The following is a 133863-nucleotide window of genomic DNA, read 5'->3' as shown; positions in this document are numbered from 1 at the left end:
TGTATATTTTTAACAAGACATTGCAACACAGCAGGGTAATTTTCATCACTAAGACGTACATCCTGTTTACTGGCTATGGTGGACCGAGGTATTTCTAGGAAGCTCTCGTTATGTGCTTCTATCATTAGGCCTATTATTATGATTAGAAAAACTTACTTCAGGTGTGTTTTTACTTGAAAACTCTTTGACAAACATTTAAATTTTCAAGTGGAAGTCATTAGATCCAGAGGAACACAGCTCATCAGATTGGTCTTCCCAGTTCTTCCTCTTTTTTTCCCTCCTTATTACGAGTTCCACTTTAGCTCGTCCCTGAGGCTAGCATTAATCTCATCATGTTTTGCCATCTTTTCATCTATCTCATAACATATTGCATATTTTCAGTTGGAGGAGCCAGTTGGGTAATAGGGTCCGTCTTTTTAAAAAAAAAAAAAATAATAAATAATGAAAATGATACCTGGTTGTGTAATAGGTTTCTAATTGTGCACTGACAGAATCCCTTTCACTGATCGCCCCTCATGCTGCAAAAAAAAAAAAATCCAAAAGAGGGACAATAGATTGCCTATTGGTGTTATTATCGTTATTGTTTTTTCTATTGTTATTAATGTCCTTATTTTCCCACTGTCACATGAATGGTACAGTACAGGATCAACAAAGCACAGAACTGAATTTCAACATGACACCGCTACAAAATGGAAATGTCAGTAAAAAAAAAAAAAGGAAAAATGTCCACATTCAGAGCCAAACTCCTGGGAGGCCTGGATTTGACAAACTTTTTTCTGATTTTCCACATTTTCCTGTGAATTTGTTATGTCTATTTCCCCATACGCTGCGGTGCTTGTCACTGCAAACTCCTGCTGCTGGCCTGGGGACAGTCTCTGCCTCGATTAAGAAGCCAAAGCAGCACCCAGAGGCAATAAAGCTTTCTACTGTTACAGGAATTCTGTGCTCTCCTCTGTATCACAAAAGTTATAAAAACTTAAGAGGCACTCGAAGGCATGAAACTATGTGCTCAGTAAAAGAAATGCATTTCATTCCCTGTAACATTCCAGTGACATATTCAGTGGCGGAGTTTCTTTACAGCAGGATAAATGCAACGTGATGTCTCATTTGGCCGACAGGCTGCCCTGCACAGTAGAGACTGACTAGTGGTTTATTATGGCTATGATACATAATTAAATTCTGTTTTGATGGAGGAGCACTGACCAGTCACATCCACTACATAAACAGTTGTCCTCTAACAACATCGAACTAGTGAAGGACTGAACACATTTTCAAAAATGTGTCTTCAGCTGTCCATTTAGTTGATTTAACGTAAAGCCAGAGAGTGTAGGAGTTGGATAATTGTTGTTCCATTACTCCAAAGTCCATGTCTTCTCAGCAGGTTCAGCTACTTGGCTGCCCAGGAAGATTTGTTTCCTGAAAGTCGTTTTTTACGTTCCTTAATTTCACTTCCCGGTTTGTCAGATTGACAGTCCATTATAGCAATTTGGCTGTGCAACAGCCTTGTCAGCGGTAGATCATCATTTCCTGCACTCCCTTACCCTCCATTCCCACCGTGGAATGAAGTGCATACAAAGTGAGAGAAGAAGCAAGATACAGTTTGGCATTCAGTTGTTTACCTCGGCTAAATCTGCATACATAGAGATTAAAGTTTTCTGTTTGTACCGTTAATTTGAGGCAAAGTAGTGTTACCCATACTTTGTGTCATATGCAAGAATGGTGCTATATATAGTGGTGATGGATTCATGATCCACAATACAGACAAAGACAAGCTTGAGTCATCCACTGTGTCATCTCCCATGCTATATTAAAGTGGCTATAATTGATATTTTCACAATAATAATAGAGCAAATGACTGTGTTTAATGTCAAACCCACAGAGACTCCAATTTTAAGCCTTGTGGTATCTTTTCACTCATTAGTGTGAATGCTTTCAGCATTCACACTATTGTTCTTCTGTTCGGCCATTTTCTTTATACTTTTGGCACTTAACTAGTCCTTCATACTTTGTGCTATTTCAACAATTCTCACATCAAAATGTTCAGCCTTTTCGGGACAGGTGTGCTATTACTTTTCTCTTTTCAACTATTCATACTTTTTGCAATATTCAACTATTTCTCTTTCCCCATAGAGAATGCATTGGAACAGTCTTGAAACTCTTCAAATCTTCTTCAACCTCTCTTCTCCACAACTCTGTCTGTAGTCCAGTTGGTAAGGTGGCCGCTTGCCAACCCCAAGGTCACTAGTTTGAATCCAGGCTGAGCAATCTTGTTATGTGATGTTGAATTCTGCTCCCCTCCCCCACCCTCAATTGGTTACAGGTGTTCGTTAAGAGAGGCATTAATTGCTACTGCCACCGTTTGCAGCACATCATCACATTACAATGGCAACATGTTTATGTCTGTGCTCTCTGTGGCGAAGCGGCAGAGTAAAGGTTTAGTGATCATGATGTTGTGGGTTCAATTCCTGGTTCAAATCTTGCCTCAACGACAATTATAGTGAATTATTTTCCCAGTCGTCCTCTGTTGACTTCTGATAACTTGCTTCATGTTGAAACTGCTGCTCTCAGCCTGAAATTCACAGAAATTTTCATTGTAAGTCATTCAAGCTTGACTCTCAAGCTTTCTTGGTGTTGACACAGTGTGTTTCCAACAGGTGCAGCTTTGGGCTCGTTAACTTCAGAGTGAGACAGAGTGCAGCTCATCAACAGACAACAGTCTCTGTAACTGTGTGTACACTGTGGCCTAGAGGCAGAGTGAAAGTCTATTGACCATGAGGTTGTGGGTTGGATTCCTACCTCGGTCAAACATTTGTATGGTGATCACTGCTTGCACTATTTGCTAATTCTGCAACAGTGTTCAGCTGCTTTCAGCATTCACACCATTTCCATTCTTGGAAATGCTTTTTCTAGTTGTTTTTGCTTTTTCACCTGCAACTTTGTTGTGTTGGTTAGCTGGGCCCACTTTCATTGCAGGATTTTTGGATGTGACAAGGCAGGAGGGAAAAAGCTCTATAAACCCACTCTCCTCTGCCCGTGCAGCACCTAATGGCAGACAGACAAAGTTAATGACTAACCAGTGGGCACAGCGGAGTATTCAGTGGCTAGAGAGCAAAATGTTTCATTCAGGAGTTAGTGGAGAGTAGAAAAGCTGTTGGACTTCCATTCATCAGGTGGACATGAGCGCATCTCCAAATTATAATGCTGCAGAATCCCCTGGATGTGCAAATACCCCTAATAATTTCAGCCATAATGTATAAAGTGACAGCATGCCCCCTCCCACCCCCCACTCCTGTCTTGTTTTTGTTTTTTTAAACATAATTACCCACAGTTTTCTATCAGCTGTGTAGTTTACACAACAAAAGTGTTGTTTGATTCGACTATTTATCTATTTATCTCCATTTTTATGTTAATGACTTGCTGCTGTCTGGCAACGTAGAATGACAGTGCACTTCTTTTACTCCTCAGGTAGCTACACAGTAGGGGAGGGCTGACAGATCAAGCAGAAGCAATTGCTATGGATATTGTTGTGTTTTTTTGTTTTTTTTGTTTTTTTTCTTTTTCAATACAATTGTCATCCGATCTCGGGCTTATGTCTGTGACTGGAGAGATCCCATTTTGTTTTTATTTGCTCCCACGAGAGAAAGAAACCCACACTTTTTGTTTGCAAGTAAGAAAGCAAAATGTAGATAAGATGAGACACTGTGTGCTCATTCTGTCCCTCTGAGAAAGCATTTAACAAGGGGACGGAGCTGTATGCGACTTCACCTGTGATAAAATGAGTGTTGCAAGTGACAGTTTATGAGATCCCCTACCACCACCACCACTCTTGATACTTGAAATGCATCTTTTATCTTCCCAGAGCATCGTAATCACCTCTATATTTAGATTCTTCCTCATGTTCCTCCTGTAATTCGTTGTCACTGTGCCATAGCTTGGTCTAATCGGTCGACTGCATCCTTTCACTCCTCTGCATGCAACATGAAAGCACTTAAATAAAATTGTGTATAATGAATAAGTACGTATTACATCAACATGCAAGACATGTAGTCACCATAATTTAATTACCAGCAGCCACATCCATGTTTCAGTACCTTATCTTAATGGTTTAAATAATACTTCCACTCTGGCTGAGAGCTATTCATCAGCAGTCAAGATTGAGCTCTAACCTGTAACTGCCTTTCTGAAATCTCTTTTACTTTTGTGTTTCCCTCAAAACTGTTTATATAGTCCATAATAATTACAAAACAGATGGGTTCCTCCACTCTAAATACCAAGTTTGATTAACTGACTACATTACAGTGTCTTCATATAATTAAGACATTATAGACAAGACAAATGTCCACTTCTCAAGGTAGTAAGTAGATAGCAGCCATAGTTATTTTGTAATTTGGTCTCATATAAATGCATTAAATTATGAATTAAAGTACTATATTGATTTAAAGGTAAATATTGATAGCACTCAGGCATATATAAACTTTGCCAAACACTGAAACAAAAAAGGATCATAAAGCTGAGAGTGATACTGCAAACAATGGTTCATATGCAAACTAAATAATGCAGTATCTGCATTATTTTACTTGGATATTGTCTAGTTTCAATGGCAGTGAGTGTTTAATACTCAGCCGAAAAAGACACAAAATTACATTCAACAGATTTTTACTGTTGTTCAGCCTGAAAACTTAAAATCATTTGTCAACTTTATTGCCACTGTAGTTACAGCAGTCTGCTTTTGAATATGCAGTTCATCAAGGCTGCGTCGGATAAACACATATGTTGCATCATGGAATTTGTTTTCTTGCTTCCCTCTCAAGTTTAGTGTTGATATCCTGGTCTGTAACTCTGCTCTCTGCAGCTGTAGCTCCGCAGCCCCACAGGGAAGAGCTGTGGTCTGCTTTCATGTACACACCGTACGCTGCAGACTTCAAATGGAACCAGAAGTCACCATGCCTTCTGCAGAACGCCTCAAATGACTATGCAGTAATGTCTAAGCTGGAGTCTGGTTACAGGGACCTGGCTGGACAACTTGACTGAGAGATGTGGTTTGAGCTGTGCAATTCACTGTGAGAAACACAAAGGAGGTAGATGGAAAGGAGATGCATGGACCTTTGAACTAAACTAAAGGCCAGCTGGGACAACAGTGACAATATCTGGCTCTAAATTCTTGCTGATGCAGAAAGTTTTGTTGACCAGATGTAATAGCTACTGTACAGTATACTATGCTGGCACTGGTCCTTTCTGTTTTCTCTGTACTGTCCTAACACAGAAGAAAAACAGGCTCTCAAAGACAACAAGCGAGCCTATTGCCTGCTAATTGCCAGTTAGCTAGCTCATTAGCTTGTCTGAAAAAGTTCACACACTGTAGTTTATTCAAATGACGCAGTCCCACCGACTCTAGTCTAACAACCGCCTGAGAACAATGCCTGTTTTGTGGGGCCGTTTATTCTCCGAAAGAGGGAGTTAAATAAAAGTGGATGGTGCACCACTGCTAATAAGCTATGCCTCATCCATTCCCCGGCTCTGGCTCTCTGTTCCCTCAAAGGTCAGCACTGTCAAGACGGCTTGCCATTTGTCGACGTGGCAAATATGCGTGTCAAAGTTCAACAAAGTTGAAGTCCACATGGAATTTTTGCATGGATTTACATTGCTCCTGTGAGCCCCAACCACAGCAATGAATTGATTTTACTGTGGATATTTTGCGTTTTTAATTTCTGGCATGACCCAGTCTTTAGAGAGGCTGTGAACACTGTGGGACTTTAAACAAAAAAAACACATGTGAGGTCCAGTGGTGTGGTCTAACTGGAGGCAGTGGGCACAATGTCAATTTGCCAACAGAGCCCACCCCTGCCGCCTAATCCGTCCCTCTAATAATGGCATGTGCTCACTTCAAAACATGATGAAGTGCAGACGCCTATCATTTAAAACAGGGGCACTAAATTAATGTCATTAGCCACACAGGCTAAAATGATATCAGCTTCAGAAATAGAGCAACGTTCCTCTTTCATTTGGTACAAAGTAATGTTATGTTTATTGGTTTAGTCACTGCAACAAGAATCCTCAATTGCAGGGTATCAAAGGGGCATGACAAGACATTAACCCAAACTAAGGCGTTAATTGGAGGACTGCCAAGGGCTGGCACATAGCCAGTGTTGAATGCCTGTGTCTTCATTGTGCTTTTGCATGTCAGCTCGCCTAAGAAACAAAGCTGGATGCGGAGGATACTTTCTTCTTTGGTTTTCAAACAGATCATTCAAATTCCTTCTTTATTATACTGCTTCATATTACAAAAGAGGTTTTATTATATGTACTGTAGGAGAGTCAAAGCTACAGTAGGTTACCATTAGAGCCTGTACAGAAGCCGTCTACCAAACAACAGAAAACATCTGGATAGCCTCTGAAAAAGGTATGTGCAATATGAAAAAGAAACCTCAATTTTTTTGTTATTATTTTTATTCTTATTCATATATTTTTTTAATCTTTTTTTATTATTTTTGTTTTCTATAGGGATGAAGGCAAGAGTTGGCCTATTGGGTTTGGTGTGGGAGGGGGTGGGTTTGGGTGGAAATTGAAGTTCTATTGCTGTGATCTATTGATGGTGTGAACTGTATATGAAAAATATTAATAAATAAATTGTTTTGAAAAAAGAAAACATCTGGATATATTGGCATGGGCCAAAAAAAGTACACTACACAAACACACAACCACATCTTGGTCAAAGTCCAGGACAAATGAAATTGAGGATTATTCCCCCTTCTTCTAGGAATTGAGAGAGCCAAAGAGTCTGGTAAACAGTATGAAGCCTATCAAACTTGCATACAGGAGCATCCGAGTCCACACAACACACACACTGTCCAAAAAGGCATGTCAAGTTTTGTACTGTAACACTTTGAAATATCTCTGACGACGTTGTTAGTAGGGCTGCTGTGACTCCTCATATGACACCAACTGATTCCTCTTTTAATCCACCTCTTTCTTCCACAACACGATTCAACAATTCTACCTAACTGTTTATATCCGAGTCAATTATAAATAGCATGATACCTTGAAAGTATAAATATTTCAGTGTTGCTATAATAGTCAATTGAGCTGTAGCTATGTTGTCACTACAAAAATGGATGCTTATTTCTAGACACTGTAGAGGATAATTCCTGAAATTATTTCTTATTTCCTTATTCATATCCTTTTCAGACTTGACATCAACATAAAAACCGCACGCAGAACCAGAGATATTATGTTTTCTAACGCCACATGATTTTTTATCAAAGCCCAAAGCCTACACTATCCATAATGGGAGTTGATTGCTGATACTCAAAGATGGGTGGGTGTACCGAGGCTCTAGCATCGCGTCTCATAAACTCACTTCTTTCCAACTCCACCCGACCAGACTTAGCCTTAACACAGCTTCCTCTGAAGCCACACGAGGCTTTAAACAAGGCCAAACAGACCATGATGTGTTAAATCAACAGCGTTCTGTGGGAGGCACCTTCCACATTTGCAATGTTATGGAAGTCATTTTCAATTAACCTGCATGATTCCCATCTGGAGATGTAATGTGTATGTTTAGTCAGTGGCTTGAACATCATGTTTTCATATTCTGTACAAACATTTCTCTCCACTCTATGACGAGGTTCACAAACATCAACAACTCGAACATCACAATGACAGCCTCATGCTTGAGTTTTTACTGGTTGGATACTGGAGGGAAAACACAGTGAAAGTGAATATTATTGCACTGATTTCAGCATCATCGCTATACTGTACTACATGTTTAGTAAGAACATATAAGCTGAAGCATTCTGCGAACACTCTGCAGATATGTTTAAACTTGGCCATATTGTTGATTGAGAAGGATCTTGGCAGGATTATGCTCCCACTCCCCAAACATAAGGTATTCAGCTCATGCAAATTAGTCACATTTGAACACAATCCTTAGGAGAACGACAAGATCCAAATTTAAAACGTTGTCACTGGCTGAGTGATGGCAGGGTTTAACTGAAAACAAATATCCAGACTGTTTATCCGAGTATCAATTATTCAAACAGTTAGTATTCTTGGTTGGCACTGTATATTAAGAGGTAAGAGATTCAAGATGAAGGGCGAAATATACCGAGGAGAGCTAATGCATTTTTCAGCATTTCATTTTCACCTTTGCCTCCTCCTGTAAACTAAGTAATTTACAGTATTTGCACAGAGATTTTTTTCTATTTATTAATTTCTTTTCCCTAGAAGCAAAGATGAAAGAGTAGGAGATGCTTTCATCCATAGCCACTCAACCTACACATCCCACTTCCATCTCTGTATCTTGTTACTTTACTCTCGAGCCAGGAATGGATTCAGTGGGTTGACATGCGTCCTCACCTATCCGCCATCAACCCAAATAGCTGCAATATTTCAGGCAGCAAGACTGTGATATTACGATTATTATATATCATTTTCATTCTTCTCCGGTTCCATCTCTTTGGTTTCACCTGAAAGTGCAGTGACGCGGGCTGAGTGAAGTAGTAGAATTTCATCTCCTGTCTTTGGTATTTTCACGCACATCACCACACAGCACCACAGGAGCGGCTATCTCCCTCGCACGCTACCGACTGATCCTTTTCCAGAGCTCCGGGGTCACACGGTGCAGCCCTGTAAAATTCTGAGTAATGATCACAAACTTTTCAAATGCAGATTACACGCTGTAGACGCCTATTATGTACACATTACGTTGTTCCTACATGATCTGAAGGCTGATTATGAGGAAGGCGGCGGAATATCATTCTGAAGGCCGTTTTTTCTTGCACAGATAATAATGCATACAGTAGAGACATCCACAGGTGCAAAGAACGTGAAGACAGAACTGTCACTGGTGCATGCTACTGTAGTGGTAAACATCAAGTGGAAGTGTTGGTCATGGTATTTGCAATATGGGGGAGACCAGCGATGGTTGTAACATGTGTTAGTTGTAACACTTCCAATTTCTCCAATCAGGAACAAGTTATGAATCACCTTATTCACTCTGTATGTGCTCAGTTTAGTCATTCTTCCATATGTGAAGAAGTAGCACCCACACAGCCAATTTTAGAGGGAAAAAACTAATTTTGAGGCATGAAAGTATTTTATCCCCTCCATTTATTTTTGTGATAGCACTGCCTGCTTTATAAACACATTTTTTGTGTGTCTATATTGATATATTTCATGCAAGTACTAATGTCTTAGTCGTTAGCTGTACGGTAATCTGGTTCATGGCTACAAGGGTCTGGGTTAGTTATTACAACAAGTATGTTAACCCACTCCAACCAAAATTTTAATAGCATTTCTGTTTCAATTGAATTTCAGTTTGTCGGTCTTTAAACAGAATGACGAAAGGGTTAGTGTTAAAGGGATAGTCCAACATTTTGGTAAATTGACCCATTGCCATAACCCCTATAGTTTTAGGAGTAGGTTCGTTATCTTTAATTGTCGGTGCAAGCTATTTTTAGAATGGCAGAGCAGAGCGGCGAGCTGCTCAGAGCTACGCGACGGAGGCTCATGGGATTTCATGGTTTCCCTCATCAAACTCATCAAATACACAATCCAACAACTCCAAAACCCTCTGGTGGACAAGTTGTGACCTGCACATTCACCACGCTATGAGATAATAACAGAACATTACGAGAGGGATTTGGCAATGGGCTAATTTGCCAAAATGTTGAACTATTCCTTTAAGGTTACAGTAGGATCAGACTATGGCTGACAGTAACTAATATATTTGAGACTTGCACACACACCCCACACACCAATTATGTTAAAAAAGTAATTTAAGTGTTTGAACTTGTTGTTTGAACAGGTTTTTGTCATAATCCTTATTTAATAATGTTACATCTCAGTGTGTTACAACTAACCCAGACTATGGGGTGAATTGTAACATTTCGCTCCTTGTGTTTGAGACTAAACCATGCATTTTCTGTTTGTGTTGCAGAGATAACAGCTACGCCATTTAATGGCAGACACATGTTTCTAATTTGTATCACATTTGAATGCACTGGCTTAAAAGAGCTCCAAGATACAGACAGAAGGGTTAGGGGCTACCTTTTAAGCTTTGCTCAACACGCCAAAGCACATAAACGATAATAGTCACAGCTACAAGCAGAAAAAACATACAAATTACTGAAGAAATACACAAGAGGCAAAACTATTATACCGAACAGGCACTTTTAGAAAATAAATATGTGTCATAGCTCTTATTTAACATTTTCTTTCAGAACATAATGACCTTTTGATGGCGGTATTTAATATATCTTTCACTTGAAGCAGACTGTACTCTCTGTGGAGCTCAAATGGAAACGTACTGGGGTGGTTTCTCTTTCCCAGGAGCTACCTATAGATCCAGAATATTGACATGCCTTGTTTGCAGCGTTAGATGAAGCATCTTCCCACCTTTGCGTGGGGTAAATAATCTTCCATCTGTAATTGCATGTGTATAATGTTTCATTTCAGAAGCCTGTATTTTTTTTTCTCCAGTTGCAATGAACTGCAGCAAAAAACAAACCAAAGTCGAGAGGGAAGGAATAAGACTGTCTCGCAACACTTTCAATATGATGAAAGTCGAGTTTAGAGCCACGTGCAAAAGAGGAGGAACAGCCCAACATATGTGGTTTTGGAGCTTCAGAGAGATTTAATGAAAATCTAATGAGTCACATTAAGGGCTGGGCTGCACCACAGGTACAAGGATGTCCCAGTAGGGGGGTAAAGAGGCTTCATGGAATTATAAGACATTACAAGAACAAGTATTTTTGGATTACCTCCTGCCTACTTAATTTCCAATCCCCCAAAGAGGTAGAGATTGGATTTAAACCACTGTGGGAGTGCAGACCTACATGAAATACAGCATTAAAGACCTTACGCTCCTTGAGAGGCCAATAGGATCACATACTTATGTGTTATTGGTAGGTAAGCCTGTTTGATGCCATGAGGTCCAATGCGATGAATAAGAAGAGAGTCTGAGGAAGCAGGAGGAGAAGAAGTAAACCGGGGTGAGAGGTGAGTCAGGTGATGATTACAGTGAAAGAGGCGGTTGTGGGTAAATATTAAGCAGACAGGCTCACTTCTACCACCGTGCATGTTTTAACAACCCTCTCGCTTTTACTTGCAGCTTTCCGTTATGATGAGTGTGTTCCCAGCTTTTCCGCCTGCTTTCCTTGCTCCAAAAAAGAAAGGGTGGGTGGAGCAGTATATGCTTGCAGAGGTGCCCGGGAGCATTGCCCATGGGAGGCCTGTGGATAATTACAAACCATTCAACAAACACAACTCAGCGGCTCACGGAGACATCCTGACGGTGAGCCAATAGGCAAACACAGCTCTAACAAAGATAGAGATGGCAAAACATGGGAGTACATGAGTCATACAACATCGACCACCATAGGATTGGAAAACACACAGGGAAGTTGCAAGCAAGGGCAACAAAAGGGAAGAAAGGGTTGGAAGTTGAGAGCGTTATGACCACAGGAGCGCTAAGGATATTACCCAGTCTATAAATACAACCAACTCCCAGATATAAGCAGAAAGATGGTACTTAATAGCCCGGAGACAGTAATGGAGAGGGTATGCCGGCCATAAAATGTTGAAACACCCAGCATATTTTCAAGCTCGTAATCATTACAATCCCTTTTGTGATCATCATCATCGCCACCACCACCACTTATGCAACTCCGATCTCCCAGATTTAAGTCTAATTACCCCCGTGAGTAAATGTCACCTCTATGTGCAGCCAGACTCGGTGTACTCGCTGGACCCTCGGAGCTCAGGACTGTGTGTTTGCAAGTGTGTGTACGTGCCGAGTGTTTGATGAAATAGCTTCGCCCCCACAGGGTTGATATTCTACTGAAAAAAAAAGGGGAGAGGGCAGAGCGAAGAGCTCAGCAAAGAATCTGATGTATCAGTAACCTCAATCATGTCCCACACCTATGGCTAACCTCGGGCTAAGTTAGGGAATTAGCAGAGCAGCCGGGGAGAGATGCAACACTGCCTTTGACTTTGCACTTCAGAGGTGCAAGAGCTTCGCCCCCCCCCCTCCTCTGGAGGATCTTGAGAGCGACCATCATTATACATTAATAACACCAGAGACTTCTCCCCGCAGCCTGCTCAGCCTCTGTTTGTGTCCTATATTGATTTTTCACTGAATTCCTTTGATGAGAGTATAGGTACTGACACTTTGATTACGTTTACCGCTATTTGCTGTGTGTGTTTGGGTGGGCACTTTGTGTTTGTGTAAGTGCAGTGTATACGACGATGTGCATATAAGCTGCTTACCGGGCTGAACAGCTGTTCTTTTCCTATACTTGTTTGAAAGGGTGTTATCCCATGTCCGGCTCAATGCCATTCTGTAATGCTCTACATTCACGCATAATGTAGTTCATAATCTTAACCATGCTTCCTTCCGTCACCCATATTTTTTTCTTGTTCTCTATCCTACTTTTATTTTTTCAAAATTCTTCTGTTTTGCAAATTATAGGCTTGGTATTTTGGGAAGGGCAGTTCACTCTGGTGGGTTCTTCACAGCTCTGTGCATTTGTCCTGCTGCCACTCCATGCATGAAAATCCAAGAAAAACACATCCAAGAGGGAAAAAAAATCTCAGACAGCAGCACTGAACCAAGTGCAGAGCTTGACCGAAACATTTCACAAACACAAATGCTTGTTTGGATATCGGGGAACATAAAACAGGAAAGCCAATAAAGGGGCTGTATTGTTCGGGCTAATTGTAGAGATAACCAGCTCTTCCTGAGAGACCTCTTCTCTTTCTCTGAATGTCTCTGGCTGATCAGGTTTCAGTGACATTCAAACATGGGGCCAGAGCGACGCATTCACAACAACACACACACACGCATCTGCATACACACAAGATTATCAGACAAATACATGACCGGCAGCTGCTGCGTGACCGAGGTTCTTTCAATGCCTTGCTCCACTCAATATTTGGCAGTCCGCCCTCTCACACCTCCTCCCTGGATATCAAAGTCATGGCTCATTCATTGTGTTATTACAATATTTTGTCAAAAGGCCGCAAGGATATAGACCAAATTGAATACCCCTGCAGTTTGTCAGCTAAATGTGCCATGTTTGCACATTTTGCTTTTTTTCATTAAATAGGAACCACGACCCCGGGGCGAACTGTAAAAAGACATTTGGTGTTAACTGCCTTTTGTTCCAGTAAGGAGAAGTCAATACATCTGTTTTTACATATGATATATGACCCACTCATTAAAGAGTGCTTATGAATTCCTGAGCAGGGGAGTTACATGTCCCTCTAGTGTGTTTCAAAAGCGAATAATAATAATCATGTTGATAGAAATCACTGAAATTGATTATTTAGCAAACGTTTCTAGTCAGGCTACAATTTGCCAGGTCATGAGAACAATGAAAGCAATGAAGAAATAAAGTTTTATGCATCATAGTTACTTTTTAAATGAAAAATAAAGTATAAATATATATCATATATGTTGCATTCACACATTCCCATGCACCCACATACAATGCACACACACTGCAGCGTTGGAGGGATATACTGTAGACAGACATAATATATAGTATATGCATCTGTGTAACAGGGAACTGAGGAAATGAAAGGGAAACAGATGAATAAAAAAGGAGGTTTGACTTATAAACCCTATATGGGCTGTATTAAATCAAAAACTAGAGGGATTTCTTTTCATTCCAACCCTTATTGTTATTCTTCAATTGACTTCTTTTGCTCTCAGTTCAGGGAATTGATTCCTTTAATCGACCCAAGGTGCCTTAGACTGATGGAATTCTTGCCACTGATCTTTCAATTATTATTCTAAAAAAAAAAAATTGTTGCCGTGACGTGACGTCCTCAGGAAGCTGCATGTGAAAACTTAAAGAACCTTTCTGAAGCTTTGTTAACACTATGTTGGTTTTAAAGCTCATTTACTAATTGGGAAACTCCCATCAAACCCAGATCAATGCACAAATATGAACACATCTGCCCTGAAAAGTGTTTAATAACTTTTCTTATATGGAGCAATGAAGTCCCACATTAAAGGGGAACTACGCCAATCCGGTCACTTTCTTCTCTACGGAGCTGAGTGCACATCTCCCTGTCTTAAAAACTCACAGCTAGCCCCCCCCCGCCCCGCCCCGCCCAGCCCATATGCATTGGTTGTCATTGAAGCCGGTGGGAATGCAATCCCTGGTGGGTTGTCTACTGAGTTGGGTACTGTTATATATCATATATGTGTTGCTATATTTGTATGGTATCATCTTTCATAAACAAGACGTTATGGATTACAGGGCGTGTTCGTGTCGTGATGCTGCCGAGACGAGATCTGGGACACCGGGTCGGAGGCGCTGATCTTGCAAAGGTTGTTTTTTGGGCCAAGATGCTGGGTGGACGGCAGAAAGCCTCCACTCTCCTGGTAACACGTCATCTAACCAGGGCCGTTGTATAGGGGAGAACGGTGATGATAATTCCAGGGGCCCAGCGCCCAGTATAGGGCCCACAAAAAACCCCAGTAGTCTAATCTTTGTATGACTGAATTATTCTGCATAAGACCCTGACTAATACTCATAGTAAATTAGCATCAAAACAAAGTTAATAAAACGTGATAATACATACGTACTGTAGTCTAAGAAAAAAACTCGAAAAGTCTGGGGGTAGAGGCCCACTTTAGTATTCTTTCAGGGGGCCCATAATTCCTAGCAACGGCCCTGCATCTCTGAAGCTGTTTAATTAAGGTAAAAAAAATCTTGCATAGTTCCTCTTTAAGATAAGTGTTAATACCAAAGAACATTTGCCCCACCGATTTCTTTTTTGGGGGGACTTTTGTCATTTATATGGCTTTATCAGTGTTTTAATATAAATATTATAACTCAAACCATTTTCTTGAAAATACAAATAGTAGGGATGTTTGTTTTTTTTAATTGAAATCCAAATTCAAATTGAAAAAAGAAAAATCCTATCCTTACTAAATAAGTTTTTGCTTATTAAGTCATGAATATATTATAAAGAAATACCAACAACAGGATCCTTTGTGTGGATTTTAATTCTCTTGGACTATTTGTTCAATGAAATGTGATTTGAATAGAGTGAGAGAGGCACAGAGCTGCTCAATATGCAAGTATGAGGCCACATGTCATAACATTTAATTTGCTATTTTTGTCTTGAGATGGGCTGTCACCCCTGACAAACTGCTCCACCTTAACAACATACCCTCAATCCACTGGTGGATGTCAGACCTGCTGACATCACACATTTGTGTATAGCAGTGAGTGACCCTGTTTTGCATTACACCCCTCCACCTCCTCCTCCTATTCCTCCCCCCTTTCACTCACTCCTCCCCAGTGTGAGTGCAGGTTCATCACAGGGATGAGTAATTGTGCTTCAGTCCCTGCACCAATAATTAGACCTCTAATCATCTATCTATCAAACTACCTTAACAGAGCAAAAAAACATGGCCACTCTTGCGGGCCACATTATTGACAGTAATGACTCTGTGTACGAGAGGGAGAGAAGGGGGGGTTGGCGTGTGGTGGTGGTCTTTGTGTGCTGCTGTGCTGCCTATCACTTACAACTGAGAACCGATGAGCTGGGAATTGATTTCTGTAGAAAGCTGTTGCTTAATTTATACCTGGAGTTCAAACATAGGAGCTCCCCAGCTGTTAACCCAGGTGACTTATTCAAGCTGGCTTTGATAATCTCTTACAATCATACTTAAATACACAGAGGGGGCTTGTTCCTGCTCCAAGCCAGACAAAGTCCTGCCACAGGGGCATCAATCACTAACAAAACTAAGCACTAAACACAGTCTGGAACATTTTGCCTCCATTAGTATCTGTTCTTTATTATATTCAGTTTCATTCTTTATACAGTTGAGTCATATGATATTGTGCCTTAGCCTCAGTCATCCAATCATCTCGAGATCATCTCAGGTAAACTGGTAAAAACAAAAATGGAAGGGAAGGACTCTGGTGGTTTTAAATCTGATTTCTGTGAAATAAATGAGGCAGTTGCTTCAGTTTAATATTCTGTTTCATCTTTTTTTCTCTACTGTAGTGAGGTTCCTCCGCTTTAAACTCCCCAAACAAGCAGTCCTACTTCTAAAGGCTGTCACTCATATGAAAAAGTGCTGGGTGATGTCACAGCCAGTAATTAACTCTTGGAGAGGATTACTGAACCCAGTCAGGTATCCGGGTGTGTTAGACTATGATCTATATAGTCTATAATGTGAAGCAGCCTTCAATGGATTTAGAAATAAAACGTTTTCGTTCTGCGGGGGGGATTTTATCAGGAATCCGATCCCGGGTTTATGTTACATTAAGTCCGTTAGTCTACACATTAGACAAATTACGAGCCACAATCTGAATCTGCGGCTGTGTGAGTGGGTTGCAGAGGAATAGGAGGGTCCGCGGTGCGGTGGATGTGAAGTAGCAGGCGGGGTGGCGGTGGCACAGCAGTCGAGGGCACGCGGGCACAGGGAAGAAACGCTCGCTCGGAGCGCGCCGCGCGCACTGAAGGGACGCGTTGATTGACAGACGGAGGCACGGAGCGCCCCGCGCAGCACACACACAAACAAACACACAAACACACACACAACAAACGGAGCTCGCTTAATCTCCTCGTACCAGTCTTCTCGAAGGCATCTCTGTGAAATACCATCCAGATCAGTCTGACGCAAATAAGGGAGGCTCTATCCATCCCACGGCTCGGTGTCGGGAGTCTACTCACCGAGTACAGAGGCAGAGGAGGAAGAGGAAGAAGAAGAAGAAGGAGGAGGAGGACGCGGCAGCTCTACGACCCCATCCCAGTCCTGCCTGTACCTGTGCAGCCGTTAAGTGGTCACAGTGTGCAGGGGCTCGACTTGGCGTCTCAAACTATCCTGGATGGACATGAAAGGTCGGGTTGCACTTTGCAATCCGAGCCAAAGGTTTTCTCGGTTTCCTCTTGTGGAGTAAACGGGACTGCGCCCGGTGCTTTCGCGGGGTCGATTTGGGCTTAATTCTTTTTTTTCTACTCCGGTGTTAATTTTGATGCGTCTGTGAGACCACTTACAAAATCCTGGAGCTTGCAAACACTCCTGTTTTTTTTATCCTTTAAAGTGGAATAACGACCAGATAGTCTGGAGACTCTCGTGTGGAATCTAAGTTCCATTTTTGGTGCGTAATTTGTGCGGTGTGTGCGGTGGCTGAGCTGGCACAAGTTGTGCCTCCCTTCCCTTCCCCATTTCTTTTTTCTTTTTTCCGCTTTATTACCCCTCATTTTCCCATGGAGTAGAGGCTAAATCACTGATAAAGACTTAAAAAGCGCGGGTTTATTTCTCTCTCGCCTGGAACAAAACAGGCGGATCTGATGCGCAGATTCTCCGTAGGATGGTAAATGACCGATGGGGAACCATGAACAGCTCTTCTGAACTCGAAGATGGGACTCGGCATAAAAACCAGGTATGTGTGTGTGTTTGTGTGTGTACCTACAGCAGCTGTGTGCTTGTACGGGCTGATGGGGCTGATGAGGAGTGGTGCATATGTTGGTGCAGTGTTACCACGCTGAGTTTTGGTGATGTGGCTCTCGGGCGAATCTCTGCACTGTAGAGAGAGACAGTAGCTGCAGATCAGCTTCTCTTTCCCCCTTCTTCTACTTGTTCTTCTCCCCCTCTCGACTCCCCGGGCTCTGGCACTTCTGTTCCTGTCATAATGTCTTAAACCCACCCGCGGATCACACAAGTCCCCGTGGTTACTTCTGTCGGCGTCACACAACGCTTGGATGTGGTAGTTAGAAACACTTGAAGGAATAAAGCTGAAATCTCGGCAGGAGATGAGAGTGAGTGAGTGAGTGAGAGAGTGAGTGAGTGAGAGCGGAGAGGCCGATGGACGTTTTGCGCATCTTGGCTCAATCTTCCTCCAAACATCCCCACACGTCTCACCCCTGGTGTAAAAAAAAAACAAAAAAAACAATCTGGATTGTGTTTAATTGAATGATATTTATCTAATGGAAATCCTTCTGTAGTGTGGAGGCACAGCACGCACACGCACGCACACGCACGCACACATCCTCCCTATAGCCGCTGTTAACACTCCAGAGCTCTTTAGGGCTGTCTACCCGCTCGGATGAATTGAGACAGGAGCGGACGTGCGTTGTGTTGCAGCCAGGGGAAGCTCACTTTGGGGAATAAGTCGATGTGTTTTCGCAAGGTCAGTGGAGGGTTATTGACAGCCCGTGAGGGAAATGGCTCCTCGGGAACGCAGCTATACGGAATCGGATTTCGGTGCTAGGGGCCAATGCTGAAGCTTGGCGCCTCTGGAAACAACACGGCATCATTTATCTCTGTGGTCGCCCCCCACCCCTCCTGATGAGATTCAGGAGGAATTTAGTTATTATGCGACATCACTGGCAAATCAGAGCAAAGGTGCTGACGTGTAAACTTCCTCAAGAGCCTTTTGCAAAACAAGAAAAGAAGGGAGAAGTGAGATGATATTAGAGATGGCACATTTTTGGTTACTTTTTTTAAATAACTGGTGCTGCTGTTTCATCCACATAAATGAGAAAGGCAGCAGCAGCAACAGCAGGGGAGAGATGTGAATCTCCCTGTAAATGATCCCTTTACTTTCCCCTCACCTCCAAATGTCCAAAAAGACCAAAACCAGCTCATTATAAAACTACAGATAATAAATGCCTCTGCTCCCTGCTGTTCCCTTCGGCTCTTAATACAAGTGTGTGGACTCTTGTGTCATTCAGCAGACATTTATTAGAAGGAGACGAGCTTGTGACAACTGTCATATACCAAAGCCTGACAGGTGTCACAGGATATGTGGCTCGCTGTCGTGTGCTTGTGTTGATTACATGGCTCGGGCTGAGTCATTGGTGCCGTGGCACTTTTTGAACCGGGCCTGTGTGCCTCACAGTCCCCTCTCTGTATGAGGTATAATTACATTAGTATCGATTAACAGGAGGAGGCTGCAGTTTTAATTTTTCATAGTTGGTTGATTTTCATGTAACCTTCTATACTTGTTTTCTCTGCTTTCTCTTGTTTTCTTGCCGTTTGGAGACTTTGGAGGATGGCAACGACTGCCCACAAGCTGCTTTAACTGTTTTTTTTAATTTTTTTTATAATCACTTAAAGGTCATGTGCATAGCAAATACATCAGCTGAGGAAACGTATCTCCAGTTACATCCAAATCTCTGCATCCAATCAGCATGAAAGAAAAAGAATCTGTGCAAAGGGAGACTGATATCTGATGAGATTCATTTAGATGCTCGGTGTTCTCGAGGGAAAAAGAAAGATCTGAATGACTAAATGGAGCTCTGATATGCCGAGTGGTATAAGCCTGGAGGATGAAAAGGCAAAATATGTTCCATAACCCCCAACACTCAGTCGGCATCAGACAGCATCAGGGTGGGAGGGGGGAGGAGGAGGGAGGAGGGAGGAGGGGAGGGGGGGATGAGAAGAGGAGGTTGTGGGAAATGGGGATGGCTAATGCTGCTATCTGTCCCACTCCTCCCTACATCTATCTGTCTCCTTCTTTCTGCACTTGTTACGTCGCTATCACACGCAGACACACATAAATAGTCTTTCAGTCTGTGTGTGTCAGCCTCTCCCTCTCTCTTCCTGTGTGTATGTGTGTGTGTGTGTGTGTAATCTTGAGCAGCAACACTGAACCTTTATCTCCAGCCTTGTGCTATTGACACAGTCATTTCAGACCCAGTGGGGAGGGATTGGGTAATAGAGATCTCTTGTGCTCTCTTGTTTGTTTTGATATTACAAAACATGCTCCCAGTATTTGTGTAGTAACTCTACAAATTTGATTTGCTGCTGTAGATGTGCTGTCGTCTGTGCCCTTTGGTGACAGATGGGAGGCCAGTTAAAGGCAAAATGGAAGATTCGACTGCAAGTTAAATATCAGCCTTGGAATCTAATTCGCTGGAATATAGGCGACAGAGCCCGGGGCTGCGTGGTCAGATAAGTGTTTAATATGTGTGTATTAAAAAAAAGAAAGAAACAGGCACTTGAAAGAAACAAAATGGCTACTGTGTGGATACAACAGTGAGTCTTTCATCTTAAGTTTCTGCAAGGAAAAGGGAAGAGATGTGAGATAAGTCAAGGTTGAAAGTTAAATTTCCTGATATTAGAGCATCGTCTGCTCAGGAAAAGTATAAAATGTGTGATTCTACACGAAAAACGAAAGATGTAATATTGAATATTGTGCTGTAATATTTAGGAGGGGAAGGGAGGGGGTGGATGAACTCTGTGCTGTGTCCGTTTCCATGGCATCGCTCTCAAATCAGTGCCCACATCCTGGGGTTTGAGCAAATTGTGTTTCGTCTCAATTTAATATCTCACTCTCTCACACACACACAGACACACACACACACAAACAACATCTATATAGTGTATGTGTCCGTACTTCACCACACGTGGCCCATGCATGCACACACACACACACACACACACACACACACACACACACACGGTATAGCAGAGGAGTCAGCGAGGCCCAGTGGGGTTGCCCACTCGGGTTGGAGGTAATCAATAACACACTGAGTCTAAAATTCCAAAGCAGTGAAAGGATGGTTTGTGTACAAGTTGACTACACAGTACACACACGCACACACACAGACACACACACACAAACTGAATTAAACATGTTTTGTGGAGAATTTGTTGGATTTTTTATACCCCGAGCTTCACTTTAGACCCATGGACCAAAACACATCAAAGCCACACAATCAAATCAATAAGTCAGCAAATCACCTGTCTGTGGTCTGAATGTTTATGTATCTCCAAAACATTAGACATCAGACACCGAGCTGGAAAGACACTATTGGTAAAAACATCTATCACAATGAACTCGGCAGCGATCCAAGTCAAGGAATTACATCAGGCTTGTAATGGCGCACACACATACATACACATCTCTGTCAGGTTTGATCAATCTGCATTAACTCACTTTAATACATTTCACTCCCACGTGTGTTAACTGGGATTCAGGCAGAACCTGCAGGCCTCCATCATCCTTCATGCATGTTCCTGCATAATGTGTCCTCTCATTATAGCTCAACAGTTGGTGGAGAATAGCTATTTGTTGTTGAGAGTCAGAAAAGTTGACAGTCAACAGCCCTGACGGCGTTTTTTTTATTTTTTTTTAACCCCATATCCAACTTAGGATGCACAATATGGTCCCATCTGCTATCATATCCTGCAGGTCCAGATTTCTCATTGAGCATTGAACACACAGGCCGTTCTTTATATATTCAAACATCAAATGGACACAGATTGTTTCTGCTCGTCCTTTAAAAACCACATTTGGCCATGTGTAAGTTTACAGAAACAAGACACTGGCATGCAGAGAGGGATCATGATAACCAGACAGCAGTCCTTATTACCAGCTGTGAAAGTGGAGCTGGCATTGTTTTCATGTTGTGAGTTTGTATCTGTGTGTGTTTGTGTTCATGTGTTCCTGGAGACACCAACTGCAGCAGCGACTACCACAAAAGGCAGCCATATGAGATGCTGTCAAGAAAATGGGACGCCATCCAATCCAAGAGTGCTGAGTAGTACTCCTGTAATCATGTAGTGATGAGTATTGAGTGCGACGGGTCAGAACGTCAACATATCGGTTGTCTGCCGTGACCCCCATCATAAGGTTTTGTTATTTTGCTTTTGCGAATAATTAATGTGATTAGATTTACAGCTCTCATTACAGCCAATGATATCAAAGGCTGTCAGCTTAAACCGTAATGTGCCGTGGCTTGTTAAGCCGTCGTTGTGCAAGTTCTAATTAAAATGGCAGATCTTGTGATTTGAAAATTGAAACCTTTCAAATTGAGAGTTTGATTAATTGTTGGCGAGGCCCAACTAATAAAGCGGGTTTTTAAGCCTGATACACGTTGGGATATATGTTTTTTACAAGTATGTGAGACACCTGTCTTCCAGCTAACTGCCAGGTGCCGCCAACGTTGGGGGATGGATTTTCAATCATGGTATAATTGCGTCTTGAGAGGTGAAGGCTGTGACTGCGTTGAGATGGGGGCTGTCTGGTTTTGTGGATACCCTTGTCGAACTAATGAACCTGCTGAGCTGGCTGGAGGTACAGGAGGGGAGTGTGGACTGAAGCAGAGCAGAGAGAGTTCCCTGGTTCACTGGGCCTGTGATTTCCCTGTGGGGGGTCCTGCTATGGCAGCGCAGCAACTCTAACAACTTCGGATTCTGTCTCTCTCCGCACTGGGTGGCATCAAGGAAACAACCCACCGGGCGAAAGTTTCAAAGCCCCAGAAGTGCATCAACCATTTGTCAGGTCACATACAGGATGCACTGATATGTGATTCTGTACAAAGACAAGGACAGCATTTCATTCCTTTGCTCTCTGAATGGGAACCTCTGGCTGCATGAGGTGTTTAGTATGTGTTAAAGGAATAGTTCAACATTTTGGCCCATTGACATAATACCTATAGTCTTAGGAGTAGGTTTGTTACCTTTAATTGTCTGTGCAAGCTATTTTTAGAACGGCGGAGCAGAACCGTGAGCTGCTCAGAGCTACGCTACGGAGGCTCATGGGATTTCTTGGTTTCCCTCATCAAACTCATCAAATGCACAATCCAACAACTCCAAAACGCTCTGGTGGACAAGTTGTGATCTGCGCATTCACCACGCTATGAGATAATAACAGAACGTTACCAGACAGAGTTGTTTTCTAGATAAATTCATGCAAAACCGCTTATGCACGTTCCCATCGGGGGCAGTTTTTCGTCAAGCAGTCTCTGCATTTGCCTTGAAAACAACTTGGTCTCGTAACGTTCCGTTATTATCTAATATTATGTTGAATTTACAAGCCACAACTTGTCCACGAGAGCGTTTTGGAGTTGTTGGATTGTGTATTTGATGAGTTTGATGAGGGAAACCAAGAAATCCCATCAAAATGTTGATCTATCCCTTTAACAGTGGTAGGTTCTATTAAAATGGAGTCGGATATATTCATGCACATGTATTGCCTGTGTGATCATGTGCTTCTATCGGTCCTGTGTTCCTTTTAAACAACGGTGTGATGGTGGGAGTAAAAGGGGGGATATTCACTTTATCAAGACAAAAACAATCCCTCGGTGTCATTGATTTCACTTTGGTACTGCTCCTCATAACAACGCTGCCTTTATGTTGCCATGCACTGCATTGAATTTCAAAGCTTTAATCCTTCACTGTGTTTTTCATCCTCAGTGAGCATGCTCATCTCTCTCTCTCTCACACACACACACACACACAACCATACATATGCTTTCCTAATTCATCTCCTCTTTAGATCCGTCTTATCAATATCATCTGTCTTTTCCCGCCTCGGACACATATATACTGTAGATAAGCTTTGTGCTGCTGAAACCCATCGCTGCTGAATTGTGAGATCAAAACCTAAAGTGGATCACAGGAGTGTAGGCCTATTGTTAGAATGAAGGTATGAATGTGTGAGAGGAGTGTGTGTGTTGGTGGATCAAAGCGGTAACGAGCCATTACTGTCAAGTCGTTACGTAAGTGTAAGAGTGCTTTTACATAGAAAGTAATTTAGTGCCTTAATGGAGCGCCGGGTTATTTTGTTTAGGTTCCCTGCTGCAGACAGATGGAGCCATTTTGTGTCACATCACATGTGTTTGCGTGGCCAAGCGCAGGCTTCACCCGCGTCTGAAGGTTACAAATGAAAGCCGCTGTCTCTTGTACTCTTGGCCTTGTTCATCCTCTATCCATGCCATTAGTTATCTGACCCTCACTGTCCTCAATGTCTTTTTCTCATTTTCTCCCATTCTATATCTCTCGCTGACATAAAGACACGGGGTATTTCAATATCACATTTCTGGCCCTACAAGGTGGCCAAGCGGAGAGGCCTTGGCAAGAAGAAGAGACGAACCAGAATGAAAAGCAGAAAAAAAGGAACAGAAATAAAGGCCGGAGTATATAGAGGAACAAAAGAATAACCCAGAGTGGAGTCGAAAAGACAGAGGGTTGGAAAGTATGAATCACAGCGGGTCTCAGATGAGTGTTGCGCAGACACCAGGCTAGCTGGGGGCACATGTACCTTTTTTACAAGATGACACAGAGATATTCCAGCTGCTCAAAAGCCCACATACCTCCAACAAAGCATTGTCATCAGAGATAGCACACGCACTGCAGTTGGAGGACGAGAGGCGCTCTTCATCCACCGTCGACTTTTGGATCAGTTACAAGCCTCATCACGAAAAGCCCCAAAGCATCACCTCGGGCTCCCTCGCATCCAAAACAACAGCTGCAATAGGAAGTAATTGTAACTAATTGATACGTGATTCTTGCTAATTGTGTTGATTTTATGCACCACACTCGCTCTAGGTGTGGTGCAACACACAGGAATGGCTACAAATCGACATATATGTTTTGTGGGTAAACACAACAGAGATGTCACCACACTCTTCCTTTCTTCCTGTGTCTTTGAATGAATGTGAAGAAAGTAAAGCTGAGTCGGGAACATTAAGAAGGCACCGCGGGGCAAGGTTATACTCTACCTCCCGGTGCATGTATTGACAGATGTGTCAGCAAGCCGACCTGATGGGCAGGGTTTCACAGCAGAAGAGCTAAAAGTGTGCGAGAGAGAGGGAGAGTGGGCAGAGTAACACGTTCGATTTCCATCTGCAGGACCCAGCCCCTTGTGCAGGTTAGTGTGTGTGGGAAAAAAAAACACCCTAAGGAAAGATAAATGCACATATTCCCACACCTATTTTATTCTAGAAGACTGTAATATTGCCACTGTGCAATTTATAATTCACTTCCCTGCTAAATCATCATTAAAAATGCATATAGGGAATCACCTGTGAGAGGCAGAGCAGAGGTGTGTAGACCTAACCTGGGTGTACCCATGATGCCTAGCGTGCGGTTTTATTAGCTTGCAAGTCAGCCTGGAAACCATGGACCCAATTTTCCCCTCAACTACTATAGGGAGCCAATCACAGAACGGTGGAGGGGGCAGCAAGACGATGACAACAGACCGAAGTGACTTTGTTGATAGCTTGTCGATCCAACATGGCGGCAGACGCTTTGCCTTTCGATGCAGCGTTAGAAAGAGTTTTATAGTTTAGACCGCAAGTTTATTTTGAAAAAAGAGCAACGTTTAGCATTTTTTTCCTCATCAGATTTCTGTCGCTCTACATACGTCATTGGGTATGATTGATACGATTGGCTATAAGCTACGTACAGACGCATTTGATAGACATTCGTAGCGCCCAATAAACAGCTCTGGGCTTTCGTAAACCACGCCCCAAATACGGAAAAATGAACGGGTGGTTCCCAGACCGAATCTCAATCTACAATGAGATGAGGTCTGGTGTTAGCCAGGCTAGTGTAGACCATAGGGGTGTTTAAAAAAAAAAATAAAAAGAGTAGGGTATAAATGAGGTAGAGGCAGATTGGAGGGATGAGAGATGAGAGAGACATGTGTTACACAGTTCAGTCATCTTGACCGACAGCAGGCCGGACCCATTCCACTGACTGATTGTGCACTATCTCCATATCTCCAATGAGAAGTGTCCAATATCCTCCTGGCGACTTCAATCTGCGAGTTAAACAACGTCGCTCACGGGACACTGGAGCCTTGATCAAATAGAGATGTGAGATTGGAGGGAAGGAGGGGCAGGGGAGGGGGGTTTAAAAGGAACACACTTCCAACAACATAATAGACCTTTTTCCCCCCTGTCTCTCTCTCTCTCTTTTTGTTCCCTGGTCTCATCATTAATCAACGCTCACAAATACTCTCATGCATGCGAGAACCGCAAGTACAACAAATCACCCACACAACACGAGTGGAGTAGAGTTCCCCTTTTGTGATGGGTTACGTGTCCGGCCCAAAGAATGCGGAACTGAGCGGTAAATAATAAGGAAAATTAATTAGACTGTGAAAATCCAGTGAATAATTTATGATAAATGGAGAAGTTTAATCAAGCAATCAATCTACGCCGGCCAGTCACTGCATCTGGAGCAGAAGAGCATCACGGGACAGGGGCCCAGCGGGGAGGAGGATGAGGAGGAAGAGGAAGAGGACAAGGGGGGACGTTTTCACTCAACATAAACCAGTTAAACGCACGATCACACTGACAACTGCCGGAATACAGAGGACGCCCCGGAGCGAGCCACGGCTGATTGTTAAAATAGTGATGCTAGTGTGTGTGTGTGGCATCTGTTCCCCAGCGAGCGTGCAGAGCGTGTTTTTATGTAGGAGTTAAAGTGCCAGTGATTGAGCCGCATTGCTCTCTAACTATCTCGTACTTGGTGAGTGTCTCCAAAAAATCACATTATTGGTTCTCCTCAGAGCCAAATGGAGTCATTTCGGCCGAAAGCCGGCTTCATTTATTTACCTGCTAATGACTTGCTTAAGCTAACAGAGGAAACATTATGGCATCATTATGGGGCCAGGCAACATTAGGTGTCTGAAGGTTAACAGCAACATTAATTGACTCAAAAGGACGAAGGCTGAGGGATCCTTGTTGTCCTTATTAAGAGTTATTCTTGATCTGTGAATTGGAGACAAGAATGAAGTGATTGCCTCATTGCCCAATGACACAGGCAGTGAAATGTGTCAGAAGAACTCAATGACTGGGTCATTTTCACAGATCTATTTTCAGGCTCAGGGACGGCTATTAACAGGCCAAACATAAAAGATGAATAGATACCCCAAACCAAAAAGTCTAATTCTCGTTACAAAAAAAAAGGTATGAAGCATATTTTCAGTATAACCATTTGCGATGTTCGCTCAACCGAAACAGAAATACATCTTTTGTGATCAACAGAATGAGGAGAATACTCGATGAAAGGGGGATAGGTGACTGATGGGCGAATGAGAAAAGCATTAAGGTTGAGGATAGTTTCAGGAGGGGAGATAGAAAATGAAATGATGCATGGAAAATATCCAAAACTAGACAAAGAGGGAGGCACGACGATATGCAGAGATGTATTTATTGCAGCTATCCTATTAAACAGTTATGACAAACTCATGGCTAATATATTAACAGACTTATCCACCAACATCCATTATTTATTCATCATCAAAAATTCAATCTGGCAGACTGTGTGCCATTATTCAGATGTGCTGGGGGAAAGTGGCACATTTGAATAAATGAGGAATTGTAGGGCTCACTCCCATGGCTTGTTGTTATTCCAAAACCCTCCCTTTAAATGATTCAAACATCAAATCAATCAAAAAATGTAGGAGAAGGATTGATGTCGGAAAAAAAAAATCCCCTCCCCTAGCTCACATAGCTAGAATTTATTATATCTTTGGAAAGAAACATTTTATTGTTCTTGACCCATTTAAAAAAAAAGTCCAACTTATCAAAACTGTTGGAAGTGGCTCTGTCATACACCATCTGGCTTGTGTTTTTCATTAGCAGAGAGAGAAAACATTATGTTTTCTGCACATTTTCAACTTGCATCTCATTTGGGGGCGGCTCATGAGCCCCCCCCCCCTCCCTCTAACGGCTGCACAAGCTCATATTTACTATATTTGGTTTGTCTTGTTTCCTCTGGTGGAATTCTGCACCTCTCGGCAATACCTAAGTCTGAATGAGATTGGATATGGAAATGTAGAGTGTACTGCGGACCAGTAGTTTCTGCTGATGTTGTGGAACTTGGCAGCATGGAGAGCAGGACATATTCCTCAGAGAAACAAACACTTGTGCGCACACGCAGACACTTCAGTGCAAGCAGACACATAAAAAAAAAAAAAAAAAAACTCAGACACACATACTCTTCAGTTAATGTAATACACTACAGAAAAAGCAACCACAGTAAAACATACATATTTGAAGTGCAGGAGATAGTTGAAAATGTCAATTGCGCAAAAAGTACTGGAGGAGGATGTACAGTGAAATAAAGAGGCAACAGTATATCTGTAACTGAATTTATTACAGAGTGTGTTTCTGCCGTCGTCCAAATAGTAATGCTAATGTTTAATGGGTATATGTTTATTATGTCAGCAAATTAGCGCTCGCCACAAACTACAGCTGACAGAAATGTACAACTTTAAATATGCAGTAACGTTTTTCAGTGGAATACCTTGGTGACATTTCATCTGACTTGGCTCTAAGTTGATGCAGGTGTTGGACACAGTGACAATATTATTCACTGTAATACCACAACCATGCAGCAGTATTATGGGCATTCAGTGCTAATGTGTAGCCTTAGTTGCTCTGTTGTTGTATGTGATTGCAGGTGTTCTGTTATTTTATCCAATGACTTGCCTTGGCCGGCTTACAGCCCAAACACTGCAGTGTTCAATCGCTTGTGCTGTAATTGGATCTGCACAATACAGTACAACACTATACATTACAAATGGTAGAAAAAGAAAAAAAACTGAAGCTTCTCTATAACCTTTAGAAAACTGGCCAATATTTGAAGACAAGGTGACCAGCTTTGTGATCTGCTTCATAAATATCTTCAGTATCAGTCGGTGTAAGTTCTCTAAGCCAAAGCAGCATCTTTAAAAGGAGCCATTTGTAAGTCTTATTATTGAAGTTTCTGTTAATAGCTGTTTACTTGCTCTGCTTACCAAGACCTTCAGCCTTGCATTTACAGGATAATAACACATCCTCTGAACAGCACGTCTTCTTCAGGGCAGACATGATACTACAGTGACTCGGTATCGGAAAAAGTCACCAGATAAATCAAGGCTGGACCAGAGCTATAGCTTAACAGGTTAACTCCAGCAGAAGAAAATAGAAGCAAAGCAAAAAGGGTTGCTTTGATGTCTGATGCAGAACTCGCAGTCTGGTAAGTAAACAGCTGTTGATGCTAACATTAGCTATATAGCAATATGAAAACTTTACTCTACATTAAGGGGTAGAATTAAAAGAAAAAAGAGATAGGCAGAGAGAGGCAGTAACTATTATTTTTCAAATCTGTCTAAAACCCAGTATGTCCTGTTCTTTCAGACTTGTTTGAGAAAATTGTTCAAGGTATCAGATTGAATTTAGATCAGCCTACTTCCATGAAATCAAAGCAGCTGTATATAAAACTATGTAAGTGAAGTATTAGACGCAGATTATACATTCCTCATATGACATATGGATGTAACATGGCTATAGGAGGGAATATTTGGTCATATACGGAGGTTTGGGGGATGATGGACAGAATTAACGGCTCCAAGAGACCAACAGTTTACCCAGTCTGGTTCCACAGGGGGTGAGAAAAGGTCGGCACTAGCATGGCAGAATTACTGTAATAATCCGAGCGTTACAATTTATGGATGTCATCGTAAATACAGTTTAACCTCAATCACGGCAAGATTAATAAATCAAAGCAGACTATGTCAATGGGAATTCCCATTTATTGCTAGTATTAATTCATGCTGTTACAGCCAGACTCATCATCCATCGTGTCATCTCTCTGCATCCCCTCTGCCTTCTGAATCTGTTTTGGCTGGTTATATATAATGAATGTACACTGAAAAACTATAACGTAAAAAGTTTTTGCCTCACTTAGCATTAGAAGTCCTAAATAGACATCCGGCGGCTAAGTTGTCAGATAACAGGGTACTTGTAGTTCCAGTCTGAGATAAGTCTGGTATTGTAAAAGCCCGTATAGAGCCTGTCAGCGCTGTACAGTCTCAGCCATTTGTCTGCCACCTTTAGTCAAATCTTCCTTACAGATGCAATGACTAATAGATGAAGTGTGCAAGAGATGGGGATGGACTACAGAGAGTGTGAGAGAACCTATTTGAAAAAAAAAGAAAGAAAAAAGTCCAGAGATGATTTTGGAGGTTGGAGAAACATATAAAGAAAGAAAAAAAAGTGAGGACGCATCAGTTTTTTTTTGCGGCAAGATTGAATTTGTGACTAGATGGGAACAATAACTGTCACATAATAACTGACAAACTGTTCTTTCGCTTGTTTTGGTTCATACCGTGTCTCCCTTTAATCCCCGCCTCATGGTAAAACTTCCACTCGCTCTCAGTCTCAGCCTCTCTCACCGTGGGGAATGGAGTCTGGCCGGCTCCTCACAGGCCTCCATAATGTGCTAACATAAGAAATCAATCAGACTCGCACTCTTTCCACAGCCCCTCAGCTCACACTGATTTATTGTAAATGTGTTGAAGATGAAGAGAGAAACTCTTTAGCACTGTGGGGCAGGGTGGTCAGAGGGAGGGGGCGGGGGGGGTAGATGTTAGGAGAGACGGATGACGGGATGCTGACAGGTTTGGGATGAGAGGAGCCGGAGGAGGGGAGGGGCCAGCAAAGAGGAGGGATCTGTGGTCCTCTGACCTTTGTTTTTATAGGCTGACGTTCACCCCGGGGTCAACGCACTGTCTGTCATCAGCCTGCCTGGCAAGAGAGAAAATGATGATAATGTACTTTATATTTTAGAGGTGCTGTGATGTGTTTGCTGTGTGCTGTGGTTTTTCCTGCACGCAGGCCGTGACAGCTGTCAGCTCGCCGCGGGATGGGTCGGAGGTCACGGAGATGGTGTTGGCTTAGTGTTCCCATCGGTAACCTATAGCTGGGCAAACTTATATATATTGTACCAACCTGCAGCACACTATTTTGCCATCGTAGCCATCCTGTGTGTTGATCCCTCCGCTGTGATTATTTGTTTTATGAAATGTATCCTATGAGTCACATTGGCATCCATAATCTACTTAAAACTTTGACTTGACTCCTCGCTTGGCATTTTTCAAATGCGCCCCCCTGATTTATGAGTATCACTGTCGAAATGCCGCGTCTATTTAAAAATGTCAGCTGTTTTCTAAACAAAATTATTACCACATTAAAATGGTAATTTGTACCTAATGCATTTTGTAATGGCTTTTTGACTGTTGTTACTGATTTGAGTCACTTTCAATCTCAACATTTCTTTCTTTTTTTTTTTTTTTTAAAGCTCAAAACAAATTATCTTGCCGTTGCCACTCAATTATGATTCAGAGCAATTTCATATTTCATGCTCACACAGCTCAGGGGGGATATCTGGAGGGATGCCTCACCAGTAAATATTGTTTCCTATTTTATACATCTCTAGAGTGAAAGGCTTGTTTATCCGTTTTGGAAAAAGATGACTGTCGGAGGGGGGAGAAAGTAAGTAAGAGCTCAGTAGTAGCCTGGTGTGCTTATTTCATGGGTGTACACTTAGAGACACCAAAGGGGGCTGATGGAGAGGAGGATTGGAGTGGATTACTGAGATAGGAAAGCACTTGTGCGCGAGAGAATGAAATCTTATTTTTATATTAGGCTTTCATAAAAATACACTGGCGGGGAAAAACATACGTCAGTCGGCGGCCGTATGCAGCTGCTGCAGCGGAGCTAGCGGCTGATTGGGTGGGTGGGTGGGTGGGGGGGTCCAACTGGGTGCGGGGGCTGATTGAAGGGGTTAAAGAGGGGGATTAAAGTGATAATGTACATCTCTAATCCCCAGCACTTTAAGAGGGCAAAGAGGCGAAAAAAAAAAAAAAAAAAACTGCCTCCAACCACAGGGCCGGACATGTGGAGGGTGCATCGACGGCCATCAGGGGTCAGCCGTCGCCATGGCAACAGATTATTCAGAATAATTATCTTGCCATATGTGCCTTGTCACAATTAGAAGTTGGCTGTGAGCTGGGTCGCGGGTCAAATGCTGATCAGAGTATTGGGCCGGTGGCGCACACTGTTTATTAGAATAAAGTGCAGCTCGCTTTATCACGTTTGTCACATGGCCTCGGCAGAGATCTGACGCTAGATCAGCCACATCACTTTGTGGCAGTGGCTTACACTAAATGTCGCCGCATGCTGTGCGTAGGCTACTCAGCTTTCAAAAAGCATTTTTTTCCCTCTCTTTTCTTTTTTTTTCAATAATAGATCTTACAAAATGAAAATCTGGAAATGAATAAAATGGATTTATGATTTCAATCAGAATACTAAGCTTCTTCAATCGACTTTTTTTGCCTGAGTAGCAAGGAAGAGGAAATGACTGTGTGAGGAGAGTGCGCAAATGTGAGCTGACAGAGGCTCTGAGAGGCAAAAGAAAAAAAAGAAAAAAAAAAAGAAAGAAAAACTTTTGTGGTTTGTTCTCACGACCAAAGCTTCCATTAGGAGTCCAGACGTTTTAACTCATCACTGCAGTTCTCCCACAGGAGTTATACAGAGAATGCTTCATTTCCCATAAAGCCGTGTTCACACTAGTACCCTGGGAAAGGCAGCAACAAGGTGCAAAGTGGTTTATCCATTATAGTGGATCATTTATTCTGTCACTGTGGCTCATGTGAGAAAAGTCATTTTGGAGTGAGATCCACCGCTGTGCTGTTTACCATCCCGCCAAGCAGGAATGCCATTATCGACTTTGAAAATTAATCTAGAAAACGTATTCATCCGAGTAATATCAAGTACAACAAGCTGTGATTTGCGGGGCTGCTTTTTCTACTTCTTAGGTTTTTTACTCTTTGTTACTGTTATCGTGGCAGCCACACGGAGCAGCCTGCGACAAAACAACCTCAAGTCACCCGTGGAAATCTTTATTCAGATTGACTCTCTCCGTCTAATTGTGGATTTGGTATAAAATGGTTTGAGGACCCCCGGGGGAGCATGGCGGTGTGGGGGGGGTTGCGAAACGTGACAGTGGCTTAAGCAGCTCTTAAAACACACACACAATACCTCCGGCTTATTACTGCAAGCTGTCAGATTGTGCGAAATGCAAAGTGACACAGCTTTTCTCTGCTTTTTCTCAAATTTGTCACATCCTGCCAGGCAGGATCACAGGTTGCAGGCACCACCGACACGTTCTGGAGGAAGAGCCTGGATGTGTGCAAGACGAGCCACTTAACTTTAAAACACCAATTAAGCCCCATGCACTGCCTCTATCTGCCGTGCATTAGATTGTCACCCATCACTATTAGGAGACACTGGGAGCCCCCCCTGGCATTCTGGGGAAAATAATTACATTCTTTCTGCGTCATAATTACTGCCTTGAAAGTGTCTGTTTCGCGTGCTAACAAAGCTTTTACTCTTCCTCCTCCCACCCCGGTCCTCTCTCTCCCCAAGCTCTGCCTTTCTCATCTCTCGTCTGTTGTCTCTCTAGACACTAATGAAGTGGTTTAATCTGGTAACTCCAGAGGAATAGTCGACAGAGGACTGCATTAATTACGTTCTTGTGGGTCTTTCGTTTTAAAGTTTCCACATTTACAGCATGGGCTTTTCATATAAACATGACTACCATCATCATTTACAGTTGCTTTGTGACCAATGTAGAATTTAAGATGCGTTGGTTCATAGCAACTTGTTGATTAATTAGTCAGAATGAAACTGATACTGTTTGATAGCTCATTGATCTTCTATTTACAATGTTACTCGTTGACTGTGTAATCCCAATGGGATCTGGCATTAAGCTTAGCTGCTCAGCTAATTGTTTTCATGCTGAAAAAAAAAACAAAATAGGGGGGGGGGGGGGGGGGGGGGGGTACATTCTTATTCTTACCCTCGATTTTATGATCCTACACACTGTGGCGAGTTAGTGAGAGAAACCCTGTCAGACATGAACTGGTTGTGAGTAATTATATTGTTCCGTTTGGGTAAACATGGTGAGTAACTTGTCTGTTGCTTCCAGAGCGTGACTGATGTTCAGCACCTGCTAACCACACTCATCTGGACTATTTATGCAGTAACTCTACTTTGATTTAGTCCTTGCCTCCTTCAGAGTGTTCATTTGGATCACATTTTCTTTGACATTGCCTAACCGCAATCGTGGAAAAAAAAAAAAAGACAGTCTTTATATATATATATATATATATATTGCTTCTGCTCTCATGTTTGCCAGCTCCTGACTCCCAAGGATTCAGACTGTTAACTTTAGATCTTACCTTTTTTCAGAATAAAGTGTACCTCCATTTTACTTGCCTCTCTCTCCCGCAGAGCTCTTGTACTTCAGCAGCCACAGCTTGTCACGCTACACTTTTTTCTTTCTGGCAGTCATTTAAAATGGAAGAAATGGAAGGTGTGTGAAGTGTTAAACTTCCCACATCATTCCTGGAAGAATGTTACACATCTGATTACAAGTGTGCAATAACAACCAACAGTGAGGAAATGCGAGGTTTGCGTGTATCGGTAAGATTTCTCCCTAGAGCGCTCATTAAAATTGACTATCTAGTGTTTTTCTGAGCAACTGTATAAAAAACAAAAGGGATCTCATGAACCGCAGGTCAGGATGAAACAAGATTTGGCAGGTACAAGTGCCGTCATGTAGTTTTTTGCGAAAAGCTCAGATTTTTCAGTTTGGATGGTCAGAGTATTAACAGTTTTTGAGTGAGAAAAGAAAAGAAAAGAAAAATATTCTCCATCAAATCTGCATCTAGTAAGTTAATCTGCCTGGTAGTTCATTTCACACTCTTTTTGACATTAATAGTTTCCACTGAGGTGACTTTCCATTGCTTTCCTCATGAAGTGGAAAGCAGCTCAAGGTGCCTGCAGCAATTATTATTTATTGCTACGTCTTCACATGACGCACCGTTTCTTTTTACTTTACTTTTTTTAACTTATTTGTTTGTATTGAATCACTAACACGTTTCTACATTTGTCAGTTATCAACCGTCGTAGCCATCTTTTCTGTCTCTCTGCTCTTTGATTTCATAATTTCAAAACATTTACTCGTTCTCAACAAGCCGCGCAGCCTCAGAGACGTTTCCATGTTGCCGATTTGGCCTCTTGAAAACGCTGATCAGCCCCTCCCCACACTCTGCACCGAGAGGCCCCTCCACGATGTGCACATGTGCCCATCTCAGAGTGTGTACTGCACTCATTCGCCACTGCAAAGGGAAGGGTTATTTTGCACAGAAATGTAGAATGCTTCCATTATGCTGAAGATCCCTTTTGAGAAAATTGCTTTTGTATTTACGAGTGGTGCCTCGACAGTCATGGCGCTGGAACGCTGCGTGCTGGGTAGCTTCATAATTGCTATCTACACTCCAGTCAAGACGCGTTAACTGTCACGGTCACTTCCTAGAGGCAGATGGACCGGCGTGGAAAACATCAAAAGTTAAGATATTGCATTTCATATAGGGTCAAAGGAGCTGCTGTGTTTGTTTGTTTGTGATAACACAACTTCAGTAAGTTCAGTTTATATAGAAACCTGTGACCTCAGAAGACCAATATCCACTACAGCACAACCTCCCCTCGGGGAGAGAGAGAGAGCACACAGCACTTTAGCACTCTACAACACACTCTTTGGTCATGCAGCGCACACACGTATGTGCACACACAAGCGCCAGTGCTAATACATGCAGTTTTTTTTTTTGTATAAATGAAGTGCAGCACACCAAGACACACACACACTGAAACTCACACCCACATCTCCAGCAGCAGTGTGAGTAAAGGAGCAAACATCGCATTTGTCTCGCACCATCAGCATCAAAATCGGACCTCCTCACCAAGGTCGAACTATCAAGGTGTAGGGTATCCCCCTGCACACTGTCACACACACTGATGGACACAGAAACAGATAGAGAGATACACACACACACACACACACAAGCACACACAGGTGCAGCCGCCATGATATGCTACAGGAGCTGCAACCATAAGTCATTTTTGCAAGGTAGCTGTACCATGAAGTGTAGACACCAGTATCCATAACATGCATGTATTATTTATGAGGGCCTGTGTAGTGTGCACACAGCCATGTATGCAAATGTACACATTAAGGAGTGTCTGCCTTCTTATCACAGTGCTATTAAAACAGTACGGCTGCAGGGTGGAGATCCATCTTGTCTTTTTAATGGCGTGTCTGTCTGTGCGTATAAAGGTGCCCGGATGTTTGTGTGTCTCTAGGTATGTGTGGATCTTCTGCTTGTGCATGATTGCGCTGGTGCACTTAACCGTGCTTGCAACTGCAATCAGGACTGTAAGTGGCCTGCAGTTTCAAAAGCAAGAGATTTAAGTGGGGACGGGGAGAGGAGGCAGAAAGAGATGTAATCCTCTGAAGTTAAGATGTGATGAGAATCCTTTTGATTATTCCTGACAAAGGTAAAGCAAATAGCATCATAATTACCGCCTCTCTATTTCGTGTAATAACCACTATGTTCCTTTTAACAAAGATATCTGTTAGTGTGCAGCGAGGCAGCATCAGCAACCTGCCCATTGTGTTTGTACGGAGTCTCGCGGTGCAATGAGAATGTTTTTACTATCACAGAAGTGCCTCTTTTGTGATTTATAAGCGCCTTATTAGAACAAATCCCGGCTGGATGTGTGCTGCATGTGTGTGTGTATCTGTGTGCTGATGTGCTTGAGGTTTCTGTTTTTGGCGTTTTTATGCAGTCCTACTCAAATCCTCCTTAACTTGGCCTGCATCTAGCACATGAAAGTTTAATTCCAAGTCAAGACAACTCAGGTTTATTTGTATGGCCCGATATCATATTCAATGTCTCAATGGGTCTTGTACAAGCCTCAAGCTACAAGGTTCCTGATTTAACCCAGGCTCTGTAAAGAGGACAAGGGGAAAGCTCTACAAGGAAATGAGGAATAAGAAAACAAATGTTTGATACCTTTAGCGTCAGATGGACAGAAGTAGTAGAGTAGTAAAAAAAAAGACTATTAAAGAAAATGGGTAGTAGAAATATGTAGAGCAAAGTCTATTTAGAGCCCTGTCATATTAAGACTAAAATATCATTGTTAGGTAAGGAAATATATACGACAGAGCAGCCTTAAATCATCTGTGTGCTGAAGAGAAGAAGAGAGAGGTAACAATATAAACTTTAACACCCATACAAAACTTAAAGCCCCCTTTCAATCTTTGCCGTTTCACTTCACGCTCACAAAAGCAGCCGTCCTGACCCCGCGGCGATTGTGTGCTTTATAATCGCAGCCGTGGCGGTGGTGGTATGGTATTTTTTTGCATTCCGGCGAGGTGCGTGCATGCGTGCGTCTCAGGGACAGTGGGTGACAGACTCGCTCCCTGTGTGTGGCCGATTGCGGCGCGAGCTCCAAGGACAAGCAGTGGAGGGTAGAGCGGGTGATTTGTCTCTTAGGATTGAACTCATCTCCCTCGGTCTCCCGCAGGCCCCCCCCCCCACTTATCCCTCCTCTTTCTCTGCACGCTGTCTTATTTTGAAGGTGAAGAGCATTTCTCTCACTGTTTGCATGTGCACACTCAAGCTGATGCGGTTTCACTGTGCTTTGGGCTACCTACGCAGTTTGTGTTCACTCGAGGACACGTCTGCAGGTACACGCGAGGAGTTGCTCGATATTTTCGGAAAAACACAATCCTTGAAAATGTTCCTTGCTGTGCTTTGGACGTAACAGAAATACAAATCCTTCTGTACGTCTCTTCTAGCTCTTTTTAAATTGGTAGAACAGAAATCCGGTATCCTGTTTCCAATTTATTCCCTTTAGTTCGGCAAATATCAACTCACTTCATGCATTTCTCCGATTTAGGTATCTCAACCCGCTGCCTGTTCGAACTGTGGCATGTTTAGATGTGTTTGTTTTGTTTTGGCCAGAGGGCAGTCTTGATAAGGTGTGCTGAAAGATATTTTATTTACACCTCTGAAATAGCTAATCTCTTGAGCAGATGCAACCAATCAGAGAAGGAGAAGAAATCCTCTGAATTTAGAAATTGAAAAAGGAAAAAAAAAAAAAAGAAAACACACACACATATACACACACACTCCCAGACAGATCCTCCCTGGTTATTCACTCTGTTAAGCCACTGAGCAAATGCAAAGTAGGTATAAACCCAATTTGGACGGAAGGCATGGAAAATAGACAACTGATGGATGTGCCATTGTTTGGACGTCCTATGTTACCCAATGCACTTAGTATTCTTAGCAAATCCCATAGCGCCGCCTCTCCTTCCACACTCTGTAGCGGTTATTTGTGCGCCAGTGGCCGAATAATCCAAAATAAAGTGTCCGACACTGTCATCAGCCATCAGCTGTACGGGGTGGGGGGGGAAACAGTCCTTTTGAAGTCTGTAAAAGCCGCTGTGCCGCCCATCACATTCACAATGGCTGTGTCCTCTAAAATTTCCCAGACCCAAATGTCTGTGCTCTGCAGAACAGAATATAGATGCTGGCAAAGTAAACACCTCTCTCATCATATTCAGCCGTCCATGCAACATTCTTCTGTTTGCCACTGTTGTTTGAATTCCATTGTGTTTTATGGAGGAGGAGGTGCTGAAGGTTAGGATACTGTTTCTGTCTGAACTGCACAGTCGTATTGTGGTCCTTTTTTTTTTTTTTAATAAAGCAAATTGAATTCTTAAGCTCTTTTCGATTCACTTAAATTAACTTTAAAGAAACTTCACAATCTGCTACACAACATCTTGATTATCTTAGAGATAGATGAGCATTAAGAACTAACTTTTAATTAATAGAAGCTACCCATCCATCCTCCATACATACATACATCCATACAGAAATACCACTTCTTAATGCAGGGTCGCAGGGTGAACTGAAACTAATTACCTTTTTAATAACCTTGCATGGTGGACTATATATATAGGGACCATTTCTAACATTAATTCCAACATTAATATTAACAGCTGTTTACTCACCAGATGAGAAGAAACCTTGAGTTCAGCATCAAACTTCATTTCCTTCCTCACCATGAGCCGCCTCCTGCAGGAGAAACCAGCACAGATGTTAAAGGGATAGTTCAACATTTTGGCAAATTGGCACCAATTGCCATAATCCCTATAGTTTTAGGAGTATAGGTTCGATACCTTTAATTGTCGGTGCAAGCTGTTTTTAGAACGGCGGAGCAGAGCCGCGAGCTGCTCAGAGCTACGCTACGGAGGCTAATGGGATTTCTTGGTTTCCCTCATCAAATACACAATCCAACAACTCCAAAACGCTCTGGTGGACAAGTTGTGACCTACACATTCACCACGCTATGAGATAATAACGCAACGTTACGAGACGGAGTAGCTCTGAGCAGCTCGCGGCTCTGCTTCGCCGTTCTAAAAATAGCTTGCACCGACAATTAAAGGTAACGAAACTACTGCTATGACTATAGTAGGGCTGTCAGAACGAACTTCGCTATTCGAATATAATTCGAATGTTAGTCAAAATGAGAACATTCGAAGGTGGAAACTGACGTTCGAATGTTAACGAGGCAAATTAACGTGGTGCGTCGCGACGTTCAGAGTAGTACACATGTTGATAAAACAAAATGCAGTTGTTGTGCACAAGGTAAAGCTGCAGCTTCAAATATACGAGCAGAGTTTTTTTTAATTGCCCGTTCATTCAGCCGCCACGGTGTGCGTATGTGTCCCCACACTACACACACACCTTTTTTTTTTTAATCGATAGATCCGCGGACCACTTGTGTGCTGATCACGGATCAGCTGTGATCTGTTGCACCACTACTCTGTGCCCTAACCCCCGCGAGGAGGGGGGAGGGGGGGGACGCCGCCCCCGCCTGTGAAGCTGGGTTTCCACCGAATCAACTATCCTTTTTTTTTATTTATTTTTTTTTTAATATATACCGCAACATATAGTTCACGTCAAGATAACTTATGTATTTTTGCTATTCAAACTTCCACAGTCCATAGTTCTCTTTGTTTAACACTTCAAGAGACTTTCGGACTCATGGACAGCTCCTATGCAGGATTGTTCTGCGTTCTGCTGTGTCGTTGTCGCCACTGTCATCGCTGCCCCCCCCCCTCTATAATGAGGTTAAAAAAAAAAAAAAAAACATATTAAAAATTCGAATGTTAGTCGAATATTTAACATAAGATGGGTTAGAAATTCGAACCTGATTTGGGGGGAAGATTGACAGCCCTAGACTATAGGGATTATGGCAATGGGCCAATTTTCATTTAAAATGTTGAACTATCCTTTTAATTCTATAGTCTCTATCACGTCTTCTCTTCTAATGAGGGTAGCAACCAGCTCATCTAGTGCCTTGTCTCTTAGCGCTGTAGCATTCGGTCTGCACTGGAGACAACACAAAACACTTTTGTGACCATTTGCACTAGCACTAGAAAAGACGATAAATCCCCAGTTTCTCAGTTTCTGTGAATCTGCACATTGACCACTTATTGTACATGATGTGTTAACTGATGGACCTCTGGACCAGCTCTATACCCTCCACAGGGGAACTGAGGCGTTATGGGAGTTTGCCCAACCAGTCCACATGTGTTTTGTGGACTTGGAGCCGGCGTTCGAATGTGTCCCCTGTGGCTTTCTGGGGGATCGGTGCTCTGTATGACCAAAGCAGGAGCTTGGATTGCGTTGCCGGCAGTATATGTCAGACCTGTTCCCACCCAGTGCATGTTGGACTCCCGCAGGACTGCCCTTTGTCACCTTATTATTCTGTTATCATTATTATTATGGACAGTCACAGACTTGTCTAGGTGCAGCCAGGGGCCGGTTTGGTTATCACATGTTGGATTATGTCACTCAGCTGTCCTGGGAACGCCCCCCTGACAGAGCTGGAGGAAGTGTCCAGGGAGAGGGCAGAAGTCTGGGCATCCCTACTTAAACTGCTGCCCCAACCCCGGATAAAGCGGACGAAGATGGAATACAATATCTGTTAATTAGCACAATCAGTATTCAACAAGTTGCTGTGAAGTAACACAACCTCCAACTTCTGCATGAAAACTAGCTACACTCAACCAACCCTCTCTGAGACCATCCTCCCATTAAAAACAAAACAAAAAAGAACAGTAAAATTAGCAATGTTTACCCAACCACATGTTTGCTATTGTCACCACAGCGATGAAAGCCCAGTGCACCTGTCGCTGTCTTATCAGTTTATTTACATTCAACCAAACCCACAGTATTTTCCTTAACCTCCACCAGATTGCTTTTTGTCGCCCACATCCGACCACAGACGTCACTCTGCTAACCATTGTTCTGTGGTGTGACCCGTCCTGATCCTCTGAGCCTCCATCTGGACACTTTGCTGCAGTTAATTAAAAAAAAAAGAAAAAAAAGTGGGAAATTTTTCTTCCTTTTCACACAGTTAATATTAGTTAAGCTGCTAATTTTTGTCTCTACCACCATCACCATCATCATTGCATCATTAAACTGAGACAGTGTCCTCCAAATAAGATCTTTAGTGTCGGTTTTAAAACACATCAACATTAATAATACTGATGTCTAAATGGATATAAGTCATACTCTTTATTTGCTGTGTAAAGCTCGATTAGATTCAATAAGGACTGAAAGGAATCTTGTGTATGTAAGTGTTATATTTTATGTATAATGTGGCGAAACAAAGTAATCGTATTGTTCTAAAACAAATTAGAAAGAAATGTGCTCCCCAGCTGGATTCAGCCAATACATTACCACAAAGCGAAACTAAAACTACAACCTCCACAGCCAAGATGAACAGTTTCCTCATTTCTACCGGCGGCCTGGAAATCCTCATGCAGCGTTTTGTTCTGTTGGGATATCACAGCTCTATTCGTTCATTTACTCACTGTTAACCCTTCTGCTCCCCTGTGACTTTCAGAGGGCATATCAGTGTCCACAGACAGACAATGCACACTTGGCCAGATAATCTTCCTTTGCGAACGTCCGTGCGAGCTGTGCAAAGGCCTTCACACCTATAACAGGATGCCCTTGTGCTTCTTATTCTCCCCCCACCCTCCCATTTTTAACTCCCCATTTTTCACCATGCTGTCAGTCTCATTCCCCTCATTTAGCAGTCTGCAAGTCCTGTTAAATGATTAGTAAGCCCACAAGTGAATATGTGCAAAGCCTCTTCCACTCCATCGGATTAGCGAGCAGTAGGCTTAAACACACCTTGCTAAAGTCCCTGTCACACACACACACATACGCACGCACGCACGCACGCAGACACACACACACGCAGAAGTAAAAAGGTATTCAGCAAAGTGAGCAAATAAATTCCAAGAACAACACATTCAGACAATCCAATTCTTAGATAGTGCTGGGAATGCTGCCTTGAAGATTTATGTGCGCACATGCACGCATGCTAACACAAAAGGTACGCTCATTCACAAAGAGCGCACGTAGACGCTCAGTCACACCCAGGATGAGTCTGAGCCCTTCCTGTCGTCTGAGACGTGGCTCATCAGATAGGATTCTGTGCGTAAGGTCCAACCAATAAAAAGCCCAAATATTCTATTAAGAGTAAATCCTCTCTGCTGGTGGAGCTTGTGGAGTCAGATTAGGACTAGACAAACACTGCCAAGCAGTCATGCCCACCCCGGGACCACTGCCAAAAAGAAACCCCACAGATACTGGTGTGTCAGTGTGTGTGTGTGCGTGTGTGTAGGTGTTTGTTGTGCACAGGCAGCAAAGAACCCTAGTGTGAGCATTAGCAGGCAGGGGGATGAACAAACTAAAGCTGCGATACGTGCTGCTCCGTGTAATGGGAAGGCAGCGTGTCAGTGATCTGAGTGGGCTGGCAGCTGCAACACACAACCTCTGTTCTGTGCACACATGTGTTCACGTGTGTACGTCTCGCTGTGTGTGTCTTTTACGCTCCCGCAGCGAGGCAGGTGTATAACTTTTTGGCTGCAAAATGCGAGCACAGGCACAGCACTGTGAACTTCTGCAGCAGCACTGTTTTTTTTTATATATTTCTATTTTTTTTTTATTAGCGGGGTCTTTAGAGCATAAATATTCATTTCAATTTTCTCCGGTGTGTGTGTAGCCGACTTGTTGGTCGGTTTAGCCACATCACTGGAGTCTGTGTTTATATGGTGGCGGTAGCTCTGTAGCTCCTCTGTGTACAGCCCGCGCAGACAGCTGCAATGTTTTAGGCAGAACAGACATAGATTTCTATCGCTGACCCTAAGGCTGCTCATTAGAATTCAACACACCTCTCCCAAATCACCCCTACTCCCACCTCCCTCCCTCCCTCCCTCCCTCCCTCCTCTCTATTGCTGCCTGCTTTTTTTCCCCTCTCCTCTCTTGCTGTCTTACACATTGGAAGAGAATGAATGCTTAAAGCAAAGGGGTGAACCGTTGGTCAGCCATCATAACAATGAGTATGTGTGCTGCATACAGAGCAAACTCGCACTCTGCCGTAAAAACTGACAAAAACTTGCACGCAAAAAGACAACCGCTGCTGCACAACTGCACGCACACAGATGCACACTTGAATCCTCACAAAAAGAAAAGAGCTGTGATATTATATTAATATTAAATCAAAACGATCCACAGGTCATAGGGGTCACTGGTACCTGCTGAAAATTGAAAGACCTATCGCCCGACACGCCCCGGCTCCACCACCACCGTCAGTTTGTTTCCATGTCTGTCATCCCTAGTGGTAAAAAAAAAGAAGACATATGCATCATATAACAAGAGCATATTTAGTCTCAGTCATGTATATTCCAATACATAGGCTAATGATTATATGCTCAGACAGAGGGCACATTCTGATACATTAATTGCTAATGCCTGCCGCATTCATTCTTAAGTAGGCAGATGTTTGTGTTGCACACTTCACCCACGTGTGTGTGTGTGTGTGCGCTTTTGTGTCCGTGTTATTGTCCCAGGCTAATTGAGCAATTCCACAGTGGGAGCAGCGGTGTTTAAGGTCACGGAGTGATGTGCTCTCCTGGAGCAGTTAGAAAGCCCCCACTTTCATAATGACTCTGCTTTTATCTCTGCAGCTGCTACAACTACTCCCAGACAAATGCACATACAAGCACATACACTGTCTGCTGAAGCACTTCTTCTCATCATCCATGCATATGTGAATGCTTTCTTATAACGTTACACACATCCAGACTAGAGCTCTCTCTCTTTTTTATCACACACACACACACGTACACATACATACACACACTCGCATTCACAGAAATACTCCTTTTCATTCTTGTGCTTTTGGAGTCGAAGGAAACTCTGTGTACCGAGGATTTGAAAAGATATCTCTGGGAAGACGCATTGAGCCTGTCATAAACTATTGAATTCACTGATACCTTTGAGATGTACAGATGTCTATTCAGATCAGTCAGTAATTGTGCAGCCCCCAGTGTGTAGCTAGTTGGAGTTTATCAGCACCAGCAGCATTTATCTCCCAACAATGATTTTATATTACATTTGGAAGGTCTGGCGCAGAGAAATGTGCTGCACTCAGTAGTTTAAGCCTTTAAGTTATTTCTCAATACTGATGATCCCCCCCGCCCGCCAAAAAAAAAAAAAAAAAAAAAAAACCTGCCTCTCCCAGTGTGTGTACAGTACTTGTGCGTGCATGCTTGTGTTTGTGTTTGTTTGTGCGCATGTGCTTGCATGCCTGACCCGCACATGTGAGTTGAACAAACGCCAACACTGGTGGCCCTGTCTGTTTGTCCCATGCAGACGTTCTGTGAGTGTGTACCCAGCTCCTCCCAGCTCAAACACCGCTGGTCAGACTCTGAAACTGCCAGGGAGACCCCGGCCAAGGTAAGGCCCCGTCACCTCAACGTGTACATGCACACACAGGTAAGTATGCACATACACACACGCACACCAACACACACTGTAGCTAGCACCTGCAACTGCACTGTCATGAATGAGTGGAATGGATGGATGAATGAATTAATGAATGAAGCCCAGGGGAGTAGCTGCTACACTTGTCTTAAATGCGTCATATCTCCGCGGTGGTTTTAAACACAGACTCGACGTTTCACTGCGTTAAACTCGATAAAACGCGCTTTTCAACGAGCCCCTGTTGTCCTTTGTTCCGTTCACTAATAAAACGTTAGGAAAGATTTGTCTTACCGTTCAGTTCACCTGATGCATGGCTCCTTTCCCTCCAGTTTTGATCAATATCCAATCCGCCATCTTTGCATGTGACGTTCAGGGTCACTTCTAAAGTCAAGTCAAAAAAAAGTTGAGATTCTTTTACTTGCTCCAGTGGCTGTGGTCATTTAATTTAGGCCTAAGCAATCCTGTATTATACTGTCTAAAGTAAGGGTACATTTGATAAAAATGACTATTAGACTGAAATATGTTGATATTAAAAATGTTGAGTGGTAGTTGTTTAATTCAAGGAAAAACAAATAAAACATCCATGAATACTGCCTGAAGGAAAGAACTAAATAAACAGATAAAGAAAGCGAAGACAGAAAGTAAATAAACTTGACATTACCTACAATCTTAACTATCCACAATTTGTTTGTGCAATTACTCCCTGTAATAGCTACAGTATGGGAGTTTTAATGGGTGACATATAGCCTTTATATTCAGCTGAGGTTGTGCTGATTCTGAAAAAGACAAGTTTACACTGTAAAACACTTGTCAAAACAAAGAAAAAGGAAAGAAACTGAGTTTTATTTGGGGAAAAAACATTATTTTAAAGTCCCCAGTGAGATTTCAATGTTTTTGTATGCTAAAGCAGGTCTAGGTTTATATTAATACTGTGAAAATATCAAAGTGCTCAGTCTGCAGAGAAATACACACAGCCTGTGTTCAGAAACGGTGATCTTAAACAGTATGTCAGGATCTCCGTAACTTTGTGATGTCACATCAAAGCTGACTGTCACAGCTCTCCGCCATGCCCCAAGCCCCGGCTGCCCCGCCCACCAAGACGGTCCTTCCAGCTGTGCAGGATGTGGTTTCTCTCAGTGTTTTATCTTAAGTATGTTGCCGACCTGTTGTTGCTGCAGAGAGAAACCTACGAGAGGAGTTGTAAAACTTTACTGACTCTGAATATTATCAGTTTGTTCACATTTGTATTTCACCGCTTCTTAAATCACAGTTTGATTTTCCTGCAACAACAGCCATATTGTGCATTATAGGTTGGCAGAGGCCTCAGCAAACATTAAACAGGGCAGAAATGGATGACTGGTTGGATGGATAGAAATTACTCAAATGAAAAAATGCAGCGTTATGTAAATGAAATCCCTTCATTAAACCCTTTTAAACGTCCTCTTGTCTATATATTCCACCGCCGTCATCTCAGTAAAAAAACAGGGGCACGCAATGAATAGGTGACTTGCTCACCTGTGGAGGGGGATTATGCATCAGTGGCGACGATTTCCATCACAATCCGCTTCCCTTGCTGCTTCGGTGACGGCGGCGCGAAGGATTATTGCATATTACACCGTTACATTTTGCCACTGAGTGGCAGCGATGGCACAACCTTCAACTGGGGGACCAAAACACATGAGAAATTAGCCGGGATTAGGCCCCGCGGATTCTTCGCACTGTGCCGAGTGATGATGGCTGCAATGGTGGTGGGGGGAAATGAGCTTGTGGCAGAATTTGGGAGGAAGCTTTGTATTAAATACCGATGTGAACGTGTTATTCAAGCTGCAGGTGAATGAAATGGAAGAGGAATTTGCCAGAGCGTGTCCTTTTGAAATAGTGCCTTTGTGCTTGCTATTTATATATGTGCTAATTCAGCATTTAAAGCTGCAGGTGCCTTCATGTGCATCACTTGGGTGGCGTCAACTTGTGTCCTCCCATATGAATCCATTTGTGTCCACATACAGAATATAATGTATGTGTGCGTTTTGTGTTTGGGATAGAGAAAGAGAGACGGATAGCGAGAGAGGGAGACAGCTTGCGAGACTCCTGCTGCTTTCCTGCTTATCTAATGAGCAGACAAAGCCTTTCGTCCAAGAACTGTCTGCCAATGCTCTTGCGTGGGAGGACAACATCATTTCCACAGAGAGGAATTCTCTCTCATTCTCTGCCTCTCCTTTTCTATCTCTCCATCAGAATTCCCCCGTTGTCCTGTCCAATCCCGTGGCGTGGCACGAGTTAGAGACAGGAGAGGATCTGAAAGTCAGCCGCTAATTACAGAGCGAGCTCCCACTGCGAGATTGAGCGACTCATTTAAAATAAAAAAAAGCAGTGTTAAGAGGACGCTTACATCCCATTCTCAGTGCCGTCACCCTACTACCACTCTTGAGCTGAGATGAGAGATTGCGGTCCTGGAGCGTGTTGCCTTTTTGCATTTGATTTTTTTTTTTTTTTTTTTTTTACTGACCATTGAAAAAGCAAATAAGCCGACAACAAAAGCTCCTTTTTTCTCCCTGTGATTCATTCTTGCAGACTTTATGTCAGGATGACCTTAGAAAAAAAAGGGAGATTTTGAATTGAATTGATTTTTTGGAGGACAAAAGATTGTCACAGGGCCAGAACCTCAAGTAAACTGTGAGAGCAAAATACACAAAATATATAATATACTTAAAAAAAAAAAAAAAAACAGTCTAACAGCTGCAAGATTTTTTCCCCTCTCATATGCCACCCAGTCAGTTACCTTCACTTCTCGCAGAATTGGTACGAATCTGTACGTTGAAAGCGTCTACCTTGTGGCGTAATTGGGTGAACATCTGTGGATCGTTACCAGCCTGTTGCAGTGAATGTGAAAAGTTTTGTGACAAAAACGCCTTCCCTCCCCTTTAGGGTTTGTCAGCTCCATGTGTGTGTGTGTGTGTGTGCGCGCGCCTTGCTGTCAGCGTAATGGTTTGCCATCATATATCTCCCCCATGTTAAGTTAACAATCAGTATGCTATATAACGCCGTGTCGATGATGGCTTCCACTGATGTCTTGGCCCCCGTCGGCGATGGAGCTCAGTGGAACTGTTTGAATGTTACATTGCTGCCATTCTGCAGAGTGAGACCATTATAGACATTACGCACAGCGCACACACTCGCACGGACGCGCACACATTCAGCCAAGTCACAATCTCTCCCAGCTGCACCTGCACTCGCGTACACTAGGAGAAAAAAAACGAGCTAAAAACACTGTTTGACATGCAAGGAGAGATTTCATCGTGCAGTCAGAGTCTACGTGTCGAGTTAGAACAAGGAGACAAAAAATGTTATGTGCGGCAATACTCCCCTGGAGCTCTTTTCTGTGATGATGTATTTGGGTGAGAAAACAGGGAGAAGTGGGAAGGTTCTGATAAAGCAGTGCTCCAGTTTTTTTCTTCATGTGCAATATGTGAATCCGCTTGCCTGTCTCTTGCAAGTGTTTGGCAGAAAGGAAAGGAGCTGTGTGCAAAATTATGTGTGTGAGTGTGTGCATGTGCATGTGCATTGGAAATTTAAGTGGCATGAAAGCATGTAGTGTCTGTGTGTATCTGTACATGTTTTTGTGTGTATATATGTGTGTGTGTGTGTCTCTCCAACCCATTTGGACAAACAGAGCCTAGGGGCAGTTTTAAGCAACAGTGCTTCCATACGTGCCAGCGGTGTCCAGAAAAACAGCAGGCACCACAGTGAAGCTGGCTAATGCAGGGATGGAGGGAGGAAAAAATATAATGCATGAATTAAATCAATGTACTCAGATGCAGCCAAATGGCCTTTTATGTTTCAGGGTTGGAAGTAACACATCAAAATGTGCAAAGTCATGGAAGTACTAAACATCCTGTCAGAAATTATTTTTCTAGTCAACCAGATGTATACAGTATATCGTCTTCTTCAACAAGTCCATATTGGAGCGATGTTGTTTTTTTTTGTTTTTTTTATAAACCCTAGAATCTTTTTTTTTTTTAACATAGCAGGACACCTCCAGCAGGGATTTACCAGGCTCAACAAAAATGTGCTCAGTGGCTCGATGCCCCATATGTGCCTGGTGAATGAGGCCGGGGGGGAACAAATGAGGCCTGATGTGAGAAAACCATCCCCTCACATGAACCCCTTTTTGGGTGCATTTACGTTGGCTCCTGATTGGACAAAGGTGGGCTGCAATTGAGACCCATCCTCAGATCTAAACCAGGATCATAGGATGCATTTCCAGACCATAGAACACCATGTGGGCTTTATTTATTTTTTTATTTTTTTATGTCTTCCACCCAAAGACGGAGGATAGGAGAGTTTCCTGCACAACACAATTGATTTTCTTCACATTAAATAAACCATAAACCTTTTCTCGTAAAGCAGGCCATTAGCCGTCTATTAGTGTGCTTCCCTGTGCTTGTACGGCCAATTTACATATTAATGAGCTTGCTCTCACTCATACTTCCACATGCAAACCAATAACAAACACACACTCGCCTGCCCACACACTCTTGAAGTGAGAACAACCTCCAGTGTAGGAGAAAAAAAAAAAGAAAGAATCAGAACGAGATCAGCTGCTGATTCATTTGGAGGAAGATGAGGGGGTTGCCAGGCATTGTTAATCATGCATAGGTGGGCCATATTGCTCTCTCTGCGATCCGTTGCCAGTTCTGTTGACCTGAGTGGAAAAACCGGTGCCAGATCATAAAGAGCCATCATATATAGGGCTTTTTATGGTCCTGTTAATGGAGACTGTATTACTGGTAGAGGTCTGCCATTTTCCTCTAAGAGGATTCTACTGTCTCTTCGGTCATTTACAACTTATTGGCTCTGGGCTGAGGCACATTTGTGTGAGTTTTTATTTCTCTTCCTGTTTTTTTTTTATTCTCAGCATTTTTCTGCTGTTTTCCTTCTCGACTGTTTGTTTCCCACCGGTGTGTCCAGGTAGCATCCCATCCTCCGTCTATCAACACCACTGCAGGGGTGTTTGGGCAAAAAAAAAAAAAATGTCCGGCTCCTCCAGAGTTTTTGAGAACTTTCAGTTTCAGGCTGGTTGACGATTGAAGATATCTACATTCTGTTGATATATAAATCATTCAAAACTACATGCAGACAGATGGGAATATGGTTATATCACTGAGCACTGAGCATCTGGCATTCAAAACATTCCCCGTGATGGATGAAAGTCATTTCTTTTTGAATAAAGCAGGTGTTATGCTGTAATTTTTTAATGTTTTTAGCAATTGCAATACTAACGGCTACTTTTTCCTCTTCTTTCCCTCCTTCCCTCCTCATTTCCTACCCCCATCCCTCCTTCCTTCCTTCCTTCCTTCCCTCCCTCCCTCCTTCTTGTCTCCTTCCAGAGGATGAGCTGCAGCTACCTGCTCTGCACCATCCTGCTCTTCGTGGCCGTCTTGCTGGCCGTTACAGTGACCGGCACCATCCTTTTTATGAACCACTACCAGGCCCCGCCCATGTCCGATGGCCTCCCCCACATCTCCACCAATCAGGACGAAGCGAACGCCCTGGTCACCGTCGAGAGAGGAGACGGCTCTCGCATCAACATCTTCATCGACCCCAACTGCCCCGACTATAACAGTAACTTTTTGCGGCTGGAGGGCGTGCAGACCTCGCTGCTCCACTCGCTCACCGACCACGACTCCGACCTGAAGTCGGTCAAAGGCCAGGACCGGGCTCTGCTCGTCAACCTGGCCGAGGAGGTGGCCAAGCTGTCGGCCCACGCGGGGCAGCTGAAAATGGACTATGAGTCTCTACGCAGGGGGCAAGGAAGCCTGGGGCAAGACCTGAACACGCTGCAGACGGAGCAGGGGCGCCTCATACAGGTCAGACACACACACGCACATGCTGCATCTTTACGCGCAGAAATAAGATATTTTGTACAGAAAACTATCGTAAAAAGGGGTTTGCTGCTGCTGTCTTTTTTTTATGGCTGTATTTAATTAGTCGGCGAGTGGCTGAGCAGTAAAACAGATGAACTGAATCCACTGAACACGACTCACTCCTCCTGAAGTCAGGACTTTAAGCACTGTACAGAGGAGCTCGGGGGACTGGATTGCGAAACATCTATCAATCCGTATCGATTGCCAAACCACCTCAAGACGGGCGACAGCTCATTGGACTTGCAAGTTTTTTTTTTTTCCTCGTGGTCGGCCTTGTTTAGTCTCTTCCTTTCTCCTGACTGCACAATGAAAACACCATCATTCACTCATCCGGCACCAAGTCGACCATGTTAATTTCTCTTCACACTGTAACAGCGAGATTAAAGTGCAAATAGGGCTCGCGTTCCACTGAGTATAACTTAACTCGGTTGGAGTGTTTGAAGATGAGGTCACAGGGGAGGAAATGCCCATCATGATTGGAGACGCAGAACAAGTTGCACATTAATTCAGCGAGATAACATAATGTTTCCCTCGATGACTAAGACAGACTCAACATTGGATGGAAACATAATTAGACCCCCTTTTAGTTTCACACTGTCCACACTGATTTATTGACGATGTGTTTCCTAAATGCGCCAGGAAAATCTTTACACTACATGCTCTTAATTTTGGCCCCTCCGTCTGGTCTGGTCTGGCTCGGCCTCTCCATTCTGCAGTAAATAGATTTCATAGCTGCCAGCCAGTCGGCTTAAAACAACCGAATGCACTCCACTCCTGACAATCCTTTTCTTTTTTTAAAAAAAACAACAGACCTTTTTAGCTCAGGGTGTCAACATTGTTCAGAAATCACTGGATTGGTGCGCGGCCTGCCTCCGTGGGCCGAGGAACCATGGGTGTTGATTGGGAACACAATGGAAGCATCGAGAGGGACGGTCCCCCTTTTTTTTTACTGTTGTTAATGTGGTGTAGGTGGCAAAGTGCAGTGGGCACCGGAGCCGTCGGGAGGTGGTGGTGCTGCTGCTGGCAGCCCAGAAACTCCAGGTGATTGATTTTCTCTTTTGAGGCGAGGCATGTGGTGTGCATATCCGCTGTTTCTGCCTGACACCGTGGTGTGACTGTGTGATCTATGAGCCACCTGTGGCCAGGACTTCTGATTTATACGATGACACAGAGCTGACTGTGCCAGTGTTAGTAATGGCTCTGTGTGCGTCGCTGCCCCACCTCCCCCAAAGAAACAGTCTCTCCCCTGAAACATAGACAGAATCCCCTTCCACACACACGGACACACACACCCCTGAGGTGACGAGCAGGAGCCTCTGATTTCTGTGGGTTTATGACCAATCTTGTTTTCAACATTTTTCTCTTTTTTGTGTGAAGCTCACAGCTTCAGATAGAAAGATACACCAAAGAACAATCATTTGTATTCAAATGAATCACACGATGAGGTGAAAGACGGACAATGACAGACAGACAAGATGAGACATGTCACACGTGTTGGCTCAAAATCAAAAGTCTTTATTCCATTTCCTTCCTTTTTTGGAAACCCAAAATACAGCAGACGTCATAGATCCTCAATATCTTTCAAGTCCATCTTGTCACACATCTGTTTCAACATTCACTTCTAAAAATGTGATGTTGTCATCTTTTTTTTATTATCAATGAGTCCACTCATATTCTTCTTTTCTATTCACTTATAACATTATTGTATGTGCTTGATGTGCACCAGTGTGTCAGTGTCTTTGCTCCACCATCAGAAACCCCTCTGCACATCAGAGGCCATGGACCTGAACCCTTTGGGGACTCCACATGGATTGATCCAGCATTGACCCAGGGCCGGCCCAAGTCTCCATGGGGCCCTAAGCTAAATTATATATTGGGGCCCATGCACTATTACTGCCAATAATACTGATTGTTGATAATTTGCACACCTTCAGTACTACAAACTTTTATTTTTCTAATCCGTCATTATGAATGAAGCCTGGCATGTTTTTACCCATCTATGGTTTTTAGTCTGAAATGGAACCACATTCAGCTAAAAGTGCAGCTTACACTTAATATTCAAAATGATGTAGTATTGAGTGGGATACTGAATGTGATCTAGGCCTACAACAAAATAAACTAATACACAATGCATTTTCCGTAAGCACGTCATCTGCTTCTTTTATTTTTGGTTTAAAAAAAAAACTGCAACAGGATTGTGAAGCGTAACGACAACAATTAAGGGTTTTTGTTGTTTATGCACTAAAGATTTAAAAAAGGGAATTACTCTTTGGGGCCCCAGTGCTCATGGGGCCCTAAGCAGGTGCTTTGTCCGGCTCTGGCTTGATCTCTTCAGATTCATGAACTTCAATGGCAGCGACATTAGCCTGTGATTTCTAGATGCAACCTGAGACCCTTCTATGTTCCTGAAACTGCATTCAGACAAACAATGTCCAGTAATTAGTGGCCTCTGTGCTGTGACACGGCCTCGAACAAGAGGCTTTTACTGTGTATATATAAAAGGACAGTGCAGTAGTTGTACTGTAGCGCGTCGTGTCCACTTGTTGACACTAATAGAAACTGCGTGTCTGCATTTAGGAAAAAGTAGCATCAGCTAAAGATCACAGTTTATGTAAAATCCAAGCAAAAATTTTTAACACCGAATCCAAATTACACAAATCTTCACAGTACTTCAACATCCTCACATTGCTGCAGTGTGAAACTTCACATCTTATAAAGTGTGCTCTTGAAGGTCTCCTCTCTGCCTCTTAGGGTGCTGTCTCCACGGATCTTTCTCAGCGCAAAATCTTTGGTCAGTGCTATGAATAACATTAATAGCTGTTAATATATATTTTTGTTCCGACTAGCACTGGCAGCCCTGTGCACAGGCCGTGCAAGGCAACCGTGTATAATTCCCACTAGCTGGGGTGAGCACAGGCTCTGTCACCTCATGCACTTAAGCATGGAAAAAAGAAATTGGAAGGGTTAGATCCTCCATAGGAGAACTGACATAAAATGTAGTCCACATATTAAACCGACTTGACATGCAGTTCTGCAAAACAACTGCAAGAAGGTAAAGGCTTCGCGGAAGACGTGACTTACCGCTTCCCTTGAACCGCGGGTCACAGTTTAAACTGAATCATGTGCCTGTGGAATACTAATGTTTTCGGACAAGCAACACCCACAACCTCTGCAGAGGATCTCAGAGCAAAACCTCTGCTCCTGTGAAATAGAAAACCATATTGCCTCAAGATGTTCATCCTGGTCAACACAAAGCCCTTTGAGGACGTGAGAGAAGAATATCAATAGAGGTGCTTGTTGCCGCTTTCAGCCACAGATACGAGTAACTCAAAAAAGCTCAGTAGGAGCGGATAAACACAAAACATAAAACATGGAAACCCAATTCTAAGAGGCAAAATGGGTCGACATCGAAGATTTAGCCCACCAATTCAAAGCAATGAAGAATATCAGTTAGATCAATACCAACTTGTACTGCAAACTTGTATTACAAATAAAACAGAATCACAATAATGCATTTATGATAAATACAATATAAACAGACTAATGTTTATACTCTTCTCACATTATTTCAAATTTTTTGCAGTAAATTTCAAATCTAGAGAAATCCTTTATTTTATGACTGTAATACAAACATTACAGGGTCGCCTGTCAGTCGCCCACAAATTGTGTGTTAGCTCATAATGTTGCAGGTGGAAGGGACTTTTTTTTTTTGAAGTGAGACAATGACAATAAGTGCACAGTAACATTGAGGGCTCATTCCAGCTTTTTATGTCATGAATAATGATTTGATTTCACCGCTGGACCTGCCCTCCTCCCACACACCTACACTAAACTATACATGAGCGAAATCAAACGCCTGATGAAAGATCAGAGAGTCTACGTATGGTATGACACTGATTTGCTATGAAAACATTCCCTTTATGCGTGAAGGCCCTGTCCATCATCAGCGTAATCTTTTATTCATTGTTTTTTTTTTTTTTTTGCTTCTCACATGTCTAGGCTTTCTGAGGCTGTTTAATGAGAGGGATGCAGTGAGGCAGAGTTTGGCTTACCATGTGTGTACCGCATCATACTGTTAGTCAAGTCTAGTACTTATCGACTGGATAGTAAAATCTAAAACCCCATCTTTAAGAATATTGATAAAACCAAAGATGCTAATGGAGAAGAATACAAAACCCTTTTTGTTTTTCCGTTTTACTCCCTTGGTTCAAAATGAGCATCTTTCTTCAAAAAAAAAAAAAGTACTATTCAGGCGAAGCTTATTGGTTTCAGAGAAAGAAAACACAGGGAAAACAATTAACCACCCAGAGGCTCTTGAGGAGGAGGTGGAGGAGATGAAAATGTGCATCTGCATCTCAGATGCCGAGAGATGAAAATGATGGTGGGGAGAAATAAAAATACTGGATGTGGAGATGTGAGCTCAATGGGGAGAGGAAGGGGTTAACGGTCAATACATTGAGTCTGACTGGACCCTATGGACATCTGATGGTTGATATTAGCATCACAAGCTTGAAGTCATTACTCTGACCCAGTGTAACCCTAATGTAATGATTATTTTCATTAGCAATAATGTGCTTGTTAAATTTCTGATTAATCATGTCGTCTCTTGTTAATGCATTTTTTGATTAGTCTGATCAACAGACCACAACCCAACGTTTATATCATTATAAACAGTAAATCCTCACAATGGAGAAGATGCAGCAAGAAAATGACTAAAACATTAAATCGGAAAAACACCTTTATTGATTATTAGGCTAATTGTTACAGGTCTGAGTTTACAACACATGGCAATACACAACTACACGAATTAGCATAAATGTGGTTCATGTGGTGTCATTACAGATTGTGTGTCTGCAGTGGATCATCAGGTCCAGAGAGTTTTTTCTCATTACATTTTAAACTTGTAGCTAAAATGTTCTTGTTGTTGTTGTTCAACTAGTCAAGAAGAAAGAGACGGTGACTTGTGACTTCACGGCTCCTCTCACTTCTCCCATCTGCTCCTCCGCGGCTGCAGTCGGCTGGGCGGCCTCTGCCTGCGAGGTGAAGATGTTGTTGTATTAGGCAGATGGCGAATGAATTACTTCTCTCTCTTTTTTTTTTCCTATTACTTGCCAGTTTCAGCCGTGCGACTCCTCCCTGCTCTGTGACTTTACCTTCACAGGGAGCTTGTCTTTACCTTATGGAACATCTGATTCAGGCCAACAGGAATGCACACCTTGTTGTCAGCTCCAGCAAAATAAAATAAATAGATAATTCAGTCGTGTGTAAAGCAGTTAGGTTTAGATGCAAAACATCAAAACATTACATGCATTTAAGCTCCGGTAACAACTACAAAAACTTGACTTTTTAGAGCAGGTGCGCTCATTATTAGCGCGCGAGTCGTGTCGAGGTTTAATAGGAGGCTCTTTTTAGAAACGTTAATTCAACCTCCTTTCATGAGTCTGACACAGATCTGTTAGAAAAGGGGGAAAAAAAACACCCAAATTTGCCTGGATTTTTAAAACCTCGACTCACAAAAGAAAACCTCTTGTGTTAAGTGCTGCGGTGTAACTGATTTTGTGAGCCAATGCAAAGGCTGCCTAATGAGAGCTAATTACACCGCCATCCTAATAGATGTGTCAGTCAAGGCTTAGCATTAACACCGCAGACACTCCTCTGCTTTTGTCTCTCACACACACAAACATGCAGTGTGTATACTATAAATATATGACAACACTATAGAAAAAATGTTAAATCTATTCTGCACACAAGAAAGTCGACAACCAACCTGTCTTATTTAGTGATATCCAAACCTTTTTAAAAAATCTAAAACAGACAGCCTCACCCCTCCACAGATGCACACAGAAAGCAGTCGTCCCCAACAATGACACATTCACAAAGCAGAAAACCCAGTTTTCTTTGCTTGCATCCAGCTTAGCCGCTGTGCACAATGGGTCATTTCTGTTGTGTATTTATGCGTGTGGTTTTCTTTGTACTTGCATGTGGGCGCAAATGTGTCGTGTTGTTTGCGTTTGTGTCTGTCTGTGTGCGCGTGTGTGTGGGTTAAAGCTCCAGTGTCCATGTAATATGATTGCAGTGCAGCCTCCTGTGCCTCAGAGGTGCGTTGCATAGATATTGAGGCCAGAGAGAGGCCACTGGAGCTGCTGTCTAAACGCAGGTTTAACACCTGAATGCGACTGTGCAGATGTAGCTTTGATGGGAGACTCTGCATGACTTTGAGCACAGCGGGTCACCTCGGGTGTTTGTCAGGGTGTGCATGTGTGTGAGAGTGATTGGAAGGGGGCGAAAGTGAAGGAGCAGAAGAGTTTGGATAGTGAAAGTGAGAGCAATGTCTCTCACAACTTCAAAAGTACCCTATGTGTGTGTGTGTGTGTAGCCTACATATAAGACCCAACACCTGGCTGTGTGCATAGGCGTCGGCCCAACTAGGGCAATATGTGAGAACGACCTTTCTGCAGAGAACGGCACATAAAGGGCTGCAGGAAACAAAGTGACCACAGCAGATCAGAGAGGTTACCCTGCTCTCTACCAGGCCGAGCACACACATTCATCACCAGCCTTCCCACAGGGCTCTGCGTGCTTCACGGCAATCGCCAGGGTGCATTATGGGGGGATAGGATACCATGTGGTGCCTTTGCTACACAGGGCGGTCTTTGCACCTGTGCGTTTCTTAAGGTCCCCGAAGGGCTCTATACTGCACCAGTGGTAATATGGTGCATGTTGTAGCCCAGTTTAATTTAAGTATAATTTACATAAACTGTGTTAGGTTTGTATAGTATGAATAGCAAAACATATTACATAGAGTTCTATTGTACATTCACCATTATTATTATTATTTTTTCCAAAGTCAGAGTGTCACATGGTCATGCGGTTGGCACCACTTTGAAAACTGTCCTTCTGGTGTGTTCAAGGGCACTCTGACATCTGAGTTTGCTGCTGAAGAGCACTACATGTATATCCACATGTTTTAAAGCAGGCATCAAAATCCAGAGGAGAAATGTTGGTGTGGTGAAATAGATCAAGTGAATTTGGTCTTTTATCATTGTATTTTCAAACGTCTGATGGTGGAGCATCGCTTTCATGATCCCCCTGAGTCCCCTCTTGCTTTGCTGTGGGAAAAAAAATAAAAATGTTTTGGATTGCTGGTCTGAAAGTCATCGATCACTGTGGGGCAGAGGGAACGCACTTTGAGCAGCCGCTCAGTCAGAAACACAAAAGAAGGAGATGAGCTAGTTGTGTATTTCTTATTTCTCAAGTGGTTGAGCCATGATGAAAATTTGATGTCTTCTTAATGTCACTCCGGCTGCACTTGTACTCTCACAAATATGTTTCCTTTTCAAAATAGCTCGGACCGGCTGTTCTGCTCCTCAGAATTACAGAACTACTTGACAAATGTGTCTCCTTTGAATCACACACCATTTGAATTCAGCGCAGGCACAGACTCTTCCACTGACTATTTAATTTAATGGTCATAGCAGAAGAAACGCTAACCATTACATGTTTTAAAATCGACTTTGGTATGGTGAAAATTTTAAGAACTTTAAGAAATAATGACTTTAAAATGTCTGATTGGTCACTTTTATAAATGTAATGAAAGAAATGGAAAGCACTTTCTGACTGGAGCTTTTAAAAAAAACACTTTGAGGGATAATCAGACCAGACATGCTGTAATGGAAGTCACAGTTTTTATTTAATCAGGTAAAAGACAAACAAACAAACAGCGTGTAATTACACTGTTAATGGCTTTTAACCGTGGATGTGTTTTCTTGTGTCTTGCAGCTGCTGTCAGACAGCCAGATCAACATGGTGAAGGTAGTGAACTCAGTGAGCGATGCGCTTAATGCCATGCAGAAGGAGAACGTGGGCCTGAAGGCGCGTGTCAAGGCCGACTTGCAGAGGGCACCAGTCAGAGGAGCTCGACTCAAGGGCTGCTCCAATGGTAAGAGAAATGAGGCATATCCCCGGCTGCATGTCCCTGTCTGGGAGAGACTGGATTTTCTTTTCTTTTTTTTTTCTTTTTTTTTTGTGGTTTTGTCTGTCTGATATTCAATGTGTCCCTCTGTGTCTGTGTGGACAATAATTCATACATCAGTAGCTACCTATATGTTTGACCTTGTCTCCTGCTGTATTCTGCTCCATGTCACGATCCCCTCCATCTGTCTGCACCATGCCGCTGTAAAAAAAAAAAAAAATGTATACCGTATATTCCAGTGTGGTCTGTCTGTTCTCCATCTCACCACATATTCATCCAAAGCCCAGCCTCTCCTGCTGATATCAGTATGCCTCCCTGGGCTGCATCTCATCCACATTATCCCGTGGCCTTCGAAGGGGATGTGGATTTTTATTTTTTTTTTCTTACTGTACTGTACATGAGAAATGACTTGCATGTCCATTGCGCCGTGTTTCTGCGAAGCCGAGAAGAGGGCCTGAGGCATCATCCCATTGGAAGGCTTTTAACCAGGCACGGCATACCCAATGGCATTCCCCTGTTGGATTTGCCTTACATAGGTAACCAAGGAGCACAGAGTGGAAGCCATTCATGTATAGCTGCGTACAGTATGCATAATGGGGCGAGAGACATTCTGTTCACGTTATTCGCCGAGAAGCATGATGTGAGAGTACGCTAGATGTTTCATGCATTTGCAAAAAAACATTTGGGCCCAGGCATGTACTGGGAATGTTCAATAAGAGCTGAGGAATATTTCCAAGCTGTCAGACTCACTTTTCACTCGAAGGGGTAGCGGAGTTCGATACATGACGTACGCTGTTTTATTAATATCCCGCCTTACACACAGTTTGGGCCTGTGGCATCATCAGACTAATTGATGCAATTGAGTAATTAGCTGGCACACCTGCTACCTATCAGCTGCGGTTTGCTAAAAAAATGTCTAGCTGCTCCTGACAATGGTTTGAAAATAAAACTGAAAGCTGGAGCGTTGCGTCTGTGTGGGAACTCTCTGGAGGAGCTCTTCTCTTCTCTTCCTCTTGAAACATTCGCCGGTGTGCAGTTGCAACTGTAACAGTTAACATATTCACAGTCAATATACATACTGTATTGACATTGCGATGAAGGTGGAGTACACATCGGACACGTCTTCAGTCTTATCGATGCACGGAGGCAAAAAATAAATATGCATCTTTGAAATGGAAATTAGATCTTTATTCTGTATCTAATCAATATTACTGACATGTATAGAGGGCACATCAGTGATGCACAACTGCACCTAAAATCACATCTAAGACCTGCATGATAAGACCGACCAAGAATTTGTAAAAGTGAAATTTTTTCAGGTAAAATGTTTCCATAGGGGTGGATGAGCTAATAAATTATTTAAAAAACCCATTCAATCAGCTGTAAAGGCTGGAAACAGGGCTGTTATCTTAACCGTTTGAAAGGTGGACAACATGGTTTTCACAGGACAGTGGGACTAGACTGTTTGAGGCTCTGTCCGTGGTGCTGAAATAGTGGTAATGTCGTCTTTATGCCTCACACACATTGTACCTTCCAGAATTTTTTCCTCCCTGTTTTAACACATCTTCTTCAGACAAAGCGGAACTCTAGGCGGCAATAAATAATAAATCAATCAATAGAGAAATTACACTTTAGATCTTGGCAGAATTGTGATCTCGCAGCAGGTGTCATAGTCCAATTGTAGAATTATTTCTTGGAGCTTTGCTTTAATTTGCTATCTCCTGGCTATATAGTAATGATACAAGCGAAAGAGGCAGAAACTGTTTTTGTTCCCCCATTGTGAAGGAAATCATTAGTCAATTTATGAGCTGCATAGCTTTTCCTATCTCGCATGCACAGTCTATGGAGAAAGCACAATTACAGCAGCACCTCACAATATGATGCAATGAGATGTGAAGTAAAAAGCCTTTCTGAAAAGAGCCTTAACAGAGAATAAACATTATAAGTCTCGGAGCATAATATTTACTGCATGGCTAATGTCTGGCATTATAATAATGGAGGTACAGCAGGGAAAACACTGGGTGAAGTGTCCAGAATAAAGAATAATTATAATGCAAGCTCCATGTATTTTCAAACTATGGTTAAGTCAGTATGCATACAAGGTTGTAATGGTGACTGCGTCAGCTCTGTTGGGGCTGTTGGAGCGTTGCTCGTACGCTGCTCCTGTTCTCATTATTTCAGAGGGAACCTGGTGGAAACAGGTGTCCAGTTCAGTCAGCTCTCTGGAAGAGACTACAGCTCGTTATTAATATTTTTTCCTACACACACAGAACAGCCTCCGTTTGGAGGAGTTTTGTGTGGGAAAGAGGTCCCATGTGTTAGGAAGTTTTACTGTTCCAGTTTATATACGGTACTTGTGGGGATAAGGGGTTGTTATCGAAATGTGCAGAGCTTTTCATTAGCCGTAGTGCAAGAGATATTCATGGAAAGCACGGTGGACTTCATGCTGATGGCTTGAATTTACTATTCTTTGTGACATTAGATGTGAGAGAATAAATATTTCGTTGTTTACTTGACATATGTAGATGTGGGCCCCCTGGAGAGTTTCCTATACTCTATGCATTTCTGTGCATTGCCTGCAAGCGAAGATAAAGCATTTAGTTTGAAACCAGATTCAAATTCTCATTTGCTCCGACTGGTAATGTTTCTCACGGTGCTGAGTCTGTCAGGCATTCAGAGCCTTTCCCCTGGCTAATATTTTTGAATATTCTTAAAACGGCAGCAATTTTACCCTCTCCTGTTCTTACCACTGCAATATCGCACCTGACAGGTCATTATATGTCCCCGGGCTCTATACAGACAAAGGGAGGAGGCAATAACAGCCAAGTCTCATGCAATGACAGTCTCCCCCCTTTTTGCAGCTCAATTTGTAGCTTTTTACTTCTGTATAGAGCCAGGAGTCAGTTAATTAAAACAAATCTTTAAGAAATTAGTTCCCAATTAGGGTGTAATAACTACTTTGCCATAACAAAGGCGCTATCTTCAGGGTATATGTCGCTGTTATTTGATTTATAATTTATTATCCTTGTGTGCTTCATGTAAACATTCGCAGTATCCACAGAGTGCTTCGCATTGGCCCATTTAAAGCATAGATATCCCAAAGCTATGTTAATGTCAGGGGTAAAAGCTGGAGAACATTCAGACTAATTGAAAAATCGGCATCAAGGTTCAGCACCACGGACAGAGCTTCACATGTCCAAGGTTCTTCATGCTCATACTCCATGTACTATATAATATAATAATAATACCTGTGTAAAAGTCGAGTAAAACATAAAACATGCATAGGATTATCTAAATGTCATGTGTGCATGTGCGTGTATACACTCCACAGTTAAGTCCATCCATCAAATCCCTATTGAGAAGCAGCTCTGTGCAGGTTTCCACTCCTGTTTCTCCAACACAAACCATCCAATCAGTCTGCGTTTCTGTTGCCTTGACATCTTACCGAAGAGATCTACACTTAACGATAAAACCAACTATAAAAACATCAGCTCAAATTGCAAATGATAAACAGCGCGCACATCTTCTCTACATGCAATAAATTGTTTATTTATTATAGCACTCTTGTGTGGATTATCTCGCTTTTGCCTATTTGTGTGTTGTATCCTTTACGGAAATTCCTTATCTCATTATTATCAATTTGATGTATGCGCTACACCAGAATAATGTTTCATAATATATGCTGCTGTATCATTCTGACATACGGTCAGTCCGGCAGGAACTGTTTAATATATTAACTGTTCACAATGAGTTGCTGTAAGTGAATAAAAACTCTGCCGTTACAAACAGAACGGCACATTTTCAGTCTGCACAAGTGCGTTTTTTATGTATTTAATACACAACTATAAATATCTGTGACTGTGTGTCTGTCCCTCTGAAACCACCGCAGGAGTTCTACTTCTCATTCGGCTTTACAAGTTTAGAAGTTTATATCTTTTGTCAGTTGTAAACATGTACATTTGGCATTTACTAGATTTCTTTAGTATTGTTGTTGTTATTATCATTATTCCTGCCATATGAATTATTCTGTTTTCTGAGTAATGCACTATAAAAAGAGAGAGGCAGAGAAAAGCCAAAGCATGAATACATTTTAGATGCAGGACATTTTCACGGTTGGAGACCAACAGCGATGCTTTCCACTAAATGAGCAGTGTTAGCAGAGGATAGGAGGACAGGGTGCATTTAAATGAGTTCACGTCCTACTGTGCACTGTCTGCCGTGTCAGAGTGACTTACTTTGGGAGGGTTTATGTGACTGATGATTGTGTCTCTCCATACAGATGCAATACGGGACAACTAACATCTTCTGTCTATGTGTCCACACCCCTAACACACCTCACCTTCATGGAGCTGTCTCTCTCCATCTCTGTATTAAAAATACATCAATAAGCCACAGCATCACAATGGGTGTCATGCTCCTTTATAATCACTTGCTGTCCTTTTGAGTCGGTCCCACATCCTGCTGCTGCAAATCCTCGACAGAGCACCAAATCTGCAAGCTGAAAATATCCCCCCCTCCCCGACAAATGCACGTCTGTCGTCCATTTGGAGTCACATCTGCTGGAAACTACAGAGCCGACCTGTGTTAGGAGGAAACTCTGCCTTTTTATTAGAACATATGTCAGCAGGGACTCAAAAGTTCAGAGAGCAGCGGCAGACAAATCTGTTGAAAATGTGACGTGTGTTTAATTAAATTTTCTGGCTAAAGAAATACGGAATATCACCAGCTTTGTCCTTTAACATTATCAAAGAGCTCTAATCTTTAAAACTGGACACACACCCTGGAGAGAGAACTGCACTGTGTAGGAGAATGTAAAGGCTCAGAGGAGGCAGGTTCAGGTAAAAACAAAGTTAACTGTGTCAGTAATGCAGAGCAGGGTTTATCAGCAGGGGAGACACAAGTAAACAAAGCCAGAGGGGTGACGCCAGCAGGCAAAGACCTGCTGCAGACCTGGAATTAACTTTTAATCTGCTCAGCATCCTCCTTTTGACACACAGCGAGTTCAAAAACTGCATCTTTTTTTCCCTGCGAGCTTTAGCGAGTAAATGCAAATGCACATAATCCAGATAACATATCCAGATACGGATCAGGTGTTATCCAGCAGGTAGACCGAAATGGTAATGATGCAAAATGCAACAACAATCTGGCTGGCAACTTGACGGAAAGTTGCCTGTATAGTATATGAGAGCTAATTAGAGGCTGGGGAACTGGTGGGCAGGTGAGTGTGGGAATCAGGTGATGGCTGAAGGCGGGAAACACTGACAATTCTAGAGAGCTAACGCTTCCTGCAGGGCAGGAGGGAACAGGAGGCTCCGAGATGACAGGAGGAATTAGCGACGGGAAAACTGACAGCGCAGAGGCAGGCGGTGTGAAGAAGTGGTTGTAGCCCCGACTAGAAACTTCCTGTGACACGTTTGATGTCGAGGGTGCAGGTTTCGGCTCTGAAGAAGGGGGAGAACAGTGGAGAAATTACCAAACAACGGATGATCAAAAACTCTTAACCCGGTGGTGAGCGAGTAAAAGTTGTAGCGGCAAGCCGAGCTGAAGCCGGACCTGGAGAAAGAGTCGGGGTCAGAAGACTTCTCTCTCCTGCGAGGGATCCGATCATTAAGCTGAAACTCTTTGAAAGCCTTTGTTAGAGAGGGAGCAAATTCTTAAATAATGATGATATTGTCTTTTTTTTAACGTCCCATGAAACCCTAGACGGCTTCAGTTTCCTGTAATGAAAAGAAGAAGTGGGAAATGCTAAGTCGGAGCTTATTAGCCGAGGCTTACACAGAGAAACGGAAAAGCTTCGGGGAGACCAAACATTCTGCATCGTGTAGGGAGTATAAAAAAAATAAAAAAAAATCTTGTATGGCCTTTTCAAGAGCTCTCCAGGCTGTTTTAAATTCAGGAGTTTGACCTGGTGAAGGGCTGGCATGCATAATCTATGACATTGTCCTCATCACAGAGTTCCCCTCCCGCTTCCTGGGGAATAGATTTTGTGTCCCTAGCGTCGGATGGGTTTCTCAGTCACAGACAAGGGTGTTACTGTTCTGCTCTGCTGTAGCGTACAAGCCTCCTGTCTTCTGTGCACTAACTCTCCCCGAATTTCTCTTTCCGCCTGCCTGTTATATACCCTCTCTCCTCACTTTCTGTCTCTGTATCACTGGAAACGCACATATACCTCAGTCCTCGCCGAGCCGCGCTTCTGCGTCTCTCCCACTTTTCTTTCCTTGTTTATCGTCTCACCTGCTCCACCCTTTCGCCGTCCTCATATTGACCTTCCTGCTTTCTGTCTCTTTTTTTTTTCACGGTTTTATCTCCGGCACACTTAGACTCTGTCATCTATCACCCGCCCATCCGTCTCATCATCTATCGCTTCCTCCCTCCCTCAGACACTCTCTACCTCCTCATTGCTCTTCCCCATCCTCTTCAAGAGCCACCCTTTTGGAAAATAGTTCCGAAAAATAGAGTCAGCGAAACACTTTGATGATTTCATTTTTGACAGGACGACTTCATAAACTACAACCACCTTCGTGTTTGCTTCGTGTCTTTATGTGCATCTCTAGCTAGGGGCTGCAGGCAGAACAGAACGTGACAAAAGTTATCTCATGTTTCCCCTCATCTGCCCTTTATTACCTGATCTTTTTTCTTCTTTGCTGCTCCGAGCACTCTTAGCCTCTTAGCCTCTTAGCGAGCCGGACCGGACCTCATTTATTTCACGTCTCCTTTACTCTCACCTCTCCCCAGGCTCGCGTCCCCGTGACTGCGGTGATCTGTACGCCAGTGGTCAGAGAGAGGACGGCATCTACTCCGTGTTTCCCGTGCACCACCCTGCAGGCTTCCAGGTCTACTGTGACATGACCACAGATGGAGGAGGCTGGACAGTGAGTCAGAGGAAAAAACACACACACACAAACACAAACACACACACACTTAAGCTGTGCAATGCATATCACTAAAATAGAAACATCCACTCAGTCGCTACATTTTCTGCAGGGTTTGTAATGAAGATGAAATGAAAACAGGGAAATGGAATGGCTTTTTTTTCCTTTTTTTCACCGTGCCTGCTTTTACCAGCCCGCTCTTATTTACCAAATACACCGCAAATAAGAATGATTCACTCGGCACAAACATTTCTAACTGCACCATCGTCTCCGTCATCCAGCAAATGAGCTTTTATACTATGTGTGTGTTTCTTGTTTTCTTCCACCATCAGTGATTATACTTGTGTTGCTCTAAGAAGTTTCAAGAGGACCTGTTTGAAAACAGTCCATTATTTCTTATGCTTTGTTTTTCATTTAGAAAGCAGAATACTAATTAGTCATACTTGAAGTGGGGATGTCAACAGGTAGAGCGCTGAGAGGGGAAAATGAATAATGCAGGCGAGCGAGACAAAGGAAAGCCAATAAAAACGGAGCACCGAGACACAACAAAAACTGAAATCTATCCGATGAATCACAGTGACACTTTTTTTTGTTTTGCAGGCTGAGTAAATGGAGCTGTAATAGCAGGGGTAGAGATGCAACGCTAGGGTAAGCTGTTACGGTGACAACTGATGGCACAACGTAGCTAAATTATGTAAATCTAATAGACGTGCTGATGCTGAGATGTCTCACCTCGTACAAAGATGGGACATGAAGATGCAGTATAGAAACACACAGCCGACTTTTCTTTTCTTTTGACAGTTTGTCATGAAGACTGTTTCTATTACAATTGACAGGTATCCGACCTTTCTGGTGCTATAAATCTTGCATTTGTATAATAATCTGCTTTGGATGGAAACAGATAGATGGAACATGGGAAAAGATATTTAAAGTATCTTAAAGCGGGTGTTTTTTGTTGTGTTTTTCCTTGATCAAACATCTGTCAGTTGTCTGGCCTTGCTAAAGTAAACATGGTTGTTTAAGTGAGGCTGCATACTGGAATCGCTGCGTCTTTTGGGAATGAGAGACAGCGAGGTGAACAAACATTGACACCGAGCTGTTTGAAGTTATATTTGGAAGTGTGGTTTAGATCTATTTTACTGTGCTCACGCTCACACACACACACACACATACACACACACATGCACACACCATCTGACTGGTTAAAGCCATTTATTTCTCTTTGTTCTGAAGTGTACTGTGGCAGTCCTCAGGGAAGACACAGCACTTCTTAATGGAGAACTGAGGCCTTGTAACACTTAAAGAGTTTGAAATTCCAGCTCCACAAATCTGTCACATCATTTTATTTTATTTTTTATTTTTTAAGGTGGTGGCACATTTAAGTGAAGCGTCCGTTGGCTGATTTCAGAACCTGCCCAAAACTTATTCAAGGATTGATTTGCTAAAGTTGAATAATTAAGTGTTATGGATACGATTAATCTTTCTTTCATTATCATGCAAAGTGGTTCAGGCTGCATTAAAATGTTCCACAAGCAAATAAATCTGCTGCGTTGAGCCTGCTGTCCTCCCTCAGTTTGCAGGTGTGACGCCGTGTTGTTGATGTGATTTTGATGGATATTTAAAAACCTCTTCAGATGCACATTATAAAAAAACCTCCTCCTCCTTTAAATGTGTTAAAATGCTACAGAGGTGTGAAATTCTCAATAAGGAGGATTTCTCTCAAACCTGTAAACAGATTTTCTAGGAATCTTTGGCTGGTGTTCACATCCTTTCTTTCTTTGTTTTGTTTTTTAACTGTATTAAACACTAGTGCTGTTGTTGACACCTCCACAATAATTACCTCTTTTGTCAATAAAAATATTAAAGGGATACTTCACCCAAAATCGATAATTCACCAATTATCTACTCACAGTCTTGAAGGGTTTGGAGAACCTTCGGAGTCATCAAAACGCTTTTCGAGTTCCAGGGGGGGTCCGGCTGGCAACGAATTTTCATATAATGGCGGTGGATAGAGTTCACTTTTGAGTCATCGAAAACACACACTATGAAACATCCAGATACCTCTATACTGCTCGTCCGTACTGACCCAAGTGTCCTGAAGCCGCCACATGAAAAAGTTGTTAAGAAAAATATTTATTTGATCTCTGTTTTTAGCCTTGTTGTAGTGGTAGCTCCCAGTGGCTGCGTGAGATTTGCTGCGAGATGTTCTTCCGTGTTTACATCATACATCCAATGGTTTACAATGACCAACAGACATCTCGCAGCAAATCTCGCTCATACGACAAACATCAACAGAGCCACTGGGAGCTACTGCTACAACAAGGCTAAAAACAGAGATCACATTATTTTTTTCCAAACAACTTTTTCATGTGGCGGCTTCAGGACACTTGGGTCAGTACAGACGAGCAGTATGGAGGCATTTGGATGTTTCATAGTGTGTGTGTTGGACGAATCAAAAGTGAACTCTATCCGCCGCCATTATATGAAAATCCGTTTCCAGCCGGACCCCCCCTGGAACTCCAAAAGCGTTTTGATGACTCAGAAAGTTCTCCGAACCCTTCCTTGGCATGACGGTGAGTAGATGATTTGGATGAAGTATCCCTTTAACAAGAAGGCAAATAAGTAGTTGACAATAGAGTGGTGTCCAATCCAGATTTTGTTTTGCACTTCCGCCACACACACACACACACACACACACACACTACAGTACATGTCAAACTTCAGCCCAAGTCACTGTTACATTGGCACGGCACTCAATTGTGTTTACGTGTGTGTATGTGTGTGTGTGTGTGTGCTTGTAAATCGGTGACTAACTGTGTGAGATACGTAGGCAAGGTCGTACCCTCCTATCATCAAATAAAGCGAGACTGTCAGAGTGACAGAGTGCTTACCGCAGCATGATGGAATAGAGCTACATACCAGGCTGTCAGTGCTGGGCAAAAATGCATGTGTGTGTGTGTGTAAATGTGTGTGCACAGACCTATGCATGAATAAATGTTTATGTGTGCACCTAACCACAGAAATAGCTTTTGAGTTTTGAGTCTTCCATGCACCCTCTTTTTTTTTTTTTTCCCGGTACAGTGCAATCGTGTTAAGTAAGCAGTGCTCTTTGCATTTTGCCTTATAAAAGGATTTACACCGCAGCTCAGATTGAAGTGATAATGTAGCAGTTACTGATCCTGCCAGGTGTGTAGAGCTGATTGTGATAACGCTTGAGCCTCATTAAGAGATCAGCGTGCTGTGATCCAACAGGGGCAGGTATAGGGAGACGGGATGCTCGGGCGAGTCGAGTGGCTTACTGTCTGTCTGACGACGGCTGAGCTTAAATAAGGAATGAGCCATATGCTACCACCTCATTAGCATACTTTGTGGTTGCCGTGACTGCCGCCGCAGACAGACAGACTGAGAGATGAGCAGGTTACTTGGAAGAGGGAGGGAACAGAGGAGAGAGCAGGACTCAGAAGAGTAGGAGGGGGAAAAAAAGAGAGCATCTGATGTGGAGAGAGACGGGGAGAAAGTGAGACACGCAGATAAAAGAAACACAATAGGAGCGGCATTTTTTTTTTTTTTTCCCCATACGCTGCAGTGCCTTAATTCAGATGCAGTCTCTCTTTGTTCCACTGTATGTACAGTAGACAGGCTCCGTGGACGCCTGAGGGATTATGCAGATGTGTTAAGTAATGGTGACAGGCAGAGATGTCGATCAGCAGTCCGTGGTGACCTTTAGGAGGTTGTTTGCCCACATGTCTCTTTATACCAAGGATTTGTTTTGCATGATAATGTCTGGGTAAACACGCAGGGGTCGGGGGTCACGGTCCTCACGCCCACGAGGACTGCAAATGTTCAAAAGAGGGGAAAAAGACACACAAAAAAAGCCATCAGAGAGCATTTGATAATTGTAAAAGGATGATCAAAGAAGCCATTTTCAGTAACGCTCTGCATGAAGCACCATCAATCACAACCAGACACAAAGCAGCTTCTAAGTTAGCAGCCCAGCATCAAAAAAAGAAGAAGAAGCTTCTCACCTCATCATTCATAGTAGAAATCGCTCCACGCCGCCACATTTCAGGAATTAAAACGCTGCCTTATTAATATGTAGTTCTCTAGCTGAATGCTTTAAGGAGTTAAGGTAGATCTGCTTACCTTCCCTCATAGTTGTAGGGGAGGAAAAAGAGAGATGATGTGAGCCGCACCTGTCAGGTTCTTTCAGAGAGCGAGGCAGAAAATATATAGTTGATGTGTCTTTGAGGTGTAGTAGAGAGGAGGATAAATCTACATTAATGTGCATAGCCAGTGGTACTAGCGGTGGTAACGCAGAATATGAAGTGTTTGCTCTGAGTGCTGCTGACATCACTGAAATCACACTAACATAGGCAAGAACATCCTCTAGGGCATAATGACTCATAGATCATATATAAATGTATGCCTATTTTTTCCCTTCTTCATGAGAAGAGAGAAGAGACAAAAGGAGGTTTCTAGCAAACTCTGCGTGGTTACCTTTTTTTTTTTTTATCTCTCGTTGGGCTGCTCGGCGTTTATTATCCACTGCATTCAGAAAGTATTCAGGCTCGCTTGCTTCATGTGTTGTTTTGTTGCAGCGAGCTCGTGCCAAAATCATTTAGATTCATTTTCTTCTCATCAATCTTCACTCAATATCCACCGTCTGAACTAAACTATCAGTCTGACATTGGTATTCGGAGCTTTTGCTCAGTGCTTATAGCTGAAGCACCTTTTTGGCAGCGATTACAGCCTCCAGTCTCCTTGGGTGTGATGCAACCGGCTTTCCACACCTGGATTTTGGGGGATTTTCTGACATTCTTCTCTGCAGAGCCTGTCAAGCTCTGTTAGGTTGGATGGGGGACCGTACTGTAGGTGGGCAGACATTTTCAGGTCTCTCCAGAGAGTTCTGGCTCAAGGACATTCACAGAGTTGCCGCTACGCCAATTCTGCGTTGTGTTTGGCTGTGTGCTTAAGGTTGAAAGAAAAGAACCCATTGGTTCAGCCGGAGGTCATGAGGTTTCATTAAGGATTTCTCACACACAGCAGGATGCCGCCGCCGCCGCCGCCACCACTGGGAGGGGGGTTGGACAGGTGTCAGGTAATGCCTGGTTACCTCCAGACATGACGCTTGGAGCTGAGGAAACAATTCAATCTTAGTTTCATCAGACCAGAGAATCTTCCTTCTCACAGACTGAGAGTCCTTCAGGTGCTTTATTGCAAACTCCGAGCAGCTTTCATGTCCCTTTCTTTCACTGAGGAGAGAGAGAGAGGGAGAGGCCTCCGTCTGGCCACTCTGTCATAAAGCCCAGATTGATGGAGAGCTGCAGTGATGGATGTCCTTCTGGAAGTTTTTTCCCATCTCTACACAGTATACTGTATGTGGAGCTTAGCCAGAGCGATCATTGGGTTCCTGGTCACCAACACGGCCCTTCTCCTCCTGACCAGGCGGCCAGCTCCAGGAAGAGACCTGGTTGGTCCAACTTCTTCCATCAGGTCCACATCCTCAGATTTGTACAGGCTGTTAATTCATTACTCCTCATGGCGGTTGTTTGATATATTGATATCATCATTCAGCTGAGAGAGAGACCTATTATAGACAGGTGGAGAAAGAGCTCGAAGATGATCAAGTGAAATGAGCTATTTGACCTTTGATTTCAAATATATATATATTAAAAACAAAGACAATAAGACAAAACATTTAACATGAGATATAGAAATCCATATTCGAAAAGGAGTGAGAAGAAGTTAAACTTATAGACTCCCACCCCCTCTAAAAATAATGGATACTACCTAAGCCTATCTAATGTTACAAAAGATGATATAAGTTACATATACACCTAACACAGAATTTAAACATACATACATGTACCTACACAACACATATCCATACACACATAAATACCCACATACACATGCGTACTGTACACATGCACATTCTTTCATACATGTCCACATAAACAACCACATGTACACACATCTCCATGCATACAAACACATACATGATATACCCATAAAATTGGTCGGCTATAAGGAGTATATTATTTTAAACACGTTGGTTCATTCAGGGGGGAAGGGTATTGTTTTAATGTGCCATATTCATGGACTATCTATTTATTACTACTTTTTCTCTGATTTTATCATGTTGGGTGTATGTTGTGTTTTTATGTCAGTGTGTGAAGCCCACTGAAACAAATTCCAATCAACAATGTTGTTGACATGGCAAGAAAGTATTGAAACTTGAAACTTGAAACTATATTTTGATCTGGATATTTTCTAAATTGAATGAAACTCCATGTTGTGTGCCAGATCTCCCATTGTGCCAGAGACTAAGTGTTTGCTGAACATGATATGAGCACAGGGAAAATAAACACCGAAGCATGTTTGTGGTTGTTTGGTTTTAAGCTCACCACAGTCCATTTTGTTAGACGTTGGAGCATAGAAATCCTGAGTAGAGCTGAAGTGGGTGGAGTTGGAGCAGTAATCATTACCAAACCATCCTGTTTATCAGTGCAACCACACTTTAAAATAAGACCAGCTAATCCAAACCAGGACAATCTCCCTCTGGCAGATGACACGTTGAATTCACAATCAATAAAACATCATATCTCCCCCAATACGCTGAGCTGTTTTCCCACTACACGTGAACTGGTAGGACATGGTGTTTTAGACTATGTTGGCAAACTTAAGGTTGATGTGTGACTGACATTTAAAGAGTACATTTTCTGACTTTATGACATTTTAGAGTGGCACAGCTGCTGTCTTTTAAAGAAAGTGATTTCAGAAGATCTTTGAACAGTAAAAGTTCCCCCATGGAGTTTTTGACCTCTATAAAGCTTTGTTCAACACAATATATTCCTGTGAGTGGTCTCAAATTAAACCTCTTTTCTGTAAAATGGCAGTAATGTGCCAAGAAAGGCAGCAATGGTTCACAAAAGAAAAAGAAATGCTATCAACACATTTATTAGAGCTCATGGTAATGCACAATTAATTTGGCAACTAGGCTAACAATTAATATAAACATAACCTCTGTTTGTTTACAGGAGCACTCCCACAGGGTATATTCAATATGCTACACTTGTGTAATTACTATTTTTGGCAACAATGGCCGCCGTTCAATAAAAGCAGGGTAGTCCTGCTTTTAAATCTTCAATCTGGAACAATAACAAATCACCAAGACTCAATGGGAAACAGTGACTCAATCTCTAGAGAGTTGAACTGTTTATAGACAAAAACAACAATATAATGGCTCAGATCAGTTGAAGGGAAAGGGAAGGGAAGGAGGGAGGAGAAGAGAAGAGAAGAGACATTAGTACAGGTTGATGTGGGTGGTTGTCAGAGGAAATTGGTCTGTATTTCTCCACTGACATAACTCACGCCCTGGAGAGTGTCTGACCACACAGGAAGGAGGGATGATGGCAGATAGGACATAAAAGAAAAGAGCTGTCATCACTAGGCCCTAAGACCTCCCTATCACACACACACACATACATTTACAACACGTACACCACACACTCTGCCCACCTCTCCAGAATGAGTGGGATGGGATAAAATGACCTTTTACGCGTAGTCAAAGAAGCACAGAGTACATCTACATTCACTAAATGTGTGTTCATATGTGCTTAGAGACCCACACAGTCACACACAAACATACTAAAATATACATACACGCGCCAGCCCCCCACTCAGATGAAGTAATCCTCTGGGCCTGCGGTTCTACCTGTTTCGGCGAAGGGAGATTTCAAATGCCATTTAAATACAGCCTCACGGCTTAGGTTAATGTCTTCTATTATTACTATTTTATTTGTTAAAAGGAAGGGACTAAAAATGACCACGGCATAAATAATGAATGAGAGTACATATATCAGAGTGCAGTGTGGAGCTGCATTATCAAATGGTGCTTTTATCAGAAGTACTGCAATCACTCTCAAATATTCAATTCAGCTAAGAACTGAAATGTAAAAGTTTGAGATTGAATGTACGATTGTGTGCATGTTGTATCACTCCTTTAGAGGCTTGGAGTGCCTTTTGAGCATTTGGAGTGTACGATATAGGCTTTTTTACTATTTCTATCCGACTCTGAGCTTCTTCAATATTTCATCTGTGTTAGTTTATTGGTTTGGAAAAAAAAAAGAGAAAACCCAGGATGGATGTTTTTGCAGTTGTGTCTTATCTGTAAATACTTTGTAAGGTAGGGAAATTGAAAACTTCAGAGTACAATCTAACTTTTGCTCAAAACATATTTGTTTTCCGTAGTGTTTAGATGCAGTTGGTGAGTATACTCATATACAGGTGTATAGATATATGTTTTTCTTTTATTATTCTTTTTTATTGTTTGTTTCTCCTACTTCTCTGCACAAATGTGTTAACATTGCACTCATTAACTGGAATGAGGGGACCTTATTGTGTTGCTGAAGAGAGAGCACGAGCTGTCGACTGGAGGCATTATCACACGCAGCTTCAGACATGTCCTTCAGGATATTAGCGCCATTAGCCGGGGCTGGGTGCAGGTTGTGTGAGGAAAAGGTTAGACAGCTGTGTGAGGGCTGCATGCTGCAAGAGCATTTACTGATTTAGGATTTCCTTCCTGCTACATGTGCAAACGCACAAAGCAATATCACTGCTGGTGGATGTTTTATATGCCATTAGAGGGTTTTTTTTTTCTCCCTCCCAGACTAAAAGCAAAGCAGTCAAAAGAACGTGTTACTGTGAAAACTAAAGCTTTTACAATACAGAGCATGTACTAGAAGAAGAGCCATTAGTGAACCAGTATAGACACATTTTGGTTCACAGTTTACATTTTCTGTATTGAATTTACTTTTTGGTCAAGCAAAGATGAAGACGTCGATCCACCACTTCCAGGAAATCTTGCACAAATATCTAAAGTGTTAAGGCTGTTCAGTTTTAGGACCCAAAAGCCGAAACTGACTTGGTGGTTTACAGTATGTTTCTGCTTTAACTGGATTTAATGAATGCTAATAGTAGATGAAGAGAGATGAAGGCGGAAGACAAGCAGGCAGAGAAGAGCGGAGGGAATGGCAGAGACTGGCAGGTGGCTTGCCGAGTGAGACGTGGGACGGCTGAGTAATGAGTCGAGGCGACGCGAGCGGAAATGGCTTCAGTCCTATAGGCAGAGGAGAAAATCCGGTTCGCGAGTTACACGTGGAAAATCGCACAAATTACTGGAGTGACTGTGATAGTGAGTGAGCGAGAGAGAGGGTTAGCCGCCACCGAACAGGCGGAACAATCTGAGTGGAAGGAGAGCCGCTGTTCTTGAACTGTGAGATGATGAGGTGATTGCAGGCAGATGTTGGAGTTGAAGCAGGTGCCAGATGAGGTAAGCTGCACCCACGACACACATACACACACACACACACACATAGAGGCAGACAGAGAGGCAGGAGCAGGAGCAGACACAGGGGGATTCAGGGTGAACACAAGGAAGAAGAAGAAAAAAATGGTGTCATATCCAGAGCTGAGACACATGGTCCCCAGAGGATGAATCCTCCTGGCTGGTGATTCCCTGGCTTTGAGCTAATGCCACCATGACGGTGACATTTGTGGGTTTTTTTAATAAAAGCCTTTTTTCCCCCCCTTGGAGATGAATTTTAATAACTTCCCTGACTCCAAAATTTACATGACTGATTTCATTTCATTTGCCCTACAGAGCTCTCCGTCTCTACTGTACTTTGTTGCTAATGAGCTAATGCTAGCCTGCTAACATGCTTAGCTAAAATTAAATTATGAACAAAAATGGTTGACACTATTGTTGTAAAATACCAACATGTTAGCATTGACACTTCTAACAGCTGTATCATTTGTTGCTACTGCACAAAAGTAAACCTGTTAAAGGGATAGTTCAACATTTTGGCAAATTGCCTAGTGCCATTATCCCTATAGTCAGAGGGGTAGGTTCATTCATTGCCTTTAATTATAGGTGCATGTTGTTTTGAGATCGGCAGGGCAGAGACGCAAGCTGCTCAGCAAACAATGGATGTGAACGGTACAGGTCCCCAAGTTATGACCTGCACATTCACCACACTATGAAATAATAATGTAGGGCAGGCCTAACATTAAAAGACAGAGTTGTTTTCGAGGCAAATGCAGCCGGTAGCCTACTACATTCCAGACACGGCTGCTGGGCGGAGTGATTTCAAAAGCGCAAGTGGTTCGGAGTTTTGCTTCATGTGTCGTAATGTTACATAATTATACATTTCACAGCGTGGCGGATGTGCAGGTCACACCTTCTCAACGAGAGTGTTTTGGAGTTCTTGGATTGTGTATTTGATGAGTTTGATGAGGGACAGGGGACCTGTACCGTTCATCTCCATTTGCTGAGCAGCTCAAAACAACATGCACCAACAACTACCTCTATGTCGATAGGTATTATGGCAATAGGCGAATTTGCCAAAAATGTTGAACTATCCCTTTAACATCATGAGCTAAAATGGCTAACATTGAAGTTATTATGTCACTATGTTGACACTGATAACAGCTGTGTTCTCCTTTTTGCTTTTTTGATAGTATTAGCATGCTAACAAGGTGAGCTAAATGGCAACATGGTTAATGTTATAGCCTAACTGTAAAATATCAGTAGCCTGTTAGCATTGTCCCTTTAAGCCTGTCAGTTGGGATGTTACCTTTTATCCCGCCACGCTGCTAACAATGTGATGATAAATATTTCCGCTGCACTGCACACCGTCTTTGTCATGCCCATGCACAGAAACAACAAATGTTTATAAAAAAGCCTGAACAGAAATCTACCTGTTAACCCTGTATCTCTTAATCCTATAACCCAATAAGGAAAAACAGGTTTCTTGTTTACGAGATGCTTCAAAAAAAAAAAAGATCAGGTTATTGCTGAAAGCAGGAATAATCTTTTTTACTTAAGTACATGTAAATGCAGGAATTGTATTTGCATGTGTGTATGCGAGAAAGAGAGAGAGTACGAGTGTTTGTGGGTGATTGTGTTCCTCCTGTTCCCGCTCGCTCGGTGCTGCTGTGTTCAGAGCACATCTGTCTTTCTGATAGGATTATAAAACATTCACCAACAGATGTTGGCAGTCCTCTTTGAAGATAGAAATTCTGCAGACTGCCGTGGTTTTTAAGAGTGCTTTCATCAGACATTGTTGAATTTGTCACCACATCATCAATATTCTTAACAATGTAATCAAATTGTTAGCAACCCCTCTCTCCAGTTTGTTTTGATCTGTCTTAAATCTATGAAGGAAGGTGCGAGGCAGCCTTTGGAGCTGATTCTATTAGTCTCATATCCCACTTCATTTCATTTTTCTTTCATCCATTTTCCACTCTTTCTCAGTATTCAGCCTTTTCCCTCTGTGTAACTCAGTGTGTCTCTTATGGCTGATGTATTAATCACTCTCCGAAGATGTTATACCAATTATCTTCAGTTTGTCAGTATAGAGCGGCAGTACTAAGTGACATCTGCTGCCAAAGCACCAAACATATAAACATAGTGTGCTCACAGTGTGTACATGCCAGGAGCTAACAAGCTATTGGCACATTTCCTACTTTCCACCCAGTCATATGCCAGACTGTAAATCTGCCCCAATCAGCTTTGGAGTGCTTGTGTGGATTCTTCCCCGTGCTGTGGTCTGTCAGTCAGGGTGTCCGTCTGTGCACGCTGTGGGCTCCTGCTAGTTGACGGAGAGCCTGCTGAAGAGCTTAAGGCAGCTTGTTAAGTAGCCTTCATCTACTGCAGAGATTACAGGGAGCTTAATGTGATCATGCCAATGCAATAGGCCTTTAGCAAGTGTTGGGTGCGATGGTCATTAAGGATAGGAGCTTTTCTTGTTAATGCTATTTGGCCATTTTACTCAACCAAAGTGTTCGTTAGGTAAATCGTTTGCATAGAATTTAACTTTATTTTTTTCCAGGTAAGATGTTTTTTTTTTTTTTCTCTAACATCTTGCAGCGGTGTTGCTGTCCTGGACCATGGGTCTGACTTTTCTGAGGAACTGTCACACAGTGAAAACCAGAGAGGAAGAGTACAAGAGACTTAACTGTCAATACTTAGTTTATGGGCCCTTGCTGACACAGGCAGTCTGACAAAACATGTTACAGCAAACACTGCAGCCCCTCTCCATCCCACTGCACCCCCCCACCACCTCAAAGGTACTTTCCTTCATCTCTATGGCCTGTCTGCCTTTGTGCTGTAGCTGTGTTACCATGCATCAAGACACAGTAGTGAGGAGACAGAGCTGTTTTAGTGTTTTACAACTTTTGCCGTGCAGCTTTCAGCTGTAAAAGCAGCACCAGGGAAAACTGAGTTATACTGTATACTGTATGCCAAGATTTAGTGCCTCTAGTATTATTGTGCAGTGTGCATGAATATTAAATGTTTAAGTGAAGGAAATGAAGTTAATGAACGAAAAACTATCTCATAAACAGAAAGCAAGAATATGTATTTAGTCATTTGTGTTTTGCCAGCTGCCATATTTGGACACATTTCTTCGCTAACTGACAACAAGCAACAATTAAACAAATTTACTGTACTGACAATTGTGTTCATGATGCGTTTTCTTACAGTAAATATGTGCTGCTGCAGACGTGGAGATAATTCTGATGGAGAGAAAAAAGTTTCCTCGGAGAGATGGGTTGTTTAGGCTTTGTGGAGCATGTAGAACAGCTTGTATAAAGAATTAATTACCTAAGAGCTGTGAGGAAAAGGGATAAAGTCAAAACACTGCAATATGGAGAAAGAGTGATGGAGGGTGTGAGAGTCACACTACGATGGAAGTTGAATGAAAAACTGTTCCAGATTTTTTTTATGTATACTGTATATATAATTATTTTCATTGTTGAAAAAAAACACAGTACAATATTAATAAATGAAGCCATTGTGATGCTTCAAATGTTGCATTTGGGTTCATTGATTCACTTTTATGATGATTAACAATTAATAATGCATCATATTATTTTTAATCCAAATAATACCAGTGTGTTAAATGACATAGTCAGGTGTCTTTGTTATTTTGTTCCCACTGGAACAAGGATTTCATAATGAAATAGGCCACGCATTTAAAAAAAGAAAAGAAAAGACATTAGCTACATTTAAAAACCCAATACCTGTCAGTGTGCTGGTTCCATTAGCTGGTATTAGTGTGTTCGCTGCTGGGATGTTCATAGCATTATGAACAGAGCCGGTAGTCACTATTGATTTTGGTGCCCAGTGTTTTGGATTGTTCTGTACTTTCTGTTATGACGCCTTGCTCGGTGAAATGGCTGCTGTGTCACAACAGCAGTTCTCACAGTGTGTGTGTGTGTGTGTGTGTGTGTGTGTGAGTGTGTGTACAGCAGAAACATCACCTGCCCCGCACCCCGAAGAGAACAAGTCTGTCAGCTTCTGACCTTGACAGACACAACTTTAATGTCAGGCTCTGCCCTCTAGCTAGACATTGTGTGTAAGGATTTGTCAGTTGGGATGTTAAGCTGTGTCCCAATGGAAACTGTGTTTGTGTCTGTCTGTCTGTCTGTCTCTATCTGTCTCTGTCTGTCTTTCTGTCTATTTCTCTGTGCAGTCAATAATAAATCTGAGGACTTTGTGCCACAGTATAAACATCCGACCATCCATTAGCCATCCACCCACCTCTCTGTGCAGGGTCACGCTGGGGTCTGCAGCCAATCCCAGCTGACACAGAGCGAGGGCGGGGTTTACCCTGGACAGGTCACCGCTCTGTCACCGGGCTGACAAACAAACAACACTCACGTTCACACTTATGGGCTTTTGTGTGCATGGGGACAAACACACACACAGGCACAAGGAGAGCGAGCATGCAACCCAGATCTGTGAGACAGTGCTGACCGCTGCCCCACTGTGCCACCCTATCTCCTATAACCTTATGTAAAAAGTGCACACTTGCACATTTATTGACGGATAAGCACTTGTGTTTTCTCAAAAGCTGTTGTTTTGTCTTGTGGCACCAACGGTCTTATAAAACCCTCTCTGCAGTTTGTTTGGAGGAGGTTCTTTATGAGTAACTGTAATGTAAGAGTCAGGCAGACCGGTCTGCTTCTCTGGGCTCTTGGCTGCATATTTCTGAACTTTAACATTAACATTTACACCCACACACTTCACAACTCCAAGGACGGTACAGACACACACACACACATACATAGACAGAGGCAAAAACGCACACATTTTATTTAACATGCCAAAACTACTGTGACCTGCATTGCAATAAGTTATAATGCAGTTATAGCACTGTACTGTACAACTATAGTTACAGTGTAAACACTCATAAATGATCATAATGCTTTATAACAATTATCATAACACACTATAAAGCTTTTTATCATGACTTGTTATTGTAATTGTTAGTAACTCGCTGACAATGCCCACATTGATAATGCATTATACATATAGTAATAATGTGTTATAATTGGCTTATAAACGTGTATAACTATCATTATAAACACTCATAAAAGGCTTTATAACAATAAGCATAACACATTATAGAGCGTTATAACTCTATTATAATACTTGACTTAATAAGCCATTATAAAATGCTCTATGATGTGTTATGCTTATTGTCAGCGAGTTATTAACAATTGTAACGTATTATAATACCTTTACTTTACTTTATAGTGTGTTATGATTATTGTTATAAAGCATTATGTGTTTATAACTATAACTATAGTTGTACAATGCTATAACTGCATTATAACTCATTATTGTAATGTATCTATTTCTCCTATTTTAAGTTGTTGTATTGTATTATTCTGCTATAATATTCTTTACCTTTGTACACTGGAGCGCTGTGACGAAAGAATTTCCCGCAAGGGATTGATAAAGTTTGTTCTATTCTATTCTATTCTATTCTATTCTATTCTATGGTTATACTGCGTTATAGGGATAGGCGTCAAATAAGGTGTTACCCAAAATCCTATATGTCTCCCATGTCTCCCCTCCACTGCTCAGTTTTAATCACTACTGTACCTTTTCCTCTTGGAAAGTGAAAGAGTCTGGAAAAAAACGTGTCTACAGGACACACTCACACATACACACAGATTCTGACCTTCAGTGTCAACTTGCAATTAAACCTCAGAGGGGCTCTCCAGTCTTACAAGGATGCTAGACATGGGAGGAGGCATGGCCGGCAAGACACGAGTGTTAACCCTAATCTGAACTGAACTGCTTGCTGGTTAACCTGCTGCTGTAGAGCACTGCTTCATGTCACCGCCAGCCAGTTTCTCCCCGCTGCAGAGATCCAGTTAGCTGCTGCTGCTGCTGCTGGTGCTGCATCGGTGTCTCTGTCACATCAGAGGCTCTAAATTTCAGCGCTTCGTCATGATACAAAAACCAGCTTCAGTGTGTCGTCTGCTGACCTTGAAACACCTGAGCGAACATAATACAGGTTTGAACTGTATCTGCGTCACAGGAAAAACATTAGAGCAGAACAATACTTGTGTGAGAGCGCTCTGCTACTCATTCTGTATTCCCTGCATCTCCACGCTATCAGAGATCCTTGTCATGTGTCAGGTGGCTCTACAGTCACAGACGGGTTTGACTTTTTCAAAGCTGTGATAATGGGGGTGATAAATTGTTCTGAAAGGCCACGGATGATTTGAATGAAAATTAGACGCTGGAGTTATCTTTGTCTAAAATCTTTTCATGCGGTCTGACAGTAGTCTGACATGTGTTTGATTTTCTTTGCTGTAAGTTGAGAAAGATAGTTTTCTTTTATTGTTCTGAAGTTTTCTTGTGATTTATCGGGCTGTGGAGGCACTTCATGCAATTTTCTCGCCTCCTGCTGCTAATACACTGAGTGCTAGGGGAGAGAGAGGGGGAAAAAAACAATTAAGGATGGATGAAATAGAAAACCTCTACCTCATTTTTAACATAGCATTATCAATTTGCAGCAAGGCTGGATGTTTTGTTTTTTTTTCCTTTTCTTTTTCAAAGGGGGATGTTTTGATATTGGTTGGTTCCTGAATTTGAGACAGTCATATAATTTACTGTGGTGAGCGCTTTTTCTTCTCTCAAATCGTGTCATGAATCACAGCCGTTAGCTCAGGAAATCAGTACAAAACACCAGGCTCCCTCACAGGCAGTGCTGACATATCAGTAACATGATGACGGAGCATTGTTGCACCGTCACTGCCTCTCTCTTTTCCTCCCCTTAAGGTCCTCCGAGGAGTTTAATCAGGACATTGTCGCATTCATAGCGGTAATGACCTTATTAACAGGTTATTGGCCCCGGCGGGTTTTTTGTAACATCATTTAATATCACCATGAAAAGATTTTATTGAACTGAACATGTTTTATGAATCCACATGTTTTCACAGGGTCGGATGTTTATTGACGCCGATGAGTCAATCACATATGGAAATACAGAATCAGGGCGGCAAAAGGTGAATCGAAACAAGGAGAGATCGGCTTTCATTACCAAGTAAAGAGCTACTGAATTATTAAAACCAGATCTTTTGAGTGATCTCACCCCTGACCTGAGATACATCACACTATACATTAATGTGTTGCTATTGTGGGTCATGACCTCAGGGGGTTTTCTGCATCGTTTCATTATTGATATGTGTATTTTCTAGAGGAGGAGTCACGTGTCACTACAGACTGTTTTTCCTGTTGGTTACCAGTTTGAAATTCAAGTTGTTGTTTTGTGTTTTCCTTTTAGCAAGACAGCAAACATGTATATGATGCGGTCCAACAAAGTAAAAGTTATTTATTATTGGCTTACAACAGTGATATGGTTCATTGTAAGAAATAAAGAGACTGTGTCTGTAAGGGGCAGGTGTGTGTGGACCCAAGTGCAAAGGAGAATCAGGCATCCGCAGAACACTGCAAAAACTTAAAATCTTTTCAAGGATATCATATTTGTCTTATTTCTTGCAAAAATGTCTCATTTCTAGTCAAAACTAATCTCTTTCCACTTAATAAGACTCATCACCTAAAAATGTACTTGTTTTTAGATAATTTTCACTCGTTTCAAACAAATTTCCACTTGAAGTAAGTAGAAAAATCTGCCAGTGAAAGCAAGTTTTTTTAAATTTTAAGTGAAAATAAGCTTGAAAGATGTAAAAAGTGTCTAAAAACAAGCTACTTTTTATGTGATGACTCTTATTTTAAGTATAATAAGTAGCCTATAATGAGATTTGGTTTTGACTACAAATAAGACAAATATTCTTGGTAAGATTTTGAGTTTTTGCAGTGAAGTAGCTAATGTCCCAAAAGCAACTCTTTAATCCAAAACATAGCAAAGGCCAAAAATCCAGAAAGGCAGTCAAAAACAGGCAACAAAGCAGACAAGGAATGAGCAAAATCCAAAAGTCACAAAAATACCAAAAGGGGTCATACACAGGACGCAAGTAGGACAAAATGCGAGAGAGCTTGAACACATGGTAACAAAGACAATCTGGCTTAAATACACTGGGAAACGAGACACAGGTGAAAGACATTAGGGCGGAGACAGCAATCAAAAAAGGAGGGAAAAACCAGGAAGTAAAACTAACAACAACACAACAGAACCTAGACTACAAAATAAAACAGGAAATGGATAGCCTACAAAATAAATACAGATCCTGACAGCATTTTTATGTATTTATGTTGAGAAGCTCTATTCAAAGTGAGTAAAGATAGCCAGCGCCTATAGGCTTGATTTCAGCCGTCATACAGTACTAGCGCTGCAACTGTATCTCTGTGAATAAATGATTGACAACATTATTTATGAACCCTGCCACCTTACTTACATTAATGTTGAAATATGTAGCAATAATATAAACAGTATCTATCCACTTAGAAACATTACTGTGCTGCAGTGTCAAGCCTCAAACCTTGTAGCTGTTTCTCTGGAGACGGACTATGGAGCGGTTTATGTAAAGCCATTTGTAAATATGTAACACAGGCTCACAGTGAATCATTACTTATAGTCAATAACAGTCAGTCATACTGTCATTCTTAGTTTCACCTCAGGTTCTGATTTAATGGAAGGAGTCAAATACTGTAGAACCACCATCAATGCAGATTTCAATGTCAACTTCAGGAAGTTATTAAGTATAATCACTGGCAGCTTTACAAATAACTGGGACACTCGTCTGATGGACTAATGCACTGCGACGGGAGCAAAGCCTGCGAAAGCCTTATGCAACAGATGATACAAATCTCTTTGTTTCTTTGCGTATAATTGACAGCCTCATGCAGCGCTCCGCACGCCATGACCTCCGCACGCACAGGCCTCAAAGAAAAAGAGAAAAGTGGCAGGGTTATATGAAGGAGGGTTTCAGAAGTAGATGAAACAACTGTCAGTTGTTTAGGTTGGAGAGAGTGGAGGGGACGACGTGTGTTGATATTCTATAGTTTTCCTTTTCTTTCAACAAATGCCGAGAAAAGTGCAAAGCAATGAACTGATCCTACTAACAGGTATCGTCTGTCTGCGCTGCCACGGTAACACAACTCTCTGTGCATCTCTGTCAAGTAAAAAGAAAAACAAATCTACTGAATGAGATTGTTTATTTTAGCTGTAGGTAAAAAAAAACCCAAAAAAAAACATGATCTGGCAATAAATGAAGAAATCAGTTCTTGGAATCAAGTTGGGAAGAGATGAAGAGTCGACGCTTGTTTGAGAATAAGCAGGAAAATCCCTAAAATCATTAAGCTGGCGTTGATAAGCGATGATGACACAGTAATGATGATTAAGATGATCATGATGAAGACAGTTCTGGGGATCAGAGTGATGAGATTTTTGTTCTTTGCCTCCACTGGTGTTAAAAGCAAATATGGCTGTCGGTGCCATCTGGTACCTTATGGTATGTGAGGAGTGTGTGTGTGTGTGTTGTGGGGGGGGGGGATTAGTCACGTCGACCATAAACTGTCTCTGGGAACTTCCTTTGTCATTTCAAACATTAGCGCAGCCTTCCAACAGTGGAGTCCCTACGCCATTTTCCATCTGCATGCATTTCATCTTCAGGAGCACATTTCCAATTTCCTCTCATCCTTGGCTTCGACATTTGGCGTGTCAGCACTTTTAATGGATAGCGGATTTCACCGGGTGACATAGACACAGTGCCCTCACACATGCGCACACACACACACACATATAAGCTAAATCATTGGGTTTTTGCTTCTCGCTAATATTTCCTTTGTCTCTCACAGTGAAAATGTTGCTATAATTTCTCCACGCACCATCGCCTCATGGATTCTCACGATTCACGAGACATTTTATCTGCCTCTCTGTACATGTGTTTAGGATTATTATTTCATGAATATAATCTCTTTTTTTCCGTGATTTCAATTAAGTATGCAGACTACCATGGCGATCAGACCCAAAGTCAGTCAAGATTTAATGGTTTTCCTTTATTAGCTCCCGACAAATTGCCTTTTTAGCGAAAAGAGCATCTGCATTATTCATTTGTGAAAGAGCAAACGTTTATGAGTTCGTCTAGTTTAGTTCTAGATGAGCTGTGGGACATCGAATGAGTCATCACAGAGGAGGATGATGAAACGCTGTGTATGTGTGTGTGTATGTGTGTGTGTGAGATATGAATCTCATTTGACCCCACTGACCTCTCGCCTTGCTGTCTTGGCTGTGTAGGTGATCCAGCGCAGGGAGGACGGCTCGGTCAACTTCTTCAGGGGATGGGAGTCCTATCGGGAGGGATTTGGCAAGATCACGGGTGAACACTGGCTCGGTAAGTGGCTCAGTTGTGCGTCTGTGTATGTGTTGTGTGTGTGTGTGTGTGTGTGTGAGAGAGAGAGAGAGAGAGTCTGTTCATCCTTGGCAAAAACCATGACTCATGTACATGAGGATTGCGGCCTGTAATCTGACGCCAAGCCAAACCCTGGAAAGAAGATTTACGCGCGGCATCGGTCAATGAGAGTTATCGCCCCATCAACAACACAATGACAGCCAGTGTGACACGAAATCACAAGAGCACCACTCAAACTCAAAAGCAGAGAGAAAACAAACTCACCCACAGAGAGTGAAATAGCTGCTCACAGCCAAGCGACGGCTCAAGATTAAGAGAGACGTCCAAACAGAGGTTAGATGTTTTTTTCGGCCCTCTCATATCGTCAGGCGTTCAGCAACAAATCCAGCGGGCTAACTGTCACACTTTTGTTGACAGTGGATGTGGATATTGGAGCAAATTAAAAAGGAAAAACAACGTATGAAGTGTTCTTTACAGGAGCTGTCCGTTCAGCACCACCACATCACAACACAGGCCAAGAGACCCGCAATTCAATTACAATATTTTTTCACTCCTCACGACAAACACATCAATAGTGTAAATTCCTTGTTTTTTTAACCTCGCAGCTTTTTCACGGTTGCCTTCTGTTTAAAAAATTGTCTTTTTTTTTTCTTTTTTTTTTTTTACTCCCTACGTCGCTTGTCCAAATCCTTGTATTTCTCGCTGGCAGTATGACACATTAGTCCACAGCTCCCCTCAAATTTGACAGCGAAAAGAAAGCCAACAAAAGAATGAATTGGACTGTGAAATTATCAACTTTTTCAAAAGCCAAATCCCCCGTCTTCACACCACTTCTCATTAAATGTACCAAAATATTTCCTCTCGGGGGCGGTGGCGGGGAGGAGGAGGAGGAGGAGGAGGAGGAGGAGGAGGAGGAGGAGGACACTCTCCACCATCATCGTACTCGTCCTCGTGGCTCTACAGTACTTTAGCTTGCTGCTGTGAAGCGTGCTCCTGTGGAAAACGACGGCACTCAGAAGACAACCCGGCACTTTTTGATTGAATTAGACTTTCATATGACACATGACACACGGCTCGGTGAACGAAGCCTGTCGTTTAGAGAGAGAGTTCAATCAGCAGTCCAGGAGAAAACACCGGGGTAATAGCTGTTTCCTGTTGTGTGTGTGTGTGTGTGTGGGGCTGCTGATCACGCAGTCGAGTTTGTTCACATAAAAAAACCAAGCAGAGCGTTTGCAGAAGTGTTGTTCTCTGAGTCAATTTGTGCAGCCGAGTGTTAATGAGCGACCGCCGCAGTAAATCTGCATGTATCTTAAAAAGCTCTCCTCACAGTTCAGACCAAGAGAGTAAGTGGAGCTTGAAGAGGTCTATTTCTGTAAACGGTCAAGGTCACGGACGTGCCATCGCACAGCTGAGATACTCCCCTATCAGCACTCTGGATTAAAGCACTGTGCACACACACATTAGGAGCAGCACCGTGCATCCGTGAACAGCTCGGCCTCCCTGCACGACACATATGCCTAATATTCCACGATAATGACTTTGCATTGTAAAAAGGATTTGTTTAATTTTGTGTGTCATCTCTGTTTATCACTTTTACTGCAGTCAAACCATGAAATTGTTTCATTCGTGGCAATCTTATAAATAAATGTCTAATGAAGGAAAAGTGGGAACTTAATTGTAAGGACATGATTTTTTTTTAAGATAAGCGACGCAAACGCACTCTCAGAACAAACCGGTCCAACTGGGTTCATGAATAAAACAGAGCGGCGTTGTGCTGTATCTGTATCGCAGCAGCTAAACTGCAACAGAATTTAAAAAGTCAAAGAGAAATTCATGATTTATTTCTGTGGCTAAACATCTCTCAGACACGGGCTTCGCTGGTGAATTATTCACAGTATACTAATAGGTTGGACTGCAGGTCCGGAGCAGCAGGTCTGAAACATCTGGGACTGTGGCAGTGGTGGTGGTGGTGATTTTGGCCGGGGTCTGCGTGGAGTTTAGAGCCTCATCACCTCCACCACCCTGTGTCCTTGCTAGACATGGAGACACAGGTATATACTGTATAGACTTTTAGAGTTTAGGTGAATTAATGTAGATCTAGGTCTCTTCGCTGACCTGAGGCCATTACTGAGTGCAGCCCATAATAAAAAACGTGGTTAGAGTGCCAGCCAGCTCCTCCCTATGGAACGCTGTAGGGACATGGTGGGAATATGGAAAGCCCTGGATTTAGCCGAGTGAATCTGAATGAGGCAGCAGGCTACTTTGAACCTCACGGAGTTACCGTTGCTCATTCAGGGTGTGCTGTTGTCTCGTTACCCCCATCATCGATTACCCTCAGGGCAAAAAAATGAAAAATGGATTCATGCTCGCCTGCAGCCCTGGAAAGACGTTCATGGCAGCTACCTCCTCCACAACCAGCAGCGCCGCTCGCTAATGCCGCCGTCCTCCACCTCCGAAGATCTGCGGTGTGCATCCCTCATCAGCTTAATAAGCTATTTCAAGATTTGTTGTTATTTGTGGTGACAATCGGATGGTTAACACAGTGAACAAACCTCTGCTTCCTGTGATACTTTTTTCCGAAATTGCTTCCACCTTTGGATTTAAAAACAAAAAAATGTGTAAACACACACAGGCGGGGGATGATGACACCTTCAAAAATATGAGATAATTCGCAGCTGGTTTGGTGGGACTTGCATGAGACCAGTGATCTGAACTGAATTTAGCACCAGAGAGGGAACCAGCTCTGGGAAAATCAATAGAGAGTGAGACATCTTCTCATTCTGACAGTTTGGCAGCTTACAGCACATGTTAATTAGATGAAGTGCACATAGATTTTAATTGGGGTGTTGATTCTATTGAGAGTAACCGCAACATGCAAACATGGAAGGGGATCCATTCTGCTTCGGTTTATGATAAAACTGTTGGTGCTTCACTTTGATTCCAGGCCGTGTGAAGTTACTGTATAATGACGGAGCTATGGTTTTATAGTAGAGTCATGTCTGCACCTTCACTTTCTGTTTATATGCGGCAGGTTGCTCGCTGTGATGAAAAGCGTGAGTCTTTGATTTGGCACCTGTGTTTTTTTTGGTTTTTTTCCCCCCTTTTCCTTTTTAAATTGAAGGGCGTTGTGCATCATTCATCTGCAGTTTCGTGGTTACATTTTATGTCAGGCAAGCAAATAGCAAATAGAACTCGGGGTCCCATGGTTCACCAGAAAGATGCATTTTCATCCTGCTGTGTGTGTGGATGTGCGCGCGTGTGTGTGTGACTGTAAAGACTAACATACTGCTGAATAATCTCTCCCAACGGAGCATGTATAAAGAGCATAAAACTGGGTCAAGGCAGCTTCATTGTCACCATCAAATCTATTAGACACCTGGTCTCTGAGGCTGACGTACACTTGTCTACCTGTAATATAGGTCCTGAAACTGTTTAATGCCGTCCCAAAGAGACTAACCTAGTTTTTCATTTGGCCTATTACAATAATGCAACTTGGTCTGTGGTGTTGGAAGCAGCACTCACATCCAGCTGGTGCTGGAAGAGACAAATCGCCTATATTGTCATATTTATGTCCTGGAAATAAACCGCAGCTGTAATTTATTCTTGTGTACAAAAACAAAATGTAACAGAAACCCAAAAGGTATTACTTTCAGCGCCTGTTTATTGTGGAATTATAGTATAACAGTCTGAGGGTGACACAGCCAATTTACAGTGACATTTTGTCCTTTCTATTTGTGAAGCCTATCATCAGAGGAGTGACATTCAGAAGAAATGTTTTAGTGTTCTGAAGGCGATTTGTCAGTGTTTCTTTCTTTTTTCTTTTTTTTTCTACTTTAGAAGGTCAGTTTAGCTCATACAGCCAGGTGGATGAAAGAAGGTGTTGGAGAATATTTGAAATTACACACATCTACTATGAGTGTTTCTCAAACTTTCCCAGACCAAGGCCCACTTCACCATTAGAATAAAACTCACGGAGCACATAGCTCTTCAAACACCTCCAAACAGCACCGACAGAGCCAAGTGCTTCAGGAGTAACAGTCTTTTATTGCCAAGTAGGTTTATAACATACTATGCGTCTCTTATGATGATGAAACATGCATTTAATAATGATAATGATAGTAATAATAACTGTATTTATGTAGCACCTTTCAAAAGTGCCTCACAATAAAACAGAATTGCAAGTAATACAATCCAAAGCGTAATATAAGCTACTATAAAAAATAATCAGCCAATACAAGTTGATGCAATAATCAATATATGCTTATACAATAGTATTTTAGTAAGTGTGCATGATGAGCATTGGTTTGCACCATCAACCCATCAACAAGCTGTGCTATTGCAGTAGCATCCAAACAATGCCAGACTGTGTCCAGGTGTCATTCAACAATCTCTGGTGACTATTATTAATACATTTTAGCACTTTCCTGTTGTGCCCATTGAGTCAGAGGTTTCATTTGATTTGCTCGTGATCTTTTCTGTTGTCTGTGTTTGATAGCCGACTGATAACTGGTGAAATTTAGCACAGTCCCAGAGCAGGCAAATGTCACACTCATCATTTTTGATGATAATCATAAAACTCGAGCTGTAAACGAGCAAAGCTACGTGATTGGGCAGAAAACGCTGGGTTACATGGCTGCGAGTCCAGCAACACTTCGAATTGTGTTTGGATTTATATATGAGTTGATTTAATATTAAACAACTCATGCTCACTCTGGAGCAGTCTGAGAAACACTCATTTTAAAACACGATATATACTGTATATTTTTATTTTTAACAAATTCACTCACCGACCATTACCTGATCTCAACTGATTCATTTCAAAGCTATCAAAGTCGAGTCAGTGTTATCTGTGTGGTGTTGAATCCTGATGGAAGAAGCTAAATGTTTCTTTGTTTTTTCATAAGAAGAAAAACAAAAGCCTGCAAATTCTTGAGCAGTTCTCAATTTTATTAATCAGTGGAGCATTAACAGCCTAATCAATGCCTCTAAATGAGATTCGAGTGTTTTGGTGGCCCCCTGTAATAAAAATTCATATTCATTTGTTGTCATACCAACCGGATTGGGTTTCTGTCATCCAGTATTTGCAATAGAAAGAGAGTTTGTCCTCCTCCCCTTTAATGAAAAATTTAAAATCTTTTCATGCTGCAGCCTTTTGGGCCTGGACAAACTTTCTCTGTAATCTATTTACAGTTAAAACAAGGAGCGTGTCATCTGAAATCGCTTCAACCACAAGAATCGTTTGAGTAATCCAACAAAATGAAGCTCAAGCTTGAGAATAAAGGCTAAAAAATACTTGTTCCAGCAAATAGAATTGTTCTTACATTTCCAAGATCATTATTTATAATTCTACTCAAGCAGAAGGAACAACACTCACTGAGATTTCTTAAAGTAATACAGAGGGGGGGAGGGAAAAAACAGTTGAGCCCTTATTATCATTTTGACACTTGTGTTTGTCACATGCTGGGAGGTTTAAGGAGGCAGTCGTTGGAGGAGCAGCAGGCCTCTGCATGAGAAGCAGCAGGGAGAATATACTGGTGCTGCTAAAGATCCAACCGTGGGAGTTTCATGAGTGTGTATACCTGAGGATGAGCCGTTGCTCTGTGGCCAATGAAACAGAGAAAGTGCTCAACAGCAAAGAAAAGAAAAGAAAGCAAGATCTCACTGTCTCAGCGTATCGGGGAAATTAGCGGAGTCGGAATCTGCTTTAATATCGGTGAACGGCGTTCACGAAAATCAGTTGCCCACACCTTCAAGCTCTTTTCATAAGCGCTAATCCGTTTTATTCACCACAGGAGTTTTCCTCCTTTATTCTGCACAGTGTTTACATCCCGCCTCAAGACTGTGTGAGCGCGGCGCTGCAGTGCTCGGCTGACCAGATAACCAGTGTGGAGCAAGAACACCCAGGCTCCCTTCTCATTATTCCGGGGGATTTTAAAAGAGCGAACCTCAGCAACGAACTGCACAAATACAGACAATATATTAAGCATCCCGCTGCGAACAGAAACACACTGTCACGCGGTATTAAATGGATGCTTACTGCTCCTGCTCCGTCCCCCCCACCCTGTCTCTCTCTATGCGGCTTTTGAACCTCTCAGATCGCTCATCTCCTTCCCCCGGCTCACAGGAAACAGAAAGTAAAATCCTCCAAGCCCCTGGTAAACTCGGAGCCAACAATCTGATTGAGCTTATACCGACAGTAAATTTGTGAGGTGTCAGCACAGATGGTGAACATGTGTCCCCAGCAAGACTTTAAAACACAGCAATTAGAACAGTTTTACAGCCAAAGTCGGGCAGCTTCATCAAGCCAAGGATAAGGGCCGCAGCAGCTGAAGAGGAATTAGAGCACATAAAAGGAGCTAAACATAAAATCTAAAAAAAAAAGGAAAGCATCCTTTTTGGCTACAAGTCGGTTGTAACTGTTACTAATTTCCCTTCATCCAAAAATTGAGTCTGCGCTGTATTAACGAGGGCGGTGTCTCCTCCTCAAGCCCAGATGGCTTCTCCTGTTTGTGTCTGAAGGCCTGTGGTGACCAACTGGCTCCTGATCTTCCTCTTGTTTCTTGTTTCTCCTCCTTGTTCCTTCACGACAAGGACAGAAGAATCACAACAAATCCAAAGTCTTCACATCTGTGTTCATAAAAAAAAAAAAAAAAACTGAAAATGAAAAACTAGTGTCGGCCCACCAAAAGCACATCACAGGCCCCCCGCTGGATCCCCCCCTGCAGTTTGCCTACTGGGCAAACACGTTGGTTAATGAAGCAGTCATTATGGCACCGCACTCTATCCTGCAACATCTCTATTGCCTGCAGAGTTGCTGCATGCAAGTATGAGAAGTCTTGTCCTGGAACTCCTCGGCTCAACACACACACACACACACACACACACACACACACACACACAGCCTCCCGGCTCCACCTGTGGATCCACCTCCCTGAAAGACGAGAAGCAGCAGAGAGAAGTTGTATCCTTGCATCTCCAGGGAGGTGTTTCCCACTCTCTGCTCTTCTTTTTTTCTGCCACACAAACGCCTGCACCTCCCGGGGAACCTTTATCTTTAACTCCGACCTTTTTTTTTTTCACCAACTCAGCAACAACACCAATGCTGCCGTCGAAAAACTTTCAACTTTACTTCCTGTGCCCCCGCTGAGGAAGTTCAACTCAGATCCTTCACACTTAGGGTTGGTTGGGTGCATTCTCTCTATTTATAAGAGGCTGATTCACCTAAACAGGGCAAGAACAAGCTGCAGGACACAAATCATTGGCACCAACCTTGACTTACATCCCGGGATTTGTGCACCTGAGTCAGCAAACGCGGTGCAGACCCCTTCAGCCTTGGCCCAGAATTGTTTAACTCCTCCTTCTGGCAGGTGCTTCAGATTAGAGGTCTGTGTGGTACAGTATACTGTTTATACAATCCCACATTAACCTTGTCCCGCAGGATTTTCCAGGCATTACTGCCCACTCCCGGAGATGTGCCATGATACTCCTTCCCTAATCTTGTGCAGATTCTGCTCACTGTCGCCCACAATGCCGTTCTGCTTCCGAAAATCTGTTTGCCCCATCCCGCAAGACACGTGTAGTCCTTATGGATTGTTTTAATCTAAAACAAAAATGCTAATACAGTCACTCAAGTGTTTAATAAGCCAGCTGTAGAGTACATGAACTGAAAATAAGCCTTATTAAATCCCTTTTAAAAAGAAAAAAAAACAGCTTCAGCCCCGAGGCGGTGGGGAGAAGAAGATGAAAACGTTTCGGATCGTGTCCTTGTTTCTTTGACAGTTTGTGTCATTTCCCATAGCTGGAGATGCAAACCAGATGCTGTAACATCAGACAGCAGAGCAACAGTGAAAATGTTGTTTTACTTGGCTCGCAGATTTCAGCTGTGCCAAAAAAAAGTCTATACTGATATTTAAGTTTAATTTATGTATCCAACTGCACAGCCAGTGCACACAATATACTATAACTTATGAGTAAAGGCTTTCATACTTTCATGTATGAACTTTCACCTTGGTAAAAGGAGCAGCTTGGGTTTCTGCAGCATCCCTTTGATCCAGATCTCTGTGCACCACAACGAGCAGACACAGAAACATGAGCAGATAACTCGATGCTATCGCCCCCCTGTATAACATTTAACTTGCTGTGCAGCTTTAAGCCGCGGTTACAGGCTGTAGACTTTTACACATCCATTCATTCATTAGCTTCCTCATCCTTTTATGGTCGTGGGCGGGGCTGGAGCCAACCCCACACCCCGAGGTCCCCCAGTGTGTCACAGGCCTGACATATAGAGACAAATAAACATTCACACCAGATTAAAGGACCCCGAGGAAACTGGTTCCAACCCAGAAACTTCCTACCCACAACCTCCTTTTGCAGCGTCATGCACTGTGGTGCTTCCTGTACATGAACAGTTACCAATCATTTCATTTCTTTATTTATTGAATTGGGACAGTGCACATTCATGTTAATGTGCCAGATTTAGCACAACTGCTAAATTTCAGCCGCAGTCCCAAGGCAGGTGTCTAGAGAACATAAACACAGAAAGCTTTAAAACCTTGTGACGACAAATCATACAATGGACAATTACAAAACAGAACACAGACAGACAATATCAGGGCAACACAGACACAGACAAACAAAATAAGAACAGACAATTTTAACCCACACATAAAGAACAATATACCATATGCCCCGGGAACAGACATCAGATTAAAAACAGTACTTAAAGCAGAAGTAAGCGATCCGGTCGTTTTGGCTAATGCTGCGTTCCAGGCAGGCTTTTGAAACCGTAATTTACAGCTTCAAGTCACAACTTACGACTTTGTAGCGTTCCAGGCAACCCACTCGTGTTTTTCCGACCTGTTTTACCGGTGAAAGTCACTATAACGGCCACTCGTAACTTCTGACCCGTGAACTCGTACCAGATTGAACTGGTACCACTTCACGGTCGGAAAAATACGAGTTTCCTTGAACGCACCATAACAGTCCTCGTCCCTACGTCACCACATTCACGGCGTCCCTTGGCTGCACACACAGCCCTGCATGCCGTTCTCTCTCCTCATTGGATAAAAACTGTAGGATACGATAAATGTTTTCTCCTCGGCTCAGAGCAGAGCAGAGTGACTGACAGACCCGTGTTTCGGTCCAAACACTCTATGTAAGTGATTGCTGTCGGAAGATATAACTATTTAAGACTTATATTAACACAAATATATCACTTACTTCTGCTTTAAGCTGTAAGGGTACATGTCTGATTTGTTTTTAGCTAATGTTTGAGATTTACATGCACAGCTTAATCGAGCTGTGCTCAAAACTCAATCTAACTAATCTGACTTCTGTCCTTGTCCCAGTTTACATGCAACTGAGAAAATCGAATAACTGACGGGCCCCTTTTCCAGTTGACCTATTAATCGTACAGCTTTGTTCATCTCGTACGTACTGTAATGTGCGCGTTACCTATTGTGCAGATAAGGTGCACGCTATCCCTTGTGGTCATGGTGATTTTGAGAGGCAGACAAGAACGCCGTAATGCTACAACAATAGCTTCAGCTTTCTTGGATGTTTTTGTTCCGGGGTCTTACGCCAGCGCGGTGTGGAGCATGCGCACATGCGTTGTCCAGTTAAACTCTGATTAAGGCGTATACATGCAAGAGAAAGTCAAATTCCAATCGCATTATCTGGGCGTCTTAGTCGGAGTTGGAGAACTAACGCGTTTACATGCACTCAGTTGTCCAGTTATAGTCGGATTAAGGCAATAATTCAGTTTTCTCAAGTGTCATGCAAACGTACTGAATGAGACCCCATGTCTATATTTACACTGTGTATGACATGTATATAGCAGATATTTGTATCATTCATAGATACTGTCTGACAGCAGATATTTGTTGGTGTGTTTGTTCATCTATGCCTGTCATTGCATTATGCACATGGAGAGTCACTGACAACAGGAGTCAAATTCCTTTTATGCCCGAGCATGCAAGCATAGTTTATCAGTAACCTTAGTTCTGGCTCTCTCTGGTCATTAGCATATATATTCAATGAAGGAAAAGTGATAGCCCAATAGGCAAAACAACTTGCATTATTTTTTCTATTATTAAATTCCAACCCAAACAAATAACACACAGTTTTTCCTTTTGAGTATTTAGTGCTTCTCCTTTTCACCGCGGACGCCCAGAGCATGTCATATCATCATATTTTTGTGATCGTCCTCAGCAGTGCGAGAGGGGGAAACAGTGTAATAAGACCCATGTGTCTTGACTTGGCTCTGCCTGGAAGTTGTCCTCTGTCTGAAGACTTCCTTGCTGTGATTTAACATTCCCCGGCTCACTGCCTCATTAAAGATACACTCCCAGCTGCCGACGGAAAAAGAAACAGAAAAGCAAACCTTTATTTTCCTCCTCATACAGTCTTTTCTCCCGCCTGTCACTGAAATTGCGGGAAAGAATCTGCAGAAAATAACAGCGTTAACCACTTTAGACACTGCTCACCTTTAACAAGTGGGGCATATGCGACTGCTATAATTGAGCTCTTAGCAAGCCCCCAAGTATTGTAAGCTCATGTGATTACAGGGAGGTGAGCCACGGAGAATAAGACATAGTACATGTTTGCGCTGTGTTTACAGGGAGAGCGACCCGTGTAGATGGAGCCAGACTTGGGAATGGCTATAATTTGGAGATGGGCCTTTCACAGGCTTGGCTGCCTGTGTGAGTCCTTAGTGTGTAAGGGGCCACTTCACATGAAAGGGCAGCTGAGGAGAGGAAACAGTGCAAGTCAGGAAAATTGGACATTTTTTAATTAAAGGGATAGTTCAACATTTTGACAAATTCACCCATTGCCTGTTCGCTATGGTCATAGTAGTTATTTATAAAGGGATACTCGACAAATACACAATCCAACAACGCTCTTGTGGATAAATTGTGACCTTCACATTCACCAGGCTATGAGATAATAACATAAAGTTACGAGACAGAGTTGTTTTAGAGGTAAATTCATGCAAAACCGCTGATGCGCGTTCCCGTCGGGGGCAGTTTTCCAGCAAGCAGTCTCTGCATTTGCCTCGAAAACAACTCTGTCTCGTAACATTGCGTTATTATCTCATAGCGTGGTGAATGTGCAGGTCACAACTTGTCCACCAGAGGGTTTTGGAGTTGTTGGATTGTGTATTTGATGAGGGAAACCAAGAAATCCCATCCTCCGTAGCGTAGCTCTGAGCAGCTCACGGCTCTGCTCCGCCGTTCTAAAAATAGCTTGCACCGACTTAAAGGTAACAAACCTACTCCTAAAACTATTGGGATTAATGCAATGGACCAATATGCCAAAATGTTGAACTATCCCTTTAAGTAAAAGAAAAAAATAGCAGTATCTCTCTTGTAAGTAACTTCATTGATGCTCCCTAAGTGACAATTACAATCGCTAACACACCCACACCAATCTGTTGTTACTCATATGTACTCATAGTAAACCAATCGTAATTGCCGAACGTGTCTGTTGTCTCACTTCGTTCCCTTCATCTCTCTCTCCTGCTCCGTGTATCGTCATCTCTTCTCCGTGGAGTCCCCTGCACATGTTCTCAGATCAATGTGAAACACCACAGTCTGTGGCAATTGACTCCCAGAAGCACTCGGAGCTTTAGAGGAGCCGAGGAGCTGCACACAGTAGGGGGAACCCATTCATCTTCAGGTCTGAGGAGGAGAACGCACAGACACACAGACACTGCAGCAAACATACAGTGGGACTGAAAGAACAGATGTGTCCGGATCACAGATGCTATACGAGTGTTTGTTCGCTTTGATCAGTGTTGTGCGTGTGGACGTGATATGTAAAGCTGCTCGGCCTGTTGTGATGCCGTTCTGTAGCGTCGGTGGCATCCAGGTACCCGCTGGTTTACTCGTCTGCATGTAGCACATCGCCACCGACATGTAATCCTCCCCATCGTCTGATTCACACGGTCAGAAAACGTACCAACACATTCTACCGAGTCGCTCTGCATATTTACCTTATGCAGCTATTTCTCTGCTCTTTCTTCATCCGTCGTTCCTCCTAATCTTTTCCCTTCCCATGGACCCATGCACAAACACATCCTTACACACATTTTATCCTCCACAGCTTTCCTCCACCACAATGCAGCATCCTGAGGCTCGTATTTATATTCTTGTCACGCAGTAGAAAACCTAAAGAGGACTGTATCTACAAAAGAGAGCACAAATCAAAGAACATCACAATTCCTGTGAGAATGAAGGCCCATTTTGCCTTACTTTGTGTATTTTTTTTTTCTTTTCTTTTTTTTTCATTTCGTCTGTGGACCCTCAGTTTTGTGCAATTGAAACAAGCCGGGGAAGGTCGGCACGGACGTGAAAAGAAAGGCTAAGGGTTTGAATAAACATTAAATCATACTCATGGGCACCATTCATAAACAACCTCCCTCCCCTCAACCTTTATGGTACATAACCCTGAGGTCCAAGATGGGATTAGATCACCAACCTGCAGAAACACCCAGGGAAGGCAGCAGCACTGATTACTCCAGACCAAGGAGTATACAAAAACACACACACACACACACACACACACACACACACACACACACACACACACACACACACACACACTCACACGGCTGAAACAATTGCTGCAGATGCGCCTTGACCCCACTGTCAATAGTTCATCTGTAAAAATCTGCCAGACGCTCCCAATCACTGTGTTGCTGCTTCTTCTCTCAGCTTGGCAGCAGTACAACAGACAGAAGCAAGGTCAAAGGTCGACGCCGCTCACCACCCACAGGTTAGAGAAGAGAGGGGTGGAAAGGCCGATCGATCGTTCCTTGGGAGATTTATTACTGCAGGCTCTAATAGATGGACAACACTTCTGCCTCATTTAAAAAGCAGGGACTTTCATTTGCGCACCTTTTTTTCCAATACCCATAGGCGCACAGTGCTTTGTGTAAATGGGAATGCATTATAAATTAAAGAGGGGGGGAATTAGACAGAGATGTCAGGCGAAAGAAATTGGAAGGATGACGAACACAGAGGCAAAAGAAAGTGGATGAGCGACGGTGGCGGAGATTTGGAGGAGATTAAGTGAAGGAACAGTGGAGAAGGAGAAAGCAGTGGTGAAGGAGGGAGGAAATCCAGTAGGATGAGGAGGAAGGACGTGACGCACAAAAGGAAGCATGGGGTGAAAGACGGGCTAAAGCTAGGCGATTCATTCCAGAAGCTGTTTTATATATTTGCGATTTCTTTACCTCTATTTTGCACAGATAACATGCGTAAATGTGGAATGTAAGCACAGGGTTATATACATGCACAGCCACAGTGTGCATGAAAGGCTGATGTGAAACTGGTGTAGAGTCAATAAAGGCTGCTACCTTGCAGGAAGGTCACAGCTTAGAGAAACTCTGCAGAAGGCTCTACACAGTCTCCCCCCTGAACTCTCTCTGTTCCCGTTAGAGGGAATAAATAGCCTCATTATTCCGCCAGGCGCTCACCATCAATCCCTTTGTGTCACTTCCATTGTTTCCGGAAGAAAACTCCCATCACTTTGTTGTGAAAACTCTTCGTTCCATCAGCATCTCACAATAGTTTTGTTAACCATGTTGTGAGAATTATTTGGACATTTTGAAATTATTAGGGATAATATAATTTGCCATTTGTCTGTAGCACGACGTAGAGCCGGTCCTGCTTTGCTCCGCCTGTGCCGGCTAATATCGAATTCAAAAGTCTAAGAGCTGTTTACAGCAGGTGACATTCGACTCCCCAGACTCCGCCGGATAAACAAGTTGTCAGTTTACATATCCCATAACATATCAGCGAGCCCCATTTAATTCTGAGCTAGTTAGCTGGTGCCTTTTTTTTTTACGATTCATTAACCACTCACGTTGTCAAGTCAATGCCTTATTTGCGAAGCGCTGCCAGAACTGCTTTTTATGCACAGAACATTGAATGATAAAGTAAATGCATCACCTCAGCTCATTAAAGGGGATGTCAAGGGTGTTCAGCAACCAGCGTCTATTATTTCATCTTATACTCATTCATACTATTGAATGTTATCTTATATGTTTTACATAAGATTTACTGCTCTCCAGTATGATCTGCTTTAATCGCACCGTTTGCTCTTTGCATGCAGTTGGTAAATGCTGCATATTTAGACTATATTTATAATAAACAAATTAAATATTAGCACAATGTGACCAAAACATTCACTGCAGCACCTGTGATTACATTTTTTTTTTTTACATAATGCAAATTAGTCATTATTTGGCCTTAATAATCCTTCAAAAGGTATGTCATTTCTTCAATTTGTTTGACTGCTAATCCCCCCCACCTACCACCCCTCTCCCTCACTCACTAAGGTTTTATCGGCTCTGAGTCACATTTTTAAAGGACCTCTGTGTAGGATTTTGTGGCATTTAGCTGTGAGGTTGTTGATTGCAACTTTTCCAAGCATGTAAAGGAAACTTGCAGTAAACCTCCAAGGTAATGTTAACATGTTAAAGGCCCTCTCTGTAGCGGTTGGTTTGTCCATTCTGGGCTACTGTAGAAACATGGTGATTATACACTAATGATGCGCTAATGTAATTATGAATACTATATTCCATTACTATCAATATATCGGCCTGGTTTAGTGCGCCCTGGTCCTTTAACCCACTTCTCCAGGACTGTAATGCACTCTTAGTAGTTCCCGTGCACAGTCCATAATTATAATGCATCTTTAATAAGATGCATATTTACTGAGAATGATTCAGTTTTTAGTAATACACTAATTCCATAATTGCAGAACCTTTCACAACACAGTTGCAACATATTGAGCAAAAATAAAAACGAGCTACCCTGGCATTAGGAAACCAGTTGTTTTTTATGTCTGGTGCAGCTCTTTACAGTCAGTGTCTGCCCACACATTGTGCCCAAGTGGCTCGTAGCGCCTGTTGGCTCTCCAACCTGCAGGCTCCCTCCCTTCAGCCGTGCCCCCCGGATAATTATAATTGAGAAAACCATTTCATGGGGTAGTACTGCACAACCTCCGCAGCTTTGCTAGCACTATCTTTTTATTCTTCGCTGTGACAATACAGTTTAAAAAAACGTTTCAGCAAGAGTGTTTCATATAGTTGCTGTCATTCATTAACATTCAGCAACACATTGGTGTCCGACTATTCACTTAGTACTTATGATATCCTTGGGAAAATACAACACTCAGCAACAAAGATGCATATAAATGATGCATCTCTGAGGTCAGTGTCGAAGTGTCTGTGTCTATGGGTGTGTGGAGTGCAATATACTGGCGTAGTCTGGCACATTTGAGTCCTTTATGTTGATTGATCAAACTTGCTTTAAAGACCTTGAAAGAAACTATTGCCTTTCAGCAAAACTTTTCTCTTATTTCCCTTTTCAGTTCTGCCCTTTACAATTCATACTCACTTACACACCCACTGATCTGCACATCCTGATGCTGATAAATGCATATTTAATATTCAATACGCGTTTAACACACATTTTTAAATATGCATGAGTATATGATACGTGGTGCGACCACTCCTCTTCTTCTTCACTGGCGAAGAAGCAGCAGAAGTCCCGTTGCTCCACATTAAAGACTCCTAATTACCACAGTATATGATGTTTGAAGTGCGAGTACATGTGTACATGTGCATTAAATATATTTAAGATGTGCATTTAGGTGGCAGCAGAAGGCGACGTAGCACCAGTCAAAACACACCAGGGGATCTGATTGAGATGTGTGCAGAGCCCAGCTGTCAGGAAATACAAGAATATATGATATGATACCGTATCCCGCATGACAAAGAGCAATATAAACTACAATCCCTTGCAATCTATTATTTAGAGCACATGTAAGTGTTTTCAGTTTAAGCTCATCCAATACTGCATTCATATCCAATCAATTATTCAAGAGTGTGATTCCTCCTCAGTGAGTCCGACACACTGATGTTGGCTGTCCAGGGATCCAGCCAGCCAGCCAGCTGAGGCTTTGCCAATCAGCCCTGATGCTGACACAATGATGCCTCGGCCTCCAGTTCTGCCTCTGCTTTATTCAGGAGGGTACGCTGCCTCTGATTGGTGCGGCTGTACCCTGGCAGACACTCCATCTGCACTAGATTGCACTGCTGGAGTGGAGATAGCTGTAATTTGCAGCAATTCTGCCAGTAATTTCGATATGTATGAGGACCAGAGCAATTCGAAGCCCTCTCCACAAGGCCCAGGTACTTTATTTGATGCCTCTCATCCCCAGCCTACAGGTATATTCCTCCACCTTTCCTACTTGTGCTGGTACCAAAGTCTGGTTTGGCTCATATACTGCAGAAAAGGCTCTTCAAAAAAAAAAGAAAAGAAAAGAAAAAAAAACGAGAGGGGAATTTTATTTTCCAGAAGATGTAAAAATTTATGAGCAGAGTCCTCTCATAAAGGAATGTTGAATGAGCACAGATGGGGTAATTGAAAATTTGATTGAGGGATGATTGAATGGACCTACTAATGACAGTGACAGGAAACTCTTTGTAGCAAAGGGCTCGGCTTCTGACCAGATAATCTCATTTTCAGTTTGCTTATTTATTTCATCATTTGTATGGGTTTTCTAATGGGCTTCCTATTAAGATATACTGTACACAGCACAGCATTTTCTAAACAGTGCCCTCCCTGATAATCTACAAATTAACTATCCATCCTTATTAATGCTGCACTGACTCATCTGAGCTAAGATAAGCACAACATTTCAATAGACGGTCTAAATAAGGGTGAGGCTACAGTAACTGTGAAAAGCATGTTTCTCACACTGAATTATACATATGTCTGTCACCTCAGTGCTACTTTACACTGTATTATGGGAGGCTCAGGATAGAAATGTTCTTTTCATTAAACTCTTGAGCTCAGTCTTGACAGCATTTATGCAACCCCAGGTTTTTAAACACGCTAATCTGGTTTCTATTTTAGCTTCATATTCCTCCATCAATCATGGCTTTTGTGGATATTTTTATTCTACTAAACGGTCCAAAAGAGCTTTGCTGTTGACAGTTTTAATATTTAAAGGAGATAGTGATGACTCTCTATTGAAAGAAAAAATCATCAAACTCTAATGATGCCTGTCGCTTAATTAGCACTGAACTCCCACCAACCTCATTACAAGCAAATAGCACTGGAGGGTTTGAGGATGTGTGGCCCATTTGGACAATCTCTCACTCTTCCTCTTCCTTTCTCTCTCTCTCTCTGGTTCTCTATCTCCTCATTACTTTGACCCTGGAATCAGAGGAGGGGCTTAGCAAGGCCATTGCACTGCCCTTGCCCAGCCTTAATGGTATCATGTGCCTGTGATCAAAGTCCTCGAAGCATCTCAGAGCTCTTTTCCATGCTCATCATCCCTTGCTCTACGATGGCTCCCTGCTTCTGTTTTCCCTCTCTGTCAGTGTCTTCCTCTCTCATCTCACACATTCTCTTTGCTGAGTTGGATTTGCAGCTCAGCTCTCACTTTTTAATGCATTTCTTTCTCTTTTTTCTTTCTTTTTTTTCTTTTTTTTACTATTTTCGCTCCCTAAGGACTCAACCCATCAGGGCAGATTAGGAAACCTATAGTAGAGGTCTTCACAGGTTCTCACAGGACTCACAGCCCAGTAACAAATTCTGTTCAGTCTGTAGTCAGCAGGTCTGGGTGCAGTTCTTCTGCAGCAGGTCTCAGGTCTGTGTAGTTAAAATATTTAATACCCAAGTGAATCCAAGTGGATTCTCTGTCAGCTCTGTTCATGTGGTGCATTGTAATCACTGACAGGAGCAGATGTGGATACGGTATCTTCCACATGACGGTGTCAGCTATAATGTCGAGCTGAAGACGAGTCGTTAACTCATTAGGTGCCGTCGATCCATCTGCTAGTTGTCGAGACTTTTGTTAACCTGGTCATGGGACTAAAGGCAAAAATCCATGTCTGCATGAAATACAATGGTGAGCCACTCAGAGGTGTTTCAGTCTGGACTCTCCTAGCAAAGCTAAAAATGTTGTGCTGCTGCTTTTTTTTTGGCTGCTAGTTAGTTCTGGCTGCTACCTGTGTTGGTGTTCTCTCTATATATATTTGGGTCTATTTGGGTCGCCCATGTTTTGAATCAGATCTGATTATGCTGAGGTTTATTTTGGATTGTGGATTGTTCCCGCCACAGATCTGTTTTCAGATCAGGTTCAAACATTTTTTGCATCTGATAAAGTTACAAAAAGAAAAGAAAAGAACAACTTGTGGATGGATCTGTATCAGGCTCACAGTGTGGTGGGTACTGCCCGTGCTGTAGCCTACTGTTGAGTTGATTTTCTTTTCTTTTTTTTTAATGCAAATTGACTCACCCTCCGAAACAATTGTGTCTTCTACTGCAAAACCTTGAAGCTTTGTGTCAGTATGACTCATGCATACCTGCTGGATCTTTATGCCCTGTCTGTTGCCCGTCTTTCCCATAAAGGTGGGCCGGCTCTGCTCATTTTGTTTTACCTGAGAGCACCTCTAAATATTAATGTGGTCTTCTCTCTGAATTACAGCCTTACAGGCCTGCCAGCTCTCTCAGCATTTCTCTACCTGCGTCTGTTTCTCTCCTCCGCCCCCCCGCCCCTCTCTTCGTATCTCCCCTCACCACTCTTGGCTCAGTCTTTCCACCCCAAAGGTTAATTTCTGATGATATCAGATGTGATGGGTTGTTGGCTCTCATTCTTCTCTCTCATGATTTTATGACTCTAATCCTGCCACTTGAGCAAAATCCCCTCTTTTATTTTGCCCGGTGGATGGCATTTGGAAGCATTTAGTTTCACAGAGGCGTGAAGTTGAAAGCAAACCTGACACCTATCTGAGCGATCTAGTATCAGATAAATTAATCTTATGTGATGCTAACCAACACTGAAATCTGCATGACTTTAGAGACTTAAATTTGTTGTGTCACCCGTGACTTACCTGTCCTTCTTATCACTGACAAATGAATCTATCCGCTGAGTGGGATAAACAAGCAGCTTGGCTTGACTGTTGCTGGGACAGGAGCAGCAACTCTGAGGATTTTCATTTGTCACGTTGCTGTTTTTTTTTTTTTTTTTTGAAGAGCATCATAAGTAGAACAGTGGGATTATATTCAATACACTTGTGCACATATGGTGCCCTTCAAAACTCTCGAGATGACACCAATCGTTATGAGCACCAGTGAATTGCTTAGAGAAAGTAGACAATGTTTAAAGGTCCAGAATTGTATAAAGTTAGATTTCCATGTCTTTTTTTGATGTAAAGCAGATCTATGCTTTATATTACTGCAAATGTATCAAAGCCTCAGTCCACAGAGACATACACATAGTCTGTATTCAGAAACACCTCAATGTCTTAAAACAAGCCATTTAGACCTCAGTGACTTTGTGACATCATAACATGCAGTCACTGACCAACCTTCTAGGATTTGGTTTATCTAAGTATTTACCTTAAATTTTCCATATTTTCATTGGCTCCCTTAGAAAACAACAGTCTCATCTGATTCCTCTGATCATTGAGATGATTTTTAGTACTTCAAGTTACAAATATATATTCTCCTGCATATTAACACTGGACAAGTTTAAAGGGATAGTTCAACATTTTGGCAAATTGGCCCATTGCCATAATCCCTATATTTTTAGAAGTAGGTTTGTTACCTTTAATTGTCGGTGCAAGCTATTTTTGGAACGGCGGAGCAGAGCCGCGCGCTTTCCCTCATCAAACTCAACAAATACACAATCCAACAACTCCAAAACTCTCTCATAGGCAAGTTGTGACCTGCACATTCACCACGCTGCTGATGCAAGTTCCCTTCAGGGGCAGTTTTTGGCAAGCAGTCTCTGCACTTGCCTCGAAAACAACTTGTAACGTTCCGTTATTACCTCTTAGCGTGGTGAATGTGCAGGTCACAACTTGTCCACAAGAGTGTTTTGGAGTTGTTGGATTGTGTATTTGATGAGTGAGGGATTATGGCAATGGGACAATTCGTCAAAATGTTGAACTATCCCTTTAGAACAATAGACCTTAAATGCAACACAATAGTCAGCAAATAATACAGTGTATGTTTCAATGGCTTGCTTTCTGAACCCGCCCCCGCTGAACAATATCATTAGGGAAAAGCCAACTGCATATTTGCACCTAGAGAATATGTGAACAAAATTGAAGCTTTTACAGTGTTTTTTTTTTTTTTTTTTCATTTTTTATCCCTGAGTACCTATTATTGTTCACTCATGCCTTCAAATGCACAATTCAGTAACCCAAACATTTGTCAACACGTGAATCCAAATGGCATGTGCGGTATTATTACCGTCACTAATCACTGTCAACTGCATAGTCACAGCAGACATTTTGACTTCTGCTTCAGCGCTCAATTATGTCTGCATGAATTATTCTTAGAGCAAAGGCAATGTTTTATGTATAATATATTATACCAGGACGTCAAATCCATGTGGAGTGAAACACAGAGATGATGACAAGGAGGTAAACAAAGAGGATGACAGTGATGAGGTAAAATAACTCTTTCATATGTTCAGTTCAAATGAAGATCTGCAGGTTTATATATGGCAAAATAGTGTGTAGTGTGTGTGTGACTGTGTGTTCTTGATGGATCCCTAATTGCCATGGTTGCTTGGTTAAACAATGGTGGAAATATTAGTCGGATAGGACATGATTAGTTTTAATAAAGACTCATCACAACCATACATCATTGTGTCCCGCCAATTAGCTTTGCATCTAGCGTGTCGCACCAACCCCTGCCTCTTCTTATCAATTAATATAATGTACCTGCTCATTAATAATAGTCAGAGTGGAAAAATTGCAGGAGCGAGGATGAAGAGGTTTTCAAAGCAGATGGATGCCGGCATGGCAGGCGCTCTAAAATCAAGCTCAGCTGAACCATACAGTACAAACAAAGGATTAAATTGTTCGAGGCCGCATTATAAGAAACATGTGCAAACTTGTCGCTTTCCTCCGTCTCTCACTGTGACTTCACACTGGCAGCAGCAGCAGCAGCAGCAGCAGCAGCAGCGGCGGCAACAAGAGACGAGGCGACCGCTGCTCATTCATTTCAGATGAGTACTGGGAGATGTGCTGCGACAGAGATGGGAGTGACAGCCGGGGGGAGAGATTTCAGTGAGTTGGCAACAGGAGGAAGTCGAGCAGAGACATGGTGTAGTCGCAGACATCTCATCATTTGTTAAAAAAAAAGAAAAAGAAAAGAAAAAAAGGAGAAATAAAACATTTAACACATCTACATACTCTAACTAACTATAACCACCTAACGAAATACCCCCCGGGCTTTTGCATTTTTACATATATGGAACGTAATTCTGTCAGAGATAATCATCTTTAATCATCATCAAAGACAGAATCACGCCAATGCTACAGAGCAGCGATTGTCAATCAGTGGTTTTTAATTCTGCTGTTTCCACAGGCTACAGGGAAAAAATCATGGCGTAGCTCAACCTATGTGAAAAATGAAGGATATTTGACTAATAGGAAATATCTACTGACATATTGAGTCAGATACAAGACAGGACTTCCACAGACAAGTCTTGGTTGAAATAGATAGGTGAGCTGCAAGAGAAACACTGACAGTTCAAATAGTTTGATGAATGTTACAGTTCAACGTCTGATACAGTGAGGAATGGATAAACAGCTGTGGCTGGGGGGAAAGTGCATTTGTAAAAGTAATGGAGAGACAGAAGCTTCATATAATACAAGTTAAAAGATATTCATAAAAAACACATCTGAACATATCCACAGTTTTATTTTCTTATGAATAATTATAATAAAAGACAGTGTTGGGTGTAACATCTTTGTGGTTACAGCACCTTTACAACTAGGTTTCTTACCTGCATCTTAAATCCCTGTTACCTCGGTTATTAGCTACACCTCTGCGCCCATTTACTGATGTACATAGCATATGGTTTGTGAAGCAGATGTGTGATTGCCTTGCTGTGCTGCATGATGAGGCATTGTTTAGGAGATGCATTTAAAACCAGGGTGTAATTTGTCCTGATGGGTTAAGCTGCTGTTTGACAGTTACTGTTCAGCATCTTAGGTTACATAGATTGATTGAGAAACATGTCTGAAGTGTTAGGTTAGACATAGTGTTCAATATGTCTTTACTCTTTTGCCAGTTCATTCGTGTTTTTATTCTTCTTCTGTACGGCTTATCCTCACTAGGGTCGCGGGGGGGAGCTGGAGTCAATCAAGCCAGTCAATCACAGGACTCACATACGTATTAAGACAGACAACCATTCAGACTCCCATTCACACTCACAGAATGGGCAATACAGAGTTGCCAATTAATCTAACATGCATGTCTTTGGAAGAAAGCGGGAGTACCTGGAGAGATAACATGCAAACTCCAGACAGAAGCGCCCCAGCCAGCCTCTTGCTGTGAGCCGACAGCGCTTACACCACTGCACCACTGTGCCTACCAGTTTAGTTATGCCAGTTCATATATTCTGAAAAATCATAGAAATTATTATAAATTAATAATATTCAGTTCCATTATACGAAGCTGCAAAGTTCCTTCACATCCTGCATATCGTGCATTGGTGGTAATTCATGAGGAGGAGGAGGGGGATTAGAAGTGTATCAGAGTATCAGGGGGTGTAAAACATTCCCAGCAATAAGACTGGAATCGTAAAAGTCATTGAGGTAATAGTGGAGCAACTGATACTGATCACTCCCACTTGCAAACCCCTGTTGATTTATATTATCCTCACTTTATGCAACAAGGCTGCTGAATTATTGTATTTTGTTACTTTAAGCTGATTTTTTTTTTTAAAAGCCACCAAAATACAGTACTCCCGTCCCCTTAAAACTGTTTTATTGCAGCCAGACTCGTCCCTGATGCAGAATTTCAGTGTGAAGCGTGCACACATTTCATGGCGGATTAACATTTAATTACACCTTACATTAGAACAACACCACCATAATAACTTTCTCTCCCCTGGTTGTCTCTCTCTATCACTTAATAGCGCTGTTGGAGAGGCACCGCCACAGCTGTGCAGCTCAATAGCTTGGCTGCCATTGTGATTCCTGTATAACTTTGGCTTTACACGCCGTGCACTTAAATATGACCCTTGGCCGTGTAATGATAACGAGCAGCATCCAGAGCTTTCCAACTTGATTTAGAAGCATCATGCTACCATCATGATTATAGTATCAACATCTCTGTGTACAGCCGGGGTTTACGAAATGAAAGAGTTGCAGATTAGTAGTGTAATTCCTTCTTCACGCTGTCGTCCTACACACCATTCATCGCATCTACAGAGGCGCATCTCCACACCTGCAGTCATGCTGAACCACCTCCGTCTGCCTCACCAGGAGTTAAAGCCGCTGGATGGATTTAATTTGAAAGAGAGAGAGAGAGAAAAAAAAGAAAAGGAAGAAAACGGCAGCAGCTCTTGAAATATGCAGCTTTTCTCTGTTCGGAAACCCATACAGTAAGGATTCAAAAGGAAACAATATGTATTAATAATATATCGCAAAATGTATCTATCTTCAAAAAAGATGAAGCAAGTGACTCCTGAGAGCTGTAATGAGGGCGCTGTGGGCAAAGTGAGCAAACATTCCCAAGATCATTATTCCCAAGTTAGACTCAGCCTGGGGAACGGCACCATGTGTTTGCTGCTGAGCAAATAGCGCCGCTGAAATGTTCAGTCAGCTTAAGAATATTCTGTATTCGGTCTTAAGATCACTTCTCTTCTTTTTTTTTTTCCTGATATAGTGGAATCAGCCTCTTATGCACTTGTACAGTGAAACACGGGGCACTTTGCATGTGTTCACGAATGCAATGAACCCTGGGAGGAAAAAAAAAAAGAAAAAAATCACAGCCCCCACATATTCTCTTTCCGTTACACATGAAAGAATTGAGACCATGTTGCCACCCATAACAGGCTATATATCATTTGATCTCCAGTCAGTCTGAACAGTCACCGTTCACAGAGGAAAGTGAGTGGGTATGATTAAAAGACTTGCACTTTCTATGTTATGTATATTTGTTCAACACAAGGGATCAGGAGCTTGCACTTCAAAGCCGTGTATACAGTGCAGCAGAAAGAGCATGCGTCAGAACTAGTGTCTCCCTCCTTATAGCCGACATTAATCATCAAAGTCTCTCACCAGAGTTTAAAAAGAAACTGACATAAAGTCTTGAATGGGAATTTGCAAGACGAATTTGCAAACAGGGAAGATACGTCACGGGTGTGACAGTTCGTCTTAAATTTCTTTGTCCCGCCAAATGTCAGCGTTGGCTGCGGGGGGAGCAGCGAGCCCAGGAGTTCAGCACACACCTGTCTCTGTTTTTCTCCCTGTGCTCCTATCTTTTGATGACAAGAGGCGACCGGACGATAGCGAGAGCCTTTTTCTTTTTCCCTGAGAGCAAGACGACAGCGAGCTTTTCAGCAGACGTGCGCTCACAGAGCCGCTTCACCAGCCGAGCACCCGGTGGCAAAGGGCACGGCGACGATCGTCCTCCTGGTTTACGGAAATAGCCCACCCTTTCCTCCTTACTCCTCCTCCTCCTCCTCCTCCTCCCCCCGTCCGCAATCTCTGTTGAGGAAAACAGCTTGACAGGAAGATTAAGCAGGACGGATGGAGAGGAGAAGAGGAAAAGAAAGACGAAAAGGGAGGGGAAATAAACAAAAAAACACGAGGAATGGGTTGAGTTATGGTAGAAGGAGGAGGAGATGGAAGAGTGCTGCTCCTTTCCTCCTTTTCAGCTGAAACAGTCTCAGGAGCTGCCCCCCAGCAGTAGAGAGAGAAAAGCATGATGAATAATTAACTTCGAGAAATGTCACAAGCGGCAAAGAGGAGTGTAATCATTTCTCTGTTGGGTTTAGAGATCTGTTTTTTGTTCTTTTCCTTTATGCCCCGTAGTGCCGCGCTCTCTACGCCGAGACAGTGAGAGCACAGGACTTGCAACCCGTCCCCTAAAAGCATCCAATACATTTCCCTACATACTTTTCAAATAAAAGCAAATAAATCATTAATATTTGGGCCTTTTAGCAGCATCACGGAGACATCTCACAGAGGTCTTCTACATTTTTAATCAAGTCATTGATGTCAGTCTCATTAGCTGTAAAATCACATTGAAGAAGCAGGAATCTCTGGTGGTAATGGTTTAATCAATGTCAGGGAGGCTCGAGCTTTGTTTCTCTTTAGTTGCGGAGAACACAACATGCCCTCTCAGAATGAATAAAAGATAAAAATGACAAATTACTGTCTTCATGTTCTAAACAAGCTAAATTTGTCCTCTTTCCTATAGCCCTCAGAAGTGTGAAAATGAGTTATGGATTACCATGACCTAGTTTAATGGGGTAATTGCAGAGATATATCATTTCTATTGTCATTTTCCATAGATTTATCACGAAAGAGAAACCAATAGTTTGCTCCCGCATGTATTAGCTTGCTCTAAATATAATAGCAGCCTGCTTTTCATGTGTAGCACAGAAGGATAAAAATGGATGTGACGTAGGTAATGTTAAGCTTTGAGCACTGAGACAGTTGTTTGCAGACAGTGTAAAGGAGTCGGTAGCAACGCAGATGATTTAAAGGCAAAGAATACTTCAAGGTTTCTCTCTCATCAATCTGCTTTTTAATCAGGTGCAGTCCCAGTGAGATTCCTTATCACTAAACACATTGATTGCTCAAAATGAGATGCAGATTTTTATTTATTTATTTTGTTGCAAGTGTTATTTATCTTCATCTTCGGTGACACTGAGTAACTGCGCTGCTATGATGCAGGTTGCGTGACACAGAGATTTATCTAAAAAGGGAAAAAGTTGAAAAAGATTGCGACCCGTTGAGAATTTGTTGTTTGAAGTGTTGGAGAAAACAATAAGGAGTCTTAAAATGTGAACTCATTGTTGTGTTGTGTGCTGAAGAGAAGTGAATCTGAGGGCAGGGCTGGATTCACCCAATAGGGGGCTCCAGGACAGCAGTGAGCCTCTTTAAAGCCACACACACACACACACACACAGAGAGACACACACACACACTTAGCCCAGAGTCATAGAAGCCATTCAGTATTCCTGCCCCAGGTATGCTGCATAATTAGTTTGTGATAATTTGGCTAAACATTGGTTTAAGAATATGCACTATGTAGGAGGTATTAAGTATTAACACTGAAATATTCATAGGTATTAAAACTAGATTTTGACACGAGGCCCCTCTGCAAGACCTGAGTGCTAGGAAAGAAATCAGGAGTCACTCAGGCCATTACTGTTTCAGTTATTGCCACACAGTGTAATTGAATCAGACAAGCTGATGCTTTCAGGGCCCCCGAGGGCCTGGGTTTCTAATTCAGTGTTGACTCAAGGTCTCTGATACAGCTACACAGCACAGCGGTGTTATTTGTTGGTCAAAGTAGTCTTTAATTTTTTTTTTTACCACTCTGACTAGTACATGAATGCCTCACCTGTCGGTGAAGCAGTACTTTTTCCCTCCTAATCCATCCATCGGCTCCCAGAGCAGGGTCGCAGGGGTTTGCAGCCAATCCCACCAGACACACTGCAAAGGTGGGGTAGCTACACCCTGGACAGACCACCAGTTTATCACAAGGCCGACACATAGAGACAAACAACCTCACACACATTCACAACCATGGGCAATTTAGAGTGCAGCCTTGTATGTACCGTATGTCTCTGCGCTGTGGGAGTCGGAGAACCTTCTCTCTGTGAGTTTACAGCGCACTGTATCACTGTGCTGCCCTTTTTCTCATTGTATAATTGTATTTTTCATTTGCCCAATACTTTGGTTTAGACCAGTATGCTCATCGTCGTCAGTTCTGCTTTGTGTTTGAAGCTAATAAGCAAATGATAGCATGCTAACATGTTGAAATGATGGTGTTTGAAGGTGCATTAGCATGCTAATATTAGCAGCTATCTCAAATCGCTAAGGCAGTTAAAGCCTCTGTGGCGCGACATTATGTAATAAACTTTGCCGCATTTTGTAATAAATTGTTACATATTGCATCAGTTATGTCAAAATGTGGGTTTTGCACTTTTTCATGAAGAAAATGTAATAATTTGGTGCATTATGTAACAACGTACTACAAAATGTGGCAAAGTTTATTACATTTCAAGAATTTTAATACAAAATGCAGCATATTATTACAAAATGTGGCGTTATAACGTTATGGGGTGACAATTTATTGTAGCACTACAGACTCCTTGGTTAACTCACAGTTTTCTGAATCTTTAGTGAAAACAATTCCTGACAGTTAATAACAACAGCACAAATCAGGATGAGAAAACTTTATTGTCGTTCTGGAAAATTTTCTTTGATGTGGCTCACGTACATAAAACAATCAATAACACTCGGACCTAAAACGATCAATAGACTCTCCAAAAGTGTATATTCAAAAAACAAAAAAACTAAAGCATGTCAAAGCTCCCTCTGATGCATTATAGAACAATAAACTGTACTGTAGGAAGTGGAACTGTCTGAACAGCGAGGTGGGGAGAAAACAGGTAACACAGTTCGTCCTACAATGAGATAATGACCCAAAATGATGGAAGAGCAGCTCAGTCTCTAGACTTAAACCTAATCAAGCTGCTTTGGACAAAAGGTGGAGGGGAAGCAACCTGCAAGTTAAACACAACTGTGGGAACTTCTGCAACAGAGTTGGGACACACATTTACATTCATGTACAGTACAATAATAATAATGATGATGAATATAATTATCATTTTAATAATGATAAAAGGAGAAGAGGAATATGCTACAGACATAAAAACAAGGTAGACAGAACACCAGGACAAACAGCAATTAAAAACAACAGACCTTAATATGGCCCAGATACAAAGCTCTGCAGAATAAAAGGGAGGAAAGAATAGATACCCTAATTGCCCATCTAAAGCGCGTAGGAGGACAGGAGCTTTTTGACTCCTCTGCTAAGCTTCCATTTAATGGCAAATCAGTAAGAAGAGGAAGAGAGCTTCTCCCCAACGGAGCAATCAGCATGTTAATACTGAAGCAAAACACCTCAAAATTCTCCCTTGTATTAAAACCCATTTTAAATAACCTAACAATAGCATTTAATTAACAGAGAGTTACACCTGAGCATTTAGATTTTAACCAAAGTAGTCTCTGCTGTTATTTCACTTGTCTCCCTCCTTAATTATTCTGAATTAGAGTCTCGCCGAGATTCTCTGGGGCTTTAATTAGAGTGTGAATTAAAGTTATGTAAATACAGTTTGAAGCCACACAGTCTTTAAATAGAGTTGTGTTGCATCTGGTATATTTTTCTTTTTCTTTTTCTTTTTTTTTTCCCAGAAAGAGAAAACAAGTCTTTCTTTTGAAGTTTGTCAAATCACTCCAGGGTACTTTTCCCTTAGGTGTTTGTGTGGATTGATACTTTTTCTCAGAGGGCAACGACAGAAAAACTATTTCTGCAAGTGAGCCATTTTTGTTTCTATGAATGCGCGCGGAAAGTGGGTTGTTGCGTTTTATGTGCGAGTCTCTCTGCGTGCAGCGGCCCTTCTTCCCCGCTGCATGTGCACTTGAGTATTTATATTCTTGTATGATAATAAACACGGAGCATGGTGCACGTGAGGGTTACCTGCGTATACGGACGTGTTAATGAGTGAATTCTCCTCCAATATACAGATCCACTGTGAAAATGAAAAGAGCGGGATCAACCTCCCATTGGGCTAGATTAAATCCAAACTAAGTGCCTGGGCCCAGACTGCCAGCTTCTGTCTCTGAATAATAATGGGTTCTTTCAGCTGTGTTTGTCATCAAATTAGCCCTCAACTTCAGACAAGGTGCTCTCGGAGTGCAATTCACGCACAACGGCAGAATTCAAATTAGGTAAAGTCAGTTTGAGGTTTGTGAGCTTTAAAAAGGGAGAATGAGTTTCATTTGCGAAGGTGATGATTGCCGTAGGAGGTAATATGACGGCGTTCGGCGCCGTAAAAACACCCCGCTTCCTGTGGCGCAGCGGCTTTTTCATGCTGATTCTCTGTAACATTACAGTAAAACAAACCCCGAGCCAGTGATCGCAGCCGACATTGTCCTCCGCATGCTCTAAAAATCCATTGTTTTTAACCAAGCAGCCTTTGAAGCTTCATCAAAAAAGCTGCAGTCCCAAACAAGCTCTCCAAACGTATAGAGTGCATTTGTAAGCCAAGAGCAGGGGGTAGGAGAGGGGGAGGCTGCTTTAGAGTCTCGAGGCTGAGTTCACTTTTTGTTTGTCTTCCTGTCTTGGGTTTTCGTGTTGAAGGGACCCAGGTTGAGTTCCTCCTGCTCCTTTCTGCCTGACACGCTACTCCTCTTGTAGCTTTGATCAACCCAGCAGAGGGGAAACTTGCCCTGGGAAGCACCATCACTCCAACGCAGCGGGGGCAAACGTGGAGCAGGAGGGGGGGCAAGGAAGAAGGGATGGAAACCTGTTTTTTTATTATTTCCCCCTCGGGTGCTTTCTGTCTTAAACACTCTTCCTTCCAAAAGGAATGAGCAACAATTAAAAGATCGGTTCAGGGCATCCGACGAAGAAGACGGCAAGTTTGAATCGCACAAAGTTGAGAACAGCAACAACAACAGCAGCAGCTCAATGGAGTATTTGTAAAAACATACTTTCCCCTCAAACAAATGATGATGTGTGAATTGTGTTAAATCAAAGGTGTTTCTTTAATGAGCTGCAATGTAACACTGAGCTATATCAAAAGTTAATTGGGATTTCTACAAGAGTAAATGAACATGTTTTTCTTCCTATATAACAAATTAGTTTTACATGCATAACATCAAAAAAACTCTTTGAAGCAGTCGCGTGCATCCAGCTGTTCCTGTGCTAATGATGAGTCCAACCACATGTTACTCCTTTTTTTCTTTATTTTTGGTAGAAAACATACTACATGAAAACACAGCAGTTATTTTTTTCTCTCTCTCTCTCCTGAACTGACCTGAGGGGAATTGAAATTATCACATTAGTGCAGCAGCAGGAGTGAGATAGATGGAGATAGAGACAGAGAGAGAGTAGTGCGAATTCAGTATCTGTTCATTATCAAGAGGCCACAGATGTTGTTGACCTTGCTGTTAAATTTTACATTTCTTTCTTCGCTATTAAAACGATAACTTTTAATATCAAGTCAGGTCACTGTCTTTGATGTTCAGAGACAGCAGGGGGAATTAGTCTCAAGTTTAGACGTGTTTTTAGTTTTTTTTCTACAGGCTAGAAATACCTTCTCATGTGGAGGAAGGAGATTTGGTTCATGAAGCCAATTCCCCATCCTGGATAGGAAAGCGTACTAGTAGCCACAATTTAGCCTCTTTGGTCGAATATTTTTTCTTTTTCTTTGTGAAATTGAATCTTTTTAGAAATCCTTTTGACAAAACAGATAACCTTGTGAAGCCTTTAGAAGTCGTGCGGTGAATGATAATCATCGGTTTTACAGCATCTCAGGCCGCTCCACCTTCACAGACAAAGTCCTGGGAAGGACATGTACTTTTTTAAATTTGATTGAAATGATAATATCTTCTGAAAGCAAAACTGTGAGATTTCCAACATGCAGTAACAATGCACTTTCAAGTTTGTGACACCCCTCCCTCTGCCTCACAGTTGGTTCGATCCGCTGCCTCCTTGTCCTAGAAAGTTAAGAGCAATTCCAGACACGTTAGCACAGCCAGGTCAGGAGAGGCTGCAGACGTTGGTTATTTCTGCTGAATGTAGCTAAAGATGGATATTTTGAACGCACTGAATGTGATTAGTGGTGATGTCAATAGAGGTTGATACCTTAAACTATAGATTAATGGTTCCAGCTGCATGTCAGCGTGAAAGGAACCTTAATCGTTTGTGTCATAACCTCATTAAAGAAAAAAAAAATCACCTTTATTGATTCGTCTTGGTCTCCATCCTCGCTACAAGCTGCAGCAGAGGCTCCGCACACTTTAGAAAACTCTAATCTTGTTTTGGAAAGAAACCCTACACATGCAACGGGAGACTCTAAATGGGACAAAAACCATATTACATCTTATTTCCCAGAAAATGTACAGCGTTGAGAGGCTTCTGAAATAGCCCCATATTGTTTGCTGAGAACAATGGTAGTACTTTGTAATGGATTGTTTTGGTCTGTGTCTCACTCTTCTTTTCTTTTTTTCCCCCTCTCCTCCTGCTGCAGGCCTGAAGCAGATCCATGCCCTGTCCATGCAGGGGAACTATGAGCTGCGTATCGACTTGGAAGACTTTGAAAATAGCACCGCTTACGCCCAGTATGGTACCTTTGGAGTGGGCCTCTTCTCGGTGGACCCTGATGATGATGGATACCCTCTGACCGTGGGGGACTATTCTGGCAACGCAGGTATGTCGTGTACCGTACACTCTGTGAACTAGTTTGACTTTGCTTGCAAGAATTGCTGCGTAGACACTCTGATTAGTTGATGCTATTTTTGCAATAGCACTTTTATTTTTTCATTTTTTCCCATTTCATCTAATTGTGAATGCAGAAGTCACAGGAGTGTGGTTAATTTAAAGCCGAGCACCAGCATATGCTGCCTTCTAGTGCAACAGCAGTGTGTTTGTTTTCCTTTTTTTTAACTGTGTCCACTTGTTAAACCATGCAGACAGTGGCACAGTAAAGAGGACTGTCGCTGTCTGTGTCTCTGCTCCCCAACCATCAGATCCCAGCCAGCTACCTGTCACCTTGATTAAATTACTGCCAATTAATTGCACTGCTTGACCTGCAGCGTAAACAAAAACCCGCCGTTGAAATGAAGAAGCAATTTAAAGAACCTTTGGGGAGCTCTGCTCGGAGAACACGGAGAGAATGGGGACAGATATGAGAGATGGAGCTGAAGAGATGAGGGGAGAGGAGGAAGAGGAGAGGAGGGAGGGCTGGAGGAAACTAGGGTGGAGGAATGAAGGGGACAGGTGTGAGAGAACAGGAGAGGGGAAGAGGTAAATAAATAGGAGAGAGGTATCTAAGAGTAATGTATAGGAAGGAAAAAATGTGTCGTGTGTCTTTTTTTTTCTTCTGTTGTCCAGGAATAAACCTCCGGCTGGGTCTGTCCTCGGCTCAGCCTGACCTTGAACTCGTCTGCTTGTTAGACATTTGAATCCGGTCAAATTAAAGCTACTCGGACGCCTGTCTGTCCGGATGCTCGTGTCCTCACCTCAGCTTCCCTCCAGGCTGTCCTACTGTTATTATTGTTATTAGTACTACTTTACTTTGCTCTGCTGTGGCTGCTCCCCGATCAGCTGACAGGTGCTCATTTGAGCCGGGAGCAGCTGGATCTTAATGGGCATCTGCCAGCCCCCGGCCACCAAGGTGACATCCCATGCCTCCAGCTTTTAAGCATTTCATCCCCCCTCTCCCCTCCTCCTCCTCCTCCTCCTCCTCTTCCTCCCCCTCTTCCTCCACTTACCTCCTTCCTACATCCTCTGGACATCATCCCATTGTTGACGCCACTGAGCTGTTTCTTTCTCTTCCTTTTTTTCCCCTCTCGCTCCCCGTGTCTTTTCACCTAATGTCGAGCAGCATGCAACATGAATATCAGACATGCCTGTCAGATTATTTTTCACGCTGACTGGTTACCATGGTAATGGCAAATGGAGAGCAGAGCGGGACAGAGCGAGAGGGTAAGGAGCTGGGCGGCCACATCCTGGGCAATTAAGGGCTGTTTGATGCCCCGACGAGCTGTTAGCCATCACCTGATGGCTGGTGAGCGGTCTTTCATTCTGCTCTCAGCTTTATCCTTCTATTCACTTCTGGTCGCAGTGTGAAGCCTGCTTTAAAAAGAAAGGAGCGGACAGAGAGGGAAGCGGGGAGGTATGGGGAGTTTATTGAACATTACGAGCTCTCTGAACATCCATTTGCTGAAAACTTTGGGTCCACCGCAGCGTCTGAAGGATGCGGCTTTCATTTTATTTGTGAGCCTCCAAGAGTAGGAGCTTGCAAAGCATTTATCGATGCAGGGAATTTGCCAGAGAGAAATCTGTGTATAGTGAGCAGCTCTTTTCAGCTCTGCTGTTTGATTGTGCAGATCAGCATCACCATGCAGACCATGATTAAGGGCACCTGGGTGATGCAACTTGCCTGTGCCGCATTCCTGCAGTGCTCTTACATCACTGTCATATCCACAATCACAGTTTCCAGGAAAGAATCACCACCCCCCCAATTATCATCACCGCCATCCTCATTGACTATTATAGTCACTTCATATCTGTGCTATTTGCAGAAACACCTAAAAAGGTGCAGGAATAAAATCAACATATGGTGATAGTCTGTTAAATATGTCTTTTCTCTCCTCGTGGGACATTTCTGTCTGTTCCCTGACAGACAACCGGATGAAATCATCAGGGTGGGTGTTATTAAAAAGCGGGGGAGATAAAAAGGTCAACACTGAACCTTTTGATAAATTGGCTACAAATCCGTCTGACCTCCTGCTTTAGCTAATGAGACACAGTACTCCAGAGAACTGTGGAGATTTATTTTTATTCTATTATCTCCCTCTGTTTAGAGAAATGATTAATTAAAAAGTCTTATGCCATTTTGACGTTAATCACTTGTGGATACGTCTAATTACTGGTTTCCGGTATCAGATCCGAGAGGATGTTGGAGAGGATTCAGAGGCAGTTGCTTAAAGGGATAGTTCAACATTTTTGGCAAATTGGCCAATTGGCATAATCCCTATAGTTTTAGGAGACCTTTAATTGTCGGTGCAAGCTATTTTTAGAATGGTGGAGCAGAGTTGTGAGCTGCTCAGAGCTACGCTACAGAGGCTAATGGGATTTCTTGGTTTCCCTCATCAAACTCATCAAATATACAATCCAACAACTCCAAAACGCTCTGGTGGACAAGTTGTGACGTGCACATTCACCACGCTATGAGATAATAACAGAACGTTACGAGACAGAGTTGTTTTCAAGGTAAATTCATGCAAAACCAGTGATGCATGTTCCCGAGGGGGCCGTTTTTCAGCAAGCAGTTTCTGCATTTGCCTCTAAAACAACTCTGTCTCGTAATGTTCCGTTATTATCTCATAGTGTGGTGAATGTGCAGGTCACAACATGTCCAGCAGAGCATTTTGGAGCTGCTGGATTACTCCTAAAACTATAGGGATTATGGCAATGGGCCAATTTGCCAAAATGTTGAACTATCCCTTTAAAAACAAAATCTTTTCCCCCCTCAGTGTCCGAGCTGAACTTGTCTATAACAACTTGTACGTCTTATACTTTTTATATGTGTACTGACTGAGGCAATAACATTTTGTTGCACATCTTTTCCCGCCCCTAGGCGACTCTCTGCTGAAGCACAACGGGATGAAGTTCACCACCAAAGACCGGGACAACGACCACTCGGAGAACAACTGCGCCTCCTTCTACCACGGTGCCTGGTGGTACCGCAACTGCCACACCTCCAACCTTAACGGCCAGTACCTGCGCGGTCAGCACACCTCCTACGCCGACGGCATCGAGTGGTCCTCCTGGACGGGCTGGCAGTACTCGCTCAAGTTCTCGGAGATGAAGATACGACCCACCCGCGACCCGGATAATAAATGAAACTGACGAAAGAGAAAGAAAGGAAAGAAAGAAAGAATGAAAGAAAAAAAAAGAAGAAAATTTTTTGAAACATTACAAACCAGACAGCTAGGCAGAATTACATGTCTTGATATTGTTTATTCACTAAAACATACCTCTTTGAGTTTAGTTGACTCTGCTGTTTCCCTCCTGATGTCTCTCTTCCTTCTTGCTCTCATCACTCAGCTAATAGTCACGCTGGCTGCCATAATCCCTCCCCTGCTCCCTTTTCTTTAAAAAGATAATGCGTTGGTGATGCCCTTATTTTGGATCACTCAGTGCACAAAGGAAAACAAGCATACTATACAGTTATGAGCGCCCTGAGCCCATGCACAGTCCACTGCACTGGCTTTACTCAGTCTGACGCGGTGGTCGGAGCATCGCCCTGCAGAACCACACACCAGTGATTTCCTCCTGTCATGTAACTCTGACCTCCCATCTGCGCTGACATGGCACTTAGACTGGAGTCCCGTTTCACTGCCCGTCGTCGCTATGTAATCTGTGAATGGAGGAAGGGGAGTCGCTCCAAAAATGACAAACCCCTTCACAAAATATGAGCATGAAATACAAATTGTCCTTTTTTTCTCTTCTTCCCCCCTCCTCCCTCCCTCCCTTCCTTCCTTTCCTCTGCAGTGGAGAGTTTAGAGTTTCAGCAGTGTGAAGGGACCGGGCACAGTGGTGCAACTGCTCTATGTCACATTTATGTCCCTGTGAATAAGAGGCAGAAGGGGTCATGACAAGAAGTATGTGTGTGCGTGCGTGTGTGTGTGTGTGTGGCCTCGGTTAATGAGAGGGAGACGGAGGGAACGAGGAAACAATCTGACAAGGGGTTAAAGCAATCGAGAGGAAGAAGTGGGAGTTGGAAAGAATGAATGAAAGAGGAGAAGGAGGAGGAGGAGGAAGTGGTGCAGATGAGAAAGAGAAATGAAGAAAAAGAAAGCGACAACGCAGGATCTCATTCATCTGACTTGGGCCATTAGGGAGCATATTGGGCACTTTGTCTGATCTGCCTGCCAGCTGACTACTGGCCAACTGATGCAGCACTCACAGATGGTAACCCAGCACTTTTTTTGCGCGCGTGCGTGTATGCGTGTGTGTTCGACGTGCATGTGTATGTGTATGTGTATGCGTGTGTGAGTGTAGGACGGAGAAAGACAGACAGACAAAGGCCCTCAAATACGATCAATTTCCTGTCATGAGTTCAGCAGAGCGTCTCAATTGACTACAATGTTTATCAGACTGACTAAAGGTGAAGCATGACTGGCAGATATACCTCCGCTCTCGCCATCCCAGTCGTTACAATGAAATAATGAAGCCTCCAACGTGTGAACAGTGTCACAGGAATGAGAGTGGGCCACCAGATCACAACATTTTTCTTGGACCTGTGGTATATTTTTGCCAACGACCTCCCTCCTCCTCCTCCTCCTCCTCCTCCTTCATCCCCACTCCTCTATGATTTGTGCTCTGTTTTTTTTTTTTTTTTGGTTTGGTTTGGTTTGTTTGTTTTTTTTCTTTTCTCCTTTCCAGGTGATTGTTGTGGGATTTGTTTTTTGCGTGACACAGTTTCACTTGTCATGCAAACAGAGTTACGTTTCTGTAAAATAAGATTTGACACTGTCGTTTTTCTTTTCAGTAGGAACTCCTACAATGTGTGATGGCAGAAACAAAATTGCCTAAAGCAAACAAAAAAAAAAGAGTTTGAAAGAAAAAGAAAAAAAAATATTATGAAGAAAGAAAAAAAACACGTGGGCGGAAAAATAGTGCAATTCAGATTTTTCTGTCTCTCTCTTTCTCTTTCTTTATTTTTCTTTTCAAAATCGGCGAATCGACTTTTTTGCAGTTTCACCGAGTTTCTTTGGATGTACTAAAAGCTTTAAAGATATCTGTAGATTTTATTGTACAGTGTGTATGACTTTTAGAGCATGTGAATCTGTTTTCTTACTATGCTAAAACACAAAGAGAACTGAAGCACATGGACTTGACTCAATCCACCGGTGAGAAAAAAAAAAAAAAAAAACTAAAAACAAAACAAACAAAATGAAATGAGATGTATTTACAGAACTTCTATCCCCTTCCTCTTTACCTGAGCGACAGGTGGGAGCGGCTCCTGAGCTGAGTCGAATGTGAATGATACAAAAAAAAAAAAGGGAGGAATGTGATGTGATTATCCCCTCAAGCACACGCCCGTTCAAACCTGCAGCACAAATATACAAAGGCACAAACATGGGAGAGGTCTGTTCCGGATGCTCTCGGCTCATTTTGCTGGACATTATGTGGATCTTCTCAGTGGTTCTCAGTGTGTCGCCTCCGACTGACAGTGTAGCAGTGAGAAATAAAACTTTGTAGTGAAAACCTCGGACACTGGAACTGGAGCTGTGAGGTTTTCCTGTCATGTCATCGCTCGGACGGACGGACGGACGGTGGGATCTCTCCCTCCGCACAACAACAGAACATGTGCGTGTTCTCTGAACGATGCACAGCTGTACAAGTCCTGGTGGACTCAGTCTCGGTGCCGCCGCCACTGTTCAACATGAAAGCACAGACACCTGTTGCAAGATGCTGATACCGATACTGATGTTATTGTGGCACAGAAGACATGTGATGTAAACGTATACGGATAATGTCAGAGGATATATAAAGAAAATTATAATGTGGGGGGAAAACGTGAAGGTGAAGGAACTGGAATGTGCGTGTGTGTGTGTGAGGATGTGTGCAAATGTGTGTGTGACTGTGTGTGTCTCTCTGTACTAACAGGAGTGCTTTTGCGTGTGCGTGAATGTATGTATGTATGTGTGTGCACATGTGTGTGCGTCGACAGTGTCTCTGTGTGTGTGTGTACACATATATGCACATGCTTTGGTTTGTACATGCCCATGTGCATGAGCCAGATGAGAGAGCGGGAGGCTGAAGTGCGTCTCTCTGTGGAAAAACTTTTGAAGTCATGTGATGCTTATGTACAACTTGCCTCCCCTCCCTCCCTCCTCCTCCTCTTCCTCTCCCCCCTTCTCTCTCCCTCCTCCTACCCCCTTCCTGCTATTTGTGTTGATAACAGAGAGATTTACATAATTATAAATGAACTATTACTTATTGTGATTGTGAACCCCCATTAGAGTGGACACCGACTTCTGGTACTGTGTTGAACTGCGCTCGTCCCCCCTAAACCCCTCCTCCTCTTCCTCCTCCTCCTCTTCTTCCTCCTCTTCCCCTGCTCCAGAAAAAACACTCCCAAACTCCCAAACTTTTAATTCACCTTGACACATTGTGCTCTTTGTATATGTTAATGCTATGTTGCCCTTTGTTATTTAAATGTAGAGACAAGTATTATTTGCCATACCCCCCTTCCCCCTCCCCTCTGTGTGTGTGTTTGTGTGTTTTTTCGACTGAATGCCTTCCCGGCCGCGCTCTCTGCTGCAGCTTTTTTTTTTTTTGCTAAAGTCTCCAACGGAAGACATGATAAAAGAGTGAAATCAGAGGCTCTAATCATTCGCTCATTACAGTGCATCAGCACCCTCCTGATCGACCCCCTCCCCAGTCCCCAAACCTTCTATCTTTCTTACTGTGTACCTCCTTAATTGCCTTAGCCTCTGCTGCCAATTCCCCCTCACTCCACAGTACACACACACTCCTAAATCCTCCTGCCTCCCTCCCTCCCTCCTCTCCACTCAGCGCCACTCTCTCAGCCTCTTTATTGCTCTGCTTTTTTGCCCCCACTCCCCGGTCCCTGCCCTCCTAACCTCCCTCCAAACAACTCCCCCCGTCTCCTCGTCTCCTCCGTCCTCCTCTCCCTCCCAACCCTCAGTCCAGCCATTCCTCCAGTCCCAGCGCAGAACTAACTCTGTTCTCCTTTTTATTTCTCCTTTTAATTTTTTTTTTTGGTGAAGTACTATAGATTGTTTTTGCTGAATCTTGATAATGTGTTTTAATGTTCTTGTCAACATTTAATAAACATTCACATTTTATAAATGGGGAACACCCTGAAGTGTGAGCGTGTGTGTGGATGTGTGTGTGTGTGTGTGTGTGTGTGTGTGTGTGTGTGTTCTGCACTTCCCTCTCTGTGTGCATCCATGCATGCTTTATTGCAATGCAGTTGTGAATTTGTTTTTAATCAAAAACCGCTGATTTGATCAAACCAAGCAAGCAGTGAACATTTAGTTTAGTCTTTTATCTGACAAACGAAAACCCTGTTAATGTTTTTGGAACATCAAGTCCAATAAAGTTACAACAGAAGAAAGCAGTTTGGTGTGAAGAGTAAACCACACACACCCAGAAATGTGTAAATGCTTTACGCTTCGGCTTCATTTGAAGATAACATCTCTAACTCTTCTACAACTGAGGTAAATTGAATTCTGTTTATGGAGCTCAAAGATTAAAAACCATTACGTGTCTTCCTATAAACAGCGTTCCCATCACTATTGATATTCCACTGAACCCAATGAAACCTAAATGACAGCTCATTTTGCATTATCTACCTGTGCTCAGCTGTCATCACCAAGAACAAGATTATGCAGCATCACTGCCTGCATAGAAATTAGTCAAATATTTGAATGGAGATAATAACGATAGGGCAAGTGGAGATATCAGAGGTAATTAAATAGCTTTTAATTAGCTTCCTTTAAAATCAAGCTCTATCTTAATTTTCATAGCTAAGTGGCCTTGGCTGCACTGATAAGTAGCAACATGGGTGGAGTTTTTTGTGGGGTTTTTTTTTTTTGGTCCACTTTTCAGGACAATCCAAGGTACCACTAGAGAGTCTATTGAGTTTCAAGAGTTATTTGTGCTTAAAAAGTGGCTTGTACGTGTTTAAAGTGTGGGTAAGAGCATATTTAGGTGAATACTTCACAAACGAGGTCAGTGGAGGGAGTAATGTGATGCACTACTTGTAGAAGCTGTGTTTTTTTTTGTCATTTGCTTATTGATCTATCCAAATAAGCCATTAGGAGAATGAATGATTGTGCCAGCTCCAAGATAAACAGGTTAGACAAGTTCACTTTGGGCTTAACTCACCTGGCCCACTTTAAAAACTTTTGTTTCATCGCCACAGTAAAAAGCTGATCTCATATCCGAGGATGTCACTTGTTCCACATCACGATGAGAGGATCAGATTAAAATGTGTACCTGTAAACACTACAGAGCTAATTATGAATTAGTTAGTGTGGTGGTGAGTGTGTGAGCAAACTGTCGCTCAATTACGCTCACAGCAGAGAGTAGCACAGTGTTTGTTTGCAGGCTTGCTTCTGCCTTCAAATGTAAGCGCAGCATTCATTCACATTTAAACCCTGGCTTGATCTTCACCAAGTCTTTAGGGCAAATATCAGGCTCATTGCTCACTTTGGCAGGTCGCATACAGTGAGGTCTTTAGACCTTTTTTTTTTTGCTGCTAACAGCCGCCTGCTCCTGCAGAAAACAAGGCTGCTGAGCAGTGGGACTGAACTGAAACAGTTAAATGAAACATTGAGCTGAAAGGCCCTAAAACAGCTGAGCAGATCTGCAGAGCTGCATGTAATTCTCACTGGATTCTTCACTACAAGCAGCCACTCCCACATTACTGACAAAGAGTTGAATGTGTAAATAGGATTAGTGCAGCTTTAATACCTTCATTCATTCATAATGGCCAATAAACCTGTTTGTTGTACAGGAAGATACCAGTCAATTACAATCAAGGATTCTTAGAGACCACGATAGAGGTCTTTCTTTATTTTGTGCAAAAAAAATTCCAAATGAATATCAGGCAGCCAAAAAATGTGAAATCGAACAAAGAGTCGATATTAATTACAGCAGTGATTGGTTCAGCAGCCAAATGCATTCACACCCCATGATTGCAGCCATTAAAGCTGTACTGTAGACCTTTTAAAAAGAACATCAATGAGGTTTACAATGTTGTATAGATAAACAGTATACCCAGCAATTTCTTCACATTTTTGTCCCAGAGCTTTTTTCTTTTAATAAAATCAGATTTCCTATAACATTTCTCCAAAGCATCAGCAGCATAAACAGCATCACTTTTCACTGTTTGTTCTGCAGTATTAGTCAATTCCTTTCACATACTCACATCCACAGCACAAAGACTGCCGGCTATGTGCTGGTATGTGTGATATGTATTCTGTGATTGCACAGCTTCTTAGACTTTGAGTATTACTTGACTGATTCTATTGCCTCGTTGCCTTTCTGTTTACTATTTCTATTGCGTTTCATATTTGGGTTGTAGTGTTAGATTCGGTTTTCTTTAGCCTCCTCTCTTGAAACATATTACTTGTTGCAACTCCACCGACCCACACACGGATCAACAGTTTCATCTTATTTTATATGAAATACAGTTCTGTCTGTCCGCTACCGGAAAATCCTGCTATGAGGTGAGTTCTTCTCGGAGCTGGCTGATAATATGTCAGCGCCGTACAGAGCAAAACAGGGTAACACAAATAATTCCTGATGTTGAACATCCTCCCTACAATCCCTCCATGTTTTGAAATCCTGCAACATAATGCAACCTGTCACTGATCGAATTTTTTTTTTACGCGGCCGAGCGAGGTCGAGGCTCAGGCCAGTGCGGTGCATCCATTAATTGCCTTGAAGGAGTGTGAGTCATGATAGGAAGTGTTGACAGAGAAACGTCAAAGAGGGATTGAAGCCGTGTGATCTAGCTCTTCAATTCATTTCAGTTCAAAAGGAGAAGAATGATGTCAGCGACTGAACTCCTATCTCTGTGGAGCCACTAGATGCACGAGTCATTCAAGTCTGGTGTCGACGCTGTGTGTGACGCCGGCTGTGCCACTCAGTCCCTTCAAAGAGCAGAGTTGGCAGCACAAAACTGTTTATTTGTGGAGAAGTGTCAAGTTGTTTTAGACATGATCCCAACTAATACACAGATCCACAAAGGAAGCATGATGCAGCAGCACTGGGGAACCATTTTGTGCAATTTCTCATGTTGTTGTGTTGTTTCCTGACTTCCTCCAGCAGGAGGCTGCGGCTCTGTGTCCAGTTCAGGTTTACATCTGTCTCCTGTCCCGCTGAAAGGATTAATGTGAACAGGGTTAACTGAACCATTGTTGCTCCCTTTCAGCTTTAATTGTTGTATCACGTTTGCAGAGAACTGCACAGGGACAAACTGGAAGAAAAAAAAAAAAAGGGAAACCACACTGAGCATTGGACACATTGTCAATGTGTGAGGAGGACGCTAATTAAATAAAGGCATCATGCTATGCAGAGATGCTACATGTGCATCTCTCTCTCTATTGTATTTGGTTGTAAGCAAGCTAGAAACACCTGAGAATCCTCTACTCCACCTTTACCACATAGTTGTGGTTGTGGGGGGGTATTAGCATTCCTTCCCTGTGTCCTCTCTTCAGCATGCCAGCAGGGTAAGCATACAGATTAATCACAGCCATGAAAACCAACCAAACACATGAACACCTGACTGAAAGGGAGCATTCATTGTATTTGTTCAGGCAGGACACATGCGTCATGCTTTGCTAAATCTATCAGCTAATTGCTACACACACCAATCTCCACCCATTGTCATAATAACACAGCAGGCCAGTTGAGTTGACTTGCTGTATACGCTGATTCTTGTTGTATGCACATATAAAACGGCCGCAACATGATTTTGCTGCAAGTGAAAGCTTAACTTCTTCCACCTCCCCTGCGCTTTATCTGATATAGTCCATACAGTAGCTCTGACACTGATAACACAGCTCTGTTGGTGTGCTTGCTTCACTCCGTGAACAACCGTGGGGGGATTTGCATTACAGCGAGGTTATATCTTCAGCATGCTCGCTGGGAAGGCAGGGGGCAGCTTACTGCAAAGGCATGAATGTCAAATGGAGCCGTGTTGCCATTTGTTGCTGTGAAACATTTTTATCTCTTAACTGGTGTGTTTCTGACTGAGTTAAATACATGGTGCTTTGTGTCGTCTTTAGTCACAGTCGGTGTATAATAAAGTAAATACATTTCATTTTATTCACCACTGAAAGGATGATCCTGCTGTCTGAAAGTGGCACAGCCATTGTGAAGCAAGTTTTTAAAAACATAAAATAAAAAACACACATTAAGGGGCTTTTGTGTTTAATATTTGATTTATATTCAAGTTGTTTACGGTTCATACGGAAGTGAGCACTTCCATGAAAAACACTGCGGGTCAGAAGTTGGTGAGTGTGTATCTATGGTGACGCCTCGCACGGACCAAAGAGAAATAGAAAAAACAAACACAGTGACAGTGACAGCGTGGTCGGCAGTATCCTCTGAGCCGAATCAAATCTTCTGTGGTCACACAGGAAAAATACTGAAGACCAAACAAATCACAGCCTTGAGTTTGGACGACTGCAGTGTGAGCACGCCGGGCGCTCTGCCACGCTTGTCATCATTTTCCCAAACTGCACCTGCAACTGACCATTAGTGTCGCGTGGCTGCATGGCTGCAGCCTATCTTATATTTTTCATTTGCATTATTCTCTTCACACGATTCTCCAAGTCTCTTCATGTGGCTTACCCGGGGCCAAATGGGGGCCAGTCACATGACACAGTGCACACATGCAACACAACAGCGTTTTCGTGACTATGCTGTACCTGTGTGCTTGTCCTCATGCTGTGCAGTAGGTCTGTGCAGATTATCAGAAAGAGCACAGAGGTTATTCTGTATGCAAAATTAGACTGTTTTAAAGGGATAGTTCAACATTTTGGCAAATTGGGTTAGCCATTAACCCATTGCCATAATCCCTATAGTCATAGCAGCAGTAGAAGCAGTTGGAGTTGTTTTAGAGGTAAATGCAGAGGCTGCTTGCAGAAAAACTGCCCCTGAAGGGAACGCGCATCAGCGGTTTTGCATGAATTTACCTAGAAAACAACTCTGTCTCGTAACGTTCCATTATTATCTCATAGCGTGGTGAATGTGCAGGTCACAACTTGTCCACCAGAGCGTTTTGGAGTTGTTGGATTGTGTATTTGATGAGTTTGATCAGGGGAACCCAGAAATCCCATGAGCCTCCGTAGCGTACTGTAGCTCTGAGCAGCTCACGGCTCTGCTCCGCCGTTCTAAAAATAGCTCTCTGCTATAGGTAACGAACCTACTGCTATGACTATAGGGATTATGGCAATGGACCAATTTACCAAAATGTTGAACTATCCCTTTAAGTTGTAAAATTAGGAATGTGATTGCTTTAACACTGTCAAGTTAATTCATGCTTTTATTTTTCTCACAGTGGGATGCAGTTACATCTCTACTGCAGAACGCAAACCCATAATTACACCAGCTCTGCTTATTTTCTTCATGTGTGATCAGTTAAGTAAGTGAACTTCCAACACAACACAATGAGTAATGACCCCTCCGTGGCTCTCTTGGCACTTTTAGAAGACCTTGCAGAAGGAACAGGACCATGCTGATTTTTTATTTGTTTGACAAATGACAAATGATAGCATAAAACGCTCACAGAGAGAGTGTTGACCTGAAAGCTTTCTGCTTTTCCTGCAGTCTGAGCCATGGGGAAGTTTTATAGTATTTTCAATTTGTTTCTTTTTCTTTGTTCTTTAATGTAACCTTTATGGTGACTTTAATTTAATTAGTTGATTTCATCACGCTGTCCTCTGTGCATGAAATAACCCATTTCAACTTGCATCAAGGTCTCCATCAAGTCACTGACAGCTCTGCCGGCAGTGGTTCAGTTGTGTTCCAGTGGAGATAGTGCCTGTTTTTCCTTTACTTTAATGTCAAGGTTTTCTCTAGCAGTATGTGCTGCACATATCTTACATTACTAACTGCATTAGGGACTCTTTGCTGCAATATATTTTCTTTCCCCACAACTGCACAGGCCTCCCATTTCTCCTCTTTGCTGTCAACACATGCAAGTAAAACATAGTTGCAAGAGTCCATCACTGTAGTTAACCTGACATGCCAGCTACAAACAGGAGAGAAAAAAAGTGCATTTTGTGACATTTGGATGAAACTGGCACATTCAGAGCATATGCAGAGAAGCAGACTATGCTGCAATCTCAGCGAGGGTTGAGATTTATTTTATCTGGTTTAAGTTTATTTTTACTAGTGAAATCTTAACTTCAATCGCCTTGAATTTAAGCAAACCACAAAGTGCAACAGTTTCAATGCAAAAATATAATGAATGTGCAGATTTTTACCTGTGACTTTATCTGTGAAAATATTGAGTAAGCACTGCAGTGTACTCGTTTCTAATTCTCATTCTCGATCTCTTTCTGAGTATCGATCCATGCACAACACCTTTTGTACTTTTCTTGTCCTTCCATAAAGCATTCTCACTGTATGTGGATGAGTTTGCTCTGTTCCTCTGAGAACAACGGAAACACACAACAAGCTCAACTTTTTACATCTTATCTTCCAGATAAAGTTTTCACATTGTATCCACAGACGCAAGAAGTTGTTTCCAACTTCAGATTGTTGCACCGTCCACATTCAAGCTCAGAGAGATACATAATACCCCTTTTGTCAAAGTGACTGGTCTGTTGTTCTCAGGGTTTTCATGGTACAATGAGATTGCGCTACGTCATCAGTTATGTCCCTCTGTTTATATATTTATTTATTGGTTTATTTAACAGGAACAATGCAACACTAATCAACAGTATTTAAAAGAAACTGTAAGTGAGTCAGAGTTAGCCATTTAGGCTAATTTTCATCGCTGTCCCTGGCCAGGTGCTAAAGGCAACCGAAAAAGGGGCAACAATTAAGTAATGCATTAAAGTAAAATAAAATTTGACATAGTGCTGGCATAATGACAGCTCACGATGGCAGGTGACACTTAGCAGCACTGGCATGCAGACATGCATAATGGCATATGTACTATATAAATACTGTGGTAGTATCAACGTGCACACAGCCATTATTCAAAAACTGTGTCTTAAACATGCTGTCAGGACTTCTGTAACTTTGTGATGTCACTCTCAGCCTCAAGCCCCGCCCACTTGGACTCACCGTGCGCTATCCAAGTGTTTACTTAAAATACACTGTATTTTCATTTGACAAAAACTGTCCACCATAATACCATGTGTTTTTAGTAGCTAGCTACTCAATGATTAAAAACAGGTCCCTCCTTCTAAAAGTAACTTCTTGTTACAGTGGACAGCAAATCAAACTCACATGTAACGGGTAAAACATAGACTTAGGCTTATACATGTCCATGAGTCCGCTAGACTTTCCCTTGTAAGTAGTTTCTTTAAATATTGCATCTGTAAATGGAATTACAGTTCATCGCACTTGAAGCCACACAGACCACTCTTCTACTGTACAGTAAGTGTCGTTTCTGGTCCATGTCACCAATACTAAAAAAGTGGGATTCATCAGTTTTTGTTGGCAATATCTGAACTAGATTTTAATCTTTTTATCAAACCATTTTCTCAGATTGCCACAATAGCATAAATAAACAATGAACTAGCTACATTCTCCTGGTGAGAGCTGCAGCACAGATAGGCACAGTTTAATCATATCACAGTTGGTGCTTTTGAGCTTATTATCCCATGGAGAGTTTTAGTACAGGAACCTTTTTTTTCCTTTTTTTTTTAAGAAAATGGTTATCCCTCTCTCTGGCTCTGCAGGGGTGTCATATCAAACTGGAAATGTCAGGGTGAAACCACACACATTTTACTAGAGCTTGTACTGTAAAGCACTGTGAATGGTGCAAGCTCTTGACATGTCAGCACCTTGATTAGTATAATAATCCAAGGGAAGAATGGGTGAGGAAATACTGAGGCAACAGCGATTCTGGCTGTTTTATTCCGCCTCACACTGACTGACATCTTTCTTTTTAAATCAGATTCATGAAAACATAACCCCTGAAATTTTCCTCTCTAACTCTCGCTGCCTGGAATTTATTTCTTGACAGTATTGAAGCAGCACTTGAAAAATGTTTGGTGTGGAATTCAGACCTTCGAATCGTTCAAAACATTCAGCATTTCTTCTTTTCAGTGGTTAGAAAGCGAATTGTCCTCCATTTAAAAACAAGCCCACAGGCCCCTTTTGTTGAGCAGCTTGTGATTATGCTCCATTGTCAATATTTGAAGGTGACATCTAGTGGCTGTAGTAATTATGACTGGAGCAGAATGAGAAGTGCGGTGAGGTGAGGTTGTATAAAGAGCATAAGAGTCCACATGAGGAGGTGTTTCCAGTGGATTGATGGGTCAACACACACAGGACTGTCCATGCAGGAGAGAGTGGGGGTTAATTCCCACATGCAAGGAGTTAATAATAGAAACCATGATCTCATTCTAACCCTAACCAAGTGCCTAAGCCTGATTAAGTAGTTCTACTGCTGAAACCTAACGAAGCCATGACCATTACTTTAGTAACCATGCCAACAATCGGTACACCGGTACAGCCGTGTGTTTATTATAGTAACAACTTTCAGGAAACACTCACATGGGTGGTATCAGAGGGTTAAGGTCAGGTGGGTGAGAGGTTATTTGGGTTGGAGGACTTGTTGGAGAGAACTATGACAGGAAACCCAGGAGAGAGAAAGAGAAAGAAAGAAAGAAAGAAAGAAAGAAAGAAAGAAAGAAAGAAAGAAAGAAAGAGATGATGTGCTGCACACAGCTCGTCCCTGGATCACAAATAAACATTGTGCTGAACACAATGCATTTCTTTCAACTGAGTCCAGAGTCTGACACGCTCCAACAGACAACAGACATGCAACCATAACCGGGAACCCGTTTCAAGGCTCCGGCTCTGGCAGCAGCAGTGACAACCCGTATAAACCAAAACACTCAGCCTCAGCAAGAGGCAAAACTGAGCAACAGTCCTTCATTTCAAATGAGCGTTCAGATGTTAAGAGCGACTGAAAGGAGCAGAGCCATGCTGGAGGACAGAGCTCAGCATCTTCAAGGCTCAGTTCGGTGCAGGTGACAGCCCAGTCAGCGCTGACTCTTTAGCCGTTTTCCCACTAAAATTAGCGGGTCGACGCGGGTTTTTTAAACGCGGGTCGACCCGCTAGCAATCGGCATTTGGCCCCTTTCCCATTGACCAAAATGAGCCGAGTCTGCCCCCCCGCTGGGGGATCAGACAGAGCATAAACCAGTCGCCCCGCTCTCATCCGCGGTGCAAGACACACACACAGTCATGACAAAGCCGCCCGCCGCGGAGTGTCCGTCCGCCGAGGCAGACTCTCTGGCTGGCTGACCTGGAGCACCAGGACCGCGGAGGACAGAGAGTCTGCTGCGGCCGGATGACGGACGTCCGCGGCACAACACGTCAGTTAAACAGACTGTCGCTTCTTTTCTTTTCTTTTTTTCTATCGTTTTTGGTCAGTGTTCTTTGATGTTTTGATCCCAGTCTCGGATGAGAGCAGAGCGGAGCAGAGCTTTGTTTTGGTACGTGATATGAGACGCGACCGGCGCGATGACGTAGCGTCACGTAACGTTCAGTGTCATCACGTAAATTAGCGGGTTGACGCGGGTCTGGCGTTCCCACTGCAAGCCGTTCGGAGCCGAGCCGATTAAAGGCGATTTTAACCCGCGTCGCTTGCCGAGTCGTTTGACCCGCGTCGACGCGGGTCAACGCGGCTCGGTGCGCCTTTCCCACTGCCACCAAAAGCCGATTGTTAGCGGGTTTAAACGGGTTTTTTGGCCAGTGGGAAAGGGGTATATAACACCTCCACCACCTGTTGCTGTTGATTAGTGAAAAGAAAAAAGCAATGCAAATGTGGATGTGAATAGATTTTATTCTGAATTGCAATACATAGACATTTATGGGCAGCTGTGGCTTAGGAGTTAGGGTTAGTTGTCCGCCAACCGTAAGGTCAGAGGGTCGATTCCTGAACCCACACTTTCCCTCCAATGTATCATCGGATGTATGAATGTGTGTGAATGATTAGCCTCCAAGTCCATGTGTGTGAAAGGGTGAATGTGACAATGCAGTGTAAAGTGCTTTGAGTGGTCCAAGTGACTATAGAAACGCGCTATGTACTATAAGTGCAAGTCCATTTACCATTTATTGCCTTGTGCAGATCAAGGGAGGAAAAGTGCATTATATAAGTCTTGAGCTTGATGTCAAGAGCTTGATATAATGAGGAGCGGATCTTGATGAGCTTGACCTGGCTGGCACTGAATATAAAGGCTACAGGTGGAAGGTGTGGAATTTGACAGGGACAGCGTGATTGGTGGGATCTCACCTGGTGTCAGCTGTTAACAGAACTGTGTAAAAGGAGGTAAGCGTTATAGAAGAAAGAGGAGTTACACTTACAGTATAGCTTCATTAGCAAATGCAGAGCAAAATGCATTATTAATATGTGCATAGTCGCATTAATTAATTTAACATATCTGTGATTCTTAAAGCAGAAGTAAGCGGAAAATTTGTCTTAAATAGTTATATCTTCCGACAGCAATCACTTATATAGAGTGTTTGGTCTGAAACACGGGTCTGTCAGTCACTCTGCTCTGCTGTAAGCCGAGGAGAAAACTTTCCTTGTATCCTACAACCTTTATCCAATGAGGAGAGAGAACAGCATAAAGGGGCGGTCCTCTCTGTGTGTGCAGCCATGGGATGCGCGTGAATGTGGTGACGTAGGGACGAGGGCGGGGACTGCTAACTCCATCGGCTGACAAGAAGTTAGTCAAAATGACCGGATCGCTTACTTCTGCTAATGTCAATCTCTTTCTGATTTTG

The 133863-nt window shown here is 42.6% G+C and overlaps 1 protein-coding gene across 2 annotated transcripts; it reads left to right on the top strand.

The window, feature by feature from the left end:
• The first annotated feature begins 17027 nt into the window (after positions 1-17027).
• fibcd1b (fibrinogen C domain containing 1b) lies at positions 17028-119833 on the top strand. 2 transcript variants are annotated; one of them, XM_083982977.1, is made up of 8 exons: positions 17028-17414; positions 44196-44279; positions 49694-50173; positions 58010-58169; positions 64938-65074; positions 84637-84733; positions 115859-116038; positions 118973-119833. In XM_083982977.1, exons 1-8 carry the CDS (start codon positions 17343-17345, stop codon positions 119236-119238), a joined length of 1476 nt encoding a protein of 491 aa, XP_083839103.1. In that variant the 5' UTR covers positions 17028-17342; the 3' UTR covers positions 119239-119833. The 2 variants fall into 2 exon arrangements, with proteins under 2 accessions (XP_083839103.1, XP_083839102.1); XM_083982976.1 differs by having other exon boundaries at positions 44196-44318.
• The last annotated feature ends 14030 nt before the right edge of the window (positions 119834-133863 follow it).

Source organism: Trachurus trachurus, assembly GCF_905171665.1.
Source record: "Trachurus trachurus genome assembly, chromosome: 12".
Lineage (NCBI taxonomy): Eukaryota > Metazoa > Chordata > Actinopteri > Carangiformes > Carangidae > Trachurus > Trachurus trachurus.
This window is presented reverse-complemented; position numbering and strand designations above follow the sequence as displayed.

Coding starts and splice junctions, on each gene's coding strand:
- fibcd1b (XM_083982976.1), top strand. CDS start 17,343: ATGGTAAATGACCGATGGGGAACCATGAACAGCTCTTCTGAACTCGAA. Junction 44,319..49,693: donor ACGTGTACATGCACACACAG/GTAAGTATGCAC, acceptor GTCTCCTTCCAG/AGGATGAGCTGCAGCTACCT. Junction 65,075..84,636: donor CAGATGGAGGAGGCTGGACA/GTGAGTCAGAGG, acceptor TTGGCTGTGTAG/GTGATCCAGCGCAGGGAGGA.